We start from the raw sequence: 109,368 nt of genomic DNA on the forward strand, positions 1-109,368 counted from the left end.
GCACCTCACGGCTCCACACCGGCAGCCCCCCAAGTGCCCGCGGCCTCTGCCCAACCCCCACCCCTTAGGGCAGTTCCTGGTGAGGCCCTCGAGGCTCTGCTTCCTAGCAAAGCACACAGGATACAAACAGCAGCTCCAAAGCCGACTCAAGGCCTCAGGGGCCCTGAGAGCCTCCCCCAGCCCCATCTGGGGGCCTCAGGCCTGTGGCCCAGGTCCATCTGCCGCCAGCAGCCAGCATGCGCTGCACACGCCTACGCCCGGGCTCTCACAGCTTGCCTTCGCTAGCGCTCCGTCAGAACCGTGGGGGAGGTGACATCAGAACGCGGAGGAGGTGACGTCAGAACCGCGGGGGAGGTGACGGTCGCCGCCTGGATGCAACCAAGCTCTTCCCCGAGACTTGGATTCCAAACAGCTGGTGTTGAGCATTTGCTCAGCGGCCAGAAGACCCCCTCGGCCAGGTGTACAGGGACCAGGAAGGTGTGGTCACGGCCCCCACACGGGGAGATCAGGCCCCCCCCCCCCCCCCCCCGGCACCGTCCCAGGCGCCACCGATCTTAGGTTGCACAGCGTTGCAAGACCCAAGGCTGTTCTCTAGAGTCTCAGAATTGGAGATTCTTTAGAACAACCAGCTGTTAGTATTTCTGGGAAAACAGTTACTTGTGATAAAATACGGAGTTTGTAATGTCAAGATGTGTTTCCCACACAAATTCATTTGCGACACATAGGTCCTGCTTAAACGGAATATAAGAGGAACTCGGCACTCCCCGCCACGCAAGTTCGGGTTTTTTTCTGGCTTTTATATGAGGATTATGTTCTACCAAACAACACTTACACTTACATTTTCAGATTTTGAATTTAACAAAGGTGGTGTCACAGAGCCTGAAACTGCGGGTCTGGCGCAAATAAACATTCCAACCGTAACAGTTTATTCACGGGGAAGTGACTGGGCTTTCAGCTTAAGCGCGATCGTCTGCATGTCGCCCAAATGTCACTGGTACAGATTTCTAAATAAAGTCATTTCTACCAAGATGGCTTCCGTACGGCTTGTCTCCAGACTGACACTCGCACCAGGAGTCACGTGGGCTCCTCCGTGGCCGGACGAAGACAACTTCAGGGGTGCTCACGAAGGCACCGGGGGGCGAGAAGTACCGGCCACAGCCAGTATGTCCTTGGGTGGCACGGAGAAGGGCCAGGTCTGCCAACTCGTTTAATTCCAGCCCCACCAGAGCGGAACCCCAGAACTGCTGGGCCCATGAGCGCGCGGTCTCTCCGTTGCCATAGGAAGCGTTTGCCTGCAAACCACTCAAACAAAGCTCGTTCTGCCACGGACTGGGCGTCCCCAGCCGGTTCCCACCCGAAGGCTGCCGGCCTCACCCTGAGCCTGAGGGCAGGACGGCCGGGTCCTCCCTCAACCAGGGCAAGACAGGGATGTTCCTTGAGGCTTGCTTGCCACCGGGAAGGGTCCTGCCAGACACCGCGAAAGGAGGGTCAGGAGACCAGGGGTTCGAAGAATTTGGGGACATACACGGTTGTTTTCTGTGGAAAAGCCACCCGGGGAGTCCCTGTAATAAAGGGTAAAGTCCCCCGCCTGGCAAGAGCGTCCTGTTAGAGTCACGTTACCGCGCACGGTGGCTGCACGGGTGGGTCCCAGTGTCCCAGTCGCGGGTGGGTGGGTGGTTTGGGTCCTCACCCACCTTAAAATCACTAAACCCTGGTCTCTCTTCCCCCCTGAGACAGGAGGACCGGGATCTCCTTCCACTGCACTGGGTCTAATCAAATCAACAGGTTTTCCTTTAGGACAATTGACAACCAGTGACCCCTTAGGCCCCCAAGCTAGCCATGCTTCCCAGGTCCCCACCCTGGGCAGTCCACTCCTATGCCGATGAAGGCTGGCCCGGTGTATCCGTGCTCTGGGGAAAGGCCCCACCACGGGCAACGTTTCAGTACCCCGAGACCACCATGCTGGAGCAGGCCCAAGGCAGCAGTCCTGAGCTGACGGAGCGGAGACAGGAGAGACGTCCGGCCGGCCGGCCCCGGAGCCGCCCGGGCACCAGCACATGCCCCTTAGAGGCCTGTGGGGCCCCAAACAGCCAGGCCAGGGCCCCGGAAACGGTGCCACACCCGCCCGCCCCAGTCCCAAGGGAACGCCCAGCAGCCCGCCCGAACCCTCGTCCTAGCTCTGACCACGGAATCAGCGGCATAACCAAACAGGGCCAGCGCCGGCCACTGCTCAGCGTCAATGGTTATGCCGTGGCGCACGACGCAGCTCCTCGTTGCGTGCTGAGGGGCAGACGGCTCCCCACGCCGAGGTGGTCGTCTGCTCTGTGAAAGAGGACCCCGTCAGCTGGCCCGCCCACCGGCCTTAGCCCCCAGACGGGTGGTTTGGGGTCGTTTGCCGTGGCTCCTACTGCTGTCTGAAGCTTGCTCTAAAGGCGGGAGGGATTCGCACGGGCACACTGTGCCTGGAGCTGCCCCGGTGTCTTCAGCTGCCTCCCACCCCTTTGGGGGGCTGACCTAAGTCTCCCTGGAAAACAGTGTTTTGAAAGGAAACTGCGAGGCCAAAGACCATATTAGGCCTGCACCCAGTCGATGGACTGACTTCTCCGGGGAACTCGGCTCAGCAATCCTAAAGCTACTTCCCTTGCACACTAGGGCTGATCCATAAATACGTAAGCTGTAGATAAGGGAGCCGGGGCCTCCCGCTGTCAGAGAGAGAAGTTGCAGCAAAGCCAGTGGGGAGGCCAGGTGTGGACACGTGGGCGGGTGCACATACACAGGCTTCCTAACTCACCCTCCACGGGCCCAGCACACAGCCCAGTCACAGCCCCACTGATGCGCCGGGTGGACGGGCCATCCTGTGCACTGTGGGGTGTTTCCCAGCACCTCTGGTCTCTACCCCCTACATGCCAGCAGCAGCCCCCAAGTTGTGACAGCCAACATCTCCAGACATCAACAAATATACCCTGGGCGGGGGAAACTATTCCCCACCGAGACCCAGTGGCTGGGAAGCAGTGACACCCCGGTAGCAACAGGCACACCCGTATCCAGATCTTGGATTCCAGATACCACTCTCCCCAAAAGAAGGAACCACAGGTTTTTGGAGAAATGGCAAATTGCTTGATTCTAGGGCTGGAGTGGGGAAAGCACAAGATGATCAGAAGTCTCTGGGGGCGCCTGGATGGCGCAGTCGGTTAAGCGTCCGACTTCAGCCAGGTCACGATCTCGCGGTCCGTGAGTTCGAGCCCCGCGTCAGGCTCTGGGCTGATGGCTCAGAGCCTGGAGCCTGTTTCCGATTCTGTGTGTCTCCCTCTCTCTCTGCCCCTCCCCCGTTCATGCTCTGTCTCTCTCTGTCCCAAAAAAAAAATAAATTAAAAAAAAAAAAAAAAAAAAGAAGTCTCTGGTAGCGCCACAAAGCAGAGAAGTACTGGGGGTGGGGGGCATGTCAGATGGACACAGGACAAGAGGGAAAGAGAAAGAGAGCTGGGGCGATCCGGGCGCCTCCAGCTGATGGCATGGGACGGCACCCTGTCATGCAGGACGGCACGAGTCCACTGATAAGGAAGAATTACAGGAGAGCCCCAAACAACACGTGACCACCCCCCTCAAAGGGCAGCCCGCTCACCCCCACGTGTGGGGTGCACTTGGCGACCGGACGGTGGAGAGGTGGCGGGCACCCCGGCAACGTCTGTCTTCTTCCCAAACGCCCACAAGCCCGGGCTCATCATGAGAAGGCATCTGACACACCCAGGGTGAAGGACACCCACAAAGCACCGAGTGTCCTCAAAGTGTCCAGAACGTGGACAACAAGAGTGGGAAACTGCCAGGGTCCAGAGGGGACAGAGGAGGCGAGACGACCGCATGCGGTGCAGTGCCCTGGACCGGGTCCTGGGACAGAACAGGCTTGTTTCTGGGAAACCTGCTAAGACCCAAGTCAAGTCTGTGGCTCAGTCAATGGTGTCCTGCCAACGTGAATTCCTCGGCTTTGACAAAGGTGCCATGGTCCCACGAGACGCTCCTCTGGCGGGGGGGGGGGGGGGGCGGGGGGGGGCACAGGGTCTCCAGTCCCTTCTGTGCCACCAATTACCCCAAACTAAAAAGTTGTAAAAACGACTATAGCTAGTATATGGAAATACAATTGATTTTTGTTTATTGTTGTACTCAATGACCTTGCTAAACTCGTTTACTAATTCTAATAATGTGGTTGCAGATCATTTTGTATTTCCTACATTTACAATCATATCACCTGAAAATAATGATGGTTTTACTTCATTTCCAATTTTATAAACCTTACTCCTTTTTCTTGCCTTATTGCTCTGGCTACACTTCCAGAATGATGTTGAATAGAACCAGTGATGCTGGGGCATCCTTGTCTTCTTCCTGGTTGCAGGAGGAAATGCTCAATACTCTCTATTAATCTGATGTTAAGGGTAGTTATTAGAATAAAGCAGTTTTTTCCCGTGAAGTGTGTGTGTGAGAGAGAGAGAGAGAGAGAGAGAGAGAGAGAGAGAGAGAATGAATTATGACACCAATTCTGAGCTCTGGTCATAACTCAGCAGATCCTGCCCTGAGCTGGCTGCACGCAGCGGCGACCACACCTCGGTGCTCACACCAGAACCACGGCAGGTGGGGGCGGGGCCCAAACACCAGCGCCTCCGCGAACCACTGGCGGGGACGCGCCTGAGGCAAATGGGAGGGGCGCGGGGGCGCCTTTGGGAGCTGGAATGTTCCACGGCTAGGTCTGCGCGGCGGTGAAAGGGCACGGCACATGCGTAAAAACGAATCGAACCTTGCGCGCCTCGGGCAAGCTGCCGTATCCTTTAGTTCGTCAACTCCAGAGTTTAAAAAGTAGAGCTGCTGTGGTTTGTTCCTGGCCAGGGCCCGGGCCAGCCCAAGTTGAAGTCGGCTGGCTGGGTGGGGGCGGGGCGGGACGGGGCGGGGCGCGCGGGGGCGTACGGCGTAGACCCGCGACGGCTCTCGCGGCTCTCGCTCGGGCTCCGGCTCCCGCTCCTTCTCCGGCGAGCGTGCACCCTCTGATCCCGTGCAGGCGGCCTCTCTCGGGCCGCGGCCCCGACCCCACGCGCCCCGCCGGCCCCGGGATGCTGCTCCGGCCGCGGCGGCCGCCGCCGCCCGCGCCCCCCGCGCCGGCGTCGCCGGCCAGCCCCGACCCCGAGCTGCGGCCGGCCGGGGGCGCCCCGGGGACACCGCCCCGGCGGCCCGCCTCGCCCGGCGCGCTGGCAGCGCCCGCGTCCCCCGCGTCCCTCGGGTCCCTCGGGCTCCCCGGGTCGCCCGTGTCCCCGGGCTCGGCGCAGCGCACGCCCTGGAGCGCCCGCGAGACGGAGCTGCTGCTGGGCACGCTGCTGCAGCCGACCGTGTGGCGCGCGCTGCTGCTCGACCGCCGCCAGGCGCTGCCCACCTACCGCCGCGTGTCGGCCGCGCTGGCCCGCCAGCAGGTGCGGCGCACGCCCGCGCAGTGCCGCCGCCGCTACAAGTTCCTCAAGGACAAGCTCCGCGACGCCCAGGGCCAGCCGTCCGGGCCATTCGATGCGCAGATCCGCGAGCTCATGGGGCTGCTGGGCGACAACGGGCACCGCCGCGGCCGCCGCCGTTCCCCGGGGCCCGGGCGCCCCCCGCGCGGCCGCCGGGCGGCCGCCGCCGCGCACCTCTCGTCCGCGGGACCGGGTAAGCGGGGACGGGGGCGGGGGCGGGTGGGGGAGCCGGGGCGGCAGCAGGGGCCCCTGGGCGTAAGAGCCGCGGCGGGCGAGGCCCCGGAGCCCGGCCCGACGCCCCCTCCGCGTTCCAGACGTTCCACCGCCGCCCGCCGCCCGCGACCCCGACGCAGACCCTGCCTGGACGCTGAGGTTCAGCCCGACGCCGCCCAAGTCTGCAGACGCACCGCGCGCTCCCGGCTCCCCGACGGCGTTCTCCACGGTTGCCGCCGCGCCCGGCCGCCCCGAGGACCACGCGCCTTTCCGCGCCGCGGCATCCCCGCCGCCGCCGGCCCTAGATCCCGCCCGGGAGGACCCCGACTCTCCGTCCGGCCGCCCCGAAAACCACGCGCCCCCGCAGTCCGCGCCCCCGTCGCTGAACGCCGCCCTTCTGCAGACCCTGGGGCACCTGGGCGACATCGTGGCCATCTTGGGTCCGCTGCGCGACCAGCTGCTGACCCTGAACCAGCACGTGGAGCAGCTGCGCGGCTCCTTCGACCAGACCGTGTCCCTGGCCGTCGGCTTCATCTTAGGCAGCGCCGCCGCCGAGCGAGGCGTCCTGGCCGACCCGCGAGATTGAGGCCTGGCTGCCCCGATCCTTTCTGTACGATCACGTTCCCTCCGCCCTGACCCCATCCTGCGGCCCTCCCCTACTCCAAGTCTAGGTATGTTCAATAAAAAGATTGTTTTTTTCCCGATATAATTCTGTGAACGCGTGCACGTCTTGTGTTAGATAGGAGTGGTCCCTACTAAAACGGCCTGCAGAGATCGGGCGGAGGTTAAAATGTCTCCCTGTGGGGTGGGGGGTGGAGGGCCTGGGCTGTCTGTGCCTTGGGGCGTGCTGGGATGCTGACTAGGACCTTCCCTAGGAGGCAAGGGCACATCGAATGGGAAGTTGGGGTCCTTGTAACACTGGCTTTCCCCGGAGCCTCCCAGACCCTGCCCGCCAGAACTTTGCACCAGCCCAGCCTTGGTGGGTGAGCATTTTCTGCCCTCCCTGGGAGCCCAACTGAGCGGGACCAGGGGGAGATTGGACCCCCAGGGAAAATAGCAGTGACCAGACTCTGCCTGAGCCATTGGGGCATTAGAGGGTCTCCTCCACTGTGGGCACGCTCCCCCAGCCTGACCAGAGCTGCCGGTAGGGTGTGCTCAGAGCCCCACCCTGACCCCAGTCAGGCCTAAACCTTCTGGCTGGGCTCTGGAAAGCAGGACTCCTTAGAGGCAGCTGGCAACAGGACAGCCAATGCATACCAGTAGAGGGGCTCCTTTTGTCCCTGGGGAAGTGACTGCTGTGGGTAGCCCAGGCTCTGAGACTTTGGCCGAGGACCACGTCCTGCAGATTTGAGACTTGACCAAAACTGCCCTGGGAGCATTTTCCAAGTAGTAACTGAGCCCCACCCTCTTTCGGTGGATCCAACGAATGAGAACTGGGTGGGCCGGGAGGTGCTCCTGCCCTGGGGAGATAAGGAAGTAGCCCGAGGCAACTGGCCAGCATAACAATACAGTTCCACCAAGTAGGGGTTCTTTTCAGGGACAAGTGATTGCCCCGAGGCCACAAAGCTAAATAGTTGTTCTTGCTGGCCCTGTGTTCCAAGGTTCCAGCAGTACCTGGGGCTTGGGGTGGGGGTGGGGGGTAAAGCCCCTCCCCCAAGCCCTTTTCAGGAATCTTTGGAGAAGAGACCCCAGTTGGACCCTTGGCCTGCAGAGATCCCCAAATGGGAGCAGGAGTGGTCTCCCAGACCCCAGAAGCTGAGCCCACCCGTGGCTGTATATTTATGGCAGGTCCTGGGGCCTCTGTGAGACCAAAACCATAAAAGTGACTCAAAGCGTCACCTCCCTGAAGACACACTTTCTTCTGCTTCACGATGCTGTCTATGCTATGATCCCTGAGAGTGTCTAGGCTGCCAAAAACCTGCTATGGGGTGATTCCAGCTTGCAGACCTACCCCCCCCCCCGCCCCCACCCCACAGGCCACTTCCCACTGGAAGGTCAGAACCACAGGCTGGGGCAAATATGTCAGCCTCCCGGGGTGGGGGTGATGCCCGGGGACCCTCTGCCCTGGAGGAAGGCTATTTTGTGGCTGAAAGAAATCTGTGGAGGTCATCGAGTTTGAGAGGCTTGAAGGCACCTCGGAAAACCCATCTGCCTTACTGCCCACCTTACAAATGGGGTGCATCCCATGGCCTCCTCAGGCCCCTCGTGCTGGAGTAAGGAACCTGAACGTACCTTCTCTGCCCATCTTCCGTGTCTTCCAGCCTGAGGAGGGAGTTTGGGCTGTTCATGTTTCCTTGGCTCAACCCAGCTGCTTGGCCGGGTTCTCTGTTCCTTAAACCTGCTGTTGTGGATGCCCCAAAGATTCCCAAATCCCTTCTCGCTGTCCCTCCCCTTCGTCCGGGGCTATATTGTGGGTCAGTGAGGTGAGGCGTGTCCGCACCCTGTTCTGTGATGTGCATGTCTTATGCTTGGTTCTGGGCACCGGGACAGACACGCCACAGTGGCGATGCTTTCACTGGCCATTAGCAATCCTTCCCTGGGCCTGACCACGAGCACAGGGCAGGGTCTCCTAGGACTACTCCTCAGATTAGTGCCCTCTCCCTAGGAGCCCCTGGACAGCAGATTCATACCCTTCATTTCTTTTTTAATTTTAATTTTTTTTTTCTTTGTTATTGAGAGAGAGAGAGAGAGCATGAGCAGGGGAGGGGCAGAGAGAGAGCGAGAGAGAGAATCCCACGCAGGCTCCGTGCTGACTCGGGGCTCAAGCTCACCCCATGCGGGGCTCAAACCCACGAAATCGTGACCTGAGCCGAAGCCGGATGCTCAACCGCCTGAGCCAATGAGGTGCCCCTCTGTTTTTAGTTTGTTGAGGAATCTCCATACTGTTGTCCACATGGCTGCACTGTTTCACGTTCCCGCCAACCGTGTACAAGGGTTCCAGTTTCTCTGCATCCTCGCTGACGCAGAGACTTTTTTTTATAGCAGCCACCCGAGTGGCTGTGCAGTGTGCACCTTCAACGACCATTCTTACAGCACGCATTCTGGCAGGTGCCAGAGTGACTGTCGTGCCCAACTGCTTCCTTGCCTGGGCGACCCACCCGCCTAGTATGGAGCTCCCCGTCGTGCCATTCTGTTCTGTGCTGCCCTGCGGGCCAGGGATTGTGCACATCGCCTGTGCCCTTCCTCAGTTCAGCCGGAGAAGCTCTGTGGCTGAGGGTCCTCTCCGCCCAGCTTCGGGGCCGCCCACCCAGCCCAGCCCAGCACCTTTGCATTCTGGGGCTGGAACCAGAAGGAGTGTTTTCACATCTTGCTGATCCGTCAAGGACCAGTGCTGTCCAGGGCCTTGTGAAGTAACCTTTATCTGGTGATCAATCTGTTGGTTACAAGAGAACACCTCAATGTTAAATGCATTTTTCTACAAGTAGGCAAATAACCCTATCAATGTGCGGGGCTGCTTTTTTACTCCCGAATAGCTCGACACTCCTTATCTGTAATTAGCTCTGGTACCTGCACTCTCTCTGATGTCCAGTTGTGCCTCAAAACTTAACAGAGATTGGGGCACCTGGGTGGCTCAGTCAGTTAAGTGCCCGACTCTTTATTTCGGCTCAGATCCCTATCTCACAGTTCCTGAGATGGGAGTCCCACACTGGGGGAGCCTGCTTGGGGTTCTTTCCCTCCCTCTGGCTCTCTGCCCCTCCCCTGCGCTCTCTCTCAAAATAAACATTTTTTAAAAATTAACAGTTAAAAAAACAAACTTGGGGCGCCTGGGTGGCTCAGTCGGTTAAGTGTCCTACTCTTGATTTCGGCTCAGGTCATGATCTCATGGTAGCTGGGACTGAACCCCGAGTCGGGCTGAGCTGAGCTTGGAGCTTGCTTGGGATTCTGTCTTCTCTCTGCCCTTCCCTGACTCGTGCTTTCTTTCAAAATCAATCAATGAATAAAAATAAAAAAATTTAACAGAGATAAACTTCCTTCGTAACTTCATGTTTGAAATTCCTGTCCTCTCGGGCACATGCACCCCAATGTTCATAGCAGCGCTATCCACAATAGCCAAAGTATGGAAAGAGCCCAAATGTCCATCGATGGATGAATGGATAAAGAAGACGTGGCATATATATACAGCGGAGTATTACTCGGGGATCAAAAGGAATGAAATCTTGCCATTTGCAACTACGTGGATGGAACTAGATATTATGCTGAGCAAAATTAGAGAAAAACAAATATGATATGACTTCACTCATATGAGGGCTTTAAGATAAAAAACAGGTGGACGTAAGGGAAGGGAAGCAAAAATAATATAAAAACAGGGAGGGGGACAAAACACAAGAGACTCTTAAACATGGAGAACAAACAGAGGGTTGCTGGTGGGGGTGTGGGAGGGGGATGGGCTAAATGGGGAAGGGGCAGTAAGGAATCCACCCCTGAAATCATTGTTGCGCTATATGTGAACTAACTTGGATGTAAATTAAAAAAAATAAATGAAAAATTTTTTTAAAATAAGAAATTGTCATCTTCTTGACTGTCATTGTCTGTCCGTCCAGATTCTTGTCTCTTCCACGCTTGTTTCCCTAATTACATTGATCTTTGGAACATTCTCAAACCTGCTGCTTTTGGACTCTGCTGGGGCTCTGAAACCTGCATCTTTTTCCAAGTCAAAGCAAACAGGTCTGAGTGATCTTGACCTATCATTTTTTTCGCAAAGAACACATATCTAAGATTTTGGTAAATTGGCTTATCCTTCATATGATTTATAATGAGATAAGATAAACTCCTATATTCCTTCAGTCTTACCAGAGGCCTAATTCCCCCTTTCTTTCCAGGTTCAGTGTCTGTGATTTCTTCCTCTGGTTTTGCACCCTGGAGGCCGACCGCTTTGACCATATTACTGGCTGCTACTTAACCTTCCACACCGGTTCTGCTGCTAAATTGTTCTGTTAGAAGCCATATTGTTCTGTATTATGGACTGGATGTTTGTATCCCCAAAATGTGTATGTTGAAATTCTAACCCCCAATGTGATGGTGTCAGGAGACGGGGCCTTTGGGACAGGACTCAGTCCTGAGGACGGCGCCTCGTCGTTGGGATTGGTGCTTTCTGAGACAGGACAGCAAGGGAGTGGCCATCGGCTTGCCAGGAGGTGCCCTCACCAGAACCCCACCGCACCACACCCTGATCTTGGACCTCCAGCTGCCAGGGGAAGAAATGTCCTTTTAAGCCCCCAGTCTGTGGTGCCCTGTTGCGGCAGCCAAGCTCCCCCAGACACTTGTCAAATCCATCAAACAAGTGCATTCGAATCCAACAGTGAGTCCAATGTTCCAGAAGTCTCCCCTGCCAGCCCTCACCTTGTTTCCCATGATGCCCAGCAAGGCAGCTCACTATTCACATCCGTGTGCTAGTGCCTCCCAGAACTGTCATTTGCTATCTGAATCCAGAGAAATCCTAACATGTTTTTTGTTCTTCCGCTTTACCCGTGGCTCTGCCAGCGTGAGACTCCCTTCCTCACCTGGCCCAGACCCAAGCCCTGCTGGGTCCCAGGCACGGACCTGAGTCTGACGGTCCTGGTCTTCTTCCCAGGCCTCACACCCAGATGCAGCCCAGCACCAGTAGGTGGGGAGTCTGCTTGGGGTGCAAGCATTGGCCATTTACCCACATGCGACAAGCCACTGTTCCTTCCAGCGGGTTTTCCTGCCTATACAGTGAGTCTAATTTCTTTCACCTTCAGGACACCCAGCGGACACTCCATTCCTTCCCTTATTCTCTGAGCCCTCGGCTCTGACATAGTCCTTCAAGGGCCCTTCCGGCCTCCCCAAAAACGTCAGATCCCTAAAGAGATCAACAGTAGGTCTCACTTCCTTTTGATGCAATGGAACCTGATTAACCCCGCCTGGTTTTCTGGTTATATCTTCTACCAGATAGTTACCTGTATCAACCCTGCGGTTCTCCGAACTCCCGCGTCCCCCTCCCACCTGCCTTTGTAAACAGAGCTGGAAGGTCGGGAGTCCTTTGGCCCTGACACTAACTCGCTTCTCCACCGAGGTGGGCAGGGGAGGGGAGGGGGAGGGGGCCTCTGCCTCATCACACCTGCAGCCTGGGAATCCCACACCCCACCCACTCTGCTCTCTTCCCAGACTATTACCCAGCTGAGTGCCCCACGCTCACACCTTGGTTCTTTCCGCCCGAAGCACAAACAGGGAAGTCAGGGAGCTCCCACGGGAAGGGAGGCCGGCCGAAGGGGCGTCTGAAGGGCAGGGGGCCGTCGAGGGAAGTCTGGGGGGGGGGGGGGGGGGGGGGGGGGCAAAAGGAGGGGGAGGGGTGGAGAGGGAAGGGGAGGAGCCGCCCCGTGGGTGATCCGACGTGGGGGCGTGGCGGGCGGGCCGCGCGGTGTGGCTCTGGTTTCCCCGAGAGGCTGGGGTGGCCACGCGGCGCTGGAGTGAGTCTGGGGACCGGAAGGGCAGCGTTGCGGCCGCAGTGGACTAGCCGGCGTCCCCCCGCACCCGCCCCTTCCTCCCCACTTCCTAATGGCGTGGAGAAGGGGGTCTTGGGCGGGGCCGGCCTCCGTCGGCCGCACGTCCGGGTTGGCCCTTGCGGCGCGGGGCGGGGCGGAGGCGTCTGGGCGGCGGGACACCGTGGACCCGGAGCCCAGGCGGGGGGCTGAGGCCAGGAATGTCCGGTCAGGGGGATGGGGACTTTGGACGCGAGTTGGGGGCGGGGCTGCCAGGACTTTGGAGTGATAGACTGGACTCCGCGCGGGGAGCCCCGTCTCCGAGGCGAGCAGGTGCGGGATTCAGTGGCGAGGTCAGCGGTCAGAGCCAAGGCCACTTCGCATCTGATCGCGAGCCTCGGAGGCAGGCGGCGGAGGACGGCAGAGGGGCAGCAGACCTGGGGACGTAGGTCCCCGAATCAGCGCAGGGACAGGGCCTGCAGCCCCAGAGTGAGGAAGCTGAGGTTAGGGTGACACATTCGTCATTGGCTCGAGATGCCGGGGAGAGGGGGGACCCCGACGGCCGCGGGGAGGGGAGAAGCACCACCAAGCTCCGGATGAGGGGAGAGGGGGCCTGAGCCCAGGGAGGTGCTGGAGGAAGGGTCCACCGCAGGCACAGCTGGCAGCGGCGGGGGCTGGGGGGGGGGGGGCGGTGGTTCAGGTAGGGGAAGGTGTAAGCCGGGAGCTGGGAATGTGTGGGCCGGAGGGTCCCCTTAGTGAGGACTCGCCCAGCAGAGCTGGGGGGGGGGGGGGGACCTGAAAGACTGGAAATGAAGACGAGAAAACTGGGTTTGCAAAGGTGTGGCGCTCTTTCGGGGTGGCGTGCGCGAATTCTGGCATCTCATCAATTAACGCTTGTGAGCGCACCACACACGAATTCCCCACGAGCGTTCCTCTTTCTCTCGAGGTGCTTCTGGGGCCAGTTCCGCGCTGCCTGAGCAGTCTTGGGGGGGAGGGGTGTCTCCCTTGGTCGGGTTTGTGTGGCGCCGCCCCCGTGAGCGGTGCGGGCCCCCACCTGCGGGGCCTCTGTCCCCAGGTAGCGGGACGGCTCACTGCCGCTGGCGCGTCGCGGTTCCTCCTCTGACCCTTCGCGGGCCGGGGTCAGCGCCTGGCGGTTCCCGCTGTGCCCGCGGGAGTCTCCCCAGCCCCCGCCCCCGCACCCCCCAGCCCGGCCGGGGGGAGGGGGGGCTCGGGAGGCGGGGCTGGGGGTGTTAATCCCCGCGAGGCCCCAGGGGCCTTTGATCCCGCAGGGCGGGGCGGGCGTAGAGGCTGGCGGTCCCGCCCAGGCTGGCGCCGGCGCCCCCGGGAGGCCGGCCTGTGGGCTAGGGCCACCACGCCGCTTGTCGGTGCTCCCGCCGCGCTGCCCCGGGTCGCCCTGAACGCGGCTCGGGCTGGTCCTTGGGGTCGTGTCCTGGAGACAGACGCGTGGGGGGGGGGGGGGGGGGGGGGGGGGGGGGGGGAGAAGAAGGTGGACGGGGTCCGTGACCCCGAAGGGCCCCGGCAGGTTCGCTGGAGCGCCCGCGGGGGAGGCCTGTGCAGCCCAGTCACTCCTGCACCCTCCCGGAGCTCGAGGCCTGCATCGGCCACCGTGGAGACAGCGCTGCAGTGGAGGGCAGTGGCTCCCCCCGTCCTTCCCCGCAGGGTCCTCCATGCCTTCGGCGGGCAGACGCCCCTCCTTCCTGTCACTGGAATCCAACTCAAGGGCCCCAAAGTGAAGCCTGGGGCGAAATGGGGTTGGGGGGGGGGGGCGCCGAGTACAATTTGAGAGGGAAGGGCCAACTGGGACCGGAGGGTTCTCCCCGGGCAGCCCTACGCGGCCCGCCGCCTGGTCACAGTCCCCTTCCGGGATCCCACCCAAACAGCCAGAGGCAGGGGACTCCTGGCCTGGGAGCCCACCCGGCCCTGGGAGCAGTAATGCTGACTCCCCCTACCTGAAGCATCCTCTCCCTCAAGTGCGCACACCTGTCACCTTTGGCAATGCAGATCCAAAGGGCAGGTTGGAGGGCCAACCTCGGGAGAGGACAAGCCTCCAGCAGGAGTGCTAGGCTGCGAGGGGGGCCATCGTCACCCTCCCCAAGCCTAGGCCAGCTGGGGGGTGGGGGGAGGAGATGAAAAGATGTGACAAGTCCCCAACCTGCACCACTTCCCGAACTGGTGGACACAGCCCCGCCCCTGCCCAGACATCTCGGAGCCGGGGGAGGTGTGAATGGCCTTCTTTGTGCCTCTGAATTGGAAGCAATTAGGTGCTACTTATCTGGGCTGGGGGAGGATTGGAGCGGTCTTTGCAAACCTGCTTGCCCCTCCCTCCTCCTGAGCTCATAAATGCAGCTCAGCCCTGCTAAACCCTCGGAGGACCCTGCGCCTCACCTCCACAGTCTGCCCCCTACAGCCATGTCTCCTTCCTCTACCCTGCCCAGTGGCGTCAAGCCGTCCAGCTTTGGCTCAGTGGACTGGCTTTCCCGGAGCAGCCACGTGGGGCCGGCACACACCATCAGGCCCGCTGAACTCTCTTGGGGGAGCCTGTCTGCTCCAGCCAGGGTGTCCAGCAGCGGGGAGCTCCCCCAGACCGTGGGTGTGGAGGAGGTGAAGCCCTCGGAAGTGTCTGCGCCAGGGACACCTGCAGCTGGTAGGTGTGGGATGGGTGGGGAGGGTGCTCCCCTCTTCCCAGACTGGGACGGGAGCCTGGAGGGTTCGGGAGGAGGGAGGCCCTAACACTCCCCACTACATCCTGGGTACTGGGGCTGGAGGTGGGGGCTGGGATTTGAGGTTCCACCTGACCCCCCCCCCCCCCCCCCCCCCCCCCCCCCCGGCAAGTAAGCACTTCCTCTCGGAGGCGAAAGCCGCAACGGGGGTTTTCCCTCCTCAAGTCCCAGGGGCTCCTCTTCCTCCCCCACCTCCTAGAAGGGCTGACCCCCTGGCCTCTTCCTGGCCTGACTGCCTGTGGACTGTGTCCCACCGCTGCTGCAACTCCTGTCCTGTGAGCCCTGACTGCGACATTGGTGCCTTTGTGCAACTGACTTTCTAGTTCTGCAGCAAGTCTGGGGGGGGGGGGGGGCAGTTCTACCCGAGTCACAGGGCTCTGGACGCACGTCTTAAATGAAACCTGCCGGGTTCAGAGGGGTCGTTGTGCTTCTCCCCTCAAAGCTGGGCGCCTCGGCTTGGCATGCAGAGTTGACCCTGTTCACAGGCAGCCTGGAGCCCCTGCAGGTTTGGGTCGGGGACAGCCCTGGCACTTCGGTTCACAGGGATTCCAGTGCCTCTGTGGCTTGGCTCCTGGAGGTTTTGGTGGCTTCCTAAACCTGGTCTAACCCTTTGTCATTTGCTCAGGAAACCTGGTTTGTTCTTTTAGTCTTTGTGACTTTATCATTGCTTTTAAGTTTAAAGCCCTGCCTAGTCAAAGTGGGGTTGATATTATCTGTAAGTTTTCGTTTTTGAAAAGGTTTAAAAAATGTTTTTAATGTTTTTATTTTTGAGAGAAAGAGAGGGAGCACAAGTGTGGGAGGGGCAGAGAGAGAGGGAGACACAGAATCGGAAGCAGGCTCCAGGCTCCGAGCTGTCAGCACAGAGCGAATCCGAGAACCATGAGATCGTGACCTGAGCTGAAGTCGGACGCTTAACTGACTGAGCGCCCTTCATTTTTGAAAAAGTTTAAATAATCCTATGGAAAAAGTTTATACTTCCATGAAGTGAAATTTTAAATTTATTTTCTGCAACCAGCCCCCCCACCTCAAAAAAGCCAACCAAGTCATCAAATCTTTCACACTGACTAGTTCCACTCTCCCCACCCCCACCTCCAAAGCAAAGCGTGTCTTGTCTTGTTGCACTCTCCCAGGTATGTGTTCAAAGTGACTTGGTAAAATCTGACATTCTGGCCAAACATGTGTTGAGAAAAGACAGGTGACCTTCCTCACCACACAGGGTACTTAGTGCCATCTGCCACCGCCGATTTAGATAGACACAGACTGGCCACGGACGCATGGTTGGTGGCAGGGGAGACTGGGGGTCTTGTGACCACGGCCCCAAGCCCTTACTGCCGACTGGGTTCAGGTTCCTTGTGAGCAGCCAGAGGAACTGCTTTCCGGAAGGATGTGTGGGGCTCCCTTTCTGGAAGTGACCACGTGCCCCAGTGGAAGGGTGAGGGGCTGCATCAGAACCGCTGTTCCATTCCAGAATCCTCTTTCTCCAGTATTCCCATCCTGGCCACCCTCCCACATTTGAGCTGGGAGGGGAGGAGGGGCTGCCCCCTCATCCACATTTGTGCAAGGACTGCAAGGGACAGCAGAGCAGTGAAAGTGAAGGAGGGGGGCCCAGACTTTCCTCTCGTCCCTGTGGCCACAGAGCTTGGGGCACTTCCGAGCTAGGGGAGCAGGTCCCACGTGAGTGGCACTTTTATCCTAAAGGATTCAGTGCCTTGTGTCCTTCCTCAGGGGTGAGGAAGGAGGCCGACAGCGGGCGGGCGCCCCGGGTCCGCACGGCCTTCACGGCGGAGCAGGTCAGCACCCTGGAGAGCGCCTTCCAGCACCAACGCTACCTGGGCCCCCTGGAGCGCCGGAAGCTGGCCCGGGAGATGCGGCTCTCCGAAGTGCAGGTGAGGGGCCCGGGACGCATGGGCCAGGGCGGTGGCTGTTCTCGCCCTTGTTCTGATCTAGTTTCCCCCACAGATAAAAACCTGGTTTCAGAACCGCCGCATGAAGCACAAGCATCAGCTCCAGGACTCTCAGCTGAGCTGCCCTTTCTCCAGAACGCTCTATACGCCAGTGGCTTTCTGCCCGCCACTCTCTGCCCTGGCCAGTAGCTTACCACCACTGTACCCTTGGGCTTCCCCGCTTGGGCCTCCGGCTCTGGGATGGCCCCCTGGCTCCTTCTGGGACCTCTGCCAAGTGGAACAAGCCTCCCTGGCCTTGACGTGGGCCTCGTGCAGCAGACAGCCTCCAGTGTGCTGCCTCCCAGACCCTGGGGGCCTGGTGCACACACTGGGCCCAGCTTTGTCCAGGGGTCCCTGGGGCCTGTGTGCCTTGCCCCAGACCAAGGATGCCGTCTGAGGAAGCATGGTGGCCCAGAGGCCTGCAGCTGGAACGTGTCACACACCGCCACAGACACAGACACAGTAGGTGTGTGCGGAACTGTGCCCGGTATCTCCCTGGAAAGACGCTCACCAGCGATTGCTGTTACCGTGACATCTGGCGTGAGCCTTGGGTCTCCACAGGGGGGACCTGGAACCCTGACCTTCCTTAGGACCTCTTACAGCCACTCCCTCGTTGGAAACTACTGCAGGTTCAGTTTAGGAACCACACACGATGGGTCAGCCAACAGAATCCAGTGCCAAAAGTGGACTCGCCAAGTGTCAGGCTTGTAGCATATGATACAGCGGTAATTTATTCAATGGAAAGTGTTGGAAAAATAAAGATGGGCACCCGGCTGCCTCAGTCGGTGGGGCCTGTGACTCTTGGTCTTGGGGTTGTGAGTTCGAGCCCCACATTGGGTGTGGAGAGTACTTAAAAATAAAATCTTAGAAGTCAGGATGGATACTTTCTTGTGCTGTATGATCATAAGCTTTTGGTGTAACCATGGAAACCACGGAGGGATTCGGGCCAAGTGAAGATGTTTGTTTTTATCACCTTGGGGTTTGGGTTCCGTGCTAACAGTGACCCCAAAGTGGGAAGCCAGAAGGGAACGGGGATGGTGGCTCTGCCCACTGCCACGTGGAAGGTCCCTCCGTGGCCACGTCTTGCGGGGCACCGTGCTGTGTGCTGCTCCGCTCTTCACAGCGTGTCCAGACCTGTGTCTTATCTGGCTCGGGGCTCAGCCCTGTGCGCTCCCTGTGGCCAGGCAGGGCTGCAGTCTGGCCTCCTGGGCGCCTGCAAGGAAGGAGGCTGAAGCCCGAGGGCCCAGCTTGCTGTCTAGGCGGGTTCTCGGCCCAGAGTTTCTCCACCCAGTCTCAGCAGCGGAAGCCCGGGCACCAGAACCAACTCTGGCAGGGGCGGCAAAGCCACGGACCAGTTATAGGCGCTGGTGGACCGAACCATCCCGTAGGGACTCTGTGTCCCTCCTGGGGGTTGCTGTGCAGCAGTGGGACGTCTGCTGTCCTGTCATGCTGTCCACCCAGGATTTCTTGTGGTCAGGACTTAAACACACTGTTCAGGCTCGTGTTTTCATTTGTCTTAACCTCTGGTTCAAACCCACCTGCTGCCTTCGACACCCCTAAAACTTGAGTGTCTTCCTACCTTGTTACTTCCAAATTGCCCGCTGTTCCAGGGAAAACTGAGTCATGGTGTGTTTTCTATGGTTTGTGTCCTTTGTGTTCTGTGTCCTGTGTGTCCTGTGTCCTGTGACCCCTGTGCTCTGTGTCCTGTGTGACTTGTGTGTCCTGTGACCTGTGTATCCTGTGTCCTGTGTGACCTGTGTGCTCTGTGTTCTGTACGACCAGGTGGGTCTGCTGTCTCCTGTGTGCCCAGGATCCACTCGCCCAGCTTGGGGCATCACATGTTTGAAACATTGGCTCACTTCTGAGCAGTGGACACGCCTTTGCCTGGTCTTGCCTGTAACCCGAATGGCTTTCGTGACTAGTAGTCCCCATGGGCTTAGGGATGTGGACAGAAGGACACATGCTTCCTAAGCCCTCCCCTACAGAGGCGTGGCCTCTCAGAAGGGCAGGGGCTCCACCCCCTGTGGCTCAGACACTCTAGCACCTATGAAATAGTCTTGCCAAAAACCTAAATTCCTGTTGATAGAAAACGGACATCAGCCGGGGCTTCTCCGAAGTCCCTTGTCAGAGGGGCAGGGAGACCCGGCCATCCAGGTGAACCCTGGTTAGAGCCACATGAGCACAGCTGTGAGGCAGGGAGGCCTCCGGTCTGCCAGGACTGGCCCACCCGTCTCTGCTCACAGGACCAGGTGAGGGACAGTGATGATCTGTGGGTCCCATGTCTGCAACTCTCGCTCACGGGGTTCAAGGGCAACACAACAGAGCACAGAGCACAGACGCAACATCTTGGCTGTGGAGCCGGGTGGTGGGTCCGTGGACATGGGGCTTCTGTCCCTGAGAACTTCTCCGTCTAAAACCACAGCAAGTGGCTAGATTGGGGGCACGTCCAGACCAGAGGCGGTGGGCCCCAGGGGTGAGGGCTCTCAGTCGGGCCACCCCCACAACCCTGAAGGCAGAGTGGAAGTCATGGGCTTGCTGTACCAGTGCAGCCCCCGCACTCCCACAAGGGTGAAAACATGCAGCTCTCTCTCTGCTGCGACACTGACTGTCCACGCACATCCCATCTCACGGCGCCCAGGGCAAGAGGAGGGGCTGTCCCCAGGAGTCCCTCATCGCCCAGCAGTGCCCTCAGTGTCCACGTACATCCCATCTCACGGCGCCCAGGGCAAGAGGAGGGGCTGTCCCCAGGAGTCCCTCATCGCCCAGCAGTGCCCTCAGGTCCAGCTCGCAGAAATCTGCAAGCGGCAAGGGAACAGGTGAACAGAAACCCCTTCCCCAAGGAAGGTACTGGGAGGGGTCCCCGGAGCCCCGCCCCACTGCCCGGGGGGAAAAGGTCCCCAGGACTGAGGACCTGTTGGTGGGCGCTTCTGAGGGCCTCTCCAGCCTCAGTCCTGGCCCCGGGACTGCCTCAGGTGCTCCTCAGCTGGCTGGACCTGGATGGCTCTGCCCCACCTCCCAGTGGACCGTCCTCCCTGCGCAAGGAGCAGCCCACTCAGTTCCATGCTGTCGACAGGGGCCCCCACCCCAGGGCTGGGGTGAAGCGTGTGACCCCCAGTCAGCCAAAGACCCCACCTCTAGCTGCGACGATGCTGAGGGACCCCCTTCCCTGTGCCCAGAAGCTGAGCCCTGTCTGCTGCTTCCACACAGAGTGGAACCAGGAGCCAGCCCCCAGTGCCCCACCCCCACCTACAGGGACAAGCACCATTGGGGGGGGGGGTGGGCAGCGGGCACTGGGAGGGTCTCCTGGAGGCTGCCCTGCCTTGCCACCCACCCAGCCCATCCCTTCCCAGGAGGCAGTGGTCCTGGAGGGAAGGACAACCAAATGAGATTAGGGACAGGCCGGCCCAGTCCACGGCTGATAAAGGGGCGCCTGTAATTGCTGGGCCGATTAGCTGACAAAGGCCAACAATCATTGTTTAAGCTCTCCTCTCAGCAGGGCTTCTGTCCATTTTGCTACACCAGGAAGTTGAGACCACAGGCTCCTGGGACGAGGGCCCCCACCCTGACCCGAGGGGCCAGTGGCGGGCAAGGTCTGGCCCACCCACCCCGCCATCTGCTCCCAGGCACCCTGGGGACACCTGCCCCGGCTGGCCCCGGTTTTCAGAAAGCCGGCTGCACCCTCCCAGCCTGGGAGCCATTTCGCTCCCTTCACATCCACGATTTCTCACTCAGTTCCTTCAAGGCCGCGGCAGCTTCTTCGTGCCCCCACCCCACTTGCTGTGTGGCCGCAGCAGCTTTGATTTAAACTCTGATTGTCAGAACTACGTCACACTTAAGTTCACGCAAAATTAGTTTTATTGACATTTCTGGCCAGAAAATCAACGCACACCCATGATTACAAAACTATAATGAAGGGGTAGGAAGCAGAAATCACCATGGCATCCTCTGCAGCAGGTGTCCTGAGCCCTGGGGGCAGATGTCAGCCAGGGGCAGGACCTGACCACATGGTCCGGACACCTCGAGGGCGCACATGAAAGCCAACGTTACCCAGCCTTCTTGTCCCCCAGGGAAGAAGGAGGGCAGCAGCTCCACGGTGGGGGAGGACCTCGCTGCCCCATTTTCCCATGCCTTACACCTCTTTAGGCCTGACCCTCAAAGAAGTATATGCATAGGAAAAAGGAACAGCGAGCAGCTCACGAGGGTCCTGGAGAGGGTCCTGGGCGAGGGTGCTGGCGAGGGTGCTGGGCGAGGGTCCCGGGCGAGGGTCCTGGCGAGGGTCCTGGCGAGGGTCTTGGGTGAGAGTCCTGGCAACGTTCTTGGGCGAGGGTCCTGGACGAGGGTCGGGGAGCTAGCCAGTCCTGGGCGGCCGGAGTGGGCAGCGGAGGCATGGAGCAGGAGGAAAGCCCCTCTGCTGACTCTGCCTCGGCCAGCCGGCCTGCCCCTTTTATGTGAGGCAGAGACCTTGGGGCAGGGCACACAGCAGCCGCTGTCACATGTAGTCACAGGCCGAGCTGAGCCAAGGACCCCGTTCCCACCCCCGCACCTGCGAGATTGGGGCACAAAGACCTTCTCTGAGCGCATTGCTGAGCCGGGCGGGCGGGCGGGCGGGAGGGCGGCGAGGCCCACGGGGCCCAGGGGCTGCTGGCTCGGGACCTGGGGCCGGGCCAGCCCTGGCCAGTACTTATCTGCCAAAGAGCTACTGCTTGCGTCAGGGCCCGGAAAACGCACGGCTCTCCCCTCTCCCTCCCTCCCTGCCCAGGGCCTCACTGTGCACGGCCCCTCCCCCCACCTCCCCGGGCCCTGGGCACCAAGTTCCAGAGGGTCAGGTGGGTCAGCTCTCCCAGGGCCCCACACACCTGATGTGTGCTCAGCTCTGCTCCTGAGCCCCCGGGGGGTGACTGGAGAAGGCAGAGCTCTGCAGTGGTGGGGTTGGGGGGGGGGGGGGCGAGAATGCAGACACAGGTGAGGGACATGGCCCAGGGGACCGCTGACCGAGGACAGAGACACACGCACTTGTAATGTTGACAGCACAGGGCCCGAGGGGAGGGCAGGGGACCATAGGTTCCCCTGGGGAACAGGTGGGGACCAGAAGAGTGTCCGTTTCAGACCCAGGCTGCCACATCTGTCCCTCCCCACAGTCAGCAAGCTCTGTGAACAGAGCGGTGGACACTCGCCCGTGTGGATGCAGCTGTCCCCCAACTTGGGCAGGCGCTGACCGGGGACATACTTCCACGTGGCAGGAGCTGAACTGCCCTGCTCTCAGATCCTTGGCCCGAGGGCACCTGCCTAGGAGAGGGGTGATGTGCGTGTCTGTGTGTGTGCACGTGTCCAGGCGGGTGCCTGTGCGCACACAGCAGCCCCCGGGCTCTCCCCGACCGCAGGGCGGGGGTGGAGGCTGACTCCCATGAACCTCTAGCTGGACTGGCCGCTGGGTGGGCAGAGGCAGGACCCCGCGGTGGGCACAGGGGGTACAGGACAGCAGCCCCACGTGAGCACAGTCATCAGCGTCCCGTGGACATGTCTGGGCCCTGCCGACTCACCCCACGGTGGCCTGGACCGAGGGGTGGGCCTGAACAGCTGCAGACCCCTGGCCTCCGGAGGGTATGGTGCCCCCCGTGCTGGCGGGCCTCGGGCCTCGGCCGCGGGCTGATGGGCACAGAGGCGCAGAGGCCAGCAGCTGGGTGGTGGGGGACGGATGCTCCGTGAGCCCGTGATGAGCCCGTGATGAGGAAGGAGGCAAAGCAGGTGTCGGCCCCCATCCTCTTCTGGGAGGAGGCCGGGGTGGGGGAACCTTAGGGAGGAATCCCCCCACAGCTGCTCACGCCGGCTGGAGCGGGAGCGCCTGTTGAGTCTGGGGCTAATGGGTGAAGCCCCTCCTCGCCCCTGGCCCCCCAGCCCAGTGGTGACTCAGGGGCCATCTCTCCCAGCCACTGTTCTCTGTGAAACTTGGGAACAGTGTCCTGGGTCCTGCTCTGTGACCCAGGGTCAAATTCCCCCTTCAGACCTGCCCCAGGGCTTCTGGGAAACCACTGTCACCCTTGACCTTGGGCTCCTGGAAGTGGGTCTTCAGGAGAGGAGGAGGCAAGAGGCAAGGGACAGAGACAGACAGACAGGGAGACAGAGGGCGGTGGGGGTGGGGACAGGCCCTGCCCAGGTCCAAAACATCGGGACTTTGCCACTTGGTTTCTCAGACTTGTTTTCCTGGTTATAAATCAATGCCTGCTAATTATAAAGCCCTATAAAGGTCCAGAAAGGTATAAAGAGACAATGTCAGGCACGGACCCCTTAACCTGCCCACAGCTGGGTGTCCACGGCCCCCTCCAGTCATCTCATGACCCCCCAAGCCGCCTTCCCTCCAAGTGGGGTTCCAAGGAGCCAAAGGGTTTGTCCTGATGGTGGGGTGTCTGATCTCCCACTAGCTGGGGGGAGGGGCCAGGTCCACTGTCTGTGTCTCCGGAAAGCCACAGGGAGCTGGCAGTGACTCGGTGGCAGATGCTGTGCCCAGGAGCCCCCCTCCGCCGCCCGCTGTGGGGAGCCGGATGCTCCGTGGGGGCTCCGATTCCAGCCAGCCCAGCTGGCCGTGGCCCCTGGACAGCCCGACACTTGGGTCTCAGCATCCCTCACGCGTGTGTTTGGGGGCTCCAGGAGGTGAAGGAATGGATGCAGAGACAGCCTGATGGAGCTGTCAGGAGGGTCCCCGCAGGGGAATGCTGGGGCCGTGCACTGCCCGACAAGCGTACGCCACCTGCCCGCCCTGTCCTGGGCTGCCCGGCCTGCCCCTCCCTGCACCCTGGGCTGCCCAGCCTGGCTCTTGCCCGGCCGGGGGACCCCAGGTCAGGCTTTTCCGCACGCCAGGCACAGTCCGCTCCTCAAGTGGTGAGGACAGTACCCGATGGGCAGACACTGAGGCTGGATTCCAGGGACACCAGGTAAGGGACAGGGCTGCAAGTCATGTGGGTTCTTCACAGCCCTCCTGGGCCCTTTAGGCAGCCGCCACCACCAGGAAGCCTTCCTTTTGCCAGCTCCTTGGAGTCCATGCCGTCGTGGGCACAGTGTCGTGGTCCCTATGACCTGGGGCGGTGCCCTCTGCCAGGTCCAGTCAAACCCTGGGCACTGTAGACCCCAAGAGTCCCCTGTGACACCAGACACACTGGGCCCGGGCCTCCCTTTGCCTACAAGACAGAAAACATCCCTGTTGGCCCTGGAGGACGTGCTTGGCACTGAGCTGAGGGGCGATAAGGGGTGGCCTTCAAGACTTCGCACTCCCTCCCTGTGCTGTATTCTGGGGGGGGGGGGGGCGCTCCCACTGCTGTCTGCTCAGCTCAGACCACCCTTCCAGCCCCCAGAAGCCGGCCTAGGTTAACCCTTGCTGGATTCTCCCAGTCTATCCCTGAGAGGGTAGCCTGCTGGTCTGTGGGACAAGGAGACCTCAGACTCAGCTGCCCTGCACCCCCGCCTGCCCTCAACCCACACCTGCCTACACCCCTGTTCTGCCCAGCACCAAAGCCTACCCTGCACCCCGGACTGCCCTCACCCCCAACCTTCCTGCCCCCCTGTTCTGCACTGCATTCCAGCCTGCCCTGAACCCCGGCCTGCCCCACCCCAGCCTGCCCTCACCTCCAGCCTGCCCCACCCCCATCCTGCCCTGTACCCCACCCTGCCCCCACCCCAGCCTGCCCTCACCCCCACCCTGCCCTCACTCCAGCCTGCCCTCACCTCCAGCCTGCCCCACCCCCATCCTGCCCTGTACCCCACCCTGCCCCTACCCCAGCCTGCCCTCACCCCCACCCTGCCCCCACCCCAGCCTGCCCTCACCCCCAGCCTGCCCCAACCCCAGCCTGCCCTCACCTCCAGCCTGCCCCACCCCCATCCTGCCCTGTACCCCACCCTGCCCCCACCCCAGCCTGCCCTCACCCCCACCCTGCCCTCACCCCAGCCTGCCCTCACCCCCAGCCTGCCCCAACCCCAGCCTGCCCTCACCCCCAGCCTGCCCGCACCCTCAGCCTGCCCCCACCCCAGCCTGCCCTCACCCTCAGCCTGCCCTCACCCTCAGCCTGCCCTCACCCCCAGCCTGCCCTCACCCCCAGCCTGCCCACACCCCCAGCCTGCCCACACCCCCAGCCTGCCCACACCCCCAGCCTGCCCTCACCCCCAGCCTGCCCACACCCCCAGCCTGCCCCCACCCCAGCCTGCCCTGTGCTTGTTTGGATTCACTGCAGTTCCTGGGTTCTTATCCACTGGAGAGCTCCAGCCGGTGCCAGGCGGCGTTCACAGCCCCTCCACAGAGGAAGAGCTGAGGCCTGGACTGCAGCCTCATAGTGAGCTGGGCCGGCTGCCTCCCCTGGCCTCGGTTTCCCCACCTGTCAGTGGAGGTGCTGAAAATGGCCAACCCCTCTGGAGGTTAAATGTTATGTGCCTGCGAAGTGGCAACTCTACCCCAGGTGTGTGCCAGGAGGAAGGGGGCCAATGCCCCTAGAACCAGAATGTCCTTCCACAGAGGTGTGGGGAAAGATACACGCGGTGCAGCTCCGCAGGGCAGAGGACATCGTCACCATGGGTCGTTTTCGTTCATCTGGCTTGGCGTTGAGCTGGGTGTCCTAAACCCGTTTACGGCCGGGATGAGGGCTCAAAGGGTGGGCTACACAGGAAGCCAGTGTGGGTCTCCGCCCTCAGCCCTGGGCTGGGAGAGGCACCAGGGCAGAGACTCCTGCGCTCCTGGGGCCGCCTGGTCTCCGGGTCTCCTGAGTGTGATCTCCGCTGGGGGCTCCCGTGACCCCGGGCACCCCCTAGGAAGCCACCTGTGCGTGTTGGGTCCCCAGAACCTGTGCTCCGGGCCAGGCTGTGCAGGGTGCCAGCTGGGTGGGGGCCATGCCTGGAGGTTCCCAGGAGGACAGACGGGCCCGCGGGAGGAGGTGGGAGGGGGAGCAAAGGGTTAAGCCAGGCTCCCGAGGCCCCTGCCTGCCTGCGTCAGGGCTCAAGGCTGCTCCTGTGACTCCCTCCCCGGGGGAGATAATCGTGGCTTCTTGATATTTTCTTTCTTCTCTCCCATGCCGTATCGGAACACTGGCCCAGCCATGGGAACGCTCCTCTGCCCTCCAAGGCCACTGCGCACACAGCCCCTCCCAAGGCACGCTTGGCCTTTCCGGGACCCCCCACCCGTGGAGAAACTGCGGCCCAGTTTGTTGGGACTGCTGGCCAGGCAGCCCCACCTCTGAGCATATAGCCCAGAGCCTGTCCTACAGATGTGCACACGCACACGTGCATGCACACACCTGGCCCGCCCCCCTCCCACCTCCTCCCCCTGGGTCTAGACACCAGGCTCACTGAGCCCAGGTCCAGCTCCTCACCTTGACTCCAGCTCGGTTCCTAATTTCCTTGACCTGGGAGCTGGGGGCCTCTTTCCCACTGAGAAGGGGGCTCTCCCCCCGGGCTTGAAGAGGGGCCTGCCACCTTCCAGCCTGCCCCTATAATGGCCACTGCCATTCTCTCATTGTCTCCTCGGGTCCTAGGCCAGCTGACCCACAGGGAAATGCCCTCCCTCAGGCTCCGGCTCAGGATCTCTACCCAAGGCCCCTCGGCGGAAGTCTGGGAGGTCAGCTAGGAACTGGAAATGCTGGGGAACCCAGCCCCAGACCACCCACTCGCTGCTTCCATTAGCTCCGGCTGGGCCTATGGGGCCTTGGTCCTAGGCCCCGCTTTGCTGAGGGGAAACCGAGGCCCAGAAGAGTAGGGTGAGCTTAGCGTTCAGGAACAAGGGCCAGCCAGGGTCAGACACAATAGTCTCCCAGCTCCAGGTGCGCCCCAGGAGACCCCTTCCTGCTCTCCTTGTAAACAGAGAAACTGCCTGGCTGGGCTGGGTGGGGGGGGGGGGCTGTGGGGCACCATCTCCCCAGGGACCCCTGCCCTGGGTGGCAGCTGGAAAGGCTGAGTGGCCCCTGGATCTGGGGAAGGGGCTGGGGCTGTCGGTCCTGGCTGCAGGGTAAGGACCACGCGGGTGGGAGTCCTGTGCCTTCCTCCTTGTGGCTCTGGGTCACGGGGAGAGGACCAGTCCAGACAGTCTGGGTAGGAGACCATGGGCCGTGGGAGGAAAGGACAGAGGCCTGGGGGGATGAGTGTGCACTTACACATGTGCAGGCACACGTGTGTACACTTGGGGTGTGCATGTGAGTACATGTGAGCACCGATGGGTCTGGGGGCCCTGCGGGGGAAGGGGCGGTGAAGGGCGTGTGGGGGCAGCGAGGACTAGGGCTCGGAGGCCTCTGGGCCTGAAATTGCAAGTGAACAGAGCCCCTGCCTTCTTCCCCACAGTGGGGGGGGGGTGGGGGGAAGGGTGAAACAGGGGCGTGAGGACGCCGTGAAGACGGAGTGATCAGGGCAACTGCCCAGGGCTAGGGCCACCAGGACGTTGGGTAGAGGGGTAAGGGACCATCGGGAAGTTCGAGGCAGACTGTGGGAGGGTGAGCCCTTCCTGAGTGGGGTGGGGACCCCAGGAGCGGGGAAGCAGGTGTTGTGGTGGTCTTTCGGAGGGACGCTCACTCCCGCTTGGTCTCTCCCGGGGCCCGGCCTAGAAGGGTGGGCTCTCCTCCGGGAGCCCAGGGAGGGCTCAACACCCATCAGCCAGCCACCTGGCATGGGCCGCCTGCAGGGGGCAGGGTGGGCAACCTGGCACAGTGCCAACCAGGTCCATCCAGGACTCTAGGCGTGGGTCTGGCACACCCAGGCAGCTGTCACCATGAGGGTGTCCAGGGAGGCCCCCACACGCCCTCTTAGCCACTAGGCTGGCTTGAAGGATGAAGTCAGGGGCACAGAGGGTGGGTATCCCTTTAGTTCACCGCGCGGGAGGAGGGGAGGAGGCGAAGACCCTCGGAGAACAAGCCGGGTTCTGGACCTGGGGTCCCCACTCTCCCCTGGGGCAGGACCACCCTCCGGGACACCCCACCAAACACGTCCTGGCCCCAAGGCTCCGTGTTTCCTGGTGGGGTGGGGCCCCGGGGCAGTAGGTCCACACCTGACCGTTTTGAGCACTTTGTTTAATGGGTCTTTGAGCATTTTTCTCTTTTCTAGAAAAAATGCAGAGTCTCTGAGAAGACTGGAGGCGGCAGCAGCAGCAGGTTTCTGCATCTCCAAGGCGAGCTTAACAGAACCATCGTTTTCATTTTTTCCCAGTTATAGAACAAGACGTGGCTATTACGGAAACCGTGAGCAGCACAGAGAAGAAACCGCCGTGTGCCGCCCCGAGGCGGTCCCCGGTCACCATGTTGGGTCCAGGCATCACTTGGCCTCCGTGCTCAGCACCAGTGCTTTCCTGGGTGCCCACGGTGGGGGGGGGGGGGTCCCCGAGACTCGGGCGGTCTGCAGGCAGCCTCGGGCCTCACACGGGGACGCTCGCTGTCCGGCAAGTTCTCTTCCTAAATGTTCATTTGTGCTTTCATTTCTAGGCAACTCTAGCCCATCACAACTGGTCTAACTGGCTGCTTGCAGTTATCTAAAGCTTTGATCTAAATTTGATAGTTTAACTTTATAAGGTAGTTTTATGAAAGCAGATTGTTCAACAATGTGTTCTGATCGTCAGTTCACATTTCCACACCTTTTGTGCATCCCTGGGTGTTTTTTTCCCTAAAAATGTTTTTTAAGGGGTATCTGGGTGGCTCAGTCGGTTGAGCGTCCGATTCTCAGTTTCGGCTCAGGTCATGATCTCAGGGTCATGAGTTCGAGCCCTGCCGTGGAGCTCTGCACTGACAGCGGGGAGCCTGCTTGGGATTCTCTGTCTCCCTCTCTCTCTCTCTCTGCCCCTCCCCCTCTCAAGCAAGTGCACCTGTGCTCTCCTTCTCAAAACAAATAAACTTAAAAGTCTTTTTTAAGTGTTACAAAATACTTAACACTGCAAAAAAGCTGTGCTTAAATGCTATGAAGGGCACGCATGCAACCACTTTCCAGCTTAGAAACACAACCTGAGGAGCTCGTGCAACGTCTGAACCTCCCAAGCGAGCCCTGCACTTTGGGGTTCTCATTCAGCCTGAGAACAGCTTTATGACCTTTTAGTAAAAGCACCCACTCACTTTCCCTGTTTTCTGGAATTCTGAATGTGCTTCATCAGTGATGCTGAGGACATTTGTGCTAACATTTCCTTCGGAGCCGGGCCTGCTGGCTCCCTGAAGACAGCTCAGACCTTTGCTGCTGCTTCCCAGGCCTTGTCCAATCAGGGGCATCCAGGTGTCTCTCAGCCCCCAGGCCCTAACACACTGTGGTCACAAGGACGCTGACAGAATGCTGAGCCTCTTGCCCGCAGGCTATAGGTCGTGAGCCCCCTGACCCCGGTTCTCCGGGGCCTCCGACCCTCTGCTCCCCTGTGTGAACCACCAACGCCCACATTTTCTTCATAGTCTTAGTGGGCTTCCCTGGCCACCCCCTCTGCAATGCCCCTGTTTTGATTATTTCCTGGTCCCTGCTCTGTTTCTGGTTGGTACCCCCGCCTTCCTGCCTGCAGCCCCCTCTGCCGCTGGAGGACCAGAGCCACAAGGGTGCGGGTGGAGGGCTTGGACTGGAACAGGGCCAGCAGGGAGAGGGTTTTTGCAGGAAAAAGGAGCTTGTGCAGCCCTGTGCTCCCCCCCACCCCGCCCTGTCCAGGCGTGTCTCCCACAGCACCCTGTCCAGTGCCTCCCCAGCCTCTGGCACTCACTCAAAAAACACATCTGGGAAGGAACCCTGTGTTCAAGAGGATGAGAAAGTTGGATTCATTGTTTCAAAATTTATGAAAATATACACTCGTGAGCAGGCAGAAGGCAGCCCGTGGGCAGGGGGCTCCCCTGGAGTGCAGGCCATGCAGTCTGTGGGGGTATCTGTCCACACGGGGGCTCCCACCACCCGCTCCACCGACCTCCTTCAGGCATCGGCGACCTCTCCTCCCCGGTCTCTGGCTGACGTGGGAAGGCGATGGGAAGGCCAGGCATGCAGGCCAACAAAGCCCAGAGCTGCAGGTGTTGACAAACCCTACCAGCCTATGGCCCATTTTTAAGCGTCAACAAGGCATGATTTCCACACTGACCACATGGGGGCACCCCTGGGCCGGCCCATGGGGGCTGGGAGTGGGGCAGTGCAGGTGGCGGGGCACCCCGCCCGGTGGAACCTGCACTTCCCCATTGTACGAATGAGGAAGTGGGCTGGGGAAACTCAAGCCACCCCCGATGTTCCCCGATCTTGGCTGACGCCAGGCAGGGGCGGGTCAGTGCCGCGCAGTGACGCCCGGCTGCACACTCAGCCGGTGGGTTTCTGACCGTCAGTTCCCACGTACACCTCTGTGCATCCTAGGCTTTTCCCTTTAAGAGTGTTAACAGTTACAGAAACCCATGGGGGAGGGGAAGGAAAGAAAAAAAAAAAAAGAGGTTAGAGTGGGAGAGAGCCAAAGCATAGGAGACTGTTAAAAACTGAGAACAAACTGAGGGTTGATGGGGGGTGGGAGGGAGGGGAGGGTGGGTGATGGGTATTGAGGAGGGCACCTTTTGGGATGAGCACTGGGTGTTGTATGGAAACCAATCTGACAATAAATTTCATATATTGAAAAAAAAAAAAAGAGTGTTAACAGTTACGAAATATTTCACACACGCAGAAAGACCTGCCAAACGAATCTCCGCCCTCCCGCGGTCCACCTCCTGCTGTCCAGGCTGGGGGCGCCCAGTGGCACTCCTTTTAAACTTCTTGTTCGTTCTCAGATGACTCTTTATGGTGTGCACGGCTTGTCCAGGACAGAGCTGGAGTGACCTAAATCTCTCAACTAGGAATGCTGGGAGCCCGTGGCCAGACCCTGGGTCTGCGTGTGCGGGACTCCAGGGCTGGTGAGGGGAGCGGCTCAGCCGGACCGCCTCCGGGCCCAGAACCCGCTGCCCCGGGAGGTGCTGTGGGAGGGGACCTGACCCGAGAGGGGACGCGCCAGAGGTTCTGCACTCAGACCACCGAAGCCCCCTTGCCCTGCGTCATCTTTGGACACAGAGATGAAGGCGTTTGTTAGCTTGGATCCCTTCTCTCGAGCACTCACTTGGTTCTAGCACTTTCCGTGTCAGGTGCATCTGACCTGACACAGGAATAACTGGAAGGATTGGTATCTGATGGCGTCTGGGCCTCGAGGAGGCCACCTGCGCACGTGGGGGCGTGGACGGTTCTCTGCTCTCTGCTTCAGCAGTGAAACCGTGAACTAGACACAGAGCAGCTGCGGGGGGGGCTGACCTGGCTTCCAATTTTGTCCTAAATTTACCCCAGGCTCCGTCCTTTCTAGGGCTACATGGGAAACGGCACCTGGCTGGTGTCACTCACGCATGATGTTTATCATACAGCCTGTTTCGTCATCAAGGCGTCACGGCCAGGCTTTCCACACGGGTCCTTGGAGTTGCGGCTCATCCAGGCCGTTGCCTTGAGCCACGGCGAGCAGCCGGCGGTGAGGCCACAGGTCACCTCCGCTTCCTGGTGGGGCTGCAGACCCAGGCGGGAGCCCACAGCCCAGCCATGCGCGACAGCCGCGTCCCATCTTGCTGGCCCTCTGCGGCAGCCCCCGAGGTGTGTGTGCCCGTATCCAACCGGCAGCTCAGACCCCAGGTCCTGAGAGCCCTGTAGTCCCCTGGGGAGTACCCTGTGGCCTGGGTGCAGGCCTCCAGAACTGGGATGGGGACCCTCAGAGGGAATTGTGGCACTGTGCTAGGGTCCTACCTCCCCACAGAAGGATCCAGAAGCCTCTTGGGGCTATGTTGTGCTGGCCTGACCATGAGGTTGCTCTAGGGGCCCGGGGAAACAGAATGGGGTGGGGGGACCCACAGCGGCACCCTCATGTTTCACTTGTCATCAGCTTTGCGCAGGCCCTAAGGGAGCCCCCAACTCTGCAGCCTGTGGCACCTCCCATCACCTCCAGCACCTGCACCCCCAGCCACAAGCTCACCGGGGAGGGCCTGAGCGGGCACAGGTGGTCTGCTCTCTGCAGGGGCTCCACCCCCACCCCACCTCCAGACCTGGGGGCCCACGTGGAGTGCCTTGGACGACACCCCAACCCCACAGAAGAGACGCAAGCTGGTCACAGGAAGTCCTGTGACATCACAGCCACCCAAGATCATGGGTGCTGCCGAACCAGAGGGAGCCCCCAAGGGTGCCCTCACTGGAGCTCCAGTTTGGGGGTCTTTGCTGGGGAAGGGCTTCCCATACATGGTAGCCCAGGATCCAACACAGGCTGGAGGGGCGAGTGGGAACCCGAGGGCCTGGCTTCACAGCTTCCCCCATCACTGTCCGGCCCAGGCCTGAGTCAGCTCCAACCACGGCGAGGAACTCAGAACCTACTGCCGGAACCCGTCAACCTGTCCACTAGGTCTGCCGTCCGGGGTGTACGTGGTGGGGAAAGGGTGTCCCTCCAGGAGCTGGGCTAAGCCAGAGGGTGGCTTTGGGCCCTTGCACCAGAGATCTGGCCCGATGTGCCCCTGGGAACCCGGACCCTCACCTCGGGTGGTTCAGCCTGTGCTGGTGGCACAAGGCTGAGCTGCTCCTTCAGCCAGGGTGGGGCCCTCACCCCCCACCCAGAGGTCTCCCTGCCTTGTGCCCCCCTGGCCCCTGGTCAGCCCCCTGCCTCTCCCCTCAGCCGTGGGGCTGACCCTCTCGAGGCTGCAGCCGAGGTCCAGCCCACAAGCCCATCTGCAGGCCAGCAAGCTGGGCCTGTGTTTGGGGTCCTCATCTGCAAGCGGCCCCCACCTCCAGGCACCAGATGCTCAGGGCCCACTCCCAGGTCCCTGCGGGGGACAGGTTCCCGTCAGGGCAAAACCGTCACCTCCAGCCACGCTCCCCCGGCTCCAATCTCCGTCTCGAGCCCTTGGGGCCACCTCTACCGGTGAGCATGTGGGTGTGACCAGGCACACACACAGCCCTGCTTCATCAAAGGACCAGCCTCATGAGTGAGCACGTGTCCGCACACGTCTGGGCCCTGGAGCACATCGGCAGTCCCCCCGCTGTCCCCCCGAAGCAGCAGAGTGCAGAAGCACCCCCCGACACACACACATCCTGGCTCCCGCAGGGGCCCGGGCAGGAGCAGGCCTGGGGTCTAAAGCCACCTGGGCCTGTCCTGACTCAGGCTCCAGGCCATGGGAGCCCCCATCTCTGGGCAGATTTTCTGGCTCCTGCCGGACACCAGGAACAAGCAAGTGACATCTGTAGCCCAGATGCCCACAAGTGGTGGGGTCTGGACCCTTGAGCAGAAGCCCCCCCCCCCCAACTGAGCTGTGAACGCCCCCACACTGAGGTCTAGGAGCCTTACTACTTGAGGCCTGGACCCCCCAAACCCTCGTGCTCCAGGGGCAGGCTGCACGGGAGACCTCCGAGACTGCCACTCCCAGGCCCTTCTGGCAGCAGAGGGCTCTTCCAGAATGGCTCCCCTCCTGGATGTATGCCCCCCAACCCCTCACTGCCCCAGCCCACCTTGGGGCCCTGGTTGCTGGCCAAGACCACTTGACCCAGGAGTCTCCACGTGCCTCCTGGCTGGGGAGCAAATCCTTGGCCTCAGTTGTGCTTCTAAGCAGTTTAGCCCCAGTTCTCTCGACAGTAGCCTCGGACCCACCCTCTGAGCCTGAAGCCCTGACCCGTGCGTGCTTCAGTGGCTTCAGAGGCCAAGAGACATGCTGTCTGACTCAGGGAGGCATGGGCTGTCTGACTCAGGGCTCTGCTGACTCTCAAACCCTGGAGGTGGTTTGTGGCTTTGACGCAGCTTCCTGAGTCCCCGAAGGGGCTCGGGACCCAGAAGCCGGCGGGACAATGCAACCCCCTGCCTGTCCCCTCCAGCGTACTGCCCCGAAGTCCCTGACCCAGGGACAGGGCCCCACGTGCAGGAAGAGGGTCTATCCCATGGGGAGAAGGCCACGGCGATGCTGGGTCAAGTTCCAGCTCCATCCTGACCCCCAAACTCTCCCAAGCAAAGTGCAGGAACCGGTCAGTCCATCTGGGGGTCTCTGCAAGGCACCCCGACCCAGCGCCTGCACAGCAGCTCGGATGGCCCTTCCCGACACATAGAATCTTCCATGAGACTTGGGTTTGGCTGACACAGGATGTTGCTGGCTGGCCCAGCCACCCCCCTCCCCTGCCACTACACCAACGCAACACCCTACAGACCGGAACTTTCTGTGCTCACAGACACAATGAGGACAGGACACCTCAGGGGCTCAAGGGAACGAGACCAGGTCTTCATATCCAAACAGGTCTCTGGGGTGGGCTGGAACCCCCGGCCTCCACTGCGTGGATGTCCACACACCAAGGCCCCCTGAAGCACTCTGTACATGGGTGTCCCCGCTCTGCGCCTGCTGGACAGCGCACAGCCACAAGCAGAAGGACCCCTGGTCTGGGGGAGTTCTGTGTGGGCCCGAGTCCAAGGTCTAGTGGACTTGGGAGGGGTGGCCCCTCGAGCCTCTCGGAGGAGCCTTTCTCCGCTGCCACTCTTGGTCACTGGGGCTCGCCCCCGGCTCTCGTCAGCTCTCCAATCCGCTGGTCCTTCAGCTTTACCAGGTGCTCCAGCCTGACCACCTTCATCTGCAAAATCTTCAGGAAAGCACACGTCTCCGAAAGCAGCACGCTGGGTGCCAGAGCTGCGTGGCCAAGCGTTCGGGGCTCCCAGCAGTAGCACAGCGTGAGGGAGGGCGGGACGTGAGAAGAAGGGGGGTGGTTATGGGAGGGGCTGGTTTTCCTGCCTCACCCTTTCTGGAGCACTCCTGGCTCCCGGCTGGCCAGAGCTGGCAAGGCCTCTTGGAGCCCCCCAGCCTGTCCCCTCTGCAAACGGAAAAGCCTTGCCTGGTCCCCTGGCAGGTTTTCAGAGCATGCTTGCGGAATTAATGTTGACTGAATGCATGCACTGCATCTGGGGAGCGTGTGCAACGTTTATTTCTACAAGTTAATAGCCAGGGGCGCCTGAGGGGCTCCGCCGGCTGAGCTCTGCCTTCAGCTCAGGTCATGATCTCACGGTTCATAAGTTCGAGCCCCACGTGGGGCTCACTGCTGTCAGCGCAGAGCCCGCTTTGGATCCTGTGTCCTGCCCCCCTCTCCTTGTGCTCTCTCTCTCTCTCAAAAATAAATAAATAAATAAATAAATAAATAAATAAATAAATAAATGAATGAATAAATAAATAAATAAATGTTAAGAGCCTAAGGGTGACTGGCTGGCTCACTCAGAAGAACAGGTGACTCTTGATCTCAGGTTCATGAGTTCGAGCCCCACACTGGGTGCAGAGTTACTTAAATAAATAAAACTTAAAAAATAAATAAGTTGAAAAAACAAGAAATAGCCAAGCAAACGTTCTTGGGCGCGTGTTCGTGCAGGAGGAAGCACCAGGCTCCACACCCCCTCCCTAGGCTGTCCTGCCTGGGGTGCCCTCCCGAGCCACGTCACAGACCTTCCCTGCTGGAAGCACAGACCCTGCCCGAGCAGCCCAGAAAAAGGAAATAGCTGGACGTGAAAAACCGTGTCTGCCCCCAAACTCCAAAGTGAGGTCAACGGCGTGACAGCCCATGCCCCAACTAAGGACAGATGGCTCCGGCCGGTCAAGGCGGGCAGCTGGCGTCTCAGCCGACGAGTCCCTTCCCTGCTCGCTGGACAGCGTGGGCCAGCACGCCGCGGCACGCCATCATCCCCTGCAGCCGGCTACGGTGGCCCCACGCCGACACCAGGCCACACGCTGACCAGCGCAGTCCACTGTGACGGACGTCCTGCTCCAGCTGACACGGGGGGCTCCTGCCGGCCCCGCAGCTGCTGCTCCCAGGACCCCCCGCACCCCCCGCCCCGAGTCTACTCTCTCTCACGGGGACAGCGTCCGACCGTGCCGAGTGCGGCCACCTTCCCTCCAGGCGCCCTACAGTGCAGCAGTCAGGATCCACCGTGCCACGGGTGTGGGCACGAGGGTGACCTCACCGCGGCAGCAGCTCCATTTCTGCTTATCACTTCCCTCTCTGCTGCCCTTTGGCAAACTCAAACCGCACGATGATATCACCTTCCTGCTTCCTCAAGAAAACAGCTCATCGACATTTGGGCATCCGCTAGGGAACTGCGCTGTCTTCACAATTCTTGACAGCCCCTTTCACGCTGAGACCCGACTGGGGTGGCCTGCACACCTCCCACCAGCCCTGCACTGACTCAGCCCTACTACCCGACTCAGTGCCCCCAGACCCTGGGCCTGCGATCCAGCACTTCTGGGTGGTGGCGCCTGTGACTGTCCACAAAGCCCCTGTGGGCTCCGAGGGCTGGTAACCGGCAGGGCTGGGCGGCAAGTCATAGGGGGCTGGAGGTCCACCATACCCCTCTGCGCTTCTGGGTATGTTTGGAACGTTCCATAATTAAGCTGTTTTCTAGACAATAAAACTAAATGCACGCTCTCCCAGCACTGCCAAACTTCATACTGAGTCCAAGTTTCAAGAAGGCGGGGGTGGGGGGCAGCACCTCCCCATAACGGTTACAACCAGTCCCTCCCCTTCCTGGGGGGTATCTGGGCATCTGGGGCACCCAGGTCACTGTACCTTGACCATCTCCTGCAGGAGGGCCAGTGCCTGCTCCTTTTCCTCCAGTAGTTGCTGCACTCTGGAGTCCAGGTGCCCCCAGGGTCCACCAGCTGGGTCCCAACTAGAAGGCAAACACCCAGCCTTTAACCCACAGGCTGGGGGGGTGGGGGGTGGGGTAAAGGTGGAACAGCAGACGGGTCAAGAGACAGGGGCCTACCCCGTGCACACACAGCGGCCTGTTTTCTCTGGAGTCCTCGGACTCTGTGGGGTCTTCGCACTGGAGGGCGCCATGGGGCCCGGCAAGCCTAAGGGGTAAGCAGATGTTTATCTGGGGTCCGCCCCCCTTCCCCCAGAAGATCCTGCCCCATGGCAGCACGTGGGGTGGGGGCAGGGCACGGAGCCCCAGAGGGCACCATGCAGGCACGGTCTGGCCTAGTTCAGCCAGATGCAGCCTGGATGTCCCTGAACGGCACGGCACCTGCGTGGGGTGTAGACAGGCCTGCGGGCCCCCCTTGGGAAGCTGCAGCCTGGGGGGCGTTGGGAGCAAGGATGCCCCTGCCCTCCCGGAGTGTGAACTCATCTCTGACGCAGCCCTTCGTGGAAGGCTCTGATGGGCCTCAGTTCTCCAAATCTGGGGATGTGGAATACTACCAGTGTGCGGAGAGGCGGTGAGCTCTGCCCGTGGTCTGTCAGCAATCCCGCCAGAGGGTCCTGGGCCCTGCAAACATTTTAAAGGTCATATGGTAAGGGCAGGCCGAGGAGAGGCTGACCTTGTTCAGACCGGGGGTCGGGGGTGGCAAACGGGAGTGGAGAGAGCCCGGGCTGGGCTGGCCTGGGCGGGAAAGATTCTGCACAGGGAGTTATCATGGCCCTGGTGGGTGAGGCTGGGAGGCCTGAGGGCTCCAGAGGGTTGCAGGTATCTGCGGTCCGCAGGCCAGGGCCGTGGGGACCAGGGCCTTCATCACCACCTGGTTCCTGATTTTACTATCGTGACAGATAACTGGGTCACATCCCAGCACGACAAACACAGCAGGGTCAGAGACCATACAAAGGTACCAACACGTACGGCCGGGTCAAGCAGGTACTGGTGGGCAGCACCATCCGTCACTTTTTCTCTCAGTGCACACAAGATGGGCTCGATGGCTCCGGGCGTGTTGGCCACCACCTTTCGGATATCCGTCTCTGAGACCCACAAACGCAGCTTGTGAAAGACTTTCCTGCGAAGGAAGCGGGGCCACAGCCCTCAGGGTTGCACCTGTAGGGCCAGGCGGGGGGTCTGGCTTTCCTTGGAGGGGAGAGGCTGGGACTGGAGCCCCTTCTTGCCCTGCACCCAGAGGAGCCCAGCAGCCATCTTGCCCCCAGCTGTCCCCTCTGGGACCAGAGCAGTCAGGCCAGGGGTGTCCCAGCCTGGGCCTCGCAGCAGGGCTGGCCTTCTGGGCTGAGTGCCCCCTGGCCCTGCGAGGAGGTCCTGCTGGTTCCCCTCCAAGGTGCTCAGAATTGGGACTTGACACACACTGCTAGAGCCACTGACCTCTTGTGTCCCTGGAGTTGAGCAGTGGCCTCTCCCTGCCTCCCCATCCCAGCACAATCTGCCCAGGTCTCAGCCCTGTGCTCCCTCTAGCCCTCCGGGCTCCGAGCCAGGTCTGAGCCACGTGGTGGCCTTGGCCTCCAGAGTCCCTCCAGAGTCTCCGGGGAAGCCTGAGCTCCCCTCCCCATCCAGCCTCAGGGGCTAAGGGACTCTGCAGCCTGCTCCCCACTGCACCCCTAGGTCACCCACACCTCACTCTGCTCTCATTTTCTCAGGGTCCTGGTCCTTCATATCACTCGTTACAACTGATGCTAGTTACATCTCCTTATTTATCTGTCTCCCCACTGTACTGCCAGCCCCATGGAGACAGGGGCCCATTCACTTCAGTGTCTCCAGTGCCTGGAGCAGAGCCGGCCGTCCACCCGCAATTTCTGCGGAGTCAGGAAGTGAGAGGTGTGGTCAGCAGGAGCCTGACTGACGCCCTGCTGAGTGGCTCTCAAGCTGACTGGTGCCGGCCAAGTCCTCTTGGGCGGAAGCCCCTGGGAGTCTGTGCTGATGGGGAGACCCCAGGGGACAGGGGGACACACACGGACAGGGAAACAGCCCAAGAGCTTGTCCCAGAGCCCAGGAGGGTAGGGGAGAGGCCGCCCACCCAGGCCAGCCTTGAGGGGAGGGCCCTCGCAGAGCAGGGGCTCCGACGCGACAGGCAGGGAGGCGGGAAGCCTGCCTGTTGAGGATGCTCCAGTTGCTGAGTTTCTGGTCAGTGTTGCAGGTGGGGACATAGTTATGCAGGTCCACGAGCCGGGGGCGGAAGTGCTTCACGATCTCTGCCAGCATCACTGGAGGGGGCAGGGGGTGCAAGGTGGGCTGGCCTGGCGAGCTTAGCGCCCCTCCTTTCCTTACACATCCGTCTCCCATGGCAGGAGAACCGGGGAGGGCCCTCGACCTGGGGGAGCGGTCACAGGGGCCTCCGGAGCAGGGTGTGGGTGCCCCAGGGGGGCGGGCTAGGAGCCGGCCTGAGGTCGGAGGAGCTGCTGGAGGGAACCCTGAGGCTGCCCGCATCCTCCCCCAGGAATGCTGAAAGGCGAGGGGACCTCCCCCCAAAAGGCGGCCCCTCTCGGCCACATTCATCCTCCTCCAGGGGCCGGCAGTGCAGCCGTCCTGCCCCTCCATTCCACGGCGCCCGTCACGCCCCCCGCTCTGGTGTCTTCCTTCCTTTCGGGGAGCCTGCTGACGGCCGGCCAGGCACCCCCCTAAGCCCCCTGCCCGCACCCCCGGCGGTCCCCGGCTTCTCCCCGGCCCTCACCGCCGTCGCTGAAGTCCCGGGCCAGGTGGCGCTTGGGACGGCTGAGCGGGAGCCCGTCCAGCCAGGCGCAGAGGCCGCGGAGGTCGCCGGGCGGCAGCGGCGGTGGCGAGGCCCGCGGGGTCGGCCCCGCTGCGCCCAGCATGGCTGCGGGACCGGCTGTTGGGGCGGTTGCCGGGAGACGGCGCCCAGGGGGGGCCTGGGGCCGGAAGGGGAGGGCCGTGGGGGGGGTCGCCAGCCACGCCCCCCGGCCGGTACCCTGGGGGCGGCGGACTTCCGGCTAAAGTCTGGGTGGGAGAAAAGGTAGGATTTTGGCGTTTTTTTTCCAGTGTTCATTTTATTTTAACAAGCACAGGGCCCTTACGTGTTATCAGTTGAATTCCACGTTATTGAGCACACACTCTTTCATCGATTTAATAAGAATCTCGCGTCATTGAGAACTCGATCAATAACTGTCATAAAATACACACTTTTCATTGCGGTGTCGGTTGCAGGCGCGCCAGGGGCCTCCAGAGCAGCAGCGGGGGCCGCAGGTGCCTCTCGGGGTCCCGGCCCTGCCAACTCTGTTGGCACTTCTCACAGCGGACCCGGCCCCTCCGAGGGCGGAGGGCAGTGAGCCCGGAGGTGGGGGTGGGGGGAGCGCGAGGATCCGGGCAGGGGGCACGGCGGGCGGGGTGGGGGTGGGGGTGGAGAGCGAGTCCGGCCCAGTTAGCAGTTCTCACAGCGACCCGGCCCCTGGGACAGAGAGCGGGGCAGGCCCGGTCCCTTCAACATGAAGGACATCTGCCCCGCTGCGGCGGGGGCCTGGCACCCGAGTCACCTTCTCTGCACCGGTGGCTTCAGAGCAGCCTTGGGACCGACTACGCCCTGGGAGGAGGAAAAAGAACCGATGCCGAAATCCACCAGCTTCGCCAGGAGCACAACTTAATCTCACTTCCTTTCACATTTCTTAAGATGCAGGTCTCGGCTCATGCAACATGCAGTGGCTCTGGTGCAGTGACAGCAGTGAGGGCCGCAAGCCATAAGACCGACAGCTGACGTCTTGTAGCCGTTAGACTTTCTCACTTGTACTAACAGGAAGAAAAGGCAGACTCGCAGCCGGTAGGAGTGGTGGTCAGGGAAAAGCCCGCCCTCTGACCGAGTATAAAGTGGGTGTTATATCTACGGCCCCTAACTTTTCCTTTCCTCGGACAGGGACAGTGTCGGGACAGTGTCAGGGCAGTGCGGTGGGGGAGAGGCTCACCCTGCTACCCAGAGCCCTGGGTGTGAGAGGCTCACCTGTGGTGGCGGTCCAGGATGGGCTCCTCCAGCCCCAGGCTTGACCGGTGGCATCGGGGGTGGGAAGATCGGCTTGACAACCTGGAGGACACAGCAGACGGTGGACACCATCTGACAGCCCCTTGGTGCAAAGCTCCCCAGGTCTGCCCTGCTCCTGTGCACCTTGCAGAGTGCCCCCAACCCGTGGCTGCCACCGTGGGCAGCATGAAGCCCAAACGTGGCAGAACCCCATTCCTGGGCCCATCACCACCTCCCCCTCTCTCTCGACATCCCTGCCCCCACCCCTCCCAGCCCAGTGTTTCCCAAGAAAAGCTCTTAAATTGCCAGAAAGTGGGTCTTGGGAAGTTCAAAAGCCAAGAATTCACTAAAACTTGCATCTGTGTGCTGGTCAGGTTCAGGAGGAGGCCTGGGGAGGTAGGGGTGGGCACTGGTCACCCATCCCCAGGGGAGACCCTGGGTGTGCCGTTCCCAATCACCACTCCTTGGCCAGAAACCTTTCTGTCCCAACTGCCCCCGTTTTCCTGTCAAAGTCCCTCCTGAGGCTATTTTTGCAGCTTTACTCTAAGTCTAAAGTTAGTTTAAAAAGTTACAAAGAGAAAGAATCTCCATCAAGCAAACGCCACAGTAATGGTTGCTGCTGGCAGGCCCACGGACAGACACAGACACGGGGGTCACAGTGGAAGGAGTAATCGACTATGTATCTCAGAGCATCTCCAGACGTCAGCTCCAAAGGGACGCCAAGGGCTTTACGCAGAGAAACCGCAGACACTGGCCACGGAGCCCCTGCCACCAGCGAGGGGCACAGGTGTAGCTGGGGGAGGCTCTCACCTGCTTGGACTTCAGTTCAGGGAGGGGCTTGGCAGGCGGAGCAGGTCTGAGCTGGTGGGAAGGAGGGGCAGCGATCAGACTAGGCCCGAGCTCGCCTACCTAGGCCCCAGGTCTAGCACTCGTGCTGTCCCTCCGGGCTGGGCCATCAGCCCTCCTGAGATCCCTGCCCACCAAATCCAGTCCCCAGATGGCCTGGCTGCTCGGGCCCACCGCTGCTCACCTGGTCTGGGGGCGGCCAGGTGTACACAGGAACTGTGGAGGGGGGTTTGGACGTGGCGGCTGGAGGCTGGAGGGAACGGACAGGTAGCCTGGGTCTCACAGGAGGGCTCCTGCCTCCAGCTGCGCTCCCAGCGCAGGACCCAAGGTTCCCGCCCCTCCCAGAGGAAGAATAAAGTGTGCGTGGAGGGCTCTCCCTCACCCCGCTGCTCAGCAAGGCCTGAGCCCGGCTGGGCCTCCCATGCTCCCTTTCCTCAGCCTTGTAGGGGGCTCGGAGGAGGTGGACAGCAACGGAGGGGATCTGGGCCTTAACACCTTCTGACTGACCGTGCAGAGGCCAAGAGTCTCAGGTTCAAGTTCAAGCTCCAGTTCTGTCACTGGCTCACGTAGGTTCTCAGACTGCAGGCCCTAAAGCCTGCCTCTGCTCTGCGGGCCAGCTCTAAGCCCTGTTGTGAGGGATGGGGTGGCCTCCAAAGCCCATCGGGGACAGTGGGATGCAATGCTTACAGCAGGGGGCGGCTGCTTGGGGGTCGCCCTGGGGACCGCGGGCCTGGCGGGCTGGCTGGGGTGGTGGGGGGGGCCCGGAGCCCCACCCTTGGCTGGCACACCGCGCCCCTCGTGGAACAGGGGGTTGGAGAGCCCAATGGCGGTCTTGGGTGCTGCAGTCCTGGGGAGAAAGCAAGACTGGTCAGTGTGTCCTGGCCTCAGGGTCTGACCCAGGGACCCAGGGGCTCCTGGCGTGTCCTGCACCCAGCAAAGTGGGGTGAGGTCCCACGGCAGCTCGGACCCTGGCTGGTACGGGCCGGCTTCTGCAAGCCCACGTCATCCCACGTGTTCCGGTGCCAGCAGAGGTTGAGGGGTTGTGTGGGGGGACAGAGGGGCAGACCATCCACCTGTCACCAAAGGTCATCACCTGTTCCCCCCACCCAGTGAGAGGCAGAGGCCCCAAAGCCCTCTCCGGGAAGGGCTATGTTTCTTCTTCCTCAAACAGCAGCGGGCATTTCCCAACTGTGAGCAGAAGGTCTCCCTGCACATGACAACGTGTGTGTTGCAACCCCAGAGCAGGCTCACCCCCAAGGGTTGCGGCCCCAGGCCTTTCGGTAGATGACTGCACCTGCCAGGAGGGCCAGAGCCACCAGGAGCACCACAGGCACCAGCACGACCATCAGGAGGCTCCTGGACCCTGGAGGGGTGCACAAGGCCAGATGTCAAGAGGGTAGTGAGGGCTGGGAGGGCCAGTGAGCCCAGAACCCTGGGACCCTCCCTAGAGCCCAGGGCCTGTCTGAGGACCCTCAGCACAGAGACCCAGTACATTACAACAGCACTCCAGGCTCTCAGATGATGAGTTGGAGGGCTTAGTGGTAGCTGGCCCCGGGCCCACAGTGACATGAGCCAGGTCTGGCCAGGTCCTGGAGGGGGTGGTGCTGTGGCCGGCTACACGCACAGTGGTTGCTGCAGAGGAAGACACGGTGGCAGTGGGGGCCCACAGACTCAGAAGGGGGCTGAGGACCCGGCAAAGGGGCTAGCGCTTCCTGTCACTGCTCCTGTGCCCTCCCTCTAGGATGGGCCTCTCGTCTGTCTCACTGGGGCCCAGGTGGCCACACAGGCCCAGAAAGCGTGGGGTTGAATCTAACAATGCCCGGAGGGACCTGTGGGCACATGGTGTCCTTGTCAGCCCTGCCCATGTGGTCTGGACCCCGTCAGGTTGTACAGACGTGCGGGCCCCAAGGCGGCCGGACGTACCTGTGTGCACGGAGGGCAGCAGCTCTGTGCAGTGGGGTGGTGCCCAGCCCGGGTGGCACTGGCACTCCTCCTTGTGGTTGCACACCTGGGGGTGAGTGGGGGTCAGGGCCAGGCCTCAGGCCCAGGAGGGGCTCTGCCGCGGCCCCCACTGATGGAGGACAGGCCGAGCTCACCCACGAGCTGCCACGACCAAGGCCGAGGGAACATGCTGACAACAGAGGAGGGCCCTGCTTCCCAGCACCGCAGGCGCGGGAGGCGCAGGCCGGGCAGCTTCTTGTGGGCTGTTCTCGGGGCCCACCCCCAGGCCTCCCTGAGACGGGAGCCCCCGAGGGGGGCGCTCCAGCCCCTTGTTTCAAGCTCTGGGTCCCGGCATCACCACACAGGTTACTGAGAGCTGACCACAGTAGCCACATTCCACAGCGGGTCATTTCAACCACAAGCAGCCCACAGGTTCCCCAGCACGACTGCCCTGGGCCTCAGTGCTCACATGGGACGCCCAGATCCCCACCAGCTCAGTCCCTCGGCTGCTGTTCAGCCCCCGGGCGCTGGCCCTGTCCCCTGTTCACCCGGGCTCATCTTGAGCACCGCCTACCAGTCTCCTTCAGCCCCAAAAGGCAGGTGGCGGGATGTCCCGTGGACTCACGTACCCCATGGTTGTTGCACTGGGCGGAGCAGTTTCTGGACCTGTAAACTTGCAGGTGCTCGCAGCGTCCTTTCCAGCAAATCTGGAGGGCAGGGAGTGTCTCCTCGGGCAGCCATTCTAGGGCTGCTTCAAGCCCCTGTACCCCAACTTCTAACGTCAGCTGACGCTGCCCCACAGCCTGCCCGGTGAGCTTTGGGGGAGATTGGCTGTGGTCCCGGCATCCAGGCTTGGTGTATATGCCCTCTGCCAGCTGGCCGGCCAGCCCACCAGGGCCAGAGGACTGGCCCCACCCTTCTAGGGGTGCGGTGGGTGCCTTGGGGGGACTTGCCCAAGAGAAAGGTGAACAAACCACACGAACAAAGGACAGAGTCCCTGCGCACAGTCCTCGGGTCACACACAAGTTTAGGACCTGTGGGTCTAGCAGCCTGACTGCCATGTGGGACACGTCCAGGCTCACAGCCCTCAAAATCCCCTAAAAGCTGCAGCCAGCTGATGTGCCCTCCAGCAAACGGGGTCGGGGGGCTCTGGGCGCTCACCCTCTCCTCGCCACACTTGGTGCCTTCAGGCACTGGCTCGTAGCCAACGCCTTCCTCCAGGACGAGGGCCTGGCAAGCAGCCGAGGAGGAGGTGAGGGTGCAGGAGCTCTGCTCTGGGGGTTTCTGTCCCCCCTCACAGTACAGGACGCCACATTTGTTGACCCTGTGCAAGAGGAACATGCATGCTCTGCTGGGTCTCCTGTCTGGTGCGTGCTGACCGCACCCCCCTTAGGAGGACCGGGGGAGCTGCGGGAAACGAGGTCCAGAACCCTTGGACAGGCTGTGGGGTCCACTGATGGGTACTCCAGCGAAAGGCAGGCTGGGCCCCCCGGAGAACCCCCTGACTCGGTCCCCGGGCAGCCCTGCTCACAGGGACATCCTGTGGTCCCGGACCCAGGGCAGTCAGGCTACAACCGCTCACCTGCTGGGGCCAAGGGGGATCCCGCCCTTACAGTCGGGCGAGATGCTGTAGGTGTAGCATCTTTCCACGGCAACCCGTGAGCCTGTGGGGGCAGGAGGAGGTCAGTCCTCCCGCTCAGGACCCGCGGCCGCCCGTGGGCCTGGGGTCCCCTGCCTCACCTGGCCCCCACAGGTCCTGGCACCTCTGGGCCAGCGTGGGGCAGGCTCCGTTGTAGCAGTAGCCCCCCGGGCAGGGTGTGCCGTTCTCCTGGAAGGCGTCCTCTGGGCACCCCGGCTGCCGGCCGTCACAGTGCTCGTCAAGGTCACACGCGTCCTTTGGGTGACGGCACAGCTCACCGGCGGGTGTCACCTGCCCGGAAGAGCAGAGCTCACCTGGGGAACACAGGCCCGCAGACAGACCCGTGCCTCCCGCGCTGGCAGGCAGGTACCCGGGGCCCTTCCCGCCCGCTGACCTGCGGGCACAGCCGGGCTGGAGCAGGAGGTGTCGCACTCACCCTGCACTCCCGGCAGCAGGCGCCCTGTGCACACTCGGCCCCGTGGGCCAGCTGGCAGGTGGTGGCGTTACAGCAGGGGTTCCGACAGTCCTGGAGGGCAGGCAGGGCCGGACACAGCAAAGGTCAGAGCGGGCTCCAGGTGGACCCCAGGACCCCCTCCCCAGCAGCCCCTGCGGGTGGTGACGGGTGTCAGCCAACAGGAGCGTTTTCTGCCGTGTGGCTGTGGCGCGCAGGGCACCTGGTGGGTCAGGCGTGGACGCCCCCGCTTGCAGGACGGAGACGGGGGCCTGTGTACCTGGGGTGGGCCGCAGTCACACTGCTCCCCACGTTCCACGAACCAGTTCCCACACACGGGGTCGCCCACCAGCCGGCCAGGGTCTGGGGCGTTGTCCAGGCAGCCCGTCCGGGGCTTCTCCACGAACAGCTCCAGGTCGGCACGGCTGCACTGGCTGAACATTCTGGGGAACTTGACGCTGGGGGAGGGGGGTGACTCTGTCAGGGGGTGCAGGTGGGGGGCACTGGGACACCCCGCTCCGCAGGCAGACCTGGGCCTCACCCGATGCTGGCCGCCATGACGCAGCCGCCACCTTCCCGCGGCACGGGACAGTAGCAGCCTTGAATGTTCTCGTCATGGGCCATGCCCAGGTTGTGGCCCATCTCGTGGGCCATGGTGGACGCCACACCGATGGGGTTCTGGTGGTGGTCCTACAGGGAGAGGCTGTGCTGGCTGGTGCTGCCTGCACCACCCCCACCCCCACCCGCGCCCCACCCCCACTGCCCCAGGTAAGGCTGGGTGCTGGGCGCGGCCTCCTGCCAACCACGCTTCTCAAAGCTCCAACCCATCCTCCAGGGGAGGTGGCCATCCAGGTGTTCCAGCCCATGTGGATGGCTCGGGGACGAGCATGTGGACCTAGGTCCCCGGGGCTCCCCTTCACGCACTCCGCTCCAGCTCTGAACCGGGCTCCCCACCCAGAAGCCAGCAAGCCTAGGCCAGATTCCCTGCACACCTGGTTCACAGCCCCTGAGCCCCGGGAGCACATGGACGACACCTTGGCCAGTCCCACGGTGGTCCCGGTGAAGTCGACCCCGCTGGAAACAAGAGGCGTGCGTGGACGTGGATGCCCTGAAAGCCGCCTCCCTCCCGCGTGCCCCTCGTTCTCACACAGCCCTCCCTGGCTGCAAGGGCCCAGCTCTCTGCGTCCACGGCCCACATACGTGATCAGCTGCGCGTTGTCGTGCTGGTAACGCCCCGCCAGTTTCTGCGCCCGCCAGGTGAGGAAGTTCTCCAGCGTGGTGTCGGCTTGGGAGCTCACGTGAATCCCGTCCCTGTGGTTCCAGATCTCCAGGCCCACCAGGACCACACGGACATTGAGCTCCTGATAAAGCTTCGGGCAGAGAACCCCTTGGTCAAGCTCAGGGACAGCAAGGGCCAAAGACACAGAGGCCACTCCCTGCTCACCTAGCCCACGGTCCCACCTGCTGGCCGTGCCCCCCCCATCTCTACAACCAGGGTTTCTACTGAGCTGGGAGGGAGCGGCCCCCACCTTGTCCACATGGTTCACCACCTCCAGCACCCGCCTGCGTACAGCCTCTCTGCTCCCCAACAGCTGGAACTGAAGGACGGCAGACCGTCAGGTGCACGCAGCCCGCTGGCCTGCCCCCGCCCCCGCCCCCGCCCCCGCGCCCCACCCCGCACTACCTCTGTACTGTCCGTGACCACGTACAGCTCCACGTAGCGGGTTTCCCGGGGCAGCAGCCAGTTCTGGGGGCACAAGAAGCTGGTGAGCCGCCCCAGCCACCGCCCTGCCGACCGAGGCCCAGTCTTCACATACCGACCCTGTCCCAGGGACCTGGAGCTGGCACCGGCCCCCTGCTCACTCCTGGGGGGACCGTCCAGGAGGCTCCAGTGCAGACTAGAGCTATCTCTGCAGCTGCCGGTGGAGCCAGGTCCAGGCCCACTGGCCAAGGGGACGGCTCGGAGACACCCTGACTATGGGGATGGTGGACAGAACCCCCACTCAGCTTCAGCTGACCACACTGCAGTCTAGGGGACGCACAGCCCCAGCAGACGGGAGATGATGAAGCTGGTGGGGGGGGGGGGCACCCGCTCACCCGGGGCCTGAAGGCTGCTGAGATCCGAGGCCCCAAGGCCTTCTCCAAGCTGGAATCGCTGACCCCGCAGGTCCCGGCCTTCTGCTGCAGGTGCTCTGCCTGGTACAGCGCATGCCGCCCCTCTTCACTGGCCCCATCCAGGGGCTCAATCAGGTGGACAGTCGAGCCAGCCCGGAAAAAGCCCCTGAGGGCAGAAGGAAGCCAGCAGGTTCCAAATTAGCACATCCCCCCCACCCCATGCCCATCTGGGGAGGACAAACCCTTGCAGGACAGAAGGCCTCCTTCTGGTGCCCGAGGACACAGGCCCCCCAGGGAAGTGGTACACTGGGGACAGCACCCACAGCCCTAGGAGAGCTGCATAGCTTAGGGGACCCGTGACTTCTAACAGGACAGACACCCGTGTGCAGAAAGGCTGCCATGTGAAGCCCCGCTTTCCTTGGCCTCGGTTTACCTCCTTGGGGCATGTGGGGGAGGGCTGAGGCACTGATGTGCTGACACCCCCCTCCCCGGGTGTGCAATGCCCACCCACCTGAGGCCGGCACAGGTGCTGAGGCTGGCGGCAGAATGCTCGTGCCCCTCCACGTGGCCCTGGTAGAAGCAGTGATCCTGCGGGAGATGGGAGGGTAAGTGGTGCACAGCCCTGTGCTCCCTCTGCCCACCACCGTCCTTGGGGGGCGCCGCCCAGGGGCCTGTACCTGCCTCTGTAGCTGCTCCGTCACTTGGGAGCCGTTGGCCGTGCTGTAGGTCTCCGTGTAGCCCGAGCCCACCAGCTCCCTGGAAAAGAGCCACCAGGTGCTGGGGGCATGTGTGGGACCGGCGTGGGCGTGCTGAGACCCTGCAGGCCCGGCCTCCACTTACCTGTTCTTCCGCAAGTGCAGGGTGAAGTTGTGCCCTTGGGCCCCAAGGACATAGCTCACACTGTCCGGGTACCGGTCCTGAGGCAGGGGAGAGGGAGGGGTCCAGGGTGAGGGGTGTACCCCACCTCAAACCTGGGGGCAGTGGAGCTCGGCTGGGTGGGGATGCTGCCCAAGTCCGGAGTACTCTGAAACCTGAAAGACCCTCAGAGGAGGCCTCGGGGTCATTCAGAGTCAGGCCGGTATTAGGAGGTTGGGGCTCTAGATCTCATTTTCCCCATCGGTCCACACAAGGGTAATGACTGGGATCCCATTCCCCGGGAAGCAGGGGGAGGGGAGACAGAGACATGACCCTGCCAGGCTGCCCTTAGAACCACTGCAGCAGAGGAGGTGGGGGCAGGGCCCATGAGGGGGCACCCCAGGGGAGAGCCCCGGCGGCTGACCTCGCTGACCTTGGAACCGCCCCCAGGGTGGGATGAGGGCCCGGGGTGGAGGAAGGCTTTTCCCAGATACTGAGGTCAGGAGAGGGCGGTCTCCACACTCACAGGCACACCCACGTGGATTTTAAGAATGCCCCCAGGCAGCCTTGGGGAACCCCAGGCCAGCCCCAGATGCCTCACAAAGGTGTGTCACCATAAACACGCCTCTGGTGAGCCATCCCCTCTAGCCTAGGAGAGATTTGAGGATCCAGCCCTTGAGTGAAACTGGGGCGTGGCCAGGGCCAGCAGGGTTCCTGAAAGGCACCCCCACCCACTAGAGGGCAGGGCGAGGCAGGAAGTAGGAAGGTGAGGCCTGGGGGTGGAGGCAGTCCAGGAGGCCCAGGAGGGCTGTGAGCCCTCTCAGAAGCTCACCTGGCCCTCAGCCCCACAGGCTGCCTCTTCATAACTGGCTGGGCCCACTGGGAACTACAGGAGGGACCCCAGGCCAGCTTCCCTGGCTGAAACTTACCGAGTGGGAGGGCAGGGCTCGGCGAGCACGGGGTTGTGGCAGACGTTGGGGCCACACCACCTCGTACTGCTCCACATGGGGCAGGGGGACACTGGGGGCGGCCACTGTGGGAGAGAAGGGGGTCAGCAGGCCTGTGGTGGGTCTGTATCTCTGCCTCTGGGGGAGTCCTCTAGCAGCGCAGGGACCAGAGATTTGGAGACCCAGTTCTGCTGCCCAAGGACCAGGTGTCAGGTTCTGGGTTCAGAGGCCACAGGACCCTGCCCTGGCTGCCAGGACAGCTCCTCCCTCAGAGCCCAGGGCTGACCTAGACGTCCCCTCCCCTCCCTTGGGTCCAAGGGCGCACAAGGGCCCTCCTTGCCATCTCAATGTCTCCCATAATTGCGCCTAACTGGAGAGCCCACTGGCCTGCCTGGCAGGCCGTTCACCCAGCCCAAATCTAGAAGCTCCCAGGTATCCGACAACAAACAGCCCAGGGAGTGGGGGTGAGGCCCAGAATTGGAGCACCAGCACACCCTTTTCTGTGTCTCTCTCAAAGTGTTAGGCCAAGTGTTTCCATAAGCGTTATCTCGCAAACCTCCTGAAGAAAGGGGCCCTGCCTGCCAGAGAAATGACCCCCTCCAGCCTGGGGGGCTGGGACACCACCACACCCCAGCCCAGAAAGCGCCCAGAAAGCTCCCAGGAGCAGCCGTGAGGGCTGGGGCCAGTAGCACACTTGGCTTCTCCCCCCACCAGAGGTGGGTCCCCTGTGGGGGGGCGGGGTAGACTACCACCTATACCCAGCCCCAGGCCATTGCTCCTCGGTCCTCCCTTCCTTGCCACGCTGGGGAGTCCAGGTGGGAGTGGGCACTCACCCCAAGGCCCCGGGGTGGGTAGGCCATGGGGTTCTCCACCTTCCCCTGAATCCTTGGCGGGACCAGCGCTGGCGGGACCAGCGCTGGCGGGACCAGCGCTGGCGGGACCAGCGCTGGCGGGACCAGCGCTGGCGGGACCAGCGCTGGCGGGACCAGCGCTGGCGGGACCAGCGCTGGCGGGACCAGCGCTGGCGGGACCAGCGCTGGCGGGACCAGCGCTGGCGGGACCAGCGCTGGCGGGACCAGCGCTGGCGACACGCCCTAAGCTACTTCTCCCTGGTTCCCTTTTGAAGTTTCTGCCTGTCACCTGAGGGCTCTGAGCTGAGGGCTCCCTTCCAAGCGCCCAACCGCTGGGTCTGTTCCAGAGCTCGGCGGGGTGCAGACGGCCAGGGGACAGCCCCTCGCCTTGGGGACAGCCCCTCGCCCTGGCACTCACCTTGCAGCCACAGAGCGAACAGCGGGAGTCCGAGGCGGCGCATGGGGGACGCACACAGGCGTCCGGGGCGGGAACAGGGAGCGTACAGGGGGTCGGGGGTCCGGGGTCCGGGGTCCAGGGTCCAGGTCCAGGACACAGCGCGAACTGGGGACAGCCCCGCGCTCGAAACTCGGTCTGGCCGCCGCGCTCTATGCTGGAAGGGCCCTCCCCCGCCCCGGAGCCCAGCCCCCGGCCCGCAGCCTATCGGCCCCTCTGACGGCCGGAGGGGCGGGGCTTGGGCCTCCGCGGGGGGAGGCCCCCGTCCCCCGCCCGGACGGCGTCTACTCCTGGGCCCCAGGTGTCCACGAGGAGGGGGGCTCCCGAACGGCCTCTGGTGTCCACAAGGAGGAACGTCGTAAACGTGGACGGCACTAACGAAGGGGGCCGCGAACGGGCCAAGCCGGGCCCCCCCTTGCAAGTCTGCACCCTCCAGGGGGCAGGTGAGGAGCCCAGGCTCGTCCTGCAGCCTGGCGGCGGCTTGAGTAAGGCTCAGAGGTTGGGGGGTGCTCAGGTGCGGATGTGCCCTCGGACTTCCTGGAGAACAGAAGCCCACACGGGACCCAGTACCGCTTCCTGCCCTGCCGGCCCCCACGCTGACCTGGCCCCCCGGGCGGGCAGGCGCGGGGCGGAGGGAGGGCGGTCCCTGTCATCTGCCGCTAATCCAAGAGGGTTTGCCCTCAGCTCAGTGGCCCTGGAGCCACGTTCTGGACAGGCTTCCTGAAATGGTGCACATCAGTGCAAGTCCAAACCTTGGGCGAGGGTGTGGTGCCCCAGGCAGTCCCAGACCAGAGGTCAAAATTTCACAGCCCAGTAGTTCCCCCAAAGCAAATGGAAAGAAAAGGAAAAGCAGCAAGGGGTTGGCGGGCTTTGAGGCATCTTGGGCAGAGGTGGCGGCGGGGCCCGTGCCCCCGCGAGCAGAGCAAGACACAGAGACGGTCTGGGGTCTGGACGTGTGGGTTCCGTCCCTGTGCTCACACACAGCTCGATCAGGGAGGCTCGTGAGCCCCCCTTCCCAGTGAGCTCACTTCTCTTCCTTAGCTGTGCAATTATTTGGGAACAAAAATTAACAGGCAACAGTCCCTGTAAAGGCAAAACCCAGAGCTGTCGCAGACGCACTCGCTCCTCGGCCAGCAGACCAGACCACCCATGTGCAGCCAGACCAGCAGGGGTCTGCTCCTCCTCCGACACAGGACCCCCCTCCCCTCCCCCGCTGCCGCCAAGGCTCCTCTTGTCCCACCCTCACCACTGGCAACCCTAGGGTGTAGCGGGCAAGCCTGTTGCCCAGAGCCCAGGACGGGGACACAAAGTTTCCGGGTCTCAGGGCAGGGCACGAGGGCGGCAAGCCCAGGGCCAGTGGGCTCCTCAGCTCGGTAAGAGGTTAGCACGACACCAGGGCTCTGGTAACACTGGCGGCAGATAAGCGTATTTGCCACTGCACACACAGCGGCCTGGACAAGAAAGACGTCTGTGGCTTGTGAGTTGGACCCCCTCCATGGTGCCTGTTCTTCAAGGCAGCAGCCGGACTGAGTGCCCACCACCCTGCCTCCAGGAGCCTGCTTCCGGCCCCTTCCACCTGCCCCCCAAGACCCCCTGCAGCAGGCAGGCAGAGCCGAGTCTGGACAGCAACACAGGGCATTTGGCGGGTGGGCAGCATGGCTAGAGTGGGGAGCAGTGGGGTGGGGGTCACAGCTGTGCCACCCAGGGCCGAACCCGCCCTATGGGTTCCACTCTGCACTTCAGCGGGTGCTCCTCAGGACTCCCCCACCCTCCTGCCCAGTCCTGCGGCAGGACAAGGACCGTGCTGCCCCCTGGTGCCCAGAGCCCAGCCTTGCTGATTGCCGGGACACCAGGTGTGCCCACCTGGACACCAGGCTTGGATTTCGTCCCTGCGAGACCTTGATAATCATCCTGAAGTTGCTCAAATGCTGCGTGTTTTCACCTTTTTTTTTTTTTTTTTGAGACAAAGAAGGTGCCCAAGTGAGCGAGGGCCAGAGACAGAGAAAGAGAGAAAAAGAGAAAATCCCAGGAGGGGCAGAGAGAGGGAGGGAGGGAGTGAGAAAAGGGCGCATCCTCACCCAGAGCTGGGACACGTCCCCACCTGATGTGGGACTCAAACTCACCAATGGTGAGATCACGACCTGAGCCAAAGTCAGGTACTTAACTGACGGAGCCACCCAAGCGTCCTTCACTTTGTCTTTATTTGAGAACAAAAACGTTTTTAAAAACTCACCCTATTCAATAGAAGAACTCACACAAACACACCTATGGAGGCACCCGGCCCGGTGCGGGTGGCTGCTGTGAAGGGAACCTAGCGCCCTGAGCAATGACAGCAGCTTGGCAAGACGCCCCTCGGATTTTATATTTAAACAGTAACGACACACACAAACACATGTGGTTCAGCAACATTCATTCACGTGATGGCTTCTGAACTCATTCTTCTGCAACACCTGCTGGCCTCACTGGGCGGTGACGGCAACCCTGGGCGCAGATGCCGGGGGGCCCCGTGGGACGGGCACTTGGGGCGCTGCCTTCTGGCTCCTCTCTGCAGACAGACGCTCCAGGCGCTCCGTGTAGAAGCCATTGAAGTCAAGTCTGCGGGAGGAGAGGGGCTGGGCTCCTGCACCCCCAGGTGCAGAGGCGCCCTCCCTGGGGCAGCCTGTCCGCCCCACAAAGGGGGAAGGGTGGTCTCTGCACCAGGTGCGAGGGACACGCACCCACACGAGGGCCTCAGGCTCCATCCGGCCTCCGCTTTCTCAAGCAATACTGACACCAGAACTCAGACACACATGAAAATTAAACAACAAGCGTCCCAGGCCCTGTCCTTAGGACATCCGATGCCCAACATAGGACACCTTCCCAGGCAGGGACACCCCCTCAATCTCCTGGAAAGAAGCTGAGCCACTGCCTCCCTTCGGAAGAGCTGTGTGTCCAGGATTCACGGGCAGTGGGAACCTGACGGCCCCAGAACCACAAACTGGCTGAGCGGCCTGCTGGTCCCCCTTCCCACGGGGCCCCTCCCAGAGTCACCAGGAATGTACCACCACACCCACCCCCCACCACCCGAGAGTGACAAGGCACAGACAGAGTCAGGAGCCCAAACGGGGCGGGTTTAGTGCGTGCCGCCACGACCCTCACTGGGTGCTCACAGCCCACGGCAGAAATGGCATCCCCGGTCCCATCCTCCCTCCCGTGGCCACCCCTTGGCTGCTCATCTGAAAATGGGGGCAGGGGGTGGGGGGTGACGCGGCTGCCGTGCATAGCCTAGGGCTATGGGGGCACTGACGGGGCAGCCCGACACACGCTGGCGCACACACACGAGTGAACACGAACCGCTACGCACGCCCGTCTGTGACTTCAGGGGGTGACGCATAGGAGGCTAAGGACAGACACCCTCACGCCCGAGCAGACCCTGCCTCAGTGACACCTTCCTGAGGTGGCCCAAGGCTGCGTGGCAATGGTGAAGGGGGAGCCGGCGAGGGAAACCCGGGAGTCCCATCAGGCAGGGACAGGATCGCGCCCGTGGCCACGCGGGAAGCCGCCTGGAGATGACGCACCCACCTGGAGATGACGCTGGCCATGCTGTGCTCACAGTCACTGGTGCTGTAGAGGCTCAGTCGGGCCAGAAGGTCAAGCAGATGTGCTGAGAAATTCTTATCAAACTTGTTGATGGTGGCCTCGAAGCTGGAGGCCAGCTGCGGGGCGTCCACGTGCTCAGCCAGGTACTAGAAGACAAGTTTGGGCACCGTGAGCGCCCCCAGTCCGGCCTCGGCACTGCTCTCACCAGCTCAGCTTCCCTGTCCCTTTATCTCTAATAGAAGAAAGGATCTGGGCAAGTTTTTGCGTGATACAAGGTGAAAGAGTTAGGACAACATAAAGCTTCCCGAGACCCCAGGACAGAGACACAGTCTGGGCAGCTGGCACCCTGCTTTGCTCCCACCCACACGCGCAAGCAGTAGACCCGCCCGCCTGGGGTGTTTTTTCTGCAACTCAGGTTTTCGAGCTAATGCAGCATTCTCTCCTGGCTCCCTCTCAGTGGAGGGAACGGACCCAGGGGCCCGGGAGCAGGGGCCTGGGCTGGTGCTGCAGGGCCTATGCCCCGACATCCTCTCCAAGGAGGCCCCTCTAGTTAAGGCCGGGCTCTGACCATAAGGACGGCAGGGCCCACAGCCCCACGCCTGCTGTGTGCCAGGCCCTCCAAGGGGCGCCCACACCTGGGCGTTCCTCCCCTTGGGGGAACCGTGGCCTTGCCCTCAAGCACAGAGGGGCTGAGGTTTGGACAAGTCGAGCGAGAAGATTCTCTGGGACTCATATTTAATATCTAACTCAAAGCAAACTTTTTTAACCAAAAGAAGAGTGAAGGGCGGCAGCAGGCGCGCCTGCTAAGCTGCAGGCCCGGCGGTGCCGGACGAAGCACACCTTCCTGGCGAGCTCCTTGCGGGTGCGCTCCTCCGCCCGCTCGGCCTCCGTGGGCGGCCCCAGCATTGTGCCATGCTCCAACATCAGGCGGCCCAGCTCACCGTCCAACTTCATGCTCTGCGTAAATCTCTTGGGGTCAGAAAGAAACGCTCCTGTTAGCGTCAACCCGCCCGGCCCAAGTGAAGGGTGGGCCTCCGCACAGCCAGGCGGTGTCTGCTGTGCCCACGTGACCTTACGGGCGCCTGCCCGAGGGCTGGTCCACTGACTGACTGAAGAACGTTTCTCCCCCGATGGAGCCCCACGTGACCGCGAGAGGTCTAAGGAACCAGTTCCCAGGCTCCTGTCCTCTGGAGGCTGGCCAACACCTCGCACGCTCTCCACTGGCCCCACCGACTCAGACCCCCTAGGCCCTGGAGCCCCAGTGAACCCCCACCTCACCCCCTCTGCCTTCCAACACTTATATTCTGTGCCAATACTTTGGGGCAGCTGCTTGTAACTGAATCAAGTAGCTCAAGTCGGACAAAAAGAACAGCAGGTGTCCAGAAAAAGGCCCAGAACAGAGGCCCATACCGGCGGAAGGGGACTCAGAGCAGCACCCCTGCAGACAGATGGCAGGAGGCGAGTGGGCTGTGGGGTGGCCGCACCTGCATGCAGTTGGTGAACATGACGCACACGGACATGAGCCTGGAGAACACCTTGAGTAGCTCCGGGTTGGTCAGCATGCAGTCCTTCAGACAGTTGTCCAGGAAGCTCGTGTGGTGGCCCAGCACGTCATCGATGTTGGACGCCTGTGCGGAGAGAAGGACCCGGCCTTCACTCTGGGAACGACTTCGCAAGTAGACGGACTCCGCGGGCCTGGCTTCGGCTGCAGCTTTGCACGCTTCCGGTCTGTCGCCATTTTTCAGATGACCCTGTGGCCTCTGAGGGACAACACATCACCCCCAACACGCCTGCTCTCGCACACGCACACCCTCACCGTGCTCGTAGGGAAGCCTCTCGTGTGTGCGGAGGGCTTCGCTTCCTCCCCATCAGCCTGCGGCCGGCGCTGCTCTCACCCCTGACCCCTGACCTGCTACGCTCCCTCCTCAAGAACCCGCTGGAGCCTCTTCAACGTTCCGACACGCCAAGCTACGACTCACAGACTTCAGGTTCTTCTCGAGGACGTGCCAGGTCGGCTCCATGACTTCAAACATCATGTAGTACTGAATGTTCTGAACAAAGTTGAGCATCCGCTGCCGCAGAGTGAAGGCGCCGGCAAACCTGAGCGAGCAGACGGTTTCAGCACAGTTGACAGGGAGTCGGTGCATCTACAGCATGTGGGGGCCACCCGCCTTGTCGTCAGGGCGTCTGCTCCGGGCTCATGCCCCTCCACGGGGGCCCACACGCGGGCACGAACACCACCAGCCTGTGGGGCACCCCTGGCCGACAGTGAGCAGCTGCGTGTGAGCCAGCAGGAGGAAGCACACGCCCCCAAACCTCGAAGGGCTCACGCTAACGGGCCCGACCCCCCCAAGTCTGCATAGACGGCCGAGGGACAGAGCCAGTGGCCACCGCGGTCGGCAGTGGCCCTGCTCCGCAACGTGAAACATGTCACGGATCTATAAGCTACAAAGGTGTGCGACAAATTGCCTTTTTGCAAGAGGGGAGCGCGTGCGCGCAGACGAGACGCACCACTTAGCGGAGTGCAGGGAGCACTGCTTGGCGGCCTTGTTGCTGATCCAGACGCTGCAGAGTTGCCGCTCTACGTGCTTGCAGTAGAACATGTGCCTGAAGAGCATCTGGTAGCGGGTCAGGGCTTTCCTGCAGGGAGCGGGAGGAGACAGGCGCGTAGGTAGGCTTCTGGGCGGCACCAGAGCTCATGAGGCTCGCAGCAGGTGGCGGCCTGGGCTTCGGCGGCACCGAAGCGGTTCTGCACTCCGGCCGCCAGGCGCCAGGCAGCCCACCCTGGACACAAATGGGTGTGGAGGCTCCTTGGACGTTCTGCAGAACAAGGCAGGTGCCGGGCGGATCCAGTCCCTTCCTCCCGGCAGACCTGCTGTAAGGTCTAGAGAAGCTAGTACTGGAAGGGTCAGGAAGGACCGACGCTCACCTATTGATAATCAGCGACAGGGGCCACTTGACGACGTAGTCGAAAGAGAAGGCCTCGAGGCCACTCAGCGTGAGCTCGGTGGGGTCGGCATGGACCATCGCCTTCTCCTGCTTGGTCTCGATGGCCAGAACCCGCAGGAGCTGGGTGATGAGGTCATGCGGCATCAGATCAATCTTGGGAAAGACAGAGAGAATGGCGTCGAGTCCTGACCACGGCACCAATCCAGCCGCAGCACAGGCCGGAGAAGCAAGTCCCTCCGGTGGACTCCATCTCCGAGCCCAGCTTGCAAAACAAGCGCCTGCCAAGAGACCCCCACTCAAAAAGTAGGCGTCTTTCCTCCACCAAAGTAGGAAAACAAACGTACGGAGAGATCATTTAAAATACACCTGACGATATAAATGAAAAACCGTGAAGTCAGAAAGGCCTGAATCCCTCCAGATTTACAACTTTACCGCAGGTGCCAGGCTCAGGCTGAAAGAGAAGGTACGTGGGTCTGGAAACACAGCACAGCCGACCCTTAACGTCGGGGGTCAGGGCGCCAACCCGCCGTTCAGCTGAAAATCCACGTGCAACTTCTGACTTCCCCTCCCCCGACCACCGAGAGCCTACTGCCGACCGGAAGCCTTACCGGGACAGCTGACGGACGCACGCTTTGCGTGCCGCACGCCACACACAGTGCGTTCTCGTAACAGAGAAAGCTAGAGACAAGGAAACGTCACTGTGCTGCATTTACCATAAAACACCCACGTGCGCACACCCGGGCTGCGGGTATCACTGTCAAGAGTTGGTTCCTCCCGTGTCTTTACCTCAAATGTCTTTCTCAGGCAGCTGCTCCAGCTCTCGGGACACGGGGAGCGGCCTGAAAGGTGCTCCCCCCGCCCCCTCACCCCCAGCCCACCTTGAGGTCGTCCTTGAAAGGGTCCGTGTTGGCAGTGCTCATGCGCAGGGCCAGCTCCAGCAGCGCCTCCAGGCGGGTGGGAGTGATGTCGTCCACCGGCTTCTTCAGCTCCTCCTCGGTGAGGTCCATGAAGTGCACGAAGAAGTCCCCCTGGTCCATCAGGAAGTAGCGCTTGATGGACCTGCGGGCGGACGCAAGGTCATCGGGAAGACTGGCCGACGCGCACAGCGGCCTGGACTCGGAGAGGCAGGCGTCTGACGAGGAAGAGCTGCGTGCTTGCAAAGGGCTCCCACCAGAACCAGCGGTTTTGATGATGGGGGCGGCGGGGGGACAGGGGGAAGCCAGGAGGGGCCACACGGCCCAGGAAGGACGTGTCAAACACATGGCCAGCGCCCCACACCAGGAAACATGTTAGAAAGGGGAGACCGGCGGTCAGCTTCAAACAAACGGAAACAAACAGCTCTTAGGCAGGGGCAAAGAACTCTGTGCCCGGCTATGCCGCCTGGAAGGGGCTGGTGGGGCCGGGGGCAAGACTGGGAGGCTGTGTCACTGCAGACAAGGTGACGCAGGCAGACACTGCCCTGCTGGGCCTCGGGGAGTTAGGACCACAGTGGCAGGGTCACAAATGTGCAAGGTTCTCAGGCTGTCTTCTCAGGCAGGACAACCTGGCAGTGTGCTGGTTTTTACATAAATAGGACAGAGCCACTAAAAGTTAATTTGTGGCCTTGGTCAGACACCCCCGATGGTTACACATGCTGAGCTAGGAGGCCAAGGACAGACGGCACACCTCAGGTGCGCCACAAGCTCCTTCTCTTCCATCAGGAAGGCCAGCAGGACCTTGCTGGCATAGTTGAAAGCCTTCTCGATTTGCTCAACATATGCCCGCTCCTTCAGAGTGTAGATGATCTCCTTGGCCACTGGGCAGGTGACATCGTGGCCACACTCTCTGACTACATTCAGATATTTTCCTGAAAAGACAGGGAGAAAGCAAATTAAAATTTTCACCGTAAGTACAATAAACCACAGACCTGAACCTCGGATGCTGTAACCCAAACAGTAGCTAGAGAACTGGAAAGAGAGGTTGAGAACAGCCTACAACCCTCTACACATGGCAGAGAAACACAACCAACTGACACCCACGGAGCACAGAAGCGCTAAGTGCTAGAACAGGCTGGACTCTCCAGATCTTCTAAGAACACAGAAATAATTTCAAAAATATTTCAGAGAATGAGACTCTAAACCCTCTTCCGACCCCGTCCCAGACAGCACAGCTCCCAGAACCAAAGTGCCGAGTTCCCGGCCAGCAGCGTGTCAGGTACGTCAGTCCATGTGATGGCGACAGGACCATCACTGGCCCAGTGAGGCCTGCATCCTCGGCTGTTTTCCTGTCATGGTATGAGACCAACCCAGTGAGAAACAGATCTTTGGTCTCTGTCCCTGGTTGCTGGCGCTGAACTCCTAAAACTCTTGGGATTTTGTTACTCATGAAGCCCCTTCTGACCACACCTGAGTTCAGGCCAGAGAGGGACTCTCGGCAGCTTCCCTAGACAGCTTCAGGGTGAGGGCTGGTGGCCAGGGGACCCAACCCCGTCATCACCGCCCACTGAGGTCAGGATCGGGAAAGGCTGAATAAATCACCAACGGTCAATCATTTCATCAATCATGCCTGCATAATGGGACCTCCATAAAATTCCTAAACCAAGGTGTCTGAAGAGTTTCCAGGGAGGGGTACACATCCACACGGGGATGGCGCACCCCAAATCCACAGGCACAGGAGCCCCTGTGCTCGGGACCTGCCCAGACCTCGCCCCATGGACCCTTCACCTGGCTGTTCGCTTGTATCCGTTATAACACACTGGTAATCTAGAGAGTAAAGCGTTTCCCTGAGTTCTGTGAGCCGTCCTCGCAAATGATCACACCAGAGGAGGGGGCCATGGGAGCCTCCCATTTGCAGCCACTCAGACAGGACCCAGTACTTGCTGATGTGGGGGCCGCCCCAAAGGACTGAGCCTCAAACCAAGGAGCCCGCCACAAACCCCGGGTGGATGGGATGAGGGCTAATTTACAGGATGCCCAGCTTGTGTCCACAGAGAACAGGAGAGCGGGATGCCGGTGTGGAAAAGCCCCGCGTCTGGGGTCAGCTGGGAGCAGGGAAGCAACTTTCCTGTCAGTGATAACAGAATTCTAGAAGCGAAGTGGCAAAGAAAAGGCGTCTGTGAGACAAACCCCCAGGGTCAGGGCACAAAGCAACAGTACCCAGAGCCACAGGAGTCGGACGGGACGGTCGCCAGGCAGGGAAGGCGCCACCGGGTACGGGGCCGTGACGGCAAGGCCACAGGCAGAGGCACACCGGGGCCGCGAGGCTCACCTGTGCTGAGGACCTTGCCTGCCATCTTCTGCAGGAAGGAGGGGATCTGGTGCTGCACGACGGTGTACCTCTGGTCCCAGTACTTGTCGTTGTAATCCTCCTGGATCTTCTCCTTGCGCAGCTCGTGCTCTTCCACCATGAACTCGCTGCAGGCACAGCGGACGCTCTCGGGGTCTGGCCGACCAGAGCCCCCCCCCCCACCCAAGTCGGTCCCCGGCTGTGAGCAACAGTGAACCCACCCACACCCCCGGGGGCAGCTGTTTCAACCAGGGGCTCGGAGAAGACCCGGGGCCACGGGGCCACAGGGGGACCTCTACCTCCACCCCTCCCAGGGGAACTCGGCACTTCCCTCCATCACAGACACGGACAACGCACGACCCCAACAGCAGGGGCGCGACCCCAGCACACCTGCTTCAGATACCGCTCTCGCAAGGCAGGATTTTACAACTTGTTTTTTCAAGTTTACTTAAAACTTTATTTTATGCGAGAGACAGAGAGACAGGGAGAGTGCAAGCAGGGGAGGAATAAAGAGAGAGGGTGAGAGAGAATCTCAAGCAGGCTCTGTGCTGTCAGCCTGACGCGGGGCTCGAACTCACAAACCCTGGGATCATGACCTGAGCCGAAACCAAGAGCCGGACGCCCAACCTACGAGTCCCTCAGGCGCCCCGCGTGAGGCACAATTTTAAAATCGTGTTCCTGGGGCGCCTGGGTGGCTCATTCGGTTAAGCGTCCGACTTCGGCTCAGGTCATGATCTCACGGTCCGTGAGTTCGAGCCCCGCATCGGGCTCTGTGCTGACAGCTCAGAACCTGGAGCCCGTTTCAGATTCTGTGTCTCCCTCTCTCTCTGCCCCTCCCCTGTTCATGTTCTGTCTCTCTCTGTCTCAAACGTAAATAAACGTTAAAAAACATAACATAACAAAAATAAAATAAAAAAATTTAAAAAAAAATAAGTAAATAAAAAATAAAAAATAAAATAAAATCGTGTTCCTTGTAAGGCCCTCCCCTCAGACTGTTATTTGCACCATTAGCAGAGAAACACTACCCCAGCCACAGACTTATTTTTAAAGTATTTTAAGAAATCTACCTCAACACAATAGACTCCTTCGTGAGCTACCCAAGCTCCGTTTACGTATTTAAACGCGTGATGCGGAGAAGGAACGCTCGAGTCTCACCACTGGGAAGGAAGGAAGCTCAGGCCAGGAGCCGCCGCTCAGGGCGACTCCGACGCCCTCCGCTCGACAAGATAAAGCCTCCCGGGGCTCGTGTGGGCGTGTGCCCCTCGCGTACCTCACCGGTGTTCTCCTCGGGCCCGGCGAGCCTACCTGTACGGGTCGTTGATTATCCCTCTATAGATCCACTTCTCCAGGATCTCGAAGTAGGGCACGCTGGCAGCCTTGGTGAGGTACAGACACAGCTCCTGGGCCTGGCTGTCCCCCGTGTAGTTGAAGCTCCGGTCGTGGAGAAGGCTCAGGGTTGACCCCCCAACACACTCGCCTTTATCCACCGAGGTGGCTGCAAGGAGGTGGAGGTGGCGCTCAGTGCGGCGAAGGGGGTGCCCTTGGCGCTTGAGGCCATGTCACGAGAGGCCAGGGCCTCAGTTCATCTCCGGTCTCCCGGGGACAGGTGCCGCTCTCGCGGGACACACTCAAACCGTAACGCTGTGATCGCTAACTAAAGCCTATCAGGAAGAGCTTCCAGAGTTTTCCTGCCACAGACTAACACCTGACGCCCCGCGGGCTCTGGCCGCACAACACGCCGGTCCTGCCGATGCTCCCGCGGGAGGGCCGGCACGTCCCCGGGGGCGGGAGGGCAGGCACGTACCCAGGGAGGCCAGGATGTCCAGGGTGCGCATGGCTGGCTGGATGTAGAACCAGAGCTTCTGCAGGGACAGGAGGCCCTGCCTCTGCAGCTGCTCCAGCTGTGTGACCAGGATCAAGTACTCCTTCACCAGGGCCCTCATGGCGGCTGCCAGGGCGTGGTTCACCTGCCCGTATTCGAAGGAAGACTTCTCTTCAATGAACCTAGGAGGGAGAGGGCACCTGAGCAGGTGAGGCTGAGTTTTCAGATCAGATGTCACAAGCTCTGGGTCCCCTCCCCACTCAAGCTCTTACCCTTGAAGGGAACCTGTAGACACCAGCCCCCTGCACTTGTCCCCAGGCCCTTCGGGACCGTGCCAGGAGTGAAACCCGGTCACGACAAGACAAGCGCGCTCTTGGGGTTTTGTTTTTGGGGCGCGAGGACTGAGCTGCAGGGATCAGGAGCACCTGGGAAGGCGGGCGCCCACCTGGTCACCGTGGAGTAACCGGCAGCCACCGGGAGGACCCTGTTCACCAGCTCCCGGATGGACAGGTCGAGGTTGGGGTCCACGAGGAAGGTGCGGCTCTGCCTCCCGGCGAGAGGCTGGGCGGTGATGTACCTGCCGTCCACACCCACCAGCACGTAGAGCAGGTCCTCCACCACAGCCGACTCCTGGGCGGTCAGGGGCAGCGTGCCTGCGGGCCGTGGACACCGCTGGGCCGTGGACACCGCTGGGCCGTGGCCTCGCGTCCAGGGTCCCCGCTCCCGCCGGAATCTCCTCGGCACGCCCCCCTCCCCCACCGGCTCCCCGGTGCTACGCCCTCCAGCGCTCACGGGCGTGAGAACCAGGCTGACGGGGACCTGACTGGCCCCGGAGCGGTGCGCCACAGCCTTAAAGCCCCGGGCGGAGAAAAACTCCCACTCAGATAAACGCCCGGCCTTAAAAGGACGTGGTTAGGAATTAAGGAGCACTTCTGCCGTAAGCTGTTCCCACAGCACTGGTCACGGCCAGCAAGTCTGGGTTGCGGCGCGACAAAAAGATTTTCTTCAAAGACTTTAAAACCGGGTACGCGCAGTATGAGGCGGTCCCCTCACAACCACGCCGCGGACCGAAGGACAGTCGCGAGCCATCCCCAGGGCCGCCCGCCAAACACCTCCTGACCCAGGCAGCCCCCTGCCTCTCTCGGTTCACGGGCCCTGACACGACCCCCACCGCGCCCCCCAACAACACCTGCCGGGAGAGACCGCCGTGCGCGGGCAGCCAGAGGCAGCAGCGGCAGAAAGGTGTCTCCACGAAGCCGCCCCCCACCCCAGCCTCGCACAGCCGGCCCCACGCGTGCCTGTGTCGGCCCCACGGTGCCCCAAACCGGGGCCCGGCGGCTCAGGGTGGTGCTGCACCACACGCGCGGGACACGGGCTCCGAGCAGGCAGCCGCCGTCTGTGGCCCGGGTCACCCGGCACGCGGAGGCGCACTCTGAGCTCTGGCTCCTCTCCACGAGCCCGCCACGACAAGATCACCCACAGCTCCCGTTCCCCGTGAGCAGGGCCGTCTTCCGGGAACGGCCACCAGCCTCGGCTGCCGCTCACTTGAAACCTGAGCGTCACCCCACTCAGAGCCCCGGCGCACGCTCTCAGTGGGGTTAAGGGGTGCAGCGCCAGGTCAGCTGGTCCTGAGGGAGGGGACCTCGGCCTCAGGGGCAGATGCCACCCTGCCCCTCCAGCACCCTGCCCACGTGTGGGAGAGAGCACCGCGAGCCGTGCTGCTGAGAGGCAGGCGAGATAGGAAGGGACTGCTCCGAAGGGGACGCTGCACCGCGAACCGCGGCCGGGAGAACGATCCAGCAGGGTCTCTGTGGCTCGCCAGGGTTTGGGGAGTCGCTGCAGAGGCGACGTGGGGCACACCCCTGCCGCTCAAAGCCGCTAGCTCTGGGACTGTGGAGAGCACCCCAGGGAGGAGGGACGGGACACGAGGCTCCGTGCCACCGGCCACCTGGGCCAAGTAAAGAGAGCAAAACACCTGTTCCTCAGCCACACTAGCTGCATTTCAATGCCCACGAGCTCCATTCAGCTGATGGCACCATACGTTCTGGATACAGCATATCCAGAACATTCCTCAGCACAGAAAACTCTGGGGAGGTAGAGGCCCAAGCCAGTGAGGGCAGGACAGTGTGTGAGCAAGAAGGGTTGGTGAAGGCTGGGCCCGGGACCAGGCTGGGGCAGCGGGAAGGAAATGAACACAGGGGCCACCCCCAGCTCCAGGACCTGACAAACAGCGACACCGGTCGTCACGAGAGGAGCGGGGACACCAGAGGGCAAGTCAGGAGCCCCGCGGGAGACACAAGCGGCAGACAATGGGCCCCATGAGCCAAAATTCAGGGAGACATCCTAGGGATAGAGACCTGAGATCACAACAGGGGCATGATTCCTTCAAACTAAAAGGTCACTGTGGAGAGGGAAACAATCAGAAAAGACCCAGGAGCAAACCATGGGAGCACTTGGAAGAGGAGGGTGGGGGGCGGGGAGGGCAGACACAGGGAGGACACAAGAGCTCGGCGCTCCTGAGCACAAAAGCACAGGAAGAACGGTGCCCCACGCCGCTCACACACGCAGATGTGAGAAACAGACGTACCGCATACCTATAGGCACAGCCATGTCCGTGTTGACGCCTGAGCCAGGCAGGAAGTCCCCAAGGAGGGTGGGTCTGTCGTATACCCACGGTGGAAAGACGGGGAGGCGCTGGCCTGAGTTTTTTTTGTTCTGCTTATCTCGAAGCAACTTTCTTGTCAGTTCCAGAGACTGGCGAGGGTGTTTTCAAAAAACAAAAAAAAATATATACTTTTAGTACAAACGCTTAACGCTAACACATACGGCACTGGAGAGATCGCCCACTGAACGCAAATGAGGAAGCGGAACGACTGTCTCCACGCCCGTCACAGTGTGAGGAGCTGGGGACGAGACGGGAACCCAGCCTCTTGTCAGGGTCCCAGTCTGTGCAGGACCCACAGGTAAACCAGCAACACCAGCAACAGGCTGCACCCTTCTGGGGACAACTACACACGGACCCCGTCACTTTTCCCGGAGACACAAGGTCTAGTCACGACCTGATGGGTCACGGATGGGTCAAGGAAACCAGGCCACCCCCCCGCCCCTCCCAGCCAGCTGGAGAAGGGCGGGCGTAGAGGAGAGATCCACCCAGGGAAAGGCCGACCCCCGACACGCCCGGAGCAGCAGTCCTCCTGCGGAACCAGCCACCAGAAGCTGACCAGGGCAGGCCGAGGTGGCCCGGCTGTCAGGAGAGCCAGCTCAAAGGTGGCCAGGGAGAGAGGCAGGTGCAGACCATTTTCTCGTCGATCACACGGGGTGGCAGTGTGGGGACACGGGAGGTGCTGATAGGACACGCCCACCGGCACTGGCTGTCATGTGTCAGAGCCATGGTGCTCAAGAGGCACGTGCTCTGCTCAGACCCTCGTGGGGACGCAGCTCTGAGGGAGCTTGAAAGCCACAGAAGTTATAGCCTGAGAAGACAGCTGTCCCTCAAGTGACCAGGGCAGGACACGAAATCAAGAGCAAGGAAAAACAGTAAGCACAGAAGATAACACAACGTAGATGAAATTATCTACAAAATACAACCTTAAGAAACAAACTGTGAAAACCTAATGGATGGAAACGGAGAATCACAGTATACAGGGCAAGACCCACACGAGTGCCTCGGACACGCGAGCCCAGAACAGGCGAGCCGGCGCGGGTGACGCAGGGCCTCGCGTTTCTGACCTGCAGCGTGCGTCAGAACTGCCGTCCCCACGCAGCTAGGTCCCCATCAGGAGCGAGCCGCGGCCCCTCCACGTCCACGTTCCTCTCTAGCTCGCACACACCCCATCGCCGCACCTGCTCCCGCAGGCGTGGCCCGTGGACGGCGGGTGCAGTACCTGCTGCAGCGTGGAGCCTGTGGCCACGCTGCCGAGCTGCTTCCTCAGCTCTTCCAGCTCCTGCATGGAGATTTTGGAGGCCGTGGCGGGGCCGCTGAAGCCGCTGGTGCTGCTGCCTGCAGCGCTGGCCGCGAGCTCGGCTCTCTCTTTGGCGTTCTGTTGTAAGTACTGCAGGGTCTGAAAACACACGAGACCCTACATTACACGCCTGTGCTCTGCTGGGCACGGCCAGGCCCCCTCCTTCCCTCCTGACCCCAGCCACCCACGGAGGGCAGCGGCAACTCCCGAGTCTGTGGGCCGCAGTCAGTCTCTCCGTGTTTTCTGCCGTGAGGTGTCACATGCTCAGAGAGGGCGATAATCCCGCGGACGCTTGACAGCCAACTCCCAAACCCTGTTCCCAACTCAGCCTTTTCTCTACACTCGGCCAGTCTCCCGTCCCGCACGTGGCAAGACCTCTTCCCTCTGTGTGACGGTCAAACATGCCTGGTGTGGCACCACAACCTTCTCCAGACCCTGGGCCTGAGGAGTGAGAGGCCCAAGCACATCCCCAGACGCCCTCGGGTGCAACAGCATCTCCGGCCTTGACATGACGCTAGGTGTTTTTCTTAGGGTCACAAGTAACATGCCCATTCAAAACAGACAAAACCCCTGCGTGAGACTACGAAATACAAAACCCTCCAACCACAGGGGTAACCGCGGTCAAACTTCCCAGGGGCACCGCCAACATGAGCTACTGTTCCTCCTGACGCACCACCGACACACCCCTGCGGTACACCAGAGTGCTGCTAGCACAAGGCAGGGAAGGAGCCCCGTGTTGGGTGCTGCAGGCGAGCAGAAAGGTGCCGTCCGACAGCAGACTCACGATGTGTTGTCGCAACTGAGCCAACCCACGTGCGTAGAACAGGTTAATCAGAGCAGCTCCACACACAAGCTCCGTCAGGAGCACGCATCACACTCTCGATGAGTCCACGGCCATTACCTCTCTGTCTTCCGTGAGTTTCGATAACAGGTACACCAGTGGGTCAAGGTTCCTTGTGTTTTTAGATTTCAGTTCATCATATTTCTTTAGAAAGTCTTCTGGAGTACGAGAAAATTCTGCTATTTTAACCTCAAAAGCATAAACATGAAAGATTTAGTGACAATAATAAACAACTGTTAAAAATCTTCCAGGGGCGGACGGGTGGCTCAGCCGGTTAAGCGCCCGACTTCGGCTCAGGTCATGATCTCGCAGTCCGTGAGTTCGAGCCCCGCGTCAGGCTCTGTGCTGACAGCTTGGAGCCTGGAGCCTGGTTTGGATTCTGTGTCTCCCCCTCTCTCTCTGCCCCTCCCCTGCTCATGCTCTGCCTCTGTCTCAAAAATAAGTTAAAAAAATGTTAAAAAATTTTTTTAAATCTTCCAGAAAATTAAACACGAAAACCAAAACAGTGAAATTAGGTAGGTTAAATAATCATACACCCCTGAAATAAAACTTAAACTCAACAAAATATCTCATTAAACCTACCCATGATCTCCCACAATTTCCCTCCTGTGTGCTTCCTCAGCCTGAGATCAGGAAATGACCATTTAGATCTTTCTACCAGTTTATGCATTCACTTTACACATTTAACTCTAGGGGCTCCTGGGTGGCTCAGTCGGTTAAGTGTCCGACTTCAGCTTGGGTCATGGTCTCTTAGTCTGGGGGTTTGAGCCCCGTGTCAGGCTCTGCGCTGACAGCTCAGAGCCTGGAGCCTGTCTCCCTCTCTTTGCCCCTCCCCTGCTCATACTTTGTCTCTTTCTCTCGCTCTCAAAAATAAATAAACATTAAAAAATATGTATGCATTGGGGCGCCTGGGTGTCTCAGTAGGTTAAGCATCCAACTTCAGCTCAGGTCATGATCTCACAGTTCATGGGTTCGAGCCCTGTGTTGGGCTCTCTGCCCCTCCACAGCTCGTGTTCTCTCTCTTAAAAGTGAATAAACATTATAAAAAAATGTTTTTTAAGTTTACGCATTTAACTCTATTCCCTCTGGAACCAGGGATAGGCTCAGCGGTTATGTTCACTCACTGATTTATGGTGCTCCCCTTGTAATAAATTAAGATCACTTCTGTGTTCCCAGTCTGTCTGTTCAGTGAATTTTTCTAATTATCCTTGTGCCATTATTAAACTATTTATTAAAAAAAAATTTTTTTTTAATGTGTATTTATTTTTGAGACAGCAAGAGACAGAGCATGAACAGGGGGAGGGTAAGAAAGAGAGAGACACAGAATCCGAAACAGGCTCCAGGCTCCGAGCTATCAGCACAGAGCCCGACGCGGGGCTCGAACTCACGGACCGCGAGATCATGACCTGAGCCGAAGTTGGACGCGTCACCGACTGAGCCACCCAGGCGCCCCATTATCAAGCTATTTAAATAATACAAGCTTTACAGAGTGTTTCTAAAAACAAATTTCAAAATTATCTCGTACTGAAGATCCGTAATTTTGAATTATATGCTATTTGAATAAAAACAGAAAAACCTGCTTTAGAGGGATTGCAATGCAGTTAATACAGGAGCTTCCTTTCCATCCAGAGGAATATCTGAGTCTCCTTCCTCAGGGGACTCAGAACCTGGGTTCTGAGGTCAGGGTGACAGCCCAGCAGTCTCCCTGAGCCACCATTTATTCATTTGTACAACAGAGTGAGTAACAAGGGCCGTTATGAGGAAGCATCAGAAGCATGGAGTTGAGCAGAATTCCTGGTCCAAGAAAAGCCTTTGACAAGTATTGTCTGCCATCTGCACTGGTAATGCTGTGGCTGCTCAGTCAGGAAGCTTATGAACTTTGTGCACAAACTGTGCCAAGGACAGGGCCCATCTTGTCCAGTGCACAGCACTGTACCAGGACGGGGCCCATCTTGTCCAGTGCATAGCACTGCTCCAGGACAGGGCCCACCTTACCTAGTACACAGCACTGTACCAGGACAGGGCTCACCTTACCCAGTGTACACAGTGCAGCAACAGGACGGGGCCCACCTTGTCCAGTGCGCAGTGCTGCACCAGGACAGGGCCCACCTTGTTCAGTGCACACAGTGCCGCACCAGGACGGGGCCCACCTTGGCGCTGTGTGCAGATACAGTGGTAGTGACATATGGGGTCCTATTCTTCTGCAGCAAGTCGATATAGACCTCAGCACCATCCCCTCCGTGGACACGCAGCAAGCTGAGCAGCTCATTGACGTCGTGGTGAATCCGAAACTCACTCATAGTTTTGGCTCTGAAACAACATCAACAATATGTTCTCCTAAAGCTAAGAGGAAAGCCGTCTACAAAAAACAAAACTGTGCTAACAGCTCTAGTGAAGACGAGGCCTGAGGTAAACGAGCAGTAGACATAGCACACAACCCATATGCTAATTAACTAATGAATATTAATTTGCAACTGGGCAAGTGAGACTCTAACCTTGTGCGACAGAGAACAAGTTCCGCACATACAAATATCATCAACTCATGCTAAACATCGAAAACTGGCCAGAGTCAGGGAATCTTCAAACAGAAAAGCAGAACGGTTAAGCGTCAGCAGGTGCGTAAGTCACTAGCACACACTTTTAAAATCAGGAGGAGTTCACAATAACCAGTTATGGGCATGAGGCACAGCAGGGCATGGGTTGCGGAGTCCCAGGCAGTCTGAACCCTGACTTGGCCAGTTCTGGGCTGTAAGGTCCTCGGCAAGGAGCCTGATCTCTCTAGGCTTCTCCTGCCAAGGGGTGAGTAGTAAATCCTACCCATAGAGGTACTGCGGAGATCAAATAAAATCATCCTGATAGAACACCAAAGGGCCCATACGGAGTAAGTTCCCATGGTATTGTTACTAGACAAGCAGGAACAAATTCCGTTACTACATAGGGCCGACCACGAGGAAACGTTACTGGAGAAGTGGCTGGTTTTACCAAAGGAAAACTGGATCTGAGTCACCATCAGTTACCTTAGTGATCACAGAAGAGCCTGAACGAGGCACTGCAAACCACAAGCAAGACAGAAAAGACAACACAGAACTCTTCCGCTGAGGCCTCTTTGAATCTCAGGGCAATCGGTTTTACACACATTCTACATTCTACAAGGCTTCCTAAGGAATGTGGGTTGTCCTATAATGGCTAGACTAGGTGTCCTATGATGGATGGACTACAAGGTCATGCTAGATGGCAAGGGCACTGCGTTTACCATGGAAAGAAAACACCTGTCCCCCAGATACAAGTAGGTGGAGATAGGGCTTCAGAAGAAAGATCATCTAAGTGAATGTGTATTTATTTTATTTTAATATTTATTTATTTTGAGAGAGAGCGAGCGAGTGAGCAGGGGAGGGGCAGAGAGAGAGGGAGACACAGAATCCGAAGCAGCTCCAGGCTCCGACCTGCCAGCACAGTGGCTCTCAAACCCATGAACCGTGAGATCATGACCTGAGCTGAAAAGTAGGACGCTTAACCGACCGAGCCCCCGAGGCGCCCCAACGTGAACATTTATTCTAAACTATCCTCACATGGGGCGCCTGAGTGGCTCAGTCGGTTGAGCGTGTGACTTCGGCTCGGGTCATGATCTCGCAGTCTGTGGGTTCGAGCCCCGCGTCAGGCTCTGTGCTGACAGCTCGGGGCCTGGAGCCTGCTTCAGATTCTGTGTCTCCCTCTCTCTGACCCTCCCCCATTCATACTCTGTCTCTCTCTCTGCCTCAAAAATAAATAAATGTTAAAAAATAAAAATTAAAAAAAAAACTAATTGCACAAATGGGCTTGTAAAACAAAATTTGTGAAAAAAAGGTCAAGAGCCCTGATGCTTTTTCAGAGACAGAAAAGTAAAGCATAAGCGATGAATCTGTCCAGGGCTCTTCTTAGCTGTGAAACGGACCGGGGATGGGGCCACAAGCCTTTACTTCCAGGATGAAGGAGCCAAAAGATTTTTATTATGCTCTTTAAATGACAGCTCTAAAATTATCTTCTAATTTTTTAAAGAAACACTACCTCACTTCCTGACTATATTGCACGCATGGGTGTACAGGTCCTATCAACGCCGAAGTACCTGGGGGAGGAGGGGAGTCCGGCCATGGCCACCCCGCACCCCCCCCCCCCCCCCAGTAAGTCTCAAGCGTCCTTGCGTCCCTTGGATCACCCATCGCTGTTTTAACTAGGTAACTTTCACCAGGTAGGCAGCCGTGTCCGCGGCTGGGCAGAGGCGTCCTCTGCTTTCTTCACCGGCGGGCACTGAGCACCGGGCACAGAGTCCTGCGCACCTCAGAAGCTGATGGGAGGGAGGAGACTAGAAAGGCAGGCGGAACGCGCAGGGCCTGACAGGCTACGAGAGAGCCGCTGGACTAAGGTAACGGGAAGCCACCGAAGGGCTTTAAACAAGGAAGCATTGCCGTAGGACGTGAATTTTGCAAAGACCACTCTGGCTCCAGTTTGGTTACTGGTCTGGAGACCAGCACGACCCAGAGGCCGCGCCAGCCCTTCAGGTGGGAGGCAAACGCGGCGTGGACAAGGGTGAGGGTAATGAGGGCGGAGGAGGGGTGGGAGTCTTCACAGCAGGGAGGCCGCACGGTTAGAGTTTGGGACGTGAGCCGTCGGTGGGGCAGCGCACAGGCCAGCACCGTACCCGAGCGCGGGGTCCAGGGGCGAGACGCCCGCCGGCCGTGCGCCCCTGAGCGGTCGGCGCACGGCCGGCGGCGGAGCGCGGGGAAGGGAGACTGAGCCCCGCCGCCTCCCCTTCGCAAGGCTCAGGCTCCACCGCCCGCGGCCGGACTCACCGCGCGTCCGGGCGCCGGTCCGCCTAAGCTCACAGCGAAACCCGCGGCGGCAGCGGAAGTGGCGCGAGGTCACTTCCGGCCCCGCCCCGGCCGGCTCGCGGACGGTGGCCGGCAGGCTGTGGCGCCGCCAGCGCGCAGGGCGATGCAGCTGCCGCCCGCGCTGCACTCCCGCCTGGCGGGGGGACCCGGGGCGGCCGAGCCGCTGCCGGTGGAGCGGGACCCCGCGGCCGGAGCCCCGCCCTTCCGCTTCGCGGCGCGCCGGGTACGCTTCCCGCGGGAGCACGAGTTCTTCGAGGTCTGTGAGCCCAGGAGGGAGAGGGCGGTTGTCGGCGGGGGCGGGGCCGGCGGGCAGGGCGGGGGGCCGTGGGCGGGGCCGACGCTCGCGGTTGGGGGCGGGACCGTCGGGCGGGGACGAAGCCGACGCTCGCGGATGGGGCTTCGGGCGAGGCGGGGGATACGGGCCGGGGCGCTCGTGGATGGGGCGTGCGGATGGGGGCGGGGCGGACGGGGGCGGGGCTGGCAGACCGGCCCCGCCCATGATGTGCGTTTCCTGCAGGATGGGGACGTGCTGCGACACCTCTACCTTCAGGACGTGCTCACACAGGTGACAGAGGCGCCGGAGAGGCCCAGGTACTCGCCTCTGGGCCCAGCGCTGCCCCCTCCCTGGATCCAGCCCGCTCGCTCCTGGGTGATCCTCCACCCTACCCTCTGCCAGACCACCGTCCTTGCTCCTCTGTTCTGGCTTCACTCCCTCCTCTCCGGTCTGTGAAAATTTAGTTGTTAAGAAACTAGAATTTGGGATTGCCAAAGAAACATCAGAGCTTTACCGTTTATCAGACTGCTTAAAGGAAAGGTGTCAGTTGGGAGCGTAAGGTCCTCTGTCATCAGCAGGACGGCATTCCCACAAGGTGGTTTCCTTTGCCAGGGTGCCTGAGTTTACCTGTCAGGTGGCAGGCTGCTGCCAGGTGTTTGACAGCCTGGAGGACTATGAGCACCACTACCACACTCTGCACAGAAACGTCTGCTCCTTCTGCAGACGGGCCTTCCCCTCAGTGCACCTGCTGGACGTCCACATCCTGGAGTGGCATGACTCACTGTTCCAGATCCTGTCTGAAAGGCAGGACATGGTGGGTGATGTGTCCATGTTCCTTGGGCCAAGGGCAGTCATCTCGGGCGGAGGAGGGGTTTGTCCCCAAGCTGTTTGCCTAGCTGGGGGGGGGGGGGGTCAGCACACTGCTCCCAGCTGGAGGTCAGGGGCAAGGTGCGCGGGGACTCTGTGAGTCAGGATGGAGGTGACACTGTTTCTGTTTCAGTATCAGTGCCTGGTGGAAGGCTGTGCAGAGAAGTTCAAGACCAGCAAAGACAGGAAAGATCACCTGGTGAGATGTCACCTCTACCCTGCGGACTTCCGATTTGATAAGCCAAAGAAAAGCAGAGGGTACGCGAGGTGGTGCACGTGCCAAGCTTCAGGATGGGCCCCTGAATTTAGAAAAGCGTTTTGAGTGTGTGGACTTTAAGGGTGCTGTCGGGTGGGGAGTTCTCAGGCAGGAGGAGTGAAACCAGTAGGGGATGGTTTTGCTGGCCCTGTTGGGAATGACTGGGATCTCATCTTGCTGTCTGCCCTGGGGCACCTAGGAATGTCACCTGATTCTCTGCTCTACCTGTATCTCCTCTTGGGGGCTGCAGCCCCACTTGCTTTGCTGACCTGGCCCTCTGGGAATCTGTCCCAGGCTGGGAGGCCCTCCCCTCACGCAGACCCTCCAGCTCTTCGTCTGGTTGGTAACTTGGACAATGAAGCCATTTTGTTACCACCACTGCTCAGAACAGCCTGGGGAAATGCATCAGGAGTCATTCTTAAACTTGTATCTCTTTGCCTCTTGCAACTGGTTCCTTTGGCAGAGTCCGTCAGAACATCCTGGGAATCGTGTCGAAGTGTTACCAGGCTAGTAGTCCTCAGCAGGACTTTGCTCTTAAAGTACTGTGAGTCTGAGAGCCCACTGCAACACAGGAGAGTCACGAGGTTCTGAGTGTAAGGTGACTCTCTCCTCTCGGAGGGACCATTTCAAGGAAAGGAGTCCTACAATGCTGGATTGAATAGGGATTGGGGACGACACTCGATAGCAAGGTTAACATTAGCAAACTTCTCGTGGTTGTGGAAAGACAGCGGGCACCCTTGGGAGGCATTTACCACGTGGCACCACAAAAATACTTTTTTCAAAACATGAGGTGTAACTGTCACTAAATTTGCAAACGTGGCATCTGTCACATGACCATTCACTTAAGGTTTTGTTGTAACCCTTGTGCTTGTCCCAATAGTCTGGAAAGTATGCTTTGCCAAAACAGTTAAAAAACTTTTTTTTGCAAGAAAAGTAGTGTTTTTGTGGTCAGTCTGGGGGGGAAGACAGGGCCACAGGAGCCACCACTCACCCTGTCTCCACAGCCCAGCCACACCCGGGGCCGCTGTAAGAGCATCCGCAGAAGCTCCGGGGGATGACGGGGAGCAGTCAGGAGGGGATGCCATGGAAGTCTGCTCTGAACACGCGGCCTCCCTCCCAGAACCTGTGGGCGAGCGGCGGACCTCCGGCCACAGGTCAGTGCCTGGCATCCTTCTGGGGCAGGTTGTGAGCATGTGCTTTGTGAGGAGAATGCTGGGCTGGGCCCTGGGCAGTAGTCTCCCTGAGAGAAGAGGGTTGGAGTGTTGGCTTCAGCAGGAGTTGAGAGCCTGACCGATTCTGTTTCTCTCGAGTCACTTTGTGTCTTGCGCATGCCCTGTTTTGGGCCCTGAGGCACCGGAAGGGAAGGCACCATCGCCCCCCTTGCATCGTGGCCTAAACTGGGATGGAAGGAACGTTGGCTGTCGTTGCCGAAGTTATGATCTACTGATCTGTTTTTCTATTGCTAATTGTGTTCTTATTGGGCTAAACTTGTTTTCGAGTCTAATTTTGGGAAGGACACAGGACAGAAGGAAAGAAATTGCCAATAAGTGCAAACCGATAAGTAGACTCTCACCCCCAGCTGCCCTCGTGCAGCCGCCCAGCCTTTGGCCTGCAAGTGGGTCCCGGATGCCGTGGCAGTCAGGGTTCCTTCCAGATGGTGGGCCACAGGAAGCCTGGGCCTGGAACCCGTGTCAGGAGCGGCCCTCTTGGCCGAGTCTCCCAGGCGAGAGTGTGTTGGTGGAAGCGGGTCTGAGGTGGATGGCCAGGTGTAGGAAGGGAGCTGACCCCGGGGCCCAGGGCATCTCAGGAAGGGACAGCCCTGTCCTAAGTGTTCCTCAAAGTGGAAGAGAAGGAGCTCGCCAGAATAAACTCACGACGCTATTTTATGAGTTGGGTTCTCGTTGGGAAAAGAAATGGTTTAGTACGGAGACGACTCTTCTCTTTCAGAATACCTTCTACCATCTGTTTCGGTCAAGGTGCATCACGAGGATTTAAAAGCACCAAGAAAAAAAAGGGACACCAGTGACAACGTGGACGGAGAGCCACAGAACTCTGAGCTGACTCTGAGCGAGCGGTGGCCTTTCGCAGGATGGGGCGTCAGTGTTGCACTTTCTCTCGCCTTCTGGTGCGGCCGCCCTCCGACTCAGGCCTTTGCCACCCTCCATCTCAGCCCAGCTCCGTGTCGCTGAACAACTGTGTGACGGCAGAAGCAGTGACAGACCCACGGATTCCCGACACATGCTCTGGTGAATGAAATGGCCCGCCATGCCACCTCCCTATGCAGGGCCGTCCTGAGGATGTGCCGTATAAATACGTAGATATTTGCCATAACGGTCTCCAGCCGTGACTTCTGTGTGGTCGAGCTGCGTAGGGAAACGGGCAGCAGCTCTCCGTGGGGAATCTGTTTGCAGGGCTCAGTTTTTGGAAAGATTTACAAAGCCACAGAGCCTCTGGGGGGTGAGGATGTAGCACCTGAGTCGCTGACGCTCCTAGCTCAGCAAGAGGTCCCAGGGCCGTCTTCCCCAGCGGCCATCAGCTCAGAGCTGATGGTGGGGTGAGAAGCCAAGGGGCTCCTGCGTGGCAGGTGGGGCGTTAGGCGCTGGGAGAACCCTGCGGCCAGGGCCAGCCTCCCCGTGAATTGAGAATCCGGAAATTAACCCACATACTTGTGCTCAACTGGTGGGGAAAGAGTAGTCTTTTCAACAAATGGTACCGAGATAACTGGACATCCACACGCAAAAGAAAGTGGTATACGCGTAAGAGATGAAAATGCACGTCCCCCCAAAAACTTGTGCACCAATGCCTGCAGCAGCATCATTCACAATGGCCAAAAGATGGAAACAACTCACATGTCCCTCAAGTGAGGAACAGGTAAGCAAAACGTGGTGTATTCATAAAATGAAACACTGGCCAGAAAAGGGAATGAACCACTAACACTTACTACAACATGGACGAACCTTGAAAGCATCATGCTGAGTGAACAAAGGACACACACACACACACACACACACACGGCCTGTATTCTATGATTCCATTTCTAGAAATGCCCAGTGTGCGGACATATATAGAGAAAGGAGGTTACTGGTTCTTAGGGCTGGGGATTGTGCGGAAATGGGGGAATAGCCAGAAAATACAGGGTTTTTTTCTGAGATGATGGAAATGCTCTGAAGTTGCCCGTGGTGAAGGCTGCACACATCTGTGAATCTGCTGAAAAGCGTTGAATCCTACACTTTAGATGGGTGAACCGTATGGTTTGTGAGTTTGTCTCCATAAAGCTGTTTGAAAGAACAAACACGTACCCGGCTGGCTCAGGCAGAAGAGCCTACGACTCTTGATCCCTGGTTGTGAGTTCAAGTCCCACATTGGGTATAGAGATTTAAGTATAAAAATTAAAAGTCTTACAAGTAAGTAAAAAAGCAAAGAAATCGCGAGGCAATCTGGGAAACCTGGACGCTGCTGGACACTCGGCAGGCACCAGCGCTATTCTGTGGTGGTCATGCTGCGGCTGTTTTCCTAAGTAGTCTTTAGAAGGTACTTCCCGAAATATTCGTGAAGGAAATGACATGATGTCTGGGGTCTGCTTCAGAATGATCTGGGAGGGAGGACTGTTTGGGGCTGAGATGAAACGAGGCTGACCCTGGGTAGATAGCTGCTGAAACCAGGAGCCAGGGGCACGATGACCCTAACCGTGCACACGCACTTGCCCCCTTCGACAAGTAAAAAGGAGGAAAAGGAAGCCAAGGCAGGTGTGGACAGGACCAGCCTCAAGGACCAGAGCTCCGGGTCATCGTGTCCCGAGGGCAGCCCCTCACACTCCCACAAGCACAGCAACTGGTGAGAAGCTCACACCCACCCAAACCTTGTCCCCGGCTGCTCGGAAGGAGCATGAGGCAAACAGCTTTCTTTCTGGACTCTGAAAGACAGAACCGAGATCAGGCCCTTGGGCGGGCATAGTGAGTGCTTACAGGGGAAGTGCACTGAGCCCCCGGGTGGGGGGAGGGAGCAGCACCGACCCTGGAGAGATGATGAGGCAACCTCTCCATGAAGTGGTCCAGTTAGACCACAGCAGGTGGGTGGGCAGGTGGGCAGTGGGCAGGCAGATGGGGGGGGCGGTGCCCCAGAGGCTTCCTGCGGCACTGCAAAGCAGAGGACAGGACATCACCCTGCCACCTCTCCCCAAGCAGATCACCTTACATGTTTCTCCTGATTTGCTGTGGACTTCATGTTATGGTATTTTGTTGTACGTAAGTTCTTTACAGTTATGTGGTCAGTCTATCATTTATTATCTTTATGATTTTTTTTTAATTTAATTGTGTCAAAAGCTCCCCCCTCCACGGGTTTATTCTAGGAGTTCACACTTGTCTCAACACTGGAGAATCTGTTACTGTAATACACCACGTTAACAGCCTGAAGGGAAAATCATATCATCATTTCAATATGTGCAGAAAAAGCATCTGACAAAAGACAACACTCATGGAGGAAAAAACTTGCTATTAACTAGTTGCGGAATGGAACGACAGTCGCCTGGAAGAGCTATTTCAAGACACCCACCACACCTACCATGCTTGTGGTGGGGTTAAAAATACTTCCTTTAGGGGCGCCTGGGTGGCTCAGTCGGTTAAGCCTCCGACTTTGGCTCAGGTCATGATCTCGCGGTCCGTGGGTTCGAGCCCCGCGTCGGGCTATATGCTGACGGCTCGGAGCCTGGAGCCTGTTTCAGATTCTGTGTCTCCCTCTCTCTCTGACCCTCCCCCGTTCATGCTCTGTCTCTCTCTGTCTCAAAAAAAAAACAAAAAAAAAAAAAAAACAAAACAACTTCCTTTAAAAATCAAGAATGAGGTGGGGGTGCCTGGGTGGCTCAGTTGGTTAGGCGGCCGGCTTTGGCTCAGGTCACGATCTCACAGTTGGAGGGTTCAAGCCCCGCGTCGGGCTCTGTGCTGACAGCTTGGAGCCTGGAGCCCACTTCAGAATCTGTGACATCCCCCCTCTCTCTGCCCCCTTCCCAGCTCATGCTCTGTCTCTGTCTCTCAAAAAATAAACAAACGTTAATTTTTTTTTTTTTTAAATCAAGAATGAGGCAAAGATACCCCTTCTGGCAACTTCTGTGCACCCTTATGCTGGAGGCGGTCACCTGCCCAGTGAAACAAGAAAAGGGTCAGGTGTGTGCGGTGTTTAGTTTCAGCTCCGTTTAGCAGCAAGCCCAAACAATTGCTTCAACAAAGTAGGAACGGCTCGTGCCCCGTGGCGTCCGTGGCCTCCCTCCATGGCCTCCTGGGGTCGTGGGGCCCTCCCTCCGGGAGCTGCACGCACCATCCCGAGTTGCAAAAATGGCTTCAGCGAGGGCAGGGTGAGTGCATCGTTCCGCAGTCTACAAATTTTCAAAGTACAGCCTTCAGAACAAATAGCACCTTCAGTGTTTCAAGGAAGAGTGTAGCTCTTTGGTGTGGTTTTCATACACGCACCCCAGACACGCTTCCCTCCCCCTTGCTTCCCATGATGTCCTGCAACGCTGGTCATTTCAGGCGAATTGCTACACGCTTATTTTTCTGAATGGCCTAATCCACGGAATACAGCATATAATGGAGAATATCAGAAATAGCAAAAACCCCGTATTTTGGTGAAGGAGACGACACTTCTTTTAAAGTCAAAATGAAGGGGCACCCGGGTGGCTCGGTCAGTTGAGCGTCCAACTCGATTTCAGCTCAGGTTTTGATCTCACAGTTCATGAGATCGAGCCCCATGTCAGGCTCTAGCTGACAGTGGGGAGCCTCCTCGGGAGTCTCTCTCTCTGCCCCTCCCCAGCTTGTGCTCTCCCTCTCAAAATAAATAAATAAACAGTAAAGGTCAAAATGAAAGTCCCAGAACTTTTAGGCCATCTGACTAGCATTGTGTGTTATCACATCAGAAAACCAGCACAGCCCACATCCTCGGAAATACTATCCTGGAGCCGGGGAGCACGCGCAGATCGGAGCCTGGGGCCGTGCTGGGGCCGTGCCCCAGTCCAGGAGAGCCTGCCCAGCACCGGGGTGGGTCCACGGAGCAGGTCACAGGGCAACTCAGGCGATGCAGAAATTGTGTTAGTATTTACATGTCCATCGTTTTACTTGACAGAAAATAGCATTTCCTTGTTAGGAAACAGCTCATAGGGACAAAAGCACATGTGAGATCGCACGTCCTGGCAGGGACCGTAGACACCAGTCCCATGACCCAGCCTGAGAAGTGCCCAGCGTTGCCTTTTCGGAAGCCCACGAGGAACCTCTGCCCTCCAGACTGCTTCCTTGTGGTCCTTGGGATCTGACCCGCTCCACCCTGGGGGCCCACGGACACAGGACCTGGGGGCCGGGCCGGGGCCGGGGCCGGGGCAGCGCCCTCTGACCCCAGCAGGCACTGCTGTTGCAGGGGTGCCTGCAGCTACTGTAGGTGCCCAGCAGGGGCTCTGAGAGCGCCTGGACCGGAACCCCGTCACCGCGCCAGCAGGACCCTGACTTTGGAGCCTCAGGGTTGGCTCCCGGGGCTCAGAGGGCTTCGGGTCACCCAGACCGCCAGGCCTATTTGTTATGTCACTTGTTTAATGACACTGATGAGACACCCAGGCTTGCGGTCTCCATGGTCCCACCCCCTGGTTTGGCCCTACCAGGGGTCACCCACAGTCCGTGCCATTGCACAGCTCGACCCTCTCTTTGTCCCCTGCACCCTCAAAGGGGCGTGTCCCCCTCATCCAGTTGGTCTCCCAGAGGCAGGGCTGCTGTCTCTGAGTCCACCAGCGGCGCCTGGGTGTGAAGCACGGAGAGGGCACAGACAGGGGTGGGGCATGACTCTGGAGTTCCGGGATGTGGGTCCTGAGACTGGGGTGGCAGAGGCCCCAGGCCTCTGTGCATGTTCCCGATGGATGAGCCCTTCCAAGTTGCTCTGGCAAGCTCAAGACCTCCTATGGGGGACACACTGGCTGGAGGAGGGCCTCAGGTCCACACAGCTGGGGTCCGGGCCAGGACATGCAGGGACCCAAGTCCTCCCTGGGAATGCAGACAGGCAGCAGAAGTCTCGAGGAGGGACAGACATCTGCCCCGGGGCAGTACCCCTTTCCAGAAGAGCAGAAAGTCTTGGTCTTCACAAGCTGGCTTCAGCCTTGCCTAGGAACAAGGGCACCTGGCTGGGGCGGGGGGGCGGGGGGGCACAGAGCTTTGCTCACTTTTGGGTGGTCTGTGTGCCAAGCCCTGGTCAGATGAAAGGGCTGTCGACCAGCTCGGTGAGGACACCTGGGCAGAGAACCTCCCAGGTAGGCATCTTGGGTCGGAAATGGTTATGGAGAGACACCTTAGCAAGCTGACTGAGCATTCCTGACTGGGTTGGGGCTGCTCAGCCAGACTGTGTGGGTGGAGTTGGGAGCTGCGTGTGCAGAGCCGTGCTCTGTGGCGAGAGCACCGTTGGGGTGGAGACCAAGGGACGGTGGACAGATGCCAGGCGGTGGGCACCTCGTGGTGGTTTTCCTTGTGTCGGTGTCTTGCTCAGCTTTGCCTTGGAGTATCTCAAATGACCACCATGATCCTCAAACTGTTTGCTAAGTGAGCCTTGTCTGGCTGTCCGATTTGGCCCTGACTTTCAGGTACTTCAGATTTGAGAAGATCAAAGTGCTGGCCCGCAGGGAGTGTCCAGACTGGGGGGCATGGCCCCTCGCCCCTCAGTGAGCTCCCTGTGTGCCATGGCCCCCAGCCACCCTCTCCGGTGTATTTACAGACCTGTGTCCTTGCGGATGGTGCCTGGAGTTGGGTTGTGAGTGTAAACAGCACACTGCAGGGGCAGTGGTGCACACGGGGGAGGTGGAAGGGGAAGGGGCTTCCTGGCCCTGTCTGGTCGCCACTGGTCACCTCAGCAGCTGGCACTTCAGGAACTGGGTTGGTGTCCCTTTAAAATCCATTGCGGGGCACCTGGGTGGCTCAGTCCGTTAGGCGTCCCACTTTGTTCGGCCCAGGTCATGATCTCATGGTTGATGGGTTCAAGCCCCACGTCGGGCTCTGTGCTGACGGCTTGGAGCCTGGAGCCTGCTTCAGATTCTGTGTGTGTGTGTGTGTGTGTGTGTGTGTGTGTGTGTGTGTGTCTGCCCCTCCCCCACTCACACTCTGTCTTTGTGTCTTTCAAAAATAAATAAATGTAAAAAAAATTTTTTTTTTTGTTTTAAATCCATCGTGAGTTCTCGTTTTCCCAGAAACCTAGGATGATGGCTACTGACAGGTAGGTTCAGGTAACGGGACTTTGGGCAGGTTCCTGCGCTGTTTCCCCGGGCAGCCTTCGCAGGGGGCAGGGCTTGGAGCCCCCGCCCGCGGTCTGGGCCCCACGGGCTGCAGGCGGGTTGGGGGGGCGGACGGGGGGCTGCCCCCGCGGGCCCCCCCCCCGGCCCCCCTCGTTCCCCCAACCCCCCCCCCCCCCCCGCCGCAGCGAGCGGAAAGCGGGCCTTGTGGGTTTTCGCGCCACCACCAGGCGAAGCGGAGTGTTGGGGACGCCGCGCAGTCCGTCCAAACGGGGGACCGTCCTCTTCCTCACTCGGCGCCCGATTCCCGAGTTAACCCTGCTGGTGGGAAAGCAGCAGGGTGGGCCGCGCGGGTCCCGCTCATCCCGCCTCCTCAGACGTGCCCCGCGGGCTCCCCCACCCCGGCCGAGCGCCCTCGCGCGCACCCACCCCCACACGTGGACCCCACGCACGCCCCCAGACGGTAGTTCACCGCAGGCTGCTGGGCGCGCCCTACGAAAACCGTAAGTGTGGGGGGTCCCTAAAGTGGGCGTGCGGGTTTCCATGTGGTCGGGACGGCACCAGACCTCATCCGGGGACGTAGCTGGTAAGTTTCACGTAAAGGCCCTGGCTCCAAACTGTCTCCCCCGCGGTTCGGGCCTCAGTCTCGCAGCCAGTTCTGAGCGCCCTGCTGGCCGGGTTAGGGGCGCAGGAGCGCGCCGCGGAGTAAACCCCACGACGCCTCACGGTTTGCACAAAACGGGAAGCTCCGAGGGCGCTGCACGAAACCATTCACCGCTTTTCACGGAAGTGTGGGAGGCACGGGGTTTTTAACACCCGTTTTAAAATGTGTGTAAGGTGCCCACGAGTGCGCTCGAGGCATCGGTCATCACGTGTATCGACGACGGCGGAAACACAAAAACGGAAAAATGAGACACAAAGGCCTCCGGGAGGCCACCCAGGGCCGAGTTCCGCGCCCCGACGGACGCGGCCGGCGCGCTGGCGCTGGGACCCACGTCGCAGCCCCCCGTTGCCCTAGGACAGGTAATACATGCGGTAGGCAGCGACGGGCGCGGCGACGAGTCCTGGCGCCTGCGGCGGGGAGCCCGCTGCGCCCGCGTACGCGGCCGGGGGGCCGGGCAGGGGCGCGCCCAGGGCGAAGGAGGGCAGCAGCGGCTTGGCCGCCAGCTTCAGCTTCTCCAGCTCGGCCTCCTGCAGCCGCTTGGCCTTGGCGCGGCGGTTCTGGAACCAGATCTTGACCTGCGTCTCGCTGAGGCTCAGGCTGCTGGAGAATTCGGCGCGCTCGGCCACCGACAGGTACTGCTTCTGGCGGAACTTGCGCTCCAGCGCCAGCAGCTGCGCGGTGGTGAAGGGCGTCCGCGGCTTGCGGTTGGTCCTGTGCTTTCGGAGGGCGCAGGGCGGAGGGCTGGGGGCGCCTGGGAGGAGAGACAAGCACAAAGCGGATGCTCCGACGCCAGCAGCGCGCGCCCCTTGCCGACGCTTCCGAACCCCGGCAGAGCCCGGTTACGCGTGGCGGTCGCGGCCCTGAGGCACGACGAGACCCAGAAAGCACTGGGGTAAGAGATGCAGGCCTCAGGGGGACGGGGCGGGGGGCCCTGGACTCGGGGTCTGCCCTCCAGGGAGGGAGGACCGTGCTCACTCCGAGAAGCGAGCGGCTTGGGCGGGAGGTGGCCGCAAGAACTGAGCGGCGAGCACTGGGGCGAGAAGTTGGGGAAGCGGGAATTAACCGTCGCGGGGACGGACGGGGGCGGGGGGCGCTGGCGCCGGAAAAGCTCTGAGCCAAGAAGCCGCGGGTTCAAGGGCTTCGGGCTCCGCGTCCGGATTGGCGCGCGCGAGGGGGCCCGGGTGGGTTCGGTCCTTTCTTTGCGCGCAGGCCAGGCGCGTTAGTGGCTACTTGGCGAAGTTAGGGGCGCCGGCGGCCTTTCCGCCCTCGTCCTCCCAGCGCGGGCCGGGGCGGGGGCTCCCCTGGCTGCCTGGGACCGAGAGACAGGGCACTTACGTGGGGAGGACGAGCGGGCGGCCGGCGGGAACCAGGCCCAGGGCTCCGCGGTGCCCCGTGGCCTCTCCTCCCGGGGCTCGGTGGGCCCCGCGTCCAGCCCGCGCTCCGCCTCCAGCAGCGACTCGACGCTGAAGGGCAGCGGGCCGGGCCCCGCGCGCCCCCCGCCGAACGTCTGGAGCCCAGCGGGGTTCATGCTGAGCGACGCCGGGGCCATGCGCCGTCAGGCGGGCGCAGGGCTGGCGAGGCCCGGCCGGCGCGCCGAGGAGGTGGCTCGCGGCGCGATCGACCCGGGCTTGGCGGCACCCCCGCCCGCGGAACCCTATAAGAAGGCGGTGCCCCTTTCATGCGCCGTCATCCAATCGCCGCGGCCGCTGCCGCGCGAGCCTGGGTGTCCATTGGCTTCGCTGACCTGGGAGGGCCGAAGGGACAGGCAGGGGTGGGCCAGCCTCCTGGGACCCCGTGCCCCTGTCCCAATCCCAGCGCCCGCCAGCCTCTCCCGGAGCTCTGCGGGCCGGGCCCGCGCTCCTCCGGTCCAGGAGGTGGCCGAGGCACCCGGGGAGCTCGTGGAGCGGGCCTCGGCTCCCCCACCCGGAGGAATCGACGACGGGCGCGGCCTCGGTGGAGCTGGCGTGGGAACACCGGCCTTGACCGCGCGCGGTTCCTGCGAGGCTGAGCGCGCGGCGCCATCAGAGGCGGGGTCGGCCCCGTGGCTCCCCCGCCGCTCTTCTGCTGCGCCCCAGCCGAGAGTTGGAACCCTGGGCCCTCTCTCCGAACCCTGGGGGCCGCGTAGGACGGACCCGAACCCGGACTGGCGACTCTGCTTCTGTCCCCTTGAAGTCGCCTTGGCCCTGGGTGGCTTTTCAGGCACCTGTAGCTGCTTAGCACCCTCCCGGGCAGGGGCCGCCTGTCGTGCTGCCCGAGTGTCCCACGGCCTGGGCTTAGGAGCCACCATCGGTGCGGGTGGAAGGGCCCTGGGCACAGGGGCCGGGGGGGGGGGCGGGGCGACCTCTTACCAACTCGGTCACAGGGCTTGGGACAAGCGCAGAGTCACTGGGTCACTGGGTGTTTACTGTTGGGCTCTCCCGCTCAGCTCAGCACTTTCTTCCCAGGCCCACTGAGACCTGGGACCAGGGCAAGATCCAGCGGGGAGGGGCCTCGGTGGGTTGGGCTTCCTGGGCGGGGGATGCTCCTGGGGAGATAGGGTTCCCCCCCTCCCCCCCTCGCAGCTCGGAGAAGTGGGAGCAGAGGCCCAACAGAGACCTGTGCTTATTCAGATTCTTTTTCCCAAACTGGACCAAATCTGGTTGAAAAGCCTTCTGTGCCATAACACTGAACCCTCCGTCTGCAGTGTCTCCCTGAAGTTTTGGAACAGATTATGAGATGGGTTGGGCTGTACCGACTTCTTGTCTGGTTAACATCCCAGAGCACAGAAACAGCAGTGTGAATCAGCATATTTTTAGTTTTGAAAAACCAAAGTTGCTTTAATGAGATCCAGCTTTGGGGGACAGTTAACTGTCTGGCTCAGCCAGAGAAACTCAATTAAAAAGTGTTTTCTCCATGCAAATTTAGAAGCGGGGCTGAAAGGGCTCTCATACCAGGCTCCAGGGCCAGGTCCGGTGTCTGGGGCCAGGCCAGCGCCTTCTATAAACCAAGACGGATTGCCCCTTTCTAACGTAATAAAGACGTTCCGAGTTGAATGACGATAATTGCATCATTAAAGCACTTTCTGTGAAGAACTCTCTCGGGGTAGTTTATCTTCAGCAGGCCACTCCCAGGAGTGTTTGAAGAAGAATTTTAATAAGGATGACAGCCAGCCGCCCTAGCCTGCCCCATGTCTGCCCAGGACACTCTGAAGGTGGCATCTGGGGGGGTGAAGCGGGAGTCTGTGCTGTGGTTCGGCTGGCCCGGGCAGAAGGATGGGGTCTCAGGGCCAACCTCCAAGAAAGTCTCGCCCTCCCCTGTGGTGTCCAAATTGGAGTTTGTCCCCCCTGGCAGGGCAAGGCCGGGCCGGTGCTGACCGGGCCCTTGCCAGGCATGGGCTCCAGCAAGGTGGCAGAGAAGGGAGGAAAGATTTGGAGGCTGGGGGGGGGGCGTGTCCAGGATTGGACGTGAAAATCCAGACCCCAACACTCCGCACAAACAGGTCTCCAATGCAGCACAGTACCCTCCGCACCCCTGGGGCCTGGCCAGTAGGACAGGGGGTGGACTGACAGGGGACCCCGTTTCTGTCAGTGTAGTGGCTCTGGACGTAGAAACCCATGTCTCATGTGTCAAGAAAGACTGGATGCTGTCCTCGGCCACCAGGAGGGCCGAAGTTGACTGTGGTCACTTGGCTTCCCAGCAGCCCAGGAGCAGGCCAGCCAGCCGTGTTGTGTGAACAGGAGGCCGGGAACAGCCTCTGCCTGTGGGCCCTTCTTGAGGCCACTGCCCCGCCCCCATCGCAGGTGTGCCCCTGAGAGGGTGGCAAAACCCCACAGACTGTCCACCTCACCCCGCGCTTGGACAGACCTCTTCCCAGTTTGAGTGGCGCTGTCTCCCATAGTGATCTGCTCCCACTCTGAGCTGCGAGGGACAAAAGGTCAGGCAAAGGCCACCTCCTTTTGGTGCTGACTTCGGAGGCAATGAGCACATCCTTAGTTCGCAGAAATGAGTGGCAATCACAGAGCCGGAGGTTTGGAGGCCCTGCTAGGAGCTCCCGTGGGGGAATCAGTGTAATGAGATGATTTTTGAGAAGGGATTCATTCCGTAGGGTTTATATGGCCATGTTCGGAACCGCACCGGACTGAAGCAGAAATGCTGCTCACAAAAGTTGGCGGAGGGGAGTGTTGGCCACTACAGGCGTGAGGTCAGGGAAAGCCCGTGATGTCACTCTTCTGAAGAAAGTCATCGTCCCCTCTTGGATATTGGTGATGCGCATCCAGTCCTTGATGAAAACCCCCAGCGGACTTTCCCTCGTATAGCAGCTGGTGGTAATCAGTTGGCACACAATGGGACCATTGCTCAAAGGACGGGGCCACCTGCTGCCGGGCCTCTTCCAAAGGCTGCACTTCCCACACAGTGTCATCTTCCAGGAAAAGCCCTGTTGGAAACCACCATTTGTTCGTCATCCTCTTGTGTCGCTGTCGCCGGCAGTATGGCAGACAGCCTCCCATCCACCCTGAAGGGCCCGGACACCCCCTCCCCAAAGGCACGTGTGTTGGAGTTTGACTTTTTCCTTCTCGACTTGTTAGGAAATTGCTCCAGACGCCGGTGGCACTTTCCCCACAACTCTGGCCAGAGGGAGACCAACTGGCGTGAGCTCCAGCGGCAGTGGCACAAGAAGGGGGCAGCTGGGACACGAGGTCCACCTGGAGACGCTCCGGTGTCACGTCACTCAGGGGAGTGTTCCGGAGGGGGATCGTCAGAGGAGAAGCCCATCCTGGTTGAGCGAGCCCTCTGTCCAGAGCCCCCGGCTCCCGTAGCTTTGTCCAGGGCAGTAGAGAACGGCCCCTCCAGGGACATCGCAGCCCCAGCTCCGGGCAGCGCAGCAGGGCCCTGGGCAGAGGCGGCGTTAAGATCGTTAGTCACCTGACCTGGAGATGCAGAGACCATCCTGCCTCGTGCAAGCAGACCCAGCCTCACCCTGAGCGTCCTTGAAGGGGAAAGGGAGAGGCAGAGACACGCACTGTGAGAAGGATGCAGCCAGACGCCGCTGGCCTTGTGGGCAGCTTCTAGAAGCCAGGGGCGGGCTCCAGCAGCCAGCGCCCCCTTCACTCTAGCCCCAGGGAACCATTTGCACTCCTGTTTGCGCTGTTTTACGCCACCCCTTTTGTGGTCACCTGTCACAGCTGTAGTCGGGAGTCCAACCTGTCTTCTAAGGCACCTGTCATCACCCTGCCTTTTGTGGGAGAGGAAACCGAAAGAGAGAGACAGGTGCCATGCTGGGGGCCGGGCAGAACGGAACCGGCCCCGTGTGACTGCGAGGTCCATGCTTTCCCTCCACAGCCGCGAGCCGGGCGGGCGGGCCCGGCGCTGCTCCCAGCTTCTCCTCCACAGCTCAGCCATGGGTCACAGGCGGCAGCAGAGCCCCGTGGCATGCGGGGACCCTTCCTCTGGCGCCACCTCTCCCAGGGTCCAGGCCTCCCTGACGCATCCTGGAGCCTCCCTCCCGGCCTCCCTAGCTCTGCCCGCCCGGCCCCATCTCCACAGCCCCTTAGGGGGGACGTGCTCTCAGGGGCCACTGCTCTGCTAAACTGAGCCCGGGGCGCTGACTGACCAAACTTGGTGATAGAAGGCAGGTGACAGGTGGTTCTGTGCCTTTGTAAGAACCAGGCGCACCTGCTACTGTCCACCCACTCACAGCTGCTCGCTGTGAGCCCGAGACCCAACTGTCCTGGGCCCGAGGCTCTGGACGCCTGGGCCAGGTGGGGCAGAGTTTCTGAGGACAGATTCAGCTCCCTTCCGGGGCTTCCCAGAGGAGTGGAGTGGGGCTCCCTCTCAGTTCTGTCAGCCCCACATGCTGCCTCTGTGTACTTTCTCTCTGTCTCTTCCTGTCTTTCTGTCGTCTCTGCCTCTCTGTCTATCTCTGGCTCTGGCTGTCTCGTCACCCTGGGCCAGGGTCTGGCACTGGCTGACCTGATGAGCAGGTATGACCCGTTGCACACACGGGTCCCGGGCACAAGGGCAGGACTCAGGCCAAGTGCACAGTGTACCTCCCCCTGCTCCCCATTTCTCTGGAGGCCTTGCTCCCGTCCCTCTCAGGGCCTCAGTGGCCCGGACCCTGGCCCAAGACTCCCTGGAATGCTAGGCAGTCCTTCCAGGAGTGGGAAATGCTACCACAGATGCTCAGCCAGCGTCCCTGCTTGCTGGGACACTGTCCCCTAAACTCGGATTCCTGGGCCACGAAGGAGCGGATCTCTGCAGGGCCAGGGGCCTGGCCGCGACTCCTTATCACATACATGGTGGTCACCATGGTCAGGCAGGGAGGAGGGGGAGTGTGGCAGGTCCAGGGAGGGATGCCTCGTGGGCCCTGGATGTCCGTGGAGGTGGGACCCCTCCAGGGGGCCAGACCACCATCAGACTGCACACGGCCAGCCTTGGCCCAGCCTGGATGGAGAAGCAAACGGAAACACAGACTGACCTTCTAGGTGGACGAGGGCCTGTGACTTGAATCCCTGCTTCTCTCCTCATACCCTGCTACTCCTTCCTTCACCGCACGGTGACCTGCACCTGACCCCTGGCCACCTCCTTATCTGTGGCCCTGCCCTGACTCTCCAGCTGGCATCTGTGCTTTAGGAGACCACCCTGCTCCTCAGCCTCCTGCCTGGCAGAGCTCAGCGCCGAGAAGCGGCCGATGGGCCATCGCCTGTGTCCAGTGAGGGTGGGGCACTGTCTCCTGGGGGTCCAATTGCAGAGACTGGGTGGGTCGGGGGGCCTTGCGGGGGCACAGGGCAGTCGGCCAGCCGAAGCTGCCCCTGTGCAGAGAGAACCCACCCCCACAACCCCACTTTCCCTCGCAACCCTCCCCCTGCTGCGGAAAGAGCTGTATAGCCCCAGCTGCGGGCCGAGAGCACAGGGGCCTGTGGGAATCACATGAAGCTTGTGGATATTGACAGGATGCTGTTTAGGATGACTGAATTGTAGATATTTGTTTCATTTTGAGGATTAACAACTTTTCTTTGGTGATCCTTGAAAAAAGGGCAGTGGGGAGGGGAAAAATCCGCTCAAGCAAAGACAAGGGTGTGGGATGGTTTTAGAAACCAGGGGAGCCAAGCTGCCACTCCAGCCATGGCTCCACTCAGCCGCGGGGCCCCAGAGGGGACAGTGATTAGACCCAGGGTTTCCAGCACATGGGCAGTGGGGCACATGCTCCAGGCCAGGCCAAACAGAGACGGACGGTGGCGTGGACGTGAACTGAACCCTGGAGGTGTCGTGGCCACCGGCTCTGTGGGCAGCCTGGGGTTAACAATGCTGTTGATCTCAAGCGACCAGCTCTCAGATTCATCGCCTGCTGTTTCTCGCTGATTTCCACTGTGATCTTTATTGCTTCCTTTCTTCTACTTGGTTTGAGTTGTTCGCTCTTCTTTTTTTCAGTTACTTAATGTGGAAACTGAGTCATAGATTTTCTAACCTTTCTTCTTCTTTTTTGAAGTTTATTTTTGAAAGAGAGGGCATGAGCAGAGGAGGGACAGAAAGAGAAAGTGAGAGAGAAAGAGGATCCCAAGCAGGCTCCGCATTGTCAGCACAGAGCACAACTCGGGGCTTGAACTCATGAACTGAACCGTGAGATCATGACCTGAGCCAAAATCAAGAGTGAGACGCTTAACCAACTAAGTCACCCGGGTGCCCCACCTTTCTTCTTTTCTCGTACGGCATCCAGTGCTATGAATTTTCCCCTGAGTACTGCTTTAGTGGCACCCCAGTTATGCTGTTTTCATTCTCACTCAGTTTGGAATACTAATTTCCCTTTTGATTTCTTCTTTGACTCAGGGTCACTTAGAAGTGTGTTATTCAGTTCTCAAGTATTTGGGGATTTTCCAAGGATATTTCTATATTGATTTTCAGTTTACTTCCATTGTGGTCAGAAGACACACTTTAACATGAGTCCTTTTACATGTATGGAAACTCATGTTATGTCCCCAAATATTGTCTGTCTTGGTCAATCTTAAAAATTTTTTTTTTTTTTTTAATGTTTATTTATTTTTGAGACAGAGAGAGACAGAGCATGAACGGGGGAGGGTCACAGAGAGAAGGAGACACAGAATCTGAAACAGGCTCCAGGCTCTGAGCTGTCAGCACAGAGCCCGATGCGGGGCTCGAACCCACGAACCGTGAGATCATGACCTGAGCCGAAGTCGGACGCTTAACCGACTGAGCCACCCAGGCGCCCCCGTCTTGGTCAATCTTCTGTCGCCTTGAAAAGAACATGAATTTTTCTGTTGCTGAGCACAGTGGTCAATAAATGTCATTTGGGTCAATTTGGATGAAACACACCTATCGACTGTACCCATGCTGATTTTCTGCCTACTTGTTTGATCAGTTATTGAGAGAGGAGTATTGAAATCTTCAACAATAATTGTGGGTTCGATTTCTCTTTGTGGTTCTACCAGTTTTTACTTAACATTATCTTGAAGCTGTCTTGTTCATTTCACAAGTGTTTAAGATTGTTATGTCCTCTTAACAAATTGATTACTTTATCAATACGATGTGATCTTCATTTTTGTAATTTTTTGGCTCTGAGGTCAACTTTGTCTAATATTAGTATAAAGACTCCAGCTTTCTTTTGACCAGTGTTAGCATGCTATATCTTTTCTATGCTTTTACTTTTAACACAGTTGTGTCTTTATCTTTAAAAAGTGCTTTCTGGGGGCGCCTGGGTGGCTCGGTCGTTTAGGTGTCCAACTCTTGATTTCGGCTCGGGTCATGATCTCACAGTTCATGGGTTCGAGTCTTGCATCCCACTCTGCGCTGACAGCACAGAGCCTGCTTGGGATTCTCTCTCTCCCTCTCTGCCCCTCCCCCACTTGCTCTCTCTATCTCTGTCTCAAAATCAATAAATAAACTTTTAAAAAGTGCTTTGTGTAGGCTGCTTGCAGTTGCACTGGCGCCCCTACCTACTTTGACTCTTTTTTTTTTTTTTTTTTGTTTCTTGTCTTTATTGACAAAAAAAGGTCACAGCATTTCAGACTTTATTCAAATACACAAACAGTAACAAACAATACCCACAAGTGACAGGCATGGTCCCTAACCTCTGCGCCAAAGGCCATGTCGGAGGATGTGGTTGTCCTCTTGGCCACCCCCCAGCATCTCTGTCCCTTCCTCCCCTACACCTCGCTGACACCCCTGAGATCAGTTAAGACTGCAGAAACGAAGTCGCTCTAGAGGAGGTTGGGCTGCGCCTCATTGCCAAGGAGGAAGCAGGTTCTGAAGGAAAGACAGAAGCGTGCTAGTGTGGCATCTCCTAGGAGAGGCCAGGCTGCTTTGTGAGCTGGGCCTGAGTCGCCCGCGGCCTCAGGCCTGGGCACAACACGAAGACGGAAGACACTCCCCACCTGGCAGCACTGGGCTGCTGGAGAGAGTGTGGGTCCCTGGCCACGTGACACCCCCAAACCGACGGATGGCCAGGCCTCCCTCCGAAGTAATCAGCTGGGCTCTCCCAGAAGGCTTTCAGTAAAAAAAAAAATACTGACTTGGTTCCTAAAGGGCTGGGGCGAATACTTTTCCAGAAACCTTAAGAACTGAATCACCCTCAGACTCAGGAGCACTGGAACAATTGTCATTGGGCTGCCAGAAGGAGGGGGACCTCGTGAAAGCCAGCCCTCTAGGGGAGCAGAAATGTCACTTGTGTTAATTTCTCAAGAGCATCGAGTGAGGGGCTCAGCAGTTTTTCTACGGGATCCACTGTGGGGCTCTGAAAAGAGAAAAGACTATGCGTTCCTGAGGGGCTTGCCACCTCTGCCCTCTGGCCTGCCTCACTTTACCCCTTCGTGCAGGCTCAGGAGCACTAGGAGCACTAGAGCACGAAGAACACGAGGAGCACAAAAAGCACGAGGAGCACGGGCTGATGCCCAGGCATGCCCCAGGGAAAGCAGATCTGATTGGGCTCAAGGTCCCAAATGAAGCTGCTTTCCCTCCTTAGAGTCAAATGTTACTTTTCTGGCCAAAGAGCAAGTCTTCCGAAGTCCTCTGTCCTACTCAGGTCTGAGCAGCTTTTCCTCCACGCCCAATCTCGTGCTTTCCGAAAGATGACAGGAGGATGCCTGCGACGTCTCTGAAAGGTGACTGCTTTTGCCGCAGGTAGAAGTTCCTCTAACGTTTATAGCTGTAGAAATCGTGGGCACAGGCCAGAGTCCAAGGGGCCAATGTCAACACGCACGCTCACGTTGGTGTGTAGACACACACGGAGCAGCAGACACCCCTGTACACACATTTCTATCCTGCTCTACACACAGAGAGATAAGGTCAAAGTGAGATCCGGAGAAGAGTTGTGCCATCTGCACGCAGGCAGGTCATGAGTTCCTAAGACATTTGGCACCGTCTGTGAGTCATTTCCAAAAACCATGGCCCCAGACCCCCCTAGTAAGCACTGAGCTGTGGAGCAGAGGGAACCTCACTGTGAAGGAAACCAGGAGTGACCAACGTGAGTGGCTGTTACAGGTGCAGCGTGCCCCAGAGGCGCCTTCCCCTCCTCTGGGCCATTTGCCACACTGGGAAAAGTCATCGAGGGAAGAACAAGGATTCTCCAGCCCTTTGCGTTCAGTGACTGTTCACTAAGACTCAAAAGCGCAGACAGAAGGTCCAGATACAAGCCCTGTGGTCCCAGCCTGAAGGAGGGCTTTACTCCCCTCCCTGGCCAAACAAGCACTTGATTCTCGAGGACACGGCACTCTGCAGATAGAAGTGATGGTAAAGGGTCGGGCTCAGAGACGCGGGGAGTCCTCGGACTGCCCAGCAAACACATATGCCTTGCAGGGGCTGGCGCGGCGTCACGGACACGGCTGCGGGGCAGGTTTGCCAAGGTTAGAAACCAGGAGACTCGGACAAAGATCGAACGTTCAGTCAAGGCATTTCCAAGAGACAGTCACAGAAATAACGACACTTTTGGGTACTACAATAGAACACATTTGGCAACTTTCAAAGAAATAGCCGTCCCCACCCAAGCCATCAGAGGATCCAAAGTCCCTTTATCTTCGGTCCGGTTCAGAAAGCCAGGGAAGGAAGATGGGTCAATGGAGGGTATGGCCTCCCTAAGTGCCCCTCTGTGTGTGACGCGGTGTGGGATGCCGCCTGCCTCTAACCTCCACCTGAGGAGCAAGCAAGCTACTGGAGGGTCCGGGCTGCCGGAGACAGATGAGGCAAGGACGAACACGGTAGCAGCTGAGTGCCCCGAACCCAGAGCGGCGATCCCCGACCTCCACCCACAACCACGGAGACCCCGTCCTCCCCTTTCTCGAAGAGGTTTCGTCCACAGGAATATGGGGTATTCTGCGGATCTATCCTTTACCCGAGACCTCAATTTGACGAACTGAAGCTAGAATCCTTGGCACCTGCTGCATTTGTGTGGGGTGCGGGGAAGAGGGGGAAGATAGTGTTACAAAGCGGCTGCCAACGTCCAACGTGGCACCCAGGCAAAAACACGGCACGGCCCAGGGACGATCCTCTGGCGTTTGCTCCAGCGTCCCTGGAGCACAGGCCTGTACGAGGAGCTAGGCCTTCCTCTTCCCCTCCCCCGCATGCCCCGTAAAGGCCCCCACTGGGAGCCCAGCCCAGCTGCTGTGGTAAGGATTTGATCTAACACTGGCTAAGAAGACAAAAGCAGGTTTCTGAAAAGGTATTCTGCAGCCGGAAGTGCGTCTGTCTTCAGGTTCCTGTGGGGGGCAGGCAGGGGTTCCTTTGGTTTTGACCAGAACACTTCTCCATTGGGGGGCCAGGCTCAGCCGAGCCTTGCAGGAGCTCGGTTACTGTACAGGAGCAAGATTTAACTTCACAAGTGCTCTGCCGGCTTGTTCTCTTGACGGTTAAGAATCTGGAATTTACATCCGAGATCCTCTCTCCTGAAGAATCTTTGCCTTTTCACTTGGCTCTATGACAATGCCATTGGTAGAATTATTGAGTTCTCTGGAGACAACACAGAGGAATTCTGCCTGATCCTCATTTCCGTAGTTATAGGAAGATCCAATGCTGATTAGCTGTTCGAATTTCCAACCATCAGACATAGTGGAGACCATCTGTGTAAGCTCCTCTTCCTGGCACTGCGGGACTCTGTACACGTGCTTCACGGGGCCCTGAGAAGTTCTGTTCTCATTGTCCCGTATCCGTTCCTTAACCAGCCGCACAAGAGATGCAATGTTGTAAAACTCCGCTTCTTCCAGAACACCTTCTTCAGCCAACTCCTTTGTAATGATGAGTTTCCCGTGGCGGAGGTAGTTGAGGATAGGACCGAAGTAGGTGGGGTCCCTGTCAATCAGATAGGCTCCTGTCTCGTCCTTGTCCGAGTCCAGCTCCGGGTCCTCCTGGCAGCAGAGGCGTCAGTGGCTGCCAGGCTCCTGGCAGCAGAGGCGACAGAGGAAAGACTTGGGCTCCCGGCCTAGGGTCTGTCTGGTGGTCACGAAGTAGGTGCCGCCCACGTTCAGCCGGACCCAGCGGGCCGCACCGCCTCCCCCTGCCCGCTCTGGCGGTCCGGGACCCGGCTCCAGTGGCGGCGCGGCGGCGGCGGGAGGGCGGCCGTGCCCGCGGGGCGTGGGGCCGGCGGGGCGAGGGCTGGGGGGCCCGCGGCCGGGGCCACCCCCGTCGCCCAGCCCGCTCCCGCCACCCCCTCCCAGCCCCGCCATCGCCGGGTCCAGCTGCAGCTCCGCCATCTTGGGCCGCCGCCGCCCTACTTTGACTCTTAATTGGGTATTTAGACTGTTTACGTTTGGTGTACTTATTGATGTGCTAAGGTTTAAATGTATCGTCTTTTTTTTTTTTTTTAACGTTTTATTTATTTTTGAGACACAGAGAGACAGAGCATGAACGGGGGAGGGGCAGAGAGGGAGGGAGACACAGAATCGGAAGCAGGCTCCAGGCTCTGAGCCATCAGCCCAGAGCCCGACGCGGGGCTCGAACTCACGGACCGCGAGATCGTGACCTGAGTCGAAGTCGGACGACTGAGCCACCCAGGCGCCCCTGTATCGTCTTTTTTAAAAATATGTTTTAAAGAACCCAATAGTAAATAAGTTTATTTATTTATTTTGAGAGAGAGTGATCGGGGGAGGGGAAGAGAGAGGGGGGGCAGAGGATCTCAAGCAGGTTCTGCACTGACAGTAGCCAGCCTGGCGCCGGGCTCAAACTCACGAACTGTGAGATCAGGAGTCGACGTAGGGCGCTGAACTGGCCGAGCACCCAAGGGCCCTAAACCTACCATCTTGCTAATTGTTCTATAAATTCCCATCTGTTCTTTGTTCCAGTGTTTCTTCCTTTTGGATCAATTGACTTTTATTATTATTATTATTATTCCAGCGTATCTCCTTTGTTGGCTTATTGGCTATAACTTTTTTATTACTCTTATTTTAGTGGCTGCTTGAAGATTGGCAGCAACACACTCAGTTTATCACAACCTACCTGCTAGTGACATCATCCCACTTTGTGTTTAGTATAAGAACTTTACAATAGTGTCCGGTACCTTCATTTCTCCCTCCAGGCCCTAGTGCCATTGTCGTCATACCTTTCGCTTCTGTGCGTTAGAGACCCCATACTATATTGATATCGTTTCTGTTTCAATAGTCAGTTATCTTTTAAGGAGATTTAAATAATAAGAAAAAAGTTTGCATTCCTTCACATAGTTACAATTTTTGGTGCTCTTTACTGTTTTTTGTACGTTTATATTACATCTGCTATGACTTTCCTTCTGCATGAGGACTTTCATATTTCTTAAAAAATTTTTTTTAAGTTTATTTATTTTGAGAGACAGAGAGAGCAGAGGAGTGGCAGAGAGAGAGAGGGAGAGAGAGAGAATCCCAGGCAGGCTCCATGCTGTCAGAGTGGAGCCCGACATGGGGCTTGAACTCACGAACTATGAGATCATGACCTGAGCCGAAACCAAGAGTCAGGTGCTTAACCGACTGAGCCACCCAGATGCCCCAAGGACTTTAGTATTTCTTATGGTACAAGTCTGCTGGTGAACGGTTTCAGGTTGTGTATGTCTGAAAAAGTGTCTATTTCTACTTTGATTTTGAAAGATATTTTCCTGGGTATAGAATTGTGACTCAACGGGTTTTGATATAGTGCATTTATTATCTGCACTGTCCCCAGTGAGACATCTGTCACTGTCCTTTGTTATCTTTGCTACCGTATACATAAGGTGTCTTCTCTCTGGTCACTTAAGATTTTGTCTTTATCATTGGTTTTGAGCTTTTTGGTTATGGTGAGTTTGGGGATCATTTTTATTTATGTTTCTTGTGCTTGGTTTTTGGTGAGCTTCTTGGATCTGTGGGTTTATAGTTTTCATTCAATTTGGAAACTTATCAGCCATTATTCAAATTTTTTTCTGACTTCCTTTTCATTTAGACTCCAATCATATGTATCTTCAGCCTCTTGAAGTTGTTCTGTGGCTCCACTGTTCAAAAAGTTATCTTTTCCTCTGCTCCTTTTGTTTTGTGGGAGGAGAGCTAGTTCTGAGCACTACATGTCCGTTCTGCCATTAATCTTTTTGAGTGTTTATTTGTATTTTGTTTTTGTTTTATCTCAGACGTTGCGGTTTTCATCTCTAGAAGTTCTATTTGGGTCTCTTTTATGTGTTTCGTGTCTCCACCGAACTTGTGAAACGACGGAATATTGAGGTAACTGCTGTGCAAAGTCCATCATCCATGTCAGTTCTTGGTCGGTTATGATTTGATTTTTCTTTCCATTAAGGTTCACATTTTTCTGCTTTTTGCTTCTTGGTAATTTTTTGTCAGATGTTGCACTTCAGGAGTTTACCCTGTTGAGTGCTGGACGGTTTCACATTCCTATAAATGCCCTTGAGTTTTGCTCTGGGATATGGGTAAGTTATTTGGCAACAGGTGGTCCTTTCACATCTTCCTTCTAGGTTTCTCAGGCAGATTTGGAGCAGTGCTCATCCAGGACTATTCCCCTGAGGCAGGGCTCCCTGTCCCCCTCCCCAAACGCCGTGGATCATGGGATTTTCCATCTGGCTGGTGGGAACTGAGTGTCAGGTGCGACTCTAACACTCTGGAATGTTTCTATCCACAACCCCACGTGCGTGCACTGATCTACTCTCGACTGAGTTCAGAGGGGGGCCGCTGAAGAACTCTGGAGCCCTCACTCTGTGCAGCTCTGCCTTCTTTGGTCTTTTGTGCTGCTGACCCCAGTCTCCTGTCTGCCTGGCCCCCCATCTCCACTTTCCCACCCCAGGAGCCCAACCACGAGTTGGGGCGATTGTAGGGCTCATCTCATTTGTTTCTTGTCTCTGAATAACGGGCTGTCCTTCATGGCCTCGTGTTCACCGCCTGGAACCGTTGTTCAGGTGTGTTGTGTGTATCTTATCGACCCCTTGAATGTTTCAGGTAGGGCGGTAGACTCTGTCTCTGTGGCTCCATCTTGGCCAGAAGTGGAGTCACCAAGACCAAGTTCTAGGTTAGCACCTACATGGGTGAGGTCAGGGATGAGGCAGCCAGCGCTGGTGGGAACTACATACATCCCAGAATGTCACAGAGACCTCTAGGGGGCACCTTCCATGAGACATGTGAGAGATTCTAGCTTGCAGGGCTTAAATGGGTGCTGTGGGAGAAGCCAGTTTAGCAGGTGGTGGTGAGTCCCTGAGGCCCGGTCCTTGCCAATGTCCACTGGCACACACCCAGGGGTGCAGGAGTCAGCCAGGACTCAGAGGTGCCTGCCCAGGTGGTCTCTCCACCTGTCCTGGCTCCCCCACAGCTCATCACAGCCTACCTAGGAATCTTCAGGTTATGTCGTTCTTGCTGACCACCCCCTGCCACAGTAGGGTCTCAGAAGACTATCAGTGCCACTCCTGAGTGTGTGTAGTTTAAGCTACAATAGAAGCCATTTTTTTTGAGGTGATGCAAAAGAAACGATTATCATCGGGTCTTGAGATGTGGCAGAAAGAACTGACGTTCCTGGGGTGGAACCAGAGTGATGCTTCCGCCAGTGAAGAGAGGGAGCAGGAGGTCCCGAGGGCTGGGCCCCCGAAGAGTGGCCCGGGAGGACCCCTGACAGGGGAGAGGGCAATGGCACACCCCCGGAGTGCTGGGGGGCGGCGAACCGGCAGCACAGGCCCCCTCCCCCGTGGGACCCCCACCTTCATGCAGGAAGCAGCCCCAGTGGGGCCCTGAAGCGCCAGCTGGCCTTGGCCCTCACCCCGTGCCCTCCTGTTTCTCCCATCTTAGCAGCGGGCCGGCCTGAGGGCCGGGCTCTGCCCCCATTTCAGTGGGTCCCACAAGAGCAAGAAAGGCCTCATAAAGGAATACTGCACGAGCGTCCAGATTTTGGCACTTAGGACTTATACCAAATCTCTGCCTTGCAGAGTCACTGGAGATTATGGGAAACTCGTCCCTAGCGTAAGTGCGTTGAGCTCCTCTCACGTGAGCCCCGACCCTCAGGCTCAGAGCAGAAACCACAGGAAGCCGTCAGGGTAGGTGCTCACTCCTGTCTGGGACCAGCTGAGGGTCAGTCTTGGTCTGGGCAAGCCGCGCCGGGCTGCCTTTGCGCAGTCCTTGGCTTGTTAGAGGTACGGGGAAGCTGCAACAGAGAGCGGGCAGAGGCTAGGGCCGCAGACAGGAAGGGGCCCCAGGACCCCGGGGGAGGGGCCACTGTGCCACTGTGCCCCTGGGGAAGGGGGCAGGGGACCCGCGGGGGAGGGGCCACGGTGCTGTAGCGGACGAACCAGGTAGAAGGCTGGGGAGTCGGCGGGCGGCGGCAGGGACTGACTGTCAGGTCAGCGTTCTCCTGGGTGTTAAAAAGGCCCACCCAGAGCCTAGGGGACCCAAAAGCACGTACTGTTGGGGCCATTTCTGGAAAATGCAAACCGGCCCGAAGGTTTGTCTGGGGAAGAGCCCTTTGTCAGGACTCTCTGGCTGGGAAGGAGCTGGTGGGAGCGGCCGGAAAGGCAGGAGGCCTTCGGGGACCGGCTGTGGGGCTGTCAGGACAGCGGGGCGCCTGGAGGAGAGGGCCGAGGCTGGGGCCTGGGGGGGGGCGCCCTGGGCCCATCTTGCCTCCATGTGGTCTGTGAGTGGACTCTGCAGACTTGGGAAGCCCGTGGAAATGCGGACGAAGCAACAGAGGAAGTGACAGCCTGGAGGGTACCCCCCACTTCCCTCCCCTTCCCTTCTCCCTCCTCCTTCCCCCCTCCCTTCTCCTTCCTCCTCCCTCCTCCCCCCCCCCCCCCCAGCGCAGCAGAGGAAGTGACAGCTTGGAGGGTATCCCCCCACTTCCCTCCCCTTCCTCCTCCTTCCCCCCTCCCTCCTCCTTCCCCCTCCTTCCCGTCCTCCCTCCCCCTCCCTTCTCCTACCCCCTCTCCCACTCCCCGCCCCCCCGCCCCCCCAGCAGAAGACGAGGGAAGGCACTGGGCAAAGCCACACGTTCAAGGCCTCACGCTTTCCTGGTGCTGCAGGAAGAATGGGCGTGGGGCTCTTCCCCTGCTGCCGAACCCACCGCTCACCCATGGGGGTGGGGAAGGGGAGTGGCGTTCGAGGTGGGGCCGCCCTGGCCCATACTAGGCAGACTTTTGGGGCTCCCCAGCCGGCTCACTATTGGAGGGGCCTCTGTGAGCCCACCGGACCGCACGGCCGCTGTTGGGGCACCAGCTCAGTAGCAGGGGTGAGGAGCGGGTGACATCCCAGACCCCACCCGGGGAGAGAAAGCGGGGTCCTCCTGGGCCTGGCCCCCTCCCCTCGAGAGTTAGAGGGTCTTGTGGGGCTGGGGCCACGTGCTCCTCTTCCCCGAAGCCTTCGCCCCGCCCCCCAGCCGCCCGGACCGCCCCCACCCCCCTCCACCGCGGGGCCTGCGGGAGGGAGCCCGGAGCACCTTGACGAGTGAAGGTCGGATCTAAGTTTCTGTCTGTGGCGCCGGCCTGGGGCCTCGTCTGGGCTGAGCAGGATTCTCCCAGGCGTGCCCACACAATGCGGAAGGAGTGTTCAAAGGACCTGAATAAACAGGCGGTACATTTCGGGGACAATGGGCAGCCGCGTCTCCAGGCGGGGAGGGACCTCTGGAATCCGCGGTCCCGTGCTCCGGGCCCGGGGACTGCGGCGCTTTGTGCGCCGGGTTAATGAGCTGGAAAATACAATTGCGCTTCCCTGGCTGTGAAAATCGCTTTGGGGGCAGCCGAGTCACTTAGCTGCCGGGGGAACCGGGAATTGATTTCCTTTGTCCCGAGGACCCAGCGCGTCCTTGCGGAGGCCACGGGCTGGGGGCTGGGCCAGCTCCCAGGAAGACCCCAAGCAGGACAAGCTTCAGAGAGACTGAACAGGGCCAGGAATCCCCAGGGAAGGACGAGGTTTTACAAAAACGAACAAAACAGCAGACACCTATTCTCCTACCTCTCTCACCTTCCAGAGCCTCACCTCTTTTGGACCAGAGGAACGTCCCCTTCCCCTTGTTGAGCCAGCTATGAAGAGGCCACTGTCCCTGGAGGATGGCACTGGAGCCCTGGACCAGGCTCCTGTGTATGGACACTGGGAAGCCGGGCAGGCAGCCCCTGCCCAGGGAAGTCTGCTGGGCCAGCGCTACCCAAGAGGCCCCAGGACTCTGATGGTCACTTGAGACCTTGCTCCTTGCTTGCCCAAACACCATATTCACTGCGTAATAAATGGCCCAGGCCCACAGGGCATGTTGTTTTGGGCAGATTGTGGAAAGTTTCTTAATCATTTCCCAGATACGGGGTCACTAACGTTTAATCTCTGAGCCGCACAGACAGTGCCTGACACTTCTGTAGTAATTCTCTCCCATCTTTCAGGCTCACCCAGTGTGTGGCTTTAGAGGTTGATGAAGCTTTTGCAGGCTTGATTCTGTGGATGGTGGGGGTCTTGCTGGTTGATGGTCTGTGGAGACAAGCCCTGGGGATGGCGGGCTGTGCTCAGGGCCAGTCCACGGAGCCTCCCTGCTCTCTACTGCAGACGAGTCTGACGCCAGCAGCACGCCACCGAGGGGCCACTAGGCAGTGGCATCGGGGGTCCTGCCGGCCTGGAATTCAGGGCTGAAACCCCGATTCCCAAACTTCATTCCTGTGGTTGCCAGCAGCCCAGAGAAGCTGGAAGTGGTTTGAGGAAGGCCTGTAAATCCCAGGGGATGGGGCCTCAGGGGAGCCAGGGTTGTTGAGGGGCACTGGCTTCAGACGGACAGCCATGGAGTAAGAAACACGGCCAGAGTGCAATCCTTGAAAACCCCTCAGCTATGGGAAGAGGGGACGAAATCCCACGGCTTCAAGTGCGGACGTTTTTCCTCGCTGAATTCTCCTCATTGAAGTACATTAATTTTCAAAACAAACGCAGCCTCAGTTTTGGCAATTTTCCAGCCACGGAGTTTCTGTTCTAGACAGGGGCCCTCCACGGAGTCCTGCACACATGCCTGTCCTCCCTGCAGCCACGACGGCCAAGCTGCTCACATCTCTGAGCCCGCTGGGCGGAAGCTTCTGGGGCTTGTAATCCGGCCTGATCCTGCCGGCCTCAGATCCCTGCAGGCCCAGAGGAAGGCCACACACAGCAGTCCCAGCTGAGGCTGGCCCTGGTGACAGGCCAGAAGAGCAGTCCCCTACCTGAGCCCTGAGCCCTTCAGGACAAGTTGACAGGTGGATGGGCTGGGTGGGTCCAAACCAGATGAGAGATATTAGGGTTCTTAGGGGGTATTCTGGAATTCTGGTTTATACAGAGCACTGCTCCCGCCTCAGAAAGTACATGAAAAGGCGTGGTGTCTCCAAGCTGACCACTTACGTTCATAAAAATGGCAAGTGGGAACAGTACCCCGGTATGAGAGTCGAACAGACCAGCCCCAGAAAGAGGTGGCCTCCTTGGCCCTCCCTCAGTGCCCCAGCCCATGCTTGGTCAAGGGGAAGGAGAGCCTTGGGCCACTTGGGCCCAGTCTGTCCTCCACAGGGGCTTCTGGGCAAGCCTCAACCTCTCCAGGGACAGAGTAAATGAGGGGCATTGAGAGACCAGTCACCCTAGTGCACTCCCCACGTTCAGGGAAGACATTAGGGCAGGGAACACATCCCCCAACAGCCCTCAAGTCACTGTGGCAAATAGAGGGGCATCGGGTGTGTGGTTAGGAAAACGCAAAGTGTGAGATCTGAGCAGAGACTCTAATGCCAGGGGTGTTTTGGGGACAGAGGCAAGGCCAATGAGTGTGGCGTTGTGGGAGGGGGCCAGAAAAGGGAATAGGATCTTGAGGTCATGAAAACTGATGTTAGGAGCATGGGTTTGGTGTAAATAAAGGGGGGAAGGGGTGTGCAGGGTCAGGCAGGAAGTTCAGGTGGCCACACCAGTAAGGTAGTTCTCTATTCGTGCTTCATAGGTTATGCCAGTGCTGGTGGCATGGCCTGGGGGACTGATGAGACCTTAGCAGGACCCCCACCCCTCACCCTCAGGCAGGGACGGGCACAGGGGAGCTGCATTTGGGAGTTCTGCAGAGAGATGTAGGGGCCTTGGATGTTTTCTTCTTGATCAAAGACACCAGGGAATGAGCTGTGTGCATCTATGGACAATTCATGGCCCAAGAATTGTTAAGTTTGAAAACAATCGAAAATGGAGGGTAATTGACAATCTAGTATCTAATTTAATCCTGGTCTAAAAGACCATTTAAGGCTGACATTTCTGGCAGTGGGTCTGACTGCCTACTTTCTTCTGCAGTCCTGGAGGCGGGGAGGCGGCTGGGCATGTGTGGACCCTGGGCCTGGGCTGCTGTCTGGCCCCTGCTCGGGTGGGCAGTCTCGGGTGGTGAAGGAAAACCAGGATCTCTGCTTCAGGGATGCTGTGGCCACAAGGTCTCCCCTGCCTCAAGTTCCCCTCCACGTTCCAGAAGAGGCAGCTCTGGCTTCCCCAACCAGGATGGTGATGACCGGAGCCTCACACACCCCCAGCACTGGCCCCAGGCAGGCACTGAGCCCTGGGGATGTTCAGGCTGCAGTCCTGGGCCTCCTTCACCACCTCCCAGGGGAGGATGGGAGCCCACCACCCGCTTCCCTGCAGGAGCGTCCTGCAGTGCGGGACCAGAGAGCGCCCAGAGATGACTGGGTTGTGGCCGGGCAGCAGGGCCCAGCTCCCGCTGGACGCATGCACCGGCCACACTTGAGCGCTCCGGCCGCCCCGCTGGGACTGTTGGCCTCCAGGCCCGTGCCCCGAGGCCCCTTTGTCATGCACATGAGGGCGCTGAGGCTGAGAAAGGGTCCCCTTCAAACACCGAGTCCCCGATGAAGAGCACTTTTCTTTCCCAGTCTGCGGGCTTGGCACATGCCTGCTGTTTCCAAGTGGCCTCTCATTGAAGGGGCCAGCTCCCCCATTCTTTGTCCCTCTAGGTGCCCGGCTGACAGCCCCTGGCAGCTGCTGCGCTTTCAAAGGCTCTATAGAGCGTCTCTGCAGGTGAGCCCTCCTGCCAGGGGGCTCCCCGTCAAAGGCTCTTTGATACGTCACCGGGGAGCGGGCTCTGAGCGTGTAGCTGCTCACAGCGCCGGCACAAAGGCCGCGCCACTCAACGGGCGACCCCGTCGCCGCCCCTCCCGCGCGCGCTTCCGTGGGGAGGGGGCGGCCAGTCCCGGGCCTCGCGGTCCTTCCCCAGCTCTCCCGCGGCCCCGGGCCTCCCTGGCCTCCCGCCGGCCCGGGGTAATTGCTCCTGTGAAGCCCCCGGCCGGCCTGCCGGCGTCGCGGTGCCCTGAGCGCTCCCACCCAGCGCACGGGGCTGCCGTCTGGCCGCCGGGTTCCAGCTCCTTTTCAACTTTATTAAACCGGGCCCCGCGCCGGGAGGGGGCGGGGGGTGGGGGTGGGGGGAGGGAGCCGCTCCGCCCCACGAGAGGCGGCCCGAGCAGGGGAGGGGCCTGCGCCTCCGGGAAGCTCCGCCCCGCCCCGCGCCTCTTCCGCCCACGAGTGGGGGCAGGGTCCGAGCTGCCTCTGCCGGGTCGCTCCCAGCCAGCAGTCCTCGGGCCCCATGGCTACCAGGTGACACTCTGTAGGATTCACCAAGCAGCTCTGTAACCCCAGGCTGCACCCCCCCCCCCCCAGTGCCAGGCTGCACCCCCAGCCCCAGGCTGCACCCCTTAACCCCCCAGCCCCAGGCTGCACCCCCCATCCCCCTAACCCCAGGCCGTACCCCCAGCCCCAGGCCACACAAGGGGTTTTCTTGCCCTGGGGTTTGGGTTGGGGGTTAGTCTCCAGGGGCTCTGGGAGGTCAGGCAACACTCTCGGACTGAGTCATGTGGTAAAGAGCACAGGGGACACCTTCTGACAGGACTTGAGTGAGTCCTCAGACAGATTTTTGGAAACCCAATGGTCGCTTGTCACCAGCGTATCCACCCAGGACTGGGCAAACAGGCAGCCCTGGGTGGGGCCCAGTCTCTCGGACTTCCAGCCCCTTGGAATTTCCTGGGCCTTCCAACAGTGGCTGCTCCAGAAGCTTCTGCACAAGTGCTGCCCAGCCCCCCCCCCCCCCCCCCCCCCCCCCCCCCCAGCCCAGGAGACAGACTCCTCTTGCTAGCTCAAAGAATGAAGTTTCCCTCAGGCCACTCCTGAATCCCTGCCCACCCTGTCCTCTGCGCGGGATGTGCCCCTGCCCACTCTCCCATGCTGCTCTCCTCCCTACAGCCTCTCAACCCTGAGCCATGTCTCCCCACAGGCCACTTCCCCCCACCACTCATGTTGGACTCAGGCTCCAGTGACCTCCTAGGCAGACATCAGATCCTGGCCTTGCTCTATTACCAGACTGCTCAGAACAGCTAACTGTAGTCAGTGATCTTCCTGGTCGCCATCTTCCTGGTGAGAGCCAGCCACGCTCCCTTCATGGACCCAGGAAGGATGCTGGGATCCGGGGTGGGCTTGTGTGCTGGGGTGCATGGCAGCTCTTCCCAGACCTTGGAGCCCACTGGCCTTTATGGAGGGGTCTGTACCTGTTGGGCCAGCTTGGCTGGCCAGTGGAGCAGAAGCCCCTGGGTCCTGGAATCATTTTCCAGCGGCTGATTCTTGTTTGCTGTGTCAGCTGCGGGGGTGGGGGGCACGGGGGACGGCAGGGCAGGTGACTCGGGTCTGTGGGACAGATGGTGTCCATTAGGCTGACGCGGCCCAGGGGACCCCGCCGCCATAGCCTATCAGTAGCCCACACCCGACTGGCCTCCTGGGAACCAGCCCCTGATGGCTCCTTCTCCCCCTGAGCGGGGTGGGGGCAGGGCAGCTTTCGAGGGGCCCTGCAGAGCGGAGCCTGCTCGCGGGGCCTCGCACCTAGGATGGGGTCCCGCTTGCAGCTTCCGGCTTCCGTTTCCCCTGGGCCTCGCTTGCTAGCTGCAGGTTGGGGTCTTCCTTTCTCTTCCTCTTTCCTTCAGCTGAGCGTCACAGAACGTGGGTTCCAGTCACTGGGAAGGCCTCCCAGGCAGTGGCTCGCCCCTCTCTCCACACACACCACGCACCTGCCGCTCAGGCGAGCCCGGGGACCTTGCAGGGCAGCGCCCTTGCCCCCACTTGCTGTTCGGGGCCTCTCTGCCTGGCCCGTTCCTCTGCCCAGGGTGGGGGCCCCTGTATGGGGTCCCCAGGAGGTGGTTCGCAGGTCTAGCACCAGCCTCCACCTTGAGTGGATCCAGGCCCTGGATCAGAAGGGGCCACTTGGCCGCAGGCGCCTCTAAATCTGGGCCCCTGGGGCACGCGGCCACCAGTGAACTTCAGGCCGACCCGACGAAGGCGTACCAAGTGCTGACCGTCACCCTTGCCTCCTGTAGGGCCTCCAAAGGGACCGTGGCTCTTGGGTTCCTGGCTCCCTGGTTCCCCACCCCCCAGCTGTGGCAGCTCCCCGAGGGAGCACGACCACCTGTGCCCCTCATGCCAGGCCATCACCTGGAACTCAGGCTCACCTTAGCCCCCTGGCCCCACAGTCCCCTCGGGCCCCCTTGTGTGCTCAGCCCTGCCCCATGTCACCTTCCCAGGGAGGTCTCCCCTGGTCACCAGTGGCCACATCCCCTGTCCTTCTCAGCCCTTAGGACCACTTGTAGGATGAGCCCTCTCTTTTCTCTGTCTCCCGACTAGAGAGGATGTTCCTGTGCTCGCCAGGTGCTCCTCGGCGTGGAGCCAGAAAGCGCTCAGCAACCATGGGTTGATGAATGAATGTTGAGGGTGGTGGGCACTCAGACCGTGCTGGGCCTGGGGCACCTGTCCTCTGCCCAGATCCCTGGGAGCCTGTGGGTGGCAGGAGGCCCAGCTCCGAGGATGCTCAGCCCCTGTACGCAGGGTAGGGCTGCCACGTGCGACACCCCGTCCCTGGGACACCCCCACCCCAGGGTCTGGTGGAGCCTTGACCAGGAGCTGCTCCGACCTGCCCTTCCTGCCCTGCTGTGGCCGCCACTGGACTCGTGGCTGGCCGGCCGGCCGTCTCCATGGGTGTGGCGGGGGGAATGTCCCCCTCTTTTGTCCCCTCTGGAGTCTGTTGTCCCCCTCGGGGGGCATGGCAGCTGCCTGGCCATTCCTGGTTCCTTCTCCCCCTGCTTCTGACCCCGACTGCTATCGAACTCCAGCACCCAGAAGCGCTTTCTTCCACGGAGACCCTCCCCAGCACGGATCCTTCCCCAGCTCCAGCCAGGTGGCAATGTGAGGCCCACTCCGCCAGGCTCAGGTGCACGGCCTCAGCTCCTGGGCTTCCGGGGAACACTGTTCGGAGCACAGCATACTGACCTCAAACGGTTGGGGGAGCCTCAGGGGCTCCTGGGGCCTCAGATCAGGCCCTCCTCCCCACAATGGCCCCCTGAAGGGCCGGGCTGGGGACTCTACACTGTCCTGCCCAGGCCCTCGGGGGCTTGCAACCATCCTGTTTTAGGAGAACCAGACCCTGCCTGGAGGGGCCATAGGTGCAGGGACTCCTGATCAACAGGTCCTGCCTGAGGAGGGTGGTCTTCTCAAGTTCACCCACCTCCACTGGCCCCTCCATCACTACCTGGTGTCCTGTAGATGCAGCCTCTCCTGACCGTGTGGACAGCCCGTGACAGCAGCGTGTCTGCTCGAGCAAGAGACAGTTGTATCGCATGTATACTTAAAACACATTTGGCAACAATTAATTAATATATTATTAATTATATATAAATCGTGTCATAAAGCATGGCAGGTTGATGAAGCTAGATGCATGTAGCCTGGCATGGCTGACTTGTGGTGACCACCGGAGGCCCCGGGTCAGCCCTGTGTGTATGCCCATGCCTCTCCCTGTGTCTCCTGCTCCCGCCCTGGCACCAGGCACACTGTGGAAGCCCGTGTGTCAGGCAGGCCCCCCTGGTCTGGGCTGCTCAGGCCCCTTCCTCCCCAGGGCGGTGGGCACTGGGGAGGTGGGCAGCTGAGGGCCTCGGTCTGCCGATGCTCAGAGATGATGCAGTATGAGCCCCACACGGGGCTCGGAGATGGGCTCACACACCACCTCATGTGCCTTGGGGAGAGGGAACTTTGTCGAACGATTTCCTTTGAGGTGGGGCGAGGCCAGGCCGTCCTGCCTCGGACAACAGCCAGCGTCGCGTCACTGCAGTCCCAGCTTGTTCGTAAGGATGTGGCCTCGCCAGCACGCTGAGCCGACAGGTCTGTGCAGCCCCGGAGACAGGTGCTTCCCGGGAACCAGGTGGGCATCGGGTGGCTCGGGCTCCAGGCAGGGGCAGGGGACATCCTCCAGTAGGGCATGGTGTCCTGGGCTGGGGACTGGTCCCCTGCCTGCTGGAAAGCGACCCTGTGGGCCGGCCCTGCTCTGCTCTTGCTCTGAGGTCCTGAGCTGCTGTGCCTGGGGGCACCTGACCCCAGCTCCCCACCTGAGTGTCCAGCTGCCGGCCTGGCTGAGCAGAGCAACTGAGGGGTCCTGAAGGCCCCCGTCCCTGGACCCGCAGACCCAGAAAGACACAGAAGGAGCATCTGGAACCAGCCTCAACAGCTGTCCGTCCTGGGCTCGGGGACAATCTGGGCAAGGAGACGTGGCCCCTGCTTGGCCTCTCCACCCCGCCTGAGTCTGGGGGCTGGCTCTAAGCCGGGCCTGTTTCCAGACCCTCTTCAGGGAACAAGCAAGGGAAGAAAGGAGCATCCAGGTCTGCCCTAAACTAGCGAATTACCACCGGGACCATACAGCCACCTCAGGAACCCTACTGTGCCACCGGAGTGGGAGACCAATTAACATGGACACAGTTTCTCACTGTCCCCGGCAGCCGGCCACAACCACTGCACTGCGAGCTCTGGGGCAGGATCTCTGTCCTCTGTGTGAGCCATTGTTCTCCCTTTGGAAAGAAGTCAAAAGAAATGTTTTGCTGACGCGGAGCAGATGTGAGCTTTTCCTCTGGGCTCAGACGTGAGCGTGAGGGGTGGCGAGGCGCCCTGGGGCCTGGCCTGTGCAGCAGAGCCCAGTGTCAGGTCTGACTTGTGGTCTCCTGGCTCAGGAGGTCACTTCCTGCCACAGGGGACACTGCCTGCCGGGAAGGAGGCACCTGACCTTGGTCACTGGGGTAAGATGGAGACGCCCCAGGCTTTGACCTCCCGAGGGCATGTCAGAGAGAGGGAGGGGTGTCAGAGCAGAAGCAGACACCATGCCTGGGTACCTTTGCTCCTGAGTTGGGGGATGGGAGCCCCAGAGCCCTGTGTGCCCAGCACCAGGCTGCAGGCCCAGAGTCTGACGACACGTCCCCACTTATGGGGATACTGAGCCCAGAGAGCATGGGGTTCTGCCAGCCAAGCCAGAGTGGGGACAGGACCCGGCTTCCCCACACGGTAGAGCCACCCCAACCTCTAGAGTGACGTACACAGCAGGGGTCAGGACCCAGTCGGGGAGCAAGGCAGAGTGGCTAGTGGAGGCTGGGTCTGGGAGGGCGTGCCCTCGTGTCCGACTGGACCCACACCACGCGCTCCTTGGCATAGAGTTCAGCTTCGGAGGAGGCAGACGTGTTTCCCCTCTCGCTGGTGTGGGGGAGGGGCAGAAACACCACGGGCAGGTGTGCTGGCCTCACGCGGGGCACTGACCCACCAGGCTCTTGGGGCGGCTGTCACAACGCTTTCTGTGCAACAGGAGAAGCCTCGTGGGATCACCTGATTCCCCTTCAGGGGCCCCGCCCAGGGGAGGACTGGTGCCGTTTCCAGCTCTTTCTTTTTGGCTTTTCTAAGATTGAGTTTGGACTCAACCTAGACGCAGGCTAGCCGCGTTCCTATGGCATTCGAGCCTGGCAGTCTGGTCGGTACAAAACTGCCCAGGGGTGCATCTGGACTGCGTGGTGCCCACTGAAAAGGAAAGCCTAGA

At 59.9% G+C, this 109,368-nt stretch overlaps 8 protein-coding genes across 13 annotated transcripts; 3 read left to right on the top strand and 5 right to left on the bottom strand.

The window, feature by feature from the left end:
- Positions 1 to 5,096: 5,096 nt before the first annotated feature.
- Positions 5,097 to 6,397, top strand: UTF1 (undifferentiated embryonic cell transcription factor 1). The gene is made up of 2 exons (XM_042908744.1): positions 5,097 to 5,679; positions 5,801 to 6,397. Exons 1-2 carry the CDS (start codon positions 5,097 to 5,099, stop codon positions 6,283 to 6,285), a joined length of 1,068 nt encoding a protein of 355 aa, XP_042764678.1. The 3' UTR covers positions 6,286 to 6,397.
- An 8,103-nt stretch (positions 6,398 to 14,500) lies between these two features.
- On the top strand, positions 14,501 to 17,651 carry VENTX (VENT homeobox). The gene is made up of 3 exons (XM_042908588.1): positions 14,501 to 14,804; positions 16,606 to 16,766; positions 16,840 to 17,651. Exons 1-3 carry the CDS (start codon positions 14,501 to 14,503, stop codon positions 17,218 to 17,220), a joined length of 846 nt encoding a protein of 281 aa, XP_042764522.1. The 3' UTR covers positions 17,221 to 17,651.
- A 16,349-nt stretch (positions 17,652 to 34,000) lies between these two features.
- Positions 34,001 to 39,341, bottom strand: LOC122201947 (sperm flagellar protein 1-like). Its single transcript, XM_042907995.1, has 7 exons — positions 39,155 to 39,341; positions 38,576 to 38,687; positions 37,387 to 37,537; positions 36,972 to 37,038; positions 36,538 to 36,625; positions 36,339 to 36,441; positions 34,001 to 34,373 (listed from the first exon to the last, which is right to left on the bottom strand). Exons 1-7 carry the CDS (start codon positions 39,294 to 39,296, stop codon positions 34,278 to 34,280), a joined length of 759 nt encoding a protein of 252 aa, XP_042763929.1. The 5' UTR covers positions 39,297 to 39,341; the 3' UTR covers positions 34,001 to 34,277.
- Positions 39,342 to 39,468: 127 nt separating this feature from the next.
- Positions 39,469 to 50,760, bottom strand: ADAM8 (ADAM metallopeptidase domain 8). 5 transcript variants are annotated; one of them, XM_042907992.1, is made up of 25 exons: positions 50,511 to 50,760; positions 49,224 to 49,327; positions 48,280 to 48,356; positions 48,117 to 48,195; positions 47,951 to 48,027; positions 47,422 to 47,605; positions 47,009 to 47,071; positions 46,854 to 46,922; positions 46,525 to 46,694; positions 46,317 to 46,398; positions 45,866 to 46,014; positions 45,605 to 45,782; positions 45,268 to 45,399; positions 44,975 to 45,164; positions 44,817 to 44,898; positions 44,396 to 44,558; positions 43,864 to 43,941; positions 43,217 to 43,301; positions 42,791 to 42,925; positions 42,545 to 42,656; positions 41,981 to 42,140; positions 41,478 to 41,543; positions 41,258 to 41,308; positions 40,430 to 40,510; positions 39,469 to 40,221 (listed from the first exon to the last, which is right to left on the bottom strand). In XM_042907992.1, the coding sequence occupies exons 1-25, from the start codon at positions 50,551 to 50,553 to the stop codon at positions 40,213 to 40,215; spliced, it is 2,619 nt and encodes an 872-aa protein (XP_042763926.1). In that variant the 5' UTR covers positions 50,554 to 50,760; the 3' UTR covers positions 39,469 to 40,212. The 5 variants fall into 5 exon arrangements, with proteins under 5 accessions (XP_042763926.1, XP_042763924.1, XP_042763925.1 ...); XM_042907990.1 differs by having other exon boundaries at positions 39,469 to 40,018; positions 50,511 to 50,759; XM_042907991.1 differs by having other exon boundaries at positions 39,469 to 40,018; positions 45,310 to 45,399; positions 50,511 to 50,757.
- A 2,133-nt stretch (positions 50,761 to 52,893) lies between these two features.
- Positions 52,894 to 71,881, bottom strand: TUBGCP2 (tubulin gamma complex associated protein 2). Of its 2 annotated transcripts, XM_042908120.1 has the most exons (18): positions 71,790 to 71,881; positions 69,114 to 69,273; positions 67,024 to 67,152; positions 66,045 to 66,221; positions 64,755 to 64,914; positions 62,606 to 62,813; positions 62,143 to 62,342; positions 61,644 to 61,833; positions 60,321 to 60,466; positions 58,740 to 58,920; positions 57,953 to 58,133; positions 57,055 to 57,227; positions 56,637 to 56,765; positions 56,105 to 56,225; positions 55,610 to 55,753; positions 54,966 to 55,094; positions 54,108 to 54,271; positions 52,894 to 53,141 (listed from the first exon to the last, which is right to left on the bottom strand). In XM_042908120.1, exons 2-18 carry the CDS (start codon positions 69,261 to 69,263, stop codon positions 53,006 to 53,008), a joined length of 2,718 nt encoding a protein of 905 aa, XP_042764054.1. In that variant the 5' UTR covers positions 69,264 to 69,273; positions 71,790 to 71,881; the 3' UTR covers positions 52,894 to 53,005. The 2 variants fall into 2 exon arrangements, with proteins under 2 accessions (XP_042764054.1, XP_042764055.1); XM_042908121.1 differs by lacking the exons at positions 69,114 to 69,273; positions 71,790 to 71,881 and adding an exon at positions 69,034 to 69,106.
- Positions 71,861 to 75,553, top strand: ZNF511 (zinc finger protein 511). The gene is made up of 6 exons (XM_042908123.1): positions 71,861 to 72,084; positions 72,346 to 72,419; positions 72,715 to 72,916; positions 73,103 to 73,227; positions 74,230 to 74,379; positions 75,173 to 75,553. The coding sequence occupies exons 1-6, from the start codon at positions 71,932 to 71,934 to the stop codon at positions 75,249 to 75,251; spliced, it is 783 nt and encodes a 260-aa protein (XP_042764057.1). The 5' UTR covers positions 71,861 to 71,931; the 3' UTR covers positions 75,252 to 75,553.
- A 6,931-nt stretch (positions 75,554 to 82,484) lies between these two features.
- Positions 82,485 to 83,683, bottom strand: LOC122202122 (homeobox protein MSX-3-like). The gene is made up of 2 exons (XM_042908339.1): positions 83,470 to 83,683; positions 82,485 to 82,885 (listed from the first exon to the last, which is right to left on the bottom strand). Exons 1-2 carry the CDS (start codon positions 83,681 to 83,683, stop codon positions 82,485 to 82,487), a joined length of 615 nt encoding a protein of 204 aa, XP_042764273.1.
- A 7,436-nt stretch (positions 83,684 to 91,119) lies between these two features.
- Positions 91,120 to 94,805, bottom strand: LOC122201849 (BTB/POZ domain-containing protein KCTD2-like). The gene is made up of 2 exons (XM_042907813.1): positions 94,494 to 94,805; positions 91,120 to 94,460 (listed from the first exon to the last, which is right to left on the bottom strand). The coding sequence occupies exons 1-2, from the start codon at positions 94,803 to 94,805 to the stop codon at positions 93,981 to 93,983; spliced, it is 792 nt and encodes a 263-aa protein (XP_042763747.1). The 3' UTR covers positions 91,120 to 93,980.
- Between the last annotated feature and the right edge of the window lie 14,563 nt (positions 94,806 to 109,368).

The sequence above is a fragment of the Panthera leo genome, chromosome D2 (assembly GCF_018350215.1).
Source record: "Panthera leo isolate Ple1 chromosome D2, P.leo_Ple1_pat1.1, whole genome shotgun sequence".
Taxonomy (NCBI): domain Eukaryota; kingdom Metazoa; phylum Chordata; class Mammalia; order Carnivora; family Felidae; genus Panthera; species Panthera leo.

What these genes read in the sequence shown, in the direction of transcription:
- ADAM8 (XM_042907990.1), bottom strand. Translation starts at nt 50,553, where the DNA reads ATGCGCCGCCTCGGACTCCCGCTGTTCGCTCTGTGGCTGCAAG. An exon ending in GAGCCCTGCCCTCCCACTCG is followed by an intron (nt 48,357 to 49,223) that starts GTAAGTTTCAGC and finishes CCCCTGCCTCAG; the next exon opens with GACCGGTACCCGGACAGTGT. An exon ending in CCAAGTGTGGCGAGGAGAGG is followed by an intron (nt 43,942 to 44,395) that starts GTGAGCGCCCAG and finishes CCTGCCCTCCAG; the next exon opens with ATTTGCTGGAAAGGACGCTG.
- LOC122201947 (XM_042907995.1), bottom strand. Translation starts at nt 39,296, where the DNA reads ATGCTGGGCGCAGCGGGGCCGACCCCGCGGGCCTCGCCACCGCCGCTG. An exon ending in AACTGGAGCATCCTCAACAG is followed by an intron (nt 37,538 to 38,575) that starts GCAGGCTTCCCG and finishes CTTCCTTCGCAG; the next exon opens with GAAAGTCTTTCACAAGCTGC. An exon ending in CACCGCCTCTCCGCACACTG is followed by an intron (nt 36,626 to 36,971) that starts GTAGTATTCCAC and finishes CTTACCCCTTAG; the next exon opens with GCTTGCCGGGCCCCATGGCG.
- ZNF511 (XM_042908123.1), top strand. Translation starts at nt 71,932, where the DNA reads ATGCAGCTGCCGCCCGCGCTGCACTCCCGCCTGGCGGGGGGACCCGGG. An exon ending in GAGGCGCCGGAGAGGCCCAG is followed by an intron (nt 72,420 to 72,714) that starts GTACTCGCCTCT and finishes TTCCTTTGCCAG; the next exon opens with GGTGCCTGAGTTTACCTGTC. An exon ending in AAGCCAAAGAAAAGCAGAGG is followed by an intron (nt 73,228 to 74,229) that starts GTACGCGAGGTG and finishes CTGTCTCCACAG; the next exon opens with CCCAGCCACACCCGGGGCCG.
- VENTX (XM_042908588.1), top strand. Translation starts at nt 14,501, where the DNA reads ATGCAGCTCAGCCCTGCTAAACCCTCGGAGGACCCTGCGCCTCACCTC. An exon ending in GCCAGGGACACCTGCAGCTG is followed by an intron (nt 14,805 to 16,605) that starts GTAGGTGTGGGA and finishes GTCCTTCCTCAG; the next exon opens with GGGTGAGGAAGGAGGCCGAC. An exon ending in TGCGGCTCTCCGAAGTGCAG is followed by an intron (nt 16,767 to 16,839) that starts GTGAGGGGCCCG and finishes TTTCCCCCACAG; the next exon opens with ATAAAAACCTGGTTTCAGAA.
- LOC122201849 (XM_042907813.1), bottom strand. Translation starts at nt 94,805, where the DNA reads ATGGCGGAGCTGCAGCTGGACCCGGCGATGGCGGGGCTGGGAGGGGGT. An exon ending in TCTGTCGCCTCTGCTGCCAG is followed by an intron (nt 94,461 to 94,493) that starts GAGCCTGGCAGC and finishes CTCTGCTGCCAG; the next exon opens with GAGGACCCGGAGCTGGACTC.
- UTF1 (XM_042908744.1), top strand. Translation starts at nt 5,097, where the DNA reads ATGCTGCTCCGGCCGCGGCGGCCGCCGCCGCCCGCGCCCCCCGCGCCG. An exon ending in CCTCTCGTCCGCGGGACCGG is followed by an intron (nt 5,680 to 5,800) that starts GTAAGCGGGGAC and finishes TCCGCGTTCCAG; the next exon opens with ACGTTCCACCGCCGCCCGCC.
- LOC122202122 (XM_042908339.1), bottom strand. Translation starts at nt 83,683, where the DNA reads ATGGCCCCGGCGTCGCTCAGCATGAACCCCGCTGGGCTCCAGACGTTC. An exon ending in CGCCCGCTCGTCCTCCCCAC is followed by an intron (nt 82,886 to 83,469) that starts GTAAGTGCCCTG and finishes CTCTCCTCCCAG; the next exon opens with GCGCCCCCAGCCCTCCGCCC.
- TUBGCP2 (XM_042908120.1), bottom strand. Translation starts at nt 69,263, where the DNA reads ATGAGTGAGTTTCGGATTCACCACGACGTCAATGAGCTGCTCAGCTTG. An exon ending in GCAAGGAGCTCGCCAGGAAG is followed by an intron (nt 54,272 to 54,965) that starts GTGTGCTTCGTC and finishes CTTGTCTTCTAG; the next exon opens with TACCTGGCTGAGCACGTGGA. An exon ending in ATGGCCAGCGTCATCTCCAG is followed by an intron (nt 53,142 to 54,107) that starts GTGGGTGCGTCA and finishes CTCCTCCCGCAG; the next exon opens with ACTTGACTTCAATGGCTTCT.